This window comes from Vitis riparia, chromosome 13, assembly GCF_004353265.1.
Source record: "Vitis riparia cultivar Riparia Gloire de Montpellier isolate 1030 chromosome 13, EGFV_Vit.rip_1.0, whole genome shotgun sequence".
NCBI lineage: Eukaryota > Viridiplantae > Streptophyta > Magnoliopsida > Vitales > Vitaceae > Vitis > Vitis riparia.
The window spans coordinates 25,862,798-25,994,839 of NC_048443.1; the positions used below are offsets into that span (position 1 = coordinate 25,862,798).

At 36.1% G+C, this 132,042-nt stretch overlaps 15 protein-coding genes, 1 long non-coding RNA gene and 1 pseudogene across 23 annotated transcripts; 11 read left to right on the plus strand and 6 right to left on the minus strand.

Annotated features, from left to right (window-relative positions):
* Positions 1-7,886: 7,886 nt before the first annotated feature.
* Positions 7,887-8,800, minus strand: LOC117929268 (LOB domain-containing protein 33-like). Its single transcript, XM_034849541.1, has 2 exons — positions 8,522-8,800; positions 7,887-8,415 (listed from the first exon to the last, which is right to left on the minus strand). The coding sequence occupies exons 1-2, from the start codon at positions 8,798-8,800 to the stop codon at positions 8,035-8,037; spliced, it is 660 nt and encodes a 219-aa protein (XP_034705432.1). The 3' UTR covers positions 7,887-8,034.
* Positions 8,779-10,462, plus strand: LOC117929269. Of its 2 annotated transcripts, none has more exons than XR_004653725.1 (2): positions 8,779-10,176; positions 10,279-10,462. It is a non-coding gene; the product is annotated as an uncharacterized LOC117929269 (long non-coding RNA). The 2 variants fall into 2 exon arrangements; XR_004653724.1 differs by having other exon boundaries at positions 10,284-10,462.
* Positions 10,463-13,585: 3,123 nt separating this feature from the next.
* On the plus strand, positions 13,586-16,048 carry LOC117927488 (ribulose bisphosphate carboxylase/oxygenase activase, chloroplastic-like). 3 transcript variants are annotated; one of them, XM_034847004.1, is made up of 7 exons: positions 13,586-13,693; positions 14,024-14,343; positions 14,456-14,561; positions 14,659-14,744; positions 14,823-15,295; positions 15,409-15,725; positions 15,817-16,048. In XM_034847004.1, the coding sequence occupies exons 1-6, from the start codon at positions 13,649-13,651 to the stop codon at positions 15,693-15,695; spliced, it is 1,317 nt and encodes a 438-aa protein (XP_034702895.1). In that variant the 5' UTR covers positions 13,586-13,648; the 3' UTR covers positions 15,696-15,725; positions 15,817-16,048. The 3 variants fall into 3 exon arrangements, with proteins under 3 accessions (XP_034702895.1, XP_034702894.1, XP_034702896.1); XM_034847003.1 differs by having other exon boundaries at positions 13,587-13,693; positions 15,409-16,048; XM_034847005.1 differs by having other exon boundaries at positions 13,598-13,693; positions 13,853-14,343; positions 15,409-16,048.
* Positions 16,049-21,539: 5,491 nt separating this feature from the next.
* On the plus strand, positions 21,540-24,145 carry LOC117927955 (L-type lectin-domain containing receptor kinase S.4-like). Its single transcript, XM_034847689.1, has one exon. The coding sequence runs from the start codon at positions 21,915-21,917 to the stop codon at positions 23,952-23,954; it is 2,040 nt and encodes a 679-aa protein (XP_034703580.1). The 5' UTR covers positions 21,540-21,914; the 3' UTR covers positions 23,955-24,145.
* Positions 24,146-24,886: 741 nt separating this feature from the next.
* Positions 24,887-29,194, minus strand: LOC117927953. 3 transcript variants are annotated; one of them, XR_004653457.1, is made up of 5 exons: positions 26,952-29,194; positions 26,213-26,414; positions 25,907-26,103; positions 25,659-25,824; positions 24,887-25,256 (listed from the first exon to the last, which is right to left on the minus strand). XR_004653457.1 is itself a non-coding variant. In XM_034847688.1 (4 exons), exons 1-4 carry the CDS (start codon positions 28,768-28,770, stop codon positions 25,745-25,747), a joined length of 2,298 nt encoding a protein of 765 aa, XP_034703579.1. In that variant the 5' UTR covers positions 28,771-29,194; the 3' UTR covers positions 25,449-25,744. The 3 variants fall into 3 exon arrangements, 1 of the variants encoding a protein (XP_034703579.1); XR_004653456.1 differs by having other exon boundaries at positions 24,887-25,273; XM_034847688.1 differs by lacking the exon at positions 24,887-25,256 and having other exon boundaries at positions 25,449-25,824.
* A 2,143-nt stretch (positions 29,195-31,337) lies between these two features.
* LOC117927957 (thaumatin-like protein) lies at positions 31,338-32,566 on the plus strand. Its single transcript, XM_034847691.1, has 2 exons — positions 31,338-31,485; positions 31,668-32,566. The coding sequence occupies exons 1-2, from the start codon at positions 31,425-31,427 to the stop codon at positions 32,339-32,341; spliced, it is 735 nt and encodes a 244-aa protein (XP_034703582.1). The 5' UTR covers positions 31,338-31,424; the 3' UTR covers positions 32,342-32,566.
* Positions 32,567-34,380: 1,814 nt separating this feature from the next.
* LOC117927956 (protein SRG1-like) lies at positions 34,381-36,005 on the plus strand. The gene is made up of 4 exons (XM_034847690.1): positions 34,381-34,715; positions 34,788-35,035; positions 35,200-35,524; positions 35,632-36,005. Exons 1-4 carry the CDS (start codon positions 34,440-34,442, stop codon positions 35,884-35,886), a joined length of 1,104 nt encoding a protein of 367 aa, XP_034703581.1. The 5' UTR covers positions 34,381-34,439; the 3' UTR covers positions 35,887-36,005.
* Positions 36,006-37,751: 1,746 nt separating this feature from the next.
* On the minus strand, positions 37,752-50,660 carry LOC117927952 (pumilio homolog 2-like). Its single transcript, XM_034847687.1, has 9 exons — positions 49,561-50,660; positions 43,961-45,534; positions 43,731-43,872; positions 43,504-43,611; positions 42,500-42,712; positions 42,292-42,402; positions 40,410-40,604; positions 38,964-39,138; positions 37,752-38,235 (listed from the first exon to the last, which is right to left on the minus strand). Exons 1-9 carry the CDS (start codon positions 50,194-50,196, stop codon positions 38,198-38,200), a joined length of 3,192 nt encoding a protein of 1,063 aa, XP_034703578.1. The 5' UTR covers positions 50,197-50,660; the 3' UTR covers positions 37,752-38,197.
* Positions 50,661-55,270: 4,610 nt separating this feature from the next.
* On the plus strand, positions 55,271-56,056 carry LOC117928465 (annotated as a pseudogene).
* A 14,063-nt stretch (positions 56,057-70,119) lies between these two features.
* LOC117927791 (glycerol-3-phosphate acyltransferase 5-like) lies at positions 70,120-72,131 on the plus strand. Its single transcript, XM_034847476.1, has 2 exons — positions 70,120-70,767; positions 71,114-72,131. The coding sequence occupies exons 1-2, from the start codon at positions 70,219-70,221 to the stop codon at positions 72,026-72,028; spliced, it is 1,464 nt and encodes a 487-aa protein (XP_034703367.1). The 5' UTR covers positions 70,120-70,218; the 3' UTR covers positions 72,029-72,131.
* A 4,118-nt stretch (positions 72,132-76,249) lies between these two features.
* Positions 76,250-77,822, plus strand: LOC117929201 (probable E3 ubiquitin-protein ligase RHC2A). The gene has a single exon (XM_034849474.1). The coding sequence runs from the start codon at positions 76,377-76,379 to the stop codon at positions 77,460-77,462; it is 1,086 nt and encodes a 361-aa protein (XP_034705365.1). The 5' UTR covers positions 76,250-76,376; the 3' UTR covers positions 77,463-77,822.
* An 8,256-nt stretch (positions 77,823-86,078) lies between these two features.
* Positions 86,079-87,707, plus strand: LOC117927438 (aspartic proteinase PCS1). The gene has a single exon (XM_034846919.1). It carries the CDS (start codon positions 86,227-86,229, stop codon positions 87,532-87,534), a length of 1,308 nt encoding a protein of 435 aa, XP_034702810.1. The 5' UTR covers positions 86,079-86,226; the 3' UTR covers positions 87,535-87,707.
* Positions 87,708-91,445: 3,738 nt separating this feature from the next.
* On the plus strand, positions 91,446-102,959 carry LOC117928985 (E3 ubiquitin-protein ligase SDIR1). 2 transcript variants are annotated; one of them, XM_034849155.1, is made up of 9 exons: positions 91,446-91,620; positions 94,676-94,859; positions 94,993-95,047; positions 95,184-95,236; positions 95,351-95,579; positions 95,957-96,071; positions 99,412-99,457; positions 101,698-101,826; positions 102,552-102,959. In XM_034849155.1, the coding sequence occupies exons 2-9, from the start codon at positions 94,782-94,784 to the stop codon at positions 102,675-102,677; spliced, it is 831 nt and encodes a 276-aa protein (XP_034705046.1). In that variant the 5' UTR covers positions 91,446-91,620; positions 94,676-94,781; the 3' UTR covers positions 102,678-102,959. The 2 variants fall into 2 exon arrangements, with proteins under 2 accessions (XP_034705046.1, XP_034705047.1); XM_034849156.1 differs by having other exon boundaries at positions 91,447-91,620; positions 101,701-101,826.
* Positions 102,960-104,703: 1,744 nt separating this feature from the next.
* Positions 104,704-107,140, minus strand: LOC117927981 (laccase-17-like). Its single transcript, XM_034847724.1, has 6 exons — positions 106,967-107,140; positions 106,721-106,872; positions 106,356-106,600; positions 106,130-106,258; positions 105,053-106,027; positions 104,704-104,956 (listed from the first exon to the last, which is right to left on the minus strand). Exons 1-6 carry the CDS (start codon positions 107,087-107,089, stop codon positions 104,826-104,828), a joined length of 1,755 nt encoding a protein of 584 aa, XP_034703615.1. The 5' UTR covers positions 107,090-107,140; the 3' UTR covers positions 104,704-104,825.
* A 3,761-nt stretch (positions 107,141-110,901) lies between these two features.
* LOC117927863 (laccase-17-like) lies at positions 110,902-113,309 on the minus strand. Its single transcript, XM_034847560.1, has 5 exons — positions 113,125-113,309; positions 112,869-113,020; positions 112,504-112,748; positions 112,278-112,406; positions 110,902-112,176 (listed from the first exon to the last, which is right to left on the minus strand). Exons 1-5 carry the CDS (start codon positions 113,242-113,244, stop codon positions 111,071-111,073), a joined length of 1,752 nt encoding a protein of 583 aa, XP_034703451.1. The 5' UTR covers positions 113,245-113,309; the 3' UTR covers positions 110,902-111,070.
* A 2,076-nt stretch (positions 113,310-115,385) lies between these two features.
* Positions 115,386-117,891, plus strand: LOC117928622 (laccase-17-like). Its single transcript, XM_034848556.1, has 6 exons — positions 115,386-115,564; positions 115,657-115,808; positions 115,937-116,181; positions 116,287-116,415; positions 116,518-117,492; positions 117,580-117,891. The coding sequence occupies exons 1-6, from the start codon at positions 115,445-115,447 to the stop codon at positions 117,708-117,710; spliced, it is 1,752 nt and encodes a 583-aa protein (XP_034704447.1). The 5' UTR covers positions 115,386-115,444; the 3' UTR covers positions 117,711-117,891.
* A 245-nt stretch (positions 117,892-118,136) lies between these two features.
* LOC117928623 (peptidyl-prolyl cis-trans isomerase FKBP20-1) lies at positions 118,137-126,577 on the minus strand. Of its 2 annotated transcripts, none has more exons than XM_034848558.1 (6): positions 126,417-126,577; positions 125,274-125,389; positions 124,302-124,435; positions 124,130-124,209; positions 118,653-118,745; positions 118,137-118,549 (listed from the first exon to the last, which is right to left on the minus strand). In XM_034848558.1, the coding sequence occupies exons 2-6, from the start codon at positions 125,380-125,382 to the stop codon at positions 118,399-118,401; spliced, it is 567 nt and encodes a 188-aa protein (XP_034704449.1). In that variant the 5' UTR covers positions 125,383-125,389; positions 126,417-126,577; the 3' UTR covers positions 118,137-118,398. The 2 variants fall into 2 exon arrangements, with proteins under 2 accessions (XP_034704449.1, XP_034704448.1); XM_034848557.1 differs by having other exon boundaries at positions 125,274-125,408.
* Positions 126,578-132,042: the final 5,465 nt, after the last annotated feature.

Here is a 132,042-nt window from a genome sequence, read left to right on the forward strand (position 1 = left end):
GGGAGGTGGCCTTTGACTCATTGGGGGTAATCTTAGCAGATGAGAGAGTGAGGGATTGTTTGCCTATGTTAGAGTTGGGGGATGAGGAGGGTGCTGATGGGGCCTTTTTGGTAAGGGAGTTGGGAGGCGGGTTGGTGGAGGAAGAGGGAAGGGCTTTAGATTCATGGATGACGAGTTGCCTAGTGAATTTTTGCCACAACTTGGGTATGCCAATTGAGGGGGAGAGTTGAAGCTTCTTAAAAGGATGAAAGGAAGAAAAGAACAAAAGGGGAAGGTGACTAGCAGAAGGAGGAAACTTCAGAGGTCCTCAAGATTTGAACGGGAGTTGAAAAAACTTGAGCGCTTAGTGAACTATAGTGGCTTAGGAGGGGTGTGTGGGGGAACTACCTCGAGCTAAATGAAGCTATGAATTTTATCATGGGATGTAAAAGGGGCTAATGCAAGTGATAAGAGAAAGGTGATTAAGGCTTTTATTAAGTCTCAGAAAGTGGATTTGATTTGTTTGCAAGAAACTAAGATTCAAGAGATGTCTAGTAGGATAGTATAAAGTCTTGGCATGGGAAGATGCTTAGAATGGGGTATTATTAACCCAAGGGAGCGACGGGTGGTGTCTTGGGTTTTTGGAATAACAAAGTGTTATAGTTGATGGAAGTGGAAGTGGGCAAATTTTCGGTGTCGTGTCGGTTTAAGAACCGCGAGGGTGATTTTTGTTGGAGTTTTACAGAGGTTTATGGTCCTATGTTGAAGAAGGAAGGGAAGGATTGTGGGTTGAACTAGGGGCTATTAGAGGTTTATGGAGTAATCCTTGGTATGTGGTAGGTGATTTTAATGTGATCAGATTCCTACCTAGTGTTGTATGGGAGGCAGATTATCCTTTGCCATGAGGAGGTTCTTTGAGGTCATTAAAGATTTAGAGTTAAAAGACTTGCCTCTATATGGAGGCCCAATCACTTGGAGTGGTGTCTTAAACAATCAGTTTAAATCAAGACTTGATTGTTACATGGTCTTTGAGGATTGGGAATGTTACTTTACTGGGGTTGTACAATATGTTCTTCTTAGACTGGTCTCTAATCACTTTCTCATTCTACTTGATGGGGGAGGGCTAAGGAGAGGTCTCACACCTTGTAGATTAAAAAATATGTGATTGAAGGAGGAGGGCTTTAAGGATGTGCTATAGGCTTGGTGGGAGGGGTTCAATTTCAGTGGGTCTACTAGTTTTGTTTTGGCTCCAAAATTGAAAGCCATGAAATCCCTCCTAAGAGATTGGAACAAGGAAGTCTTTGGTGAGATCGAAATTAAGAAGGCTTTGGCCTTGAACCAAGTGGACTTTTGAAATAAAGAAGAGAGAACTAGTTTACTTGTTGTGGAAGAGATGGATGTTAGGAGAGAAGCAAGAGAGGATTACAAAAAATGGGTTCTCTTAGAAGAAATCTCTTGGAGATAGAAATTAGGGGAAGTGTGGCTGAAATAGGGGGATAAAAATACTAGATTTTTCCTTAAGATGACTAATGCTCATGGAAGGAGGAATCTGATGGCCAAAGCTAAAATTAATGGAACTTGTTAATAGAGGAGAATGAAATTAAAGGAGTGGTCAAAGCCTTCCAAAACCTTTTGATTACTACAGAAGATTGGAGACTTGGTGTAAGCGAGCTCTCTTTTGAGAGGTTAGAGGCTTAGGAGGTGGCAAGGCTGGAAAAGCATTTTTCAGAGTAAGAGGTTCTTGGTGCCCTTTTTGGTTTTAATGGGGACAAAGCGCCAGGCCTAATGGGTTTTCTATAACCTTTTGGCAGTTTTCGTGGGAGTTCGTGAAGGATGAGGTAAATGGGCTTTATTAGAGAGTTTCATGAACACGGTCATTTTGTCAAAAGCTTGAATGCAACCTTCTTAGTTTTGATCCTGAAGAGAGGGGGAGTGGAAGACTTCAGGGATTGTAAGCTAATCAGCTTGGTGGGAGGGTTATGCAAGTGGTTGGCCAATAGGTTAAAAATGGTGGTAGCCAAGATAATTTCCAAGGCCCAAAATGCTTTTGTGGAGGGTAAACAAATTTTGGATGCAGTACTTGTTGCCAATGAGGTCATTGATTCAATCTTGAAAAGCAATGATTGTGTGATTCTTTCCAAACTTGATATAGAGAAGGTGTATGATCATGGAGACTTGTCTTTCTTGCTTTCGATCATGGATGAGATGGGTTTTGAGGAGAAGTGGATAGGGTGGATCAAGTGGTGTATATCCACAACTAGCTTCTCTGTTTTAGTCAATGGAACCCCTTTAGGTTTTTTCCAAAGCTTTAAGGGTCTAAGATTCTCCTTTGCCTTATTTATTTGTGATTGCAATGGAGGCACATAGTTGCCTCCTAAAGAGAGCAATGAATGGGGGTTTTTTGTTGGCTTGTCAGGTGGGGGGTAGAGGTGGTGAAGGGATTCAGGTTTCCCAGTTATTGTTTGTAGATGATACACTTGTATTTTGTGAGGCTTCTCAAAATCAAATGACTTATTTGTGTTGATTGCTTATCTGGCGTAAGGCCATTTCAGGGTTGAGAATTAATTTGAATAAAAACGAGTTAATTCCAATGGGATGTGTAGATAATGTAGAGGATTTGGCTGCAGAGCTTGGTTGCAAGGTCGGAAGCCTCTCTTCCTCTTACTTAGGGATGCCATTGGGTGCTACTTTTAAGTCCGTGGCACCTTGGGATGGAGGTTTCGCAAGAGATTAGCTTTGTGGAAGAGACGATACATTTCTAAAGGAGGGATAATCACCTTGATTCGAAACACTTTGTCTAGTTTGCCCATTTATTTCATGTTTTTGCTTTCTATGCCAAGGATGGTTAGACAGAGGTTTGAGTAGATTCAAAGAGATTTTTTGTGGGGAAGTGGGGCTCTTGAGCAGAAACCTCATCTTGTAAGGCGGAGAACCATTTGCTTAGACAAAAGAGAAGGGAGATTAGGGGTCAAGTGTCTTTCTATTCTTAACAAGACTCTTCTATGCAAATAAAGTTGGCGCTTTGTGAATGAGAGAGAGGCATTGTGGAATCAAGTGATCAGGGGGATGGTGTTCTTGGGAAGTAAGGGAGAGATATGGTGTAGGGTTGTGGAAAGTGATTAGGAAGGATTGACACCTTAGCAACAATAGATTTCCTTTATGGTGTGTAACAAGCAGAAGGTGAAATTTTGGAATGATAAGTGGTGTGGGGCCATACCTTTGTGTAATTCCTTCCCTATTTTATTTGTTTTAGTTGTATTCAAGGAGGCTTGGGTGAAGGATGTTTGGAATTTCTCAAATGGAAGGGGGAGTTAGAGCCCTTTGTTTTTTAGATCTTTTAATGATTGGGAGGTGGATGACGTGGAGAGTTACTTGTTGTGTTGGCATAGAAAGAGAGTGCAGGGGGATGAGGAGGACGAAGTGCTTTGGATGGAGACAAAGAGTGGCAAGTTCTCTGTTAAGTCTCTCTACAAAGCCTTAGAGTCAGGTTTTCTAGATCCTTTCGTAATGAAAATCATTTGGAATTCATGTGTGCAACCCAAAGTGGGCTTCTTTGTTAGGGAGGCAACGTGGGGAAAAGCTTTAACCTTGGACCAAATTCAGAAAAGAGGATGGTCTTTAGTGAATAGATGTTATCTTTGTCAAATGCATGAAGAATCTATAGATCACATCCTTCTCCATTGTCTAAAGACAAGGGCTCTATGGGAGATGTTCTTTACTCTTTTTAGGGTGTCTTGCGTGCTTCCTTCTTCAGTTAAATCAACATTTTTGGGTTGGATTGAGTCCTTTGTGGGTAAAAAGCGAAAGGAAGTTTGGAGAGCAAGCCTCTTATGTATTTCCTAGACGGTTTGGAAGATAAGAAATAGAATTGCCTTTGAACACGATGTGCTTTCCATCCAAAGGTTAAAAAGTTCTTTTGTTTGCTTTCTTTGGTGAGAGACTAAGATGTTTATAAAGGATGGTCCATCAACACTAATTGGTTTCATTGATTGGTTGGTCTCTTGTTGAGGGCGGTGATGTTTTTTGTATCTCCATTTTGGCAGCCTTTTTTGTTTGAATTGTGTGGGGGTGGGTGTATTTATCTTGTATGCGTTGGGTCGCTATTTTGGCGCCTCTTTTTAATATATATACTCTTCTTTACCTATCCAAAAAAAAAAAAAAAATTCCCTAATACAGGACACTTGGATTTTGATCCTCAAAAAATATATTCCCATGCTCTGGTGGAAGGGAATTTGTTGGCCAAAAGGCTAGTGAAGTGGATGTGACACACCTGTTGTCAAGGGTGTTTTGATGCTATTCTTGCACCTCTAGAATGGTGATAGGTTGACCATGGCTAGTAGCTGCCCTGTTTTGAGCTTCTGTAGCCTATTTGCAAATGGTTGATGTCATAATGTGATTTGCAACTGTGTTCTGAAGTTGTCATAGTTTATTCTATGCATGTCTCTTAGGAATCTTATAACTTAAAGCTACAACTCGTGATCATTGGCTGAACCTACTGTATTTCTTTTATGAATTCCTATGCAAACTCCTGTATGGAAAATCATATTGAATCCCGGGATTGCATAACATCTTGTCAAAAGAGATCTATTTGTTTGAAGTCTAGTTTTTGCATTAGTGTTGCCTCTTAACAGCATGATGTTTAGGTAGTTTCAGAATCTTAATCTCAGACACAGCAGAGTGCACTGCTCACATCATAACATAGTTGGTTTTCACCAAATTCAGAGAATATGCTTTGTTTTGATTGTTTCACACACCCTCTTATGGTGTGCTCTTGGTCTTTGTCAAATAAGTTTGGTTGTGTATTTTAACTAGAGAATGAGTCTTTGATATCCATGTGTAAACTTACTCCTTTAAGGCGCATGTATAACTAGTGAAGTTCTAATTTTTTTGGATGTGAAATCCACTCAAATTTGGGAAGTTCTTATACCGATGGATGACTACAGTAATAGAAACACATAAGTGTTGTATATTGGTGTTGCATGGGAACACTGATTGAGTTCCTGGGCTGCCATTGATGTCATGCTAACATCTAACTAGGCTGCCCATAGGATTGAAGGATCTTGAGATTGGCTTGAAGAATGTGATTGAATGATACTTCTATCACATTAAAGTTAGTCTTACCTTTTGAATAAAAACTCGCCCAATGTGATATGAGCCTTGGAAAGGTCTGTTGACCTTTTTTCCCTCTGGCAAAATTTGTCCAGGGGTCCTCTTAACTTGCCGTCATGCATGTGTTCCTATTTTGTAGAAAGATAGGAACACATGCACAGGACCCATTAATAGGACTAGTCAAGACTTAATTTCTCTATACTTGGTTAAGTGTGATTAAGAAAATCAGGTTACCCATTGAAGTTTCTGCTGATTGAAAAATACTTTGATCATAGGTTCATATCCTTGTCGATCATTCACTATCACTGAATGCTCGTCTCCAATGGATATCAGGCTGATGTAGGAATCTTTTATTTTATGCAAGAATTCAGCCACCCCATTATTTGTTATTTGCAAAGATGCGTTCCAAAGTAGACCTTACTCTAGCAGAAAACCATATACAGATTAATCAGTTTGTCATACCTCACTTCTTGGATATACCTGAAAGAAAACATCACCTGTAACAAGGTAATAAGATTTTATACAACACTGCAACCATGGCACCCCAAACTGCCTTGGGGTGCGTGCCCCAAGCTGCCTCAGGATGTATGCCCCCACTTCCTGGATATACCTGAAAGAAATCCCACTCCTATGCAAAGTGCACCTTTCTTTCTTTCATCTTCATCTCTTTCACCGGCAAGTGAAAAGCAATGATTTGAGATTTCAGATGAAATGGGACAGAAATAAGTGGCCTGTCCTTATGTTCTTGTATGTATCTTTCAGGGACAGACCAAGAGTCATTCTTCTACAGCCCCTGGACTCTACATCAGCAATAATCTTTCTCAAAACTGTCTTCATGCATATCTCCATTTTCAACCTTTTTATCCATTTCAACCTACTGGATACCCTTTCTGACACTCAGGAATAGATATAAATGTTGATGAGCAGATTCCTTCCATTTGAATTGTAGTTCAATAGAATTTGTTTCTTCCTCTTCTCCAAAGAGAGCCTTTAAAAGCAACTGGTTTTTGCTTCTTGCTTGATTACCACGTTGCTATGAGAATTATCATTAAAAAAAAAAAAATACAAAACAAAACTTGTTTGTGTAGTAATTTTATTTTATTTTATTTTTTTTTTTGTGGGGGGAGGACCAAATGCGTATGGAAACTTGACAAGAGGGGTACAACCAGGATTTGTCTTGATTTTATCATGAACCGGAAGGCTAGCATTTAAGCATTCATCCAATAGAATTGAGGCAAAATTTTTGGTTAATCCTTCATGGAGTACAAGTTGCTATCTTACTGAAAACATCATCTTCAATGAACTTCCAACACCGTAGGCATTATTTAACCAACTTGTAGCCTTGTCTCCCAATGGCCTTGTGACACTAGAGGGGATCACTGGCTTGTTGATGAGACTGCTAGGGATTGTATAAAAAATTGGGATTAAATGGTTAAGGGTGTTGGTTAGAGCTACCCCTGTTTTGCAGCCCTCAAGGGCGTTGCTATGAGCTATCCCTGTTATGTAGTTCATTATCACCATGCGGACCCAGAAAGAAAAATGCAGGAAAGTAAAACTGTATCATATAAGTTTCAAGTATAATAATGGTTCAATTTCCTAGTGTGATAATAATAATGATGATGATGATGATGGTTCAACTTGCTAAATTATTCTCCTTTCCTGATACCTCATTCTCAGTTACTGCTTTTTAGTCTGATATGTACAGCTTTTATATCCATTCTCTTGAAAAGGTCAGGGAATCAGAACTTTCATTTGGGTGTAAAGGGCAAGAAATACTTTTGGCGATGTGATGTGAGATTTCCTAGGTGCTTGAAGAGAGCAGAGTATCAATCACATTTGGGGGTCAGTCATGGATACTAGCTTCCTGTGTAAGCGCACTGATTATTTTGCTGGGTCACTTCCTGCATCTAGTACAGACCTCTTGAATTTTGTTTCTGTTCTTATTTAAACGACCCCACGCCCCAGAAAAAGAGGGTTGATTGGCGAAAATAATGATTGAAATGAGTGTGATACACGAGTAGTCAAGTGGTCAATAAGTGTTGATTTAACTGGGCTAATGCTGACAGTGTGATTTTGCAACTGTATTGTGGAGAATTAAAATTTATCCATGCCTCTCAGAATCTTGTAATTTAATTTGAAGCTTCATGATTATGGGCTGTATATCATTTTCTTATATGAATTCTCATGATTGTATCCCTCATTACATCACGTGGAATAGGCTCATTTGTAAGAAGTTATATTTTGGCATTGGTTTGGACTGTTGAGTCATTGACAGCTTGATCTTCGGGGAATGTCAGAATCTTACCTCACAGAAACAGTAGAACTAGTCACACCATAATTGAGTGGGTTATCATCAAAATAGGAGAATATGCTTTAGGTTTGATATCTAAGGCAGTCTCCGTTATGGTTTGCTCTTGCTGTTTGCAAAGAAATCAGAGAAACACACCACTCTGTTTATTTCTACTGCTCTTTTGTTAGTTTCTCTTGAATTCTCAGTCTTCTATAGTATATCTGATTATTGTAGCTCTTTGTTAGAACCTCTATGGTATATTTTACTTAGTCACATGTTTCCCCGGATAGAACAGCGGGGAAAAGAAAAAGAAACAAAACTGCATTTACTGTAGATATGGTTACTCATGCAGGACACTTGGATACTGATATTCACGAACCCTGTTTTGCAAATCATGCATACCTCTAAACAAGATGAGACCAACATGACCTCCACACCAAACTAGATGCCGACTTTGCTAAAATGGTATAATTTTCCCCACACGACTGATATACGCTTTAAGGTCAGGTTTTCAGAAGACGAGGATGTTTATTTAGAAGCAGAAACTAGAATAAGGCTAGTACAAAACTTCTCCATCATGGAGCCGAAAGGAGATGTCATATTACACAAGTGCTTGCCTTCTAAGGAAGCTATTCTCAATCCCAGCTTGGAAAACATCAGTTTTTGGGATAGGTAGTGTTGTCCGACCATGGGTAATAGGCAGAGAACTCTTGGTCAATTCCTTCAAAGAGTCTCTCTAATGGGGTTGCGTCGGAGTCGCAGAAAAAGTTCTGGTTTTCCCATCCATACAAAGGAGGTGGCTGTTCATTCATTAGGCTGTCAAAGGCCTGATTTGCAGTTGCATTCCCTGCATGGGATAGTAGCAGAGCCTGTTGGTTGAGATAATCTTGCATATTCAGAGTGTCGGTTTGTGAAGAAAATTGCAGGCCAGTGTTAAGGTTATTAGTTGCTCCATAATGTTCACCAGTAACAGTATCAGGAGCAAAAGTAGCCATGTGGTTCCCTAGAATTTCTATCTCCTCTTGTAGGTTGGCAACCTGCAAGGTAAGGTAAAAGGAGTATGAGTTTCATCTTTTGGAACTCATATGCAAATGTAAATTTTAGTGCAATCTATTTAAGAGGTGGACATAAGAGGGAAGTGACCTGTTGTTGGAGTGCAAAGATATGAGCGACACAACCGTAGACAGGATCCCGCATCCGAGCGAGTGCTTCATAAGAGATTGTGATAGCAGCTTCGCCTCGGTTATGCAAGGGAAGGTGTAGCAATAGCTTAGAGACATTGCTGGCACCAAACACCTTGTGGACTGCCGCAAAATGGGATGCAGCCTGGTCATAACAGAAGTGAGGGGCAAAAACACAGTCACTCGTGCACCTTCTCCTCAAGAACTTGCACGCACCACATGAAGCACCAATCCCTGTCATTATCTTTAAGCTTTTACTGATCTGCCCGGACGGTCTGGTCTGATCTGGTCTGGCTTTGTTTATGAACGAGAGGTCGAGAGTTACTCTTTATAAACCATCACTGAAAAGGGTGTAATGTTCTTTTTGTTGTGGCTCTGGACATTCTCTCTTTAGTTAAAAGTGACTTCTTTTGGGTCTCCTTCGTGGCCTACATTTTCCTTCTCAAATTGGGTAACCTTTCCTAATTCATGCCTTAAAAGGGCTTTATTCATTGAGATTCTTGACAAATGAGACTAGTTGATGGAAGGCCTAATCATCGTTATCATAAGTTGCGAACCTAGAAATGAGAAATAATTGATTGAAGTAGTATTCTAAGTAAAGCATTTTTGTCTAGTAGGCAAGTACACCAGCTCCCTGTGTCTTTTATTTGGCAATTATGAAAAGTTCATCTTGCCTTGGTTGGAATGATGATTAGAAAAAGAGTAACTAAGGGTTATCCATATTGCATGAACTCATAGAGATAAACTGGATTTGGATTTTTAATGGGCTTGCCAATTGAGGTATATATATCGATATATCTATAGAGAGAGAGAACATGACCCATCCCATTCTGGGGATGGTCCTCTCTTCTTTATCCCTGGCCATATCTTTTAGTTAACTGGTTTTTCAAATGAAGAACCAGTGGCAATTTCATCAAAATGAAAGAGCAAACAAGAAATACAAGCATGTATTGTTTTATGTGCAGGTGTAAATGGTAGCTTAGGGATTGCATATAGAGAGCACGAGTCACAACGGCGATTTGTCTGGTTGTGTTCATCCTCCATGATTATGCATATTATAATTCAAAAATTGAACCAGGTTTGGCTGTTGGCCACTTCATAAATGGGTTGGTGGCCATGGGCATGGACCCCCTCTTGTCCTCCCAATACAACAAAAGGGGCTCCAACAGCTCCATCCATCCATCTCTAGACCAAGAGAGCGGCTCACCTGAGCTATCAGCAACAGTCGCAAGTGCATAAACTATTGCATTTATGTGCCTCACGGCTCTAGAAATAAAGGGGAGCTTGACAAATAAGTGAGAGAGATTGGGGGACAATGCCATTCTCACTAACATCAATTCCTGCTTTGTGTCTTTTCAGAACTGAAAGGTTTTTTGGTTTGATTGCAATAATAAGCCTTCAAAGGTTGGGAGAAATGTTATGGGGCGGTGGAGGGGAGCCTTTCAACTTTCGAGTTTAACGATGAAAGTGTCTTTCTCTATCATGGATCAATCATCTCTTCCTCCACATGCATTGCTAGGTTTCCTGTAGTTCGTGCACTTATCCCCCTCTGTGCATGAGCTTACTGCCGAATTCCCTACAGAGACGCTTATCCATGGCTCATAGGCCCATGACTAGGTTTATCTACAATTTTATGCAGTTACCCTGCTTCTCATCAAAGCCACTGTGTTGTCCATGTCTATCTCCTTACTGATTAGCAAGTGGGTCATTTATTCCCAGTGCAGGATTGATTATTCGTGGGCATTGGGAGGGGATCCAATGTTGACAGCACTTTGCAAGGACAATCAACACACCTTCATGGGCTTCTTCGTTTTCATCCCATAATTGTCATTGTTGAGACTGTATGCACAGAAACTCACTTTTTCTAATCATTTTATTTTATTAATGAAATATTGATTATGAATGTACTCATTTTAATACATAAGCAGTGTATTAAGGTGTCCAATGTTTGATGGTAGATGACATGCTGCATAGCATTAGGCATGTACGGGAGTTCGCGATTATCGATTTCTTTCAAACTAAGGTAAAAGAAAGTAGACAATCTTTTTTGGTTGCTTGCAATGCATTGATTGTTATATTATGTAGTGTTATTTCACTTAGTCATACAAGTAGTTGAGCTTATAACTTAATGCATTGACATTTGTTGTGTTGCACAAAGATTGTTGATTACATAACCCTAGTAAATGATTATTCTTAATTCATGGATTCAGGGGTTCCTAGTATTGTACACTTCGATTTGTTCATGTATGTGATCCTAAAATCTACAATTGAAATATGATTGGGTGTATAATATATTGTGTTTGCGTGTTCATTGATTCAAGTAAGAAATTTTATAAGAAATATACTCTTTGCATTCTATGATTCAGAGTTTGATGTTTTCATCCAAAGAAAATTATTTATGAAATATTTTTTTATTAAACTATATATATTATAATGGAGGACCTGCTTACAAGTTATCCAACAGGTTTATGGTTTATCCATGTCAATTAAACCATAAAGATTAATTAGAATTTCGATGTTTTGAGAACGAGTTAAATAGTATAATACTATTAGATCCTTTAAACTTTATTCATGGAAAATGTTTTGCAATGAAAAATCAGCTTAGACCAAAGTCATTTGGAAATGTAGAATCAAGAATGAGGGTTTTGCTATAGGGGCATTTTTGGTATTTCATGTGTAGGGACATTTTTGGTATTTCATGCATGCCAATATTTCCATGCATGAATGTAGAATTTATTTGGATTTTTTTTTCTTGTCATTTGTGGAGGATGTTGAATTTTGTAGGCATGAGAGAATTATTTTAAAGTTGTGCAAAGCTTAAGCCAATTAATGACTTATGAGGTTTTACAACTTATAATTTATGAATATTTAATAAATTATTCTCACTTATTAATAAATTAAATATTCAAATATTTTACTATGTAAATATTTTTAAAATTCTTCTAAAATACAGTTTTGAATGATAGTATAATTTCCAAAGTGTATAAATATTCAGAAAGACATTCAAGGCTATTTTGTATGAAAGTTTTAACAAAGATTATGAATATTTAAAGCGAGTAATCTTGTATATTTTTGTTAATATTTGGAATAAGATAATTTTACATCCAAATTTGCTTTTAAAAATCCAAAGGAACAAAAGAATTGCTTTTTATGTTTATAGAAAACATTCAAAAATTAAAAAAAAAAAAAAAAAAAAAAAAAAGTCAGAGCATGTTTGGGAGGATTTTTTACAATAGTTTTCAAATAAACACTTCTTTGATATTTTTTAGAATAAAAGCATTTTTGAGAACTTGAAATGTTTTCAATATATTTTTTATATTTTAAAATATTTTTTAAAAATAACTTTAATATGTAATATTTTATTTTCTTTATATTTGCACCATTTTTTTTTTCTAAATAGCCTCAAAAACATAATTAAAAACAATTATAATATAATTCAAAAAACATTTTGTTTTAAGAATGAGTTCTCAAAAAAAAAAAATTATTGAAAATTTTATCGAACTTGTTTTTAAGTCTAAAAACTAAAGGTCTAGTTGAGAATCATTTAGAACAACTTTCTATTCTTCAAAACAAAAAACACAAAAAAATATATTTAGCCACTAAAAACTATTTTTTGTTTTGTATTCTTAAGAATAGAAAATATGGTGTTTTTATATAACATTTTTTTAGTTATTTTAAATTATTTTTACTTGTTTTTTGAGGATTGTTTTAAGAAATAATTATACAAATATGTCAAATGATTAAAAATAAAACACTAGATATAAAAATTATTTTTAAAATATATTTAAAAATATTAAAAATAGGTTAAAAATATTTTAACTTTCCAAGCAAATTTTTGTTATACAAAAATCAGATAACAATTTTCAAGAACTGTTCTTAAAAACTATTTTTCATAATTATTTTTTAAAATAGTTACCAAACATGCCTAATTTTTTGTTTGTAAAACAGAAAACAATTTTTAAAAATAGTTACCAAATATGCTCCAAATTTTCCTAACATAATGTTTGGTTTCAAGAAAGTATCAAAGAAAGAAAAAATATATATATAAAAAAAATTATTTTCTCATATTTGATTGTACTATAAAATATATGAAAGAAAATCAAATATAATTAAAATCAATTATAAACTTAATTTTTATATAGAAAAATCAAAATAAATTAAATGAGTTAGAAATAACATTTAAAATAATTTATTAAAATTAAATCTATTTTTTTATTTTCCTTATTACATAAACAAGGACTAGCCCATCCGAGTTTAGGGTTGCATTTCAACTATACTAGACCGGTCCGTGTGAGACAAACTATTTTGGCAGCATTCCTATCACACAAGTAACAATGTTTCAAAATGAAGAATCAAAGTACAAATGGTATGTTCTTACACTAAACCATCACCTCCATTTTCATGATGAGTATCAAAAGTTTTCATACATCAAAATGGTCAAAAAAACATTTCCCGGGGGCCTTGTGTTTTCCCATATGCCTCTACCACTAGAACTGACAAAGACCCATGAAAATATGTCTTAAAACATCCCTTTCAGGATTAATGGTACCACGTGAATCTTAATGTCATCCATATATTTTTTTATGAGGAGACAAGTCCTAGCTTTCATCTGAATAATTCTGTGTGAAAAACAAGAGATTCGACAAGGGGGTCGCTCAAGATCGGATTACGCTGGGCCCCTGTCATGGATTCAGACAATAAAATCAAGATGAAGAATTCCTCAAATATCACAGGCAGTTCGTTATCCTTATCCAGAGTTTTTCTAATTTAGCATGTAGCCCTTTTTCTCAAGCACAAATGAATGGAATCATATCATTTTCCTAATCTTGTGTGGTAAGAAAATGATATAGTTTTTGGTGGTGAGGAGGTGGCTCTAAATACTAACCGCAAGGGCCAATGAGAATTCAGTCCCGAGGAGTCTCTGCCTGCCACGTGCCTATAAGCCCAATCCTGATTGTGTGGCCGTTGGGAATTCAAAAGCCAGTCCTCAGAATTGATCTGCTCCAACTGCTATAAGAGTCCTCACTCCTCTCTTCTCCCCTCAAAACATCTCTGCATTGCCTTTCAGTTGCTTCCCATCGCAGCACTTATGGCTACTGCCGTCTCAACCGTTGGGGCTGTCAATAGAGCACTGGTACTGTGCCTTTCCCGCCCTTTTTAGGCCTTGGTCATCTCTGTTGATTTTTGAAAATGATCACTGCATTTGTTATTGTTATCGAGTGTTTTTTGTGGTTTGATTGCTTGTTTGTTGTTAAGTCTCATTTTTCACTTCTGTGTCTGATCAAATTGGCAGAAAAATGATGTGTGCACACGAACACACACATGGATCTTTGTGACTCCATGGGGATCATCATTTGGGTTTGAAGTTTTTCAGATGATGATTCACGGGGTTTTCCATTTCTGATTAAGAAGAGCTTGACTTATGTCGTCTACTTTGAAGCATTATGAGACTTATTTGATGCAGCTGAGCTTGAATGGCGCCTCTGGTGCTGGAGCTTCAGTTCCAAGCTCAGCCTTCCTGGGCAGTAGCTTGAAGAAAGTGAACTCTAGATTCACCCACTCCAAGGTTTCATCAGGAAGTTTCAAGGTTGTTGCAGAAGTGGACGACGAGACGCAGACCGAAAAAGACAAGTGGAAAGGCCTTGCTTTCGATACTTCTGATGACCAGCAAGACATCGTCAGAGGTAAGGGTATGGTTGATTCGCTCTTCCAAGCTCCCATGGACGCAGGAACCCACTATGCTGTCATGAGCTCTTACGAGTATATCAGTACTGGACTTCGCCAGTAAGAACCAAAAGAGAAATTGAAATTCTGGATTGGGTAGTGTTTATGCTTGTAATCCTTTCACGTTATGAAGGAGTTTGCTCTGATCATGAGCTGGTGATGATGCTTTTAGGTACAACTTGGACAACAACATGGATGGTTTCTATATTGCTCCTGCATTCATGGACAAGCTTGTTGTTCACATCACCAAGAACTTCATGACCCTGCCTAACATCAAGGTATCTCATGCTGTTTTTCCTCAGTCAGATTCATATATATATATATATATTTTATGAATCAAAACAAACTTGAATAATTCCTGTGATTTTGTCGAAGGTTCCCCTCATCCTTGGTATTTGGGGAGGCAAAGGTCAGGGGAAGTCTTTCCAGTGTGAGCTTGTCTTTTCCAAGATGGGAATCAAGTGAGTTCATGATTTCAGAATTCAAAGGCCTCTTATAGGAGGATATGTATATGTTTTGATTTGATAATGAAATTTCAGCCCCATCATGATGAGCGCTGGAGAATTGGAGAGTGGGAACGCAGGCGAGCCTGCCAAGCTGATCAGGCAAAGGTACCGTGAAGCAGCTGATATAATTAGGAAGGGAAAAATGTGCTGCCTCTTCATCAACGATCTCGATGCAGGAGCAGGTCGGCTAGGTGGAACTACCCAATACACTGTCAACAACCAAATGGTTAATGCCACCCTCATGAACATTGCTGACAACCCAACAAACGTCCAGCTACCTGGTATGTACAACAAGGAGGAGAATCCTCGTGTCCCAGTCATAGTCACCGGTAACGACTTCTCAACATTATATGCTCCTCTCATCCGTGATGGTCGTATGGAGAAATTCTACTGGGCACCTACTCGGGAAGATAGGATTGGCGTTTGCACAGGAATTTTCCGGACTGACAACGTCCCTGTAGAGGACATTGTCAAGCTTGTTGATACCTTCCCTGGTCAATCTATTGGTAAGTTTATTACTAGCAACATTCATTGCTCAGTATTTTCCAAGTTTTTGGAAGTTTCCACATCTAAGATGCGGTACTTCTGATTTCATTCTCACTCTCTGGTGCATTTACAGATTTCTTTGGTGCACTAAGGGCAAGAGTTTATGATGATATGGTGCGGGACTGGATAGCAGGAATTGGGGTCGACACAGTGGGGAAGAGGCTTGTGAATTCAAAGGAAGGACCCCCAAGTTTTGAGCAGCCAAAGATGACCCTTGAGAAGCTCCTTGAGTATGGCAGCATGCTTGTCCAAGAACAGGAGAATGTGAAGAGAGTCCAATTGGCAGACAAGTACTTGAATGAGGCTGCTCTTGGAGATGCTAATGAGGATGCTATTAAGAGTGGATCTTTCTTTACTTAGATCCCTTGATCCTAGAGGCTTTCATGGGAGGTTTGCACTTTGCCAGTATTCCAAAGAACTTGTGACTGAATTAAGATTATGCAAAAATTATCCTAAGCTTCTCCAGCATTGATGGATGCAGGCCTAGCAGTCCAACATATAGATGTTCCTAGTCTGAAGGTTGACCCGTTTCATCTGCCAAGAACTTTGATCTGATTACTAGAACCGACGACTATAGTCTAGGTCTCTTCTAGATATTGAGTGAAAGGATGTGAGAAAATCAGTAACCCCTCCACATTAACTGTGTTTCCATGGATTAGTATCCTCCTGTAATTTTGTGTGATAATATATATACAGTGAGTTCGATTCCACAAGAGGTCTTTGTTCCATCTGTGATTCCCCATGAGGCAGGAAACCTCCTCTGTTCTATGATACTAGGATCCAAAAAATCATTGCTCTTAAAATATAAGATTTGGCATAAGGGGCTGGACCTCTATTAAAATTGGAGACTAAAATCTCAATTGTTAACTTCAGAATTTCTCAGTGGAATCCAAGGAAACAACATGACTCTCAGTTGGGCATGCTCGGTTTGTAAATGGCCCAGAAGAATTGAAGTGGGCTGAGACTACCATTGATAGAAATGTGTTTTGAGCATGAGGTTCCAGCCCACAAGAACCACTTGGTGGATCTCTTTAATTAGCTCAACAAGCTATCACCTGTGGGTCGCCAGCAAATTTTTTTGTTGATGTTTGAATATCATTAAGTTAATTTGGTCTAGATGAGTGATGAATTTAATGCCCTAAATTACCATAGTTTTAGTCTTGAAATTTATGCATATTGTGCACACCTTTAGTTAGAAGGTTCCTATAATTTAATAATTATCAATCTCTTATCTCTCAAGTCATACCCAAATTGAAACAAATGACCAAATCTGGTCCACATGGTTGAAAATCTTTGTCTAGGTAGCATGATTCTATATAACCATATTAAAACTTTGGGATAATTGTGTTTTGGACCTAGCTGGGCCCAAAATTAAGTTTTAGTCCGTATAAGTTTACTATTTAAGTCCAAAATGTAGAGGAAATGTGAAAATTGAGAAGAATGATATAAAATTTTTATCTTTCCAAAAATGACCTTTAATGACTATGAAACAAAAAATAGAAAAACATTAATTTAAATTTTATTCAGTTTGCAAACCTTAATAAAATTTAATATAATTTAGTGATTTAGAAAAAAATACACCATTTTCCAAAAAAAATAAAAATAAATTATTATTATTTAAAAATCAAATATCTTGGAAAATATATATTTTTAAAATTGTGTTTATAAAAAACACCTGAAAGTATGTCAAATTTATTTTTTTAAATAATATATTTTTATAATATATTTTTTTTTAAATCAGTTTTTTAACAACAATAAATTTTCAAAATAATTATTTTAAAAAAAATTAAGATAAAAAAGTTTTTCAAACATTATGGTAGAAAATAGTTTTGAAAAGTATATTGATCTTTTCATATCTTATATCATTCTCATTAATTATATAACTTTTATGGGTCAAATCTTAAATTTTGGATCTAGTTGGGTCCAAAAGACAATTACCCCAACTCGAGAAAAATTTTAGCAGTAGGTGCCGAAAAGAACTTGATTCTTCACAAATGCTATGTACACATTGTTCTTTAATAGCCTTGGTCCAAGCCATCTCCTTTCTTTATAATGAAGACCAAAGCCCCATTTCCACCGAGTTCACATTTTCTCGCATAAAAGTACTCAAAAGGGGCACCTAACCGGGGGACCTTCTCTTAAATATTCCTTCTCGTGCCCATTAAATTACACTTCTTTTTTGTTTTTGATGCTACATCTTGTGTTTCTTCTTATCTTTATGGAGAGGGTAGAAAGGTTGTCGCCTACAAGGATACAATTGTTATGTCAGTGGAAGGTTTAATATAAATAATATTAATTTAAAAACACAAAAATAAAACTCTCAACACAATGATATAAAAGATTTTAACATGTTTGACCAATCACACATATATTCATAAATGAGAAAAAATCTTTTTATTATACCATAGAGAATATTACAGATGACAAAATTAGATATAATGATTATTAGGTATCCAAAATATCCTCGTATTTCCTCACTTTTTATATTCATACCCTAAACCCTGAGTTCTCTCGTTACACCAAATATCATCCATTCTTCGTCATATATCTATCAATCCCATATAGTTTTTTACAAGTCAATCTTCATCTTATAAAACCTAATAACTTTCCTTATTCAACAAAAAAATCTAATATTACAATAATATATCAATTTAAAATGGTGGAGTATTTTCTCATCGTCACTTCAACGTCGGGTTGTGACAAAAAATGAAACTGCTTTTGAATTGGAACATGAGAAATGTTGTATTTACATAATTAATTTGAGGACTAAGTTTAGAGGAAAGGCATGTCAATTTACTTTCAATGGTGATATAAGAATCTACGACTCCTTGTGACATTAAAATAATGAAAAACAAATACTATGAACCCTATTCTTTGAAAAGAGTTATATTCCCATTGCACCATGAAGCTAGGACCGGAAGGAACTCTAAGGCATTGCTTTCAATGACTTGGAAGTCAGTAAGGGCTGCTTTACTTTTCATTTTTTCAATAAGATTCGACCTCAGCCCTTGAAACAATAATGGTATAGGATTGGCTTGACAAGATTGTTGGTGGTAATAGTAAATCACTCACTTTGAATGGATTAATTCTAAATAGGGTTGATAATTAGACGTGTTTTTTTTCTTTCTTTTGAAAAACTCTCATTTCTAATAGGTTGAATTTAGAGGGATTTAAGACTTTTTTTTAAAACCCAATAGAGTTTGAATGTTGTCTTACCCCATATATTAAGTAAGGGTCGGGATGGAGTGACTCGTCCAACCCGTTCATTGCATTTGAAAATATCCCTCCCAAATCTTGTAAAGATAAGATCATATGCCAAGAAAAGTTGTATCCAACTTGGCTTATTAGGCAAGGTACCATAGCTCATCTCTAATGTGTAGACCATTGACTGTCACCCTCATCCTAACCTTTGAAATTCAGTAATAAACATAGGAATAGGAGACACGGTAACAACATTACAAAAATAAACCAAAAACACCTTACCCATGAAAAAAGGAGGAAAGAATAGCAAAGAAACCTTACAACATCGTATGACTTCAAACTATATATATAGAAAACAGTTTGACAACACCATGAGCTGTGAAAGCAGCCAGTGGAGTAAATTATTTAACTTCTTCCATCACATCATGACTCTTCAAGAAAAGGGAAGATGAACTGCAAGTTGCCCAGAAAAAAGGACCCATCAGTTTTGCCTAACTCCATTACCACTTACAAGTCCAATTTGAGTTTGAATTGGCTGCTGTATTCCTAGCTTGTGTCCCAACAAAATTTTCTTAATGGATGATGGTTGCTTCAGCTGAAAATGACCATTTGTCAAAGTCAGTGGGACCATCTTGGCTACCTCATGGTTTATGGCACCATAAATCTTGACCCGGTGACAATGGGGAGAGGTTGACGGTGGGGTTTTCTGGAATTTTTCCCTACCCTAATTATCACTTTTCATCCTCATCCCATTAGGGACGGATTTTGAGACCTTAGCCCACGGCTTTTTTTGCACAATTTGTTGAATGATTATTTAAGAAAACGGATAAACTATATAAAATAGCCACTATGAATTTATAGTATCTTTTCTGAGTCAATAAATCTTAGAAGTAATAGTATGTAGACTACCACGAGTTGACCCTTATATCACAGATATTTTGAAGCCGGATTTCAAGATGAAGGCTATGTATTTGTTTTTAATTTATTTGTAAGTGATATTGGGATTGAGTAAAATGTGTTGAAAAAATTAATGCTCGTAAAGTTGGATCAGATTGGTAGAATAGCTCATCAAGAAGCTAAAATTCTTCATGAATAATTGAAGTGTTCTTTATTGAATTTCCCTATAATTTACAATTTTTTGGATTAAAAAATTGATGATCTTTCAAGACATGACAAAGGGCTTTTATAGCATGTTTGTACCTTTTTTTTTTCTTTTTCATTTTTTGTCATTTTTCAACCTTATCTTACACTATAATAAAGATAGTTGACGTCTTTTCTTCAAGGTTAGGTGGGAAAGGTAATTGGTTCTAGTGGTAAACTTTTGTGAAAGACCTTACCCACAGGTAAGATGATTAAATTTGCAATGTTTGTGAAGGATTAAGTATTTTAGTATAATTGGACTATTGATACTATCCCTTTACACGAAATGACCTTGAGGTTGGGTGGCTTAAGCATAATGCTTTGGGATAATATGTTTTCTATCATTTTCAGATTAAATTATTGATTCGTTATTTTTTCCATTTGATAACAAAAAATCAATTGATTGAACTCAATACCTTTTTTCAAAAATTAAAAAAAAAAAAAAAGTTATAAAATTTTAACTATTTACAAGGTCTCAATCCTAGGTTTTTCTTCCAAAATTTTAGTTAGTTATAAGGTGGAAAAGGAAGGTTCATCCACCCAACCCATTTTTGTACACATGGAAATCATCCTTCCCTCCTCCTTTTGTCCAACTCCTTTCTAGCGTGGGGGGACCCTTCTACAAAGACCCTTTGTAAGGATGACAATATGACAAGATATTTCTAGATACCCATTTAACCTCTAATGGAAATGATTTGAAATAAAAATAAATAAGTTCAAGACGAGTTTAGGAAGTTTTTAAAAACCTAGGATGTGTTTAAGGCGAGTTTAAGTATGACTTTGTCCCATCTCATCCCATCTCAATTGTACATAATTTTAAATAAAAAATTATTTTAGTTGATTTTTTTTTCATTTTTCAACTTTCTAAATACAAATAAATCATTACTTTTCATAAAAATAAATTATCTTTATTTATAATAAAATTTAAGATTTAAAAATAAAAAATATTGAAAAAAAATTAAACAAGGTAAGTATGAGAATTTCTTATACTCACTCATCCTCGTTTATTTATTTATTTATTTTGCGGTGATGGGAATACATATAAATGATATTAGGATGATGGTAACCTATCCTGAACTCGTCATATTGTCCTCCTTAGCTCTTTCCTTTTTTATCTACACATGTTTGATCACTTGCTCATGATGTATATTCCCTATTAACAAAAACCAAATTAGAAAATCATAAAATTACGACAATGATAAAATGCAAATACCAAAACCAAATAATAAAATTATAAAATTAATAAAGTACAAATAAAAATTGATAAAACATAAAGATTGTAAAAATTAAGTTTTAATTATAAAATTATTTTAATTTTATTAATATAAAAGTTATATATTTATGCACGTGACGCTTTTGATCCGGTGCCACACGGAAAACATCGAAAAAAGAAAAAAAGGAAAATTAGTTGTATTTCCTTTTATTTTGTCTGATATTTATTTTAAGAAACACCGACAACAGGGCTCGCAGAGCAAGACGCAGGTGCGAGCGGAGGCTCCACGTGAGGCCTGGCTGCACCACCATTTTCTGCCCACGTGGCCTGCCTTGATTTATTAAATCATAATTGTCATAGAAGCTTCCAGAGATGATCCAAGATTAAAACAGCGGTGCTTGTGGCTTCCCACAACATGGCTGTCACTGCGGCCGCTAGCCACAACTTTTTTGAAGCCACCTGCTGCCAACACCACTTTTAAACGTGTTCGATTTTGTAAGTTGTAACCTAACCCATAAAAAATCTTAATGCTTCCATCTCCAATTACCCATTACAAAAATTTTCTTCATCCATCAAAAATAAAAATAAAAACAAAAACAAAGAACCAGGAAAAATTGCAGAAACTTTTGTTTTGAAGAGTGGTTGGTAGAGGAGTTCACATCTGAAGAGTAAAAAAACCAAACGACAAAAATGTATACTGACAACCGGAGACCAAGACTCCAATCAGGTTGTTTTGTGGTGAAGAATTCCAATAAATAAACATATGTATGCTTAGCCACGGCTTGATGCTTTTTGAAGATCAATCAATTTAACTTTGCCCTTTCTTTCCCCCATGGTTTCAAAAATGGTGGGTGAGCCTCCAATCTCATTTCCTTTCTAGCGCCTGTCATTCCATCATTCCTTGGCTGCTGCGTTTTCCCTTGTCTAACCAAATCAGGAAACGTAAGATTCAGCCAAAAACAATTTCTCGCATATTTATTGTAAATTGATTTTGATATCCCAGAAGCTCAGCTCCAGTCCCTTTGATGGCAGAAGCTGTCAAGCTCTTCTGGGTCTTCGTCTTTTTCCTCTCAAACCCGGTTCTCTCCCAGCTGGATGAGTTCTTCTATGACAGCTTCCATGGTGCAGGGAATAACTTGAGTCTAAACGGTGTTGCAAAGATTGAGAAGAATGGAATGCTTCGCTTGACGGACGACGTCGCTAGATGGTTTGGTCGTGGCTTTTATCCGTCTCCGATCCGGTTCAAGAACTCCAGTGGTGGGAAAGCTTTCTCCTTCTCAACAGCCTTTGCTTTCGCAATTGTGCCCCAGTATCCGACACTGGGAGGCCATGGGCTTGCTTTTGCGATTACATCCACGAAAGAGCTCCCAGGGGCTCTTCCCAGACAGTATCTAGGCCTGCTCAATGCCACCGACAATGGGAATTCAACCAACCATGTGTTTGCTGTGGAGTTCGACACTGTTCAGGACTTTGAATTCAATGATATCAGTGATAATCATGTCGGCATCGATCTCAATAGTATGACATCCTACGCTTCTGCTAACGCTTCATATTTCAGCGATAATTCGACAAAGGAGAATCTTAATCTCAAGGGCGGGAAGACAATTCAGGCATGGATAGATTATGATGGACAAAGGGATCAGTTGAATGTATTCCTTTCGCCTCATTCAACGAAACCCACCTCCCCAATCTTGTCTTGTGGTGTGAATCTTTCATCAATCCTCAAGGAATTTATGTATGTGGGCTTCTCTGCTTCCACTGGTCTTCTTGCCAGCTCTCACTATGTCTTGGGATGGAGGTTCAAGATGAACGGTGTGGCAGAATCACTGGATCTCTCATCCCTCCCTAAGCTGCCTGGCCCTAAAAGGAACAATACACCTTTAATTATAGGTGTTTCTGTTGCTGCTACTTCTATGATAGTTTTCGCAGTTGCCCTGGCTTTCTATCTGATCAGAAAGATAAAAAATGCGGATGTGATTGAGGCGTGGGAGCTCGATATTGGCCCACACAGATTCTCCTACCAAGAGCTGAAGAAGGCGACCAGGGGTTTTAGGGACAAAGAGCTAATTGGGTTTGGTGGATTTGGCAAGGTTTATAAGGGAACTCTACGGAATTCCAACACTCAAGTTGCAGTTAAACGAATTTCGCACGAATCAAAACAGGGTTTGAGGGAATTTGTTTCTGAAATTGCTAGTATTGGCCGTCTTCGCCACAGGAACTTGGTTCAGCTCCTAGGATGGTGTCGAAGAAGAGGTGATTTGCTACTTGTCTATGATTATATGCCTAATGGAAGCTTGGATAAGTACCTTTTCGACACATCCAAATCAACTCTCAGTTGGGAACAGAGGTTCAAGATCATCAAAGGTGTAGCTTCAGGCCTTCTTTACTTGCATGAAGAATGGGAGCAAACTGTAATTCACAGAGACATCAAGGCAGGAAATATTTTGTTGGATTCTGAGTTAAATGGTAGGCTCGGCGATTTTGGCCTTGCTAAGTTATATGAGCACGGCTCAAACCCGAGCACCACAAGGGTTGTGGGCACACTGGGGTATCTGGCACCAGAGCTTACACGCACAGGGAAGCCAACAAGAAGTTCGGACGTGTTTGCATTCGGTGCATTGTTACTAGAGGTGGTTTGTGGTAGAAGACCTGTGGAGGCCAAAGCTCTGCCTGAAGAGCTGATATTGGTGGATTGGGTGTGGGAGAGGTGGAGGGAGGGTGCAATTCTTGATGTGGTGGATCCAAGATTGAAGGGTGAGTATGATGAAGTAGAGGTAGTGGTGGTGCTGAAACTGGGTTTGATGTGTTCCAACAATTCCCCTGCTGTGCGCCCCTCTATGAGGCAGGTTCTAAGGTACTTGGAAGGGGAGGTGGCCTTGCCGGAGGAGTTGAGTGCACCAGATGCATATGATAAAAAGGGTGGTGGTGCAGGTGATGGTTTTGGGTTTGAGGATTTTGTGCATTCTTATCCCGCATCATCGTGTTTTGAGAAGGTGAGCACGTGGTCATCGGCTGTGGATGATGTTGATGTTGAAAGTAGTTCAGTTTCCCCTCTTGTCACGTAGAGGTCATTGCTCTTTTTTTCCTTTTTTTTTCTTTGCCTGTGAGGTTTAAATCTTTTGCTTCTGTAATTAGGGTTTCAGATTTCATTTCGGGAAATAATAGTTTTCATTTCAATGTAAATTTTATTAAACATCCAATACTGTTGAGTCATCCTAACTTCACACAAGCCATCACTGGCCTCGTACCTCGTTTACATTCTGTGGTTGGGTCTCTGAAAAATGCAACATAAGGGTCAGTGCGGATATTCATAATGGAAAATGGTCACACCCATAGAACGTGTTGGGCATTTCTTCTTCTCTGTGAGACATCCCAGGGTCCAATGGAGCAGTTTCCATGCATGCTTGGTTCAAACTTAGCTAGAGATTTGTCTTATAGATGCATACAGAATTGGTGCCTGAATTCCTCTTTATAACCAATCATCCCATGATCTCTTGTTTAAGGTGAGAAAATAGCGTGAGCCATTGCCGATGAATGATTACATTAACTTACCTCACCAAACCCTGGTATCTGAACTTAAGATTTAAAACGCTCGAGCTTTTTGGCAAAGATGCGCAGAACCTTGCACTTCTCTGGGTAGTTGTTTTCCTCCCAAACCCAGAGCTCTTCCAGTTGAAGGAGCTGCTTTCCTAGTAAGGGTTCCGTTTAGTAGGTAGCAACATAAGTTTCCACTACTTAATAATCAAATTTCCTGTTTATTCCACATGTCTTTGCAGTTATATTTCATTCATGAGAAACTAGAGGAAAATACAAAACTAGGGAAAGATGAGAAAATAGATCCCCTGAGGGTTTTTGGTGCTCTGCAATTGAGGATCAATAATCTGATTGAGATTGAAGGCAATACAAGAAAAAGAAGACATGTCACACAGAATGTGGTGATGGCCTTTGATTAAACAAATACAAGGCCAGAAATATAGATTCAAACACTCTGTTGATGTGATAAAGTTGGACTACAACACTGTTGAGTAGTCATTTTTCTAGTGATTATAAATTGATGATGTAACTTAAAATTCACAAAGGTTTAATTGTAACTCATAGTTTTAGCTAAAAGGTATATTGTGTATGATATCATCTACAACATCTGGGTGAGAAATATAAAGAGAAATCACCTCTATTTTTCTACAAAACTGCATAACAGAACAGAGATATACAAGGCATTTTTAAGTACAATTTCAATAAAGCTGCTTATCGTCAGCCATGACTTGCAGGAGGATTGACATTTTTGAGATAGGCTGAGCCTTGATCCAAACCTTCAATATCTTTTCTTCCTTGATGAAGGTTGCTTTGATTGATTACTTTCTGGTTACCTGCCAATCCATTCAATCTGATATGCAGGAGTTTCATCACCATAAAATTCACACACATTCTACAACTATAATTTTAAAATTAAAAAGTCGGATCATGGCATAAAGGAACATTAGCTATCTTTAACTTTCCACATTCCAAAATTTCTATCTTTCCTTAAGCTTTGCTCAATTTGCTTGGTTGGAGGGAGGAAATTAAACAAATCTACAATTTGCAACTATAATTCCATCCCAAAAGGGAGCAAAGTCGTCTAATTCCAAACCATCCAAAGAATACAAATTTCTGTCGTTTTTATAAAATTCTTAAATTACTTCCCTATGTTTTCTCAGCTATTAAACAGAGCATGGATGATGTGTCATTTTCTAATGTTTCAACTGAACTTTAAATTTACACAATTATCTTACAGTCATTTTCTGCTTGATTACAGTGCAACATGTAACCAGTCTTCAATATGGAATCCGCATAAAAACAGTGTTTTGTGAATGCTGTTCTACTGGCTTACTACATTGTCCTCAACATTATCCTCCTCGACATCTTTTACTCTATTGAAAATCTCATCATCATCAAATCCTGCACATTAACCAAGACACTTAGTTTAATGAAAAAAACAAGCTAATTCAAAAGGGTTTCTGAGCCAAGCAACAGCTGTTACCTGCGCCTAAATCTTCAGCTTCATCATTTGAAGGTCCTAAAAGCATAGTGTTGCCTGAAGGTGGATCAAGTGCCATCCAGTCTGAAGTCCCATAATCCTGCAAGCATGCTTCCTTCCCCGAGACCCAGTCATCAACAACATTACTGCTGTCAAAAGAGATAGGGTCCCTTGGATCATGTTCTCTGTTCATCTGGACCCTGTAAAACTAATCAGTTGTGAGAGAGAATCCTTTTTTCTTTTTTCTTTTTTTTCTGTTTCAATGGTTGAAATGCCACATGTAAAATAGACTCCACTTTTTTTACTTACATTTGCATCAATCGCAAGTTGTACTGAACAAACACAAGGTCAATGAGACGTTGATGCTCTAGGCAGTTTCTTGAGTCATGCATCTGCTCAAAAGGGATCTGATTTCGCTTATTTACAATTGAACTGCAAGGCTGACTCAGAACACGGATGGCCAAACGTGCCAAATTTGGGCAACTGCCTCCATATGTTGACCACCATTCAGCTAAAGACAGTAAACATATTAATGAGTAAAGTTGACTCAATAAATGGGTAAAGAATACTTGTAACAGAATGGGATGAAGAAAAAGATGCTCCTCCTGCCTCTAGTATGCATGTTACACACATACAAAGATGGTACACATCCTGGGCCACGCCAAGTAGGTTTCACTGAACAAAAAATTCCCAAACCTACCAGATGAACATAGTGATAGGTTTAAGGACTTCTCTAAGTTTTAGATCATCAGTTTATAACTGAACAATAATGATGCATTCATGGATTAATATCAACAAAAAAAGGTTCTCACCCACAAGGGTATCTTAGATGGGACCCACTAAATAGTATTGGCAAAATATGGTCACTCTGTTTCACTCTCAGCATGTTTATCATATCCAGTGGCTAAAGCATGAAGATAACTCCTTTAAGCATCCTCTACATGGAGGTCTTACTTTCCTAAAATGCAAGGTCAACAAAAGAATGTAAAGAATCCAGTGCTCATACAGAAAATGAAAGTAACACATATACCTAGTAAAAGGACCTTACCAGGAAGCAGAGTATCTCTAGCTCTAATTGCCATCTTCCTCCCAAAATCTCCAATAGAATTCTTGTACGTATTTAGCTCTTTCATGATTTTATCCTGAATTATGGTATCAGGAACTAATCTTTCTATACAATCAAGCATTCCTGACACTATCTCATTATGTATATCTCCTTCAATACTATAAAAGAACTTGGGATTAAGGTAGAAACCTGCAGCATGGAGCGGAACATGCCATTGTTGTTCCCACCTGTTGTCTATAATATTCCAATAGACGATATAATCCTCCTTCTTAACAAGTTGTTTCTTAATTGTTTCTTTGGCTCGATATATTCCTGCATAAACATATCCCATTGCAGGTCTTTTTTCATTGCCAACAATTCTGAAAACTCGCAAGAGTGGATCTGTCAAATGGACAATTAGGATGCATGAGGACCAGAATGAATGGTTACTTATGAGATCCAACATTTCCAACCCCCCTGGTTTCTTTGAACATGGGCAGTCCATCCACTCCTGTGAAGTAATCATGTCCTGCAAATTTTGTTTAAGATCCACCATTCGTTTCAGTGTCATAAAGTTTGTAGCAAAACGAGTCATTCCTGGTGCTACAATATCATTGCCAAAAGTATACCTTCTCATCATATTCAGAACAACATTATGATTGTAGACAAACCTTGCAATAGATTTAGCCTGTTCAAGTGTTGCATTTATCCACTCAAGTTTCCCAAAATCCTCAAGCATCAAATCTAAGCAACGAGATGCACATGGAGCCCAATATAGAGTAGGGAAAGTATCAGATAACCTTTTCCCTGCAACAAGGTACTGTTCTTCACCATTAGTAATCACTTGCAACACATTCCTTACCCCCACTTCTTCCACCACTTCCTTAAGCAATTCATACAGAGCATCAGCAGAATTCATTATGTCTGACACATCCACAGATCTCAAGAACATAATTCCTTCAGGACAATGTGCCAAAATGTTTATCAAGATCCTGCCATTGTGTGTATTCCATTGGTCTACTAAAACAGAACAACCAGTCCTTGCCCATGTCCCCATGTATTGGTCAATATCATTCTTCACTTCTTCAACTGAGTTCTTCAGAATCCAACCCCTAAGATCTTGATTAGAGGGTGCAGCAACCCCTGGTCCTCCTGAAGCAATTGCATCGATCATTTGTTGGAAATAAACCGAGTTTACCGCCTCAAGAGGTACCCCAGCATCATATAAAAACCGTGCTATTGCCATATGGACCTGATTGTTTCCCCTTTTTGAATCTAATGCAATACTATTAATAGCAACAGCATCAGGAATTGCACTTTTATCTGCTCTTTTTACTCTCCCTCGCTTCCTTCTATCTGTTCCTCTATTGGTCTTTCCTTCTTCTCTAGTTACTAATAGACTTGAATCAGGTTCAAGTGTCTCAGGAACAGCTAATAATTGTAGTCCAGAATTCACATCACATTGATTGCCAAAGGTGTCCATCTCACTAGTAGGCAGTGGACTTATGCTTGTTATCTCTTCCGCAATCTTTTGCTTCTTCTTCTTCTTCACTACAACCCCATCTAAACTCTGTTGCATCAGAAGCCGAACATCAGGTGACACTCTAAGGCACGTAGATGCATTACCCTTTTGGCCCGCAAGGTGTTCCTTAATCCTATGAATCCCACCACCTTTAAACACTTTTCCACAATACAAACACTTGAGCTGCACCCTGTCCCCATTCTTGAACATTTGACAATGCTTCCATGCCGGGTCATGTTTTTGGGAGGTAATAGGTAGTGGTTCCAAACTGGAAGCTATAGGTTGGGGCGCCAACGCCATCTTAATAACCTTAAGGAATTACCAAGTGGGCAATGGCTATCTATACCCAAAAACGTTTCCCAGCAAGCATTTCATTCATTCATTCATGAAACTAACAATTCTACACAGCCTCTTCAGTATTAAAATGATGCACATTAGGGTAGAATTTTGCTTTATAGCCTAATCATCAATCATCATACTGCATATTGAAACAAAGAGAAGAGGCATACAACTTACTTGCATTTGTTTTTTCTCTCTTTGATTTCCTCCGGCCTTGGATGCTGAAGAGAGAAAAGGGGTGAGCCGAGGGAAGCTTACTGGTTTATAAAAACCGTGGGTTGACGACCGGATGGACCGGTTAGGGCAGGGGCTAGCCGGTTGTGGTTCAATTAGTCAGTTCGGGTTTTACCGGAAGACCCGGTCGTAGGAGGTAAAAATACCATCCGAACCGGTTTGAGAAAAGAGAAGCCGTTGATCTTGTTCGGTTTTTACTGGATGATCCGGAACATGCGTAGTCAAAATTCCCTGCTGGACCGGTTTTGCGAAAGGCAAACCGAAACGTTCGGTTTTCCATGGAGAGTCGGCCCGTCAAACCGGGCGGCCACCGCCGATGTCTCTGTTGAACCGGTGAATCATCTTTTCTTCAAAGCTCTGGTTTTTCTCTCTTTTAAATTTTCTGTATTTTAGAGACGGATCGATGAAATCCTAGGGACTTGTATCAGTTTCTGGGTGACATTGATATGGGAACTGCGATTTATGTAAGCATCTTTGACCGATCGTTGTTAAATTGGATTGAGTTTGAGGTTAGGGTTGGTTAACTTGACTGACCAACGGAGTTCTTTGTATTAGGGTATAGGACAGCAGAAGCAAAGTTGTTCCCACAAAAAGCCACCGTCCAAGAAATGCATGGAACTTTTTGTTTGGTTAATGGGAAAATGGGACGGAAACTTTTCGATTGTCGAAAAATATATTCTTTTCCACATAGGTATCCTATCTTAATGTGATTACCAGACATTAACACCAAATCCGTGTCCGAGATTACAGGACAGGAGTCAGAGAGAAACTCCATTATTCAAATCGATATCCCGATGTTCCTAGATGAAGTTGATTTTTAATTTTAGATTGGGGCTGCACCACAATCTTCAAACTCATATCTGACTCGTACCATTTCTACGTATTGCTACAAAAACATTATAAATGTACATCTAAGTTTCTGGGTTTTCGAGGTCAGAATTTTTATAATTGAACCCTAATCTCTAAGAGATATACCCAAGTCCATGGCACAGAATTTTCCAGCATTTGAAGAAGATGAGGATGCTATGGTGATTAGGAGATTGAGCTGAGCAGTGAGCAACAGATCCTATTACCATCGCTCACATGCCCTGAGAATCATAGATTAATGCTAGAGATAGCTTTTTGTTTGGTGAAGTTGAAGAGAATAATGTGGGGGGCTGTCAGATTTTGTTTCTTATTAAATTAATAAGAAGTTACAGTTATTAATAATTTCTTCACTGCAATGATTCACCCTATAAGAAGATGAATAATTGGGGTGCGAATGCATTCATCTTCAAACAGGTTTGTTGGAAAATTCTCTAGTTTTCTTTTGGTTTCTCAGGAATCAAACATAGCATGAACCCATATTTTAATCTCACTCGTATCATTCCAATTGCTGTCACCCATATCCACTCTTCTTTCCTCATTATCATCTTCCCCACCTTCCCCTTCTCGTAGGACTCTACATCCTAGTTTCATCATATTTAGCAGGAAATAGTAGAAAATGGGACATGCTGATAAGTGCGGCCCCAAAGCCAGACTGGACATGCAGGAAATTGGTCTCACTTGTAATCTTTTTCAAACTATCTTTATCATTCAAGACCAATAATTTACTTTGGAGTAGGCTTCTTGGACTCAACAAAAGAATCTTATGCTAAAGGAGATTGAGAAAGTGAGAGGCATGCATGATTGGCTCCCATTTATCTCTCCTCCTTTTTCTTCAATAATGACGGTAGAAATATTTCGTCTTCTTCCCATTTCCCCCTTTTTTGCACTTCTCCCTGGGAATAATGCTAGTAGGCTAGTCTTTAAACTGCCAAATATCCACACTTTGGCTCTATTTGATCAACATGATTGCACAAATTTCAGTTTGTTTTAGCCATTGTTAGATTGGCTAATTCAATGATGTGGAAGCTTTTAAATTGTTTTGGGATTTTGGTCTGGTTTAGGTTTAGGTACTTGAGTGGATGTTTATTTGTGACCTTTTCAAAGTGAATAATGCAAGTTCAATTCCATATTATGTATGATGAAAGAAGGGGGGAAAGGTGAATGAAACTGATCGATTCAAATTAAGTCTGAGGGTAATATGAACTAATCTGTGATGAGATTTAGTACTCAGTAAATTGGGTCATATGCCAAAAAAATTAAAAGCCCAGGACAAAATATGGGTCCGAGACTTTGTAAAATGTAAGATGAAAAAGAGAATGGTCAGTGAAGAATGAGCGCTTTGCTACTTTGCTGGCAAACCGTTTTTACACCAGCAGTTATTCAAACTTCAAAATTGAAACCACGGTAGTGGCATGAAAGCGGGAAGGCCCTCTCTCTCTCTCTCTCTCTCTCTCTCTCTCTCTCTCCTATACATTACCATAATTCAACATTTTCATCACTGAAATTCAACACAAATGCGGACTTCCTTGCATCTCTTCTCCTTCCTCTACTTTCTCATTTCTCTCTCCTGTACAGGTCTTCTCTCTCTCTCTCTCTCTCTCTCTCTCTCAACATTTGTCACCGTCACATGGATGTGCCCATTCCAATTTCCCTCGTCAAATTTGAAAGCTAAATGATTGTTCTCTTGATCTACTTCATCTTCGTGTCCTTTCAGGCATAACTAACTTGAATTACTGCCTCTTAATGTTTGATTGTAGATGGGACTCAACTCATAGTAGTGAACAACTGCAAGGAGAGCATATGGCCTGGAATCTTAGGCAGTGCAGGCCACCCATCCCCTAAAGATGGCGGTTTCCATCTCTGCAGCGGCGAGCAAGTGACCATTGAAGTCCCTGAGGGGTGGTCAGGCAGAATATGGGGAAGACAGGGCTGCTGCTTCGACCAAGCTGGTAAAGGCTCCTGCCAAACCGGAGACTGTGCAGGGCTTTTACACTGCCAGGGCACAGGCGGACAACCACCAGCAACCCTTGTTGAAATGACATTTGGAACCTCCAAATCAGCCTTACATTTCTATGATGTGAGTCTGGTTGATGGGTTCAACCTGCCTATTTCAATGACCCCAGTGGGCGGTGGTGTAGGATGTGGCGTGGCTGAGTGTGAGACCAACTTGAATATTTGCTGCCCATCTGCTTTGGAGGTTAAACGTGAAGGAAAGGTGGTGGGTTGCAAGAGTGCCTGTTTGGCTGCGAAATCAGATAGGTATTGTTGCACTGGAGAGTTTGCTAACCCGAAGAGTTGCAAGCCAACAGTTTTTGCTCATCTCTTCAAGGCCATTTGCCCCCGGGCTTATAGCTATGCCTACGATGATTCTAGTGCACTTAAGACATGCAGGGCCCCTCGGTATGCTATTACCTTCTGCCCTCCCAAATGATCAATGACATTACCGGTTAAATTTCTGGCTTCATTAGTAGTTTCTTGTCCTTGTCTTTTGTTTGGTTAAGTCTGGGGTTCTTTGAAGTGGAAAGTTAGGTGTCCATTCTGAATTTAATGAAGTTTGTCAGTGCTGATGAAAAGTTTGAGTCTTTCCATGTATTATTAGTCTGATTTGTGCGTACTTTAAGCAAATATATGAGAACTAGTGTTGCAAAACCGTGAAGAGGAAAGGCTGTCAGTGTGGTTAGTATTAAAGCAGGGTTATGGTCCTGGAGATTCATTGAATATGACATCTAATCAACAAGACAGTAGCTTGCAATCTACAAAGGACTAACCAAACCTTTTGGATGAATTCCGTGGGTTGACCAGTGACCACTTAAATTTTAATCCTTTCCGTATATGGATTAAAATTTGTGCATCCTGTCTTTGAAGCTTCATTGTACATGTACTTATCCCCTAAAATAACTAAAATAAATTCTTCATATTTTCCAAAGCAACTAGGTAAGCCAACAACAAACAACTGCTTCTAAAGGGCATCTTAGGAGAACTTTTAACTCAAATGGAACGAATCTGCCTAATCACTAATTCATATTTATATATGTACATAACCGAAGAAGAGTATTTGGCAGGTACGACTGGATACAAAGGTTGAAAATGGAGTTGTGCGGTTAGGAAAGATCCTTATCAATACAGAGTGTCCAGGAGTTGGTGAGGAATGACTCTCTGTCCCTGAAAGATATATACAAGAACACAGGAACAGACCTATAATTTTCATTCCTGTCCCATTTCAACTCGAATAGAAAGGGAATGTAGGCCAATTTATCATTGTTGATGCCATTGCACAAAGATGGTCTAAGAGGGTTACATGCAGAGATGAAGCAAATCATGGCACTGAACTAATACCCGAGGCCTGATCTGGAAGATGGGATCACTAGCCTCCAGGTTAGTCACTGGGGAGAATGGGTTCCTGTAAAGCCAATTCCAGGTGTAATAGCCAGTAACACTGACAATACTATTGAAGCATTTGATAATTCAGAATTTGATTGCATTTTTATAGTAGCATTAACTGTTAACTGTGAGATTAAGCTGATACTAATGGCAGCCCAAGAACTAACCCCAATGTTTTTCTGCAACACCAATAGGCAACACCATGTGTTAATTTGATTACTTTGCAAACACCAAACCATAACAGAAAATGTACTGAAGCAATCAACCCCACAGCATATTCTCTGATTTTGGCCAGTAATCATGCTGTGAACTAATGCGGAGGTTATGATTTCAATATTTTTATACTTAAACAAATTTCACAGGTTACTAAGTGATGGCACTGTCAGATAAAATGTATTTTCCATCATGTATACCCTAGAGAATCTGCTTATTTAGGCAACAAGAAGCAATCAAGCATCTGAAAATTCTCATTACATCAGAAGGAAATTTTCTCCCCACCCTTTCCACTCTGAACTTAAGTTCTAGTTCCCTGACCATTTACAGGGAAGGGAAGGGAAAATACAAGCTGCATATATAAGATTAAAGCAGTAACTGAGAATGAGGTCTCAAGATATAAGTACAATAAATACCTATTCTACTTACTGAATTTTAATGAGGCTTTCCTGTTTGGTAAGCAAGGATCTAATTCTAGTTCTCAGCAAACCTGTGTTGCAAACCTGTGAAGAGCAAAGTTCTAAGTTGGTTGATATTAAAGATGATGGCTTTGCAGATCTGTTGAAGATGATCAATCCTATCAATAAGACAACCATCCAAGATTGAATCATTAGAACCAATAAACAATCTTGTCTCAATTCTATTTGGGGACCACTTAATTTGTATCTTGCAAAAAATTCAAGGCAAATCCTAGCTATTGTCCATGTCTTGATGGGCATTTCCATGGCCCTAGCACTACTTAAGGAGAAGTCTCTTTATATTTATCATGTCAAGTTTGTAAGTCAAACAAGAAAGAAGAAACAATTGGCTATAAAGGGCATCTTCAGAGAAGAGGAAGAAACAAATCCCATTAAACTTCAACTTGATTGGAAGGAATCTACTCATAACTTGTATATAGTTTGCTGAACAAGGTGAAGAGTATTTTGTAGGTACAAATGGACACAAAGGCTGAAAATGGAGTCATGCAGGAACACCAAGAGTTGGGCTGGGGAAAATCCTTACCTGTACCTAGTGTCCAGGAGATAGTGAGGAATGACTCTCAGTCTGTTCCTGAAAGATACATACAAGAGCACAAGGACAAACCACTGGGTTCCGATTCCTGTCCCGTTTCTTCTCAAATCCCAATCATAGATTTGCACTTGCTGGCATGCGGAGATGAAGATGAACAAACAAAGTTGAATTTTGCTTGCAAGGAATGGGGTTTCTTTCAGGTATGTCCAACCAATTCAAATATAGATGGTTTCTGCAACACTAAGGTCTAATCTCAAGAGCACCTTTTGCAGGTAATAAACCATGGGGTGGCTGAGGAGGTTTTGCAGAAGATGAAGACTGCTGTAGCAGCCTTTTTTGAGCTCCCTTTGGAGGAGAAAAAGAAATATTCTATGGCAGAAAATGATCTTCAAGGATATGGCCAAGGATATGTAGTTTCAGATCAGCAAAAACTTGATTGGGGTGACCTGATTTTCCTATTGACGCTACCAAACAAGTATAAGAAGATGAAGTATTGGCCAGTCACAGTAACAGGTTTCAAGTATGTATTCCCATTTGTATGGTAAACAGGAAAACATGCCCTATGACAAGTTAGGAGGATCCCTTCCATAAAGAGAAACTAGCAGACCTTCCAAGGGTATACATATAATACTTGGAAAGTTTGTTTTATCAAAATTTGTTTATTTTCTTACCTTTTTTCGACAGGGAGGCCATTGAAGAGTATGCAACTGAGATGCACAAGGTGACAGAGGAGATCTTGGGTAATTTGTCATTGTTAATGGGCATGGACAAAGACGGTCTGAGACTGTTGCATGCAGAGATGAAGCAAGCAATGAGACTGAACTACTACCCAACTTGTTCCAGGCCTGATCTGGTCCTTGGGGTCAGCCCACATTCCGATGCGAGTTCAATCACCGTACTTCTGCAAGATGACGAGATCACCGGCCTCCAAATCAGACACAAGGGAGGATGGGTTCCAGTAAAACCAATTCCTAACGCACTAGTCGTAAACATTGGCGATGCTATTGAGGTATTTGATGATGAAAATCAAGCCCATGTCCAAGTGAACCTAGTTTGATTGCAGAGGAAAGTATCAAAGTTACACTCACAAGCCCTTTTCATTTCTCAAATTTGCAGGCTTGGAGTAACGGGATGTACAAAAGCATTGAACACAGAGCTGTCACAAATGAGAAGAGAGCAAGAATGTCTATTGCAACTTTTTTGATTCCGGAAGATGATGTGGAAATTGGTCCGGTGGATTCAGTTGTGGGCACCTATCATCAACCCGTAATGTACAAAAAGATCAAGTATGTTGACTACCTTCGATACACTTTGTCAAGGAAAATGGATGGAAAGGCTCACACAGAATTTCTCAAGTTAGAAAATGAGTAATAATCACCCCTGTATTTTCACATCTTGTACAATAAGACAAACCATGCACCCTTGCTATCTAAGAAAATGCAACTAGATGAGAATATGTTGCAGGCATTTATATTATCTATGGGATTCAAGTTTCGATATGATTTAAGTTATCATTGAATCACATTCTTCAAGCCAGTTTTTGAGGACTTCAATCCTAAGGGTCGAGATAAAAGCACCCATTTCAAGATTAACATGACACTAAGACCATGTTTGGTATGAGAAAATGGAGGGTAAGGATGGACATCTCATCCATTCCTATCTTTGGATGACTTAAATGACAAGAGGAATGAAACAAAAAATAATTCTAATAGGAATGAAATCTCACTCCTATGTGTGATTTAAATTGATCTTCAAAGGTATTTCAATTTCTTCAGTATAGGAAATGATATATAATTTATTAAAATTAATTTTATCGTTACATTTTCCTTAGGTTTTTATGACATTTTATGATTAATTTAATGTTCTTTTAAAATAAAAATAAATTATCTTAAACCATGTAAAGATATTATTATTAATTTATTATTTTTTCATACATATTCCTATTATTGTCAAACATTGATACGAAAATAATTAATCATTTCAACCTTACATCCCTAAAATCATTGGCAAACACTTGTATGGAAACAATTAATCATTACATCCCTAGCCACCAAATTCATTTCCTCATTCTCACATGCTAAACATGCCCTAATAGGAATTTTAAATACCAAACATACCGTAATAAGAATTTCATCTTCAACACAAAGCCCTCAAGTCAATCAAGTGGTAGACCCAAGGAATACGATAAGCTTCACTACAAAAGCTAGACACTTAATGCCTGTTTGGAAATTATTTTCAAGAATTATTTCATGTTCTTTAGAATCAAAAACAAGAAAACCGTTTGACAACCGAAAACCTATTTTCTATTTTCTATTCTACAAAACAAAAAAAAAAACATTATTTTCAATTGTTTTCTTAAGAGTATTTCAAAAAATAATCATACAAATATGTAAAATGATTAAAAATAAAATACAAAATATAAAAATTATATTTAAAACATATTTAAAAATATTAAAAACAGATTAAAATCGTTTCAATTCCCAAATAGACTTTTGTTTTATAAAACATTATAAAACAATTTTCAAAAACTGTTGTTTAAAACAATTAACAAATAGGGCCTTAGTCTAGACATTTTTGTAGAGGAAAGTAGGAAAATGGAAACAGCAAACCATCATCTGTGGTTTTCTAAGTAATGCCAGTATATACCTTAAACTGTGTTCTTGTATCTATTGGCCCTCCAATAAATTCCTCTCATGCATGCTACCAGGGCATCTGCCTTTGTTTTTGAGAGGTCAAGATTGAAACACTTGAGAAAAGAGAAATGGAGAGGGATTTCCTGTCTCATTGGACTGTCCTAATCAACTAGGGAATGTTTTGCAAACATATATAGCATGTTTTTGATTTGAAATGAACAATGACTGAAGCTACTTGGTCATCTCAATGCCAAATGCTCAGCAAACGCGCATATGAACACAAAGAAGCCAAACATGAAGGTGTCATGAATGATTTTGGACAAAGAAAAAGACACACATCCAACTTAAACAGGACAAGGTTTGGAACTGCAAAAAAGTGCAACCAAGTCAACAGAGCAATATGCAGGTTAAGATTCGAAAGGACAATTTTTTCATGGATGCGGATAACTCAAAATTAGCAACCTACCCATTTGTTATTCATCCTAAATATTGATTAATCAACCAACAAGGCAATATGAATTTGACTTTGAGGAAGTCATGACAAGCGAATTTATGTATGCAAAAGCATAAATATTATAAAAGCATAATTAACCAAGCAAGATATCAAAAACTTCTCAAACATGAAACTCAGCTGTTCTAAGAAAAAGTGCTTTAGAAAAAGGAAAATAGTCAAATCCCATACATTAAAAAATTCTGGCCTCTCCTAAACACCAAAGGCTCTTTCCACCTGGTGACATTTGTACAGTCACGATCACAAATTCTACCTCTTTTTCTTCCTCTTTACACCCTTAAAACTTGTACAGTAATCTTATCTCCTCTGCAGGGGCATCAGGTGTGTTCACCATCTGAGCCTCAGCTAGCCTGATTCTAGGTATATCCTCAAACTAAACAATGTACAGTTTTAAGTACAACCAACAATTTTTATTTTCAACAGGCTCCTACTCATCCAAATAAATACAGAGCCATAGCTAGATATGAAAAGAAAGAGTAAAGAGAGAGGGCGCTCATACTAGTCTCAGTTAGCTGTACAACAAACTTTCCTATGAAATCTAAGCGGGAAGTGAAGACTGAACACCAATCCTCCTTTCTGCAAGAGATGAACACATAGTTAGAAACTTATTTCTGCAGTGAAGAATCATTCAACATAAAATATAATTATACTTCTAACAGTTCTTCCCCACTTCAGGTCCAAAAAAATCTCAAGTCCAAGTGTCCAACCATATGGTGGGGATAAGTGTATATGTACGTTTGGGTTAATATGATTTATTGTTTACAATATCACAATACGGTACAAAGTGCAATGTGATCCCTTACAGAGAATTCTGGGAGAAGCGAAGATCTTTCGCTAAAGTTTAGATACACAATTTTTTGTTGCACCTTATTGTAAGAAAATGAATTGATATTAAATGTGTTTCAATCCTGAAATGATTGTTAATAAAATACAAGGAAAAAAAAGGATTGAATCTGTTCAATCCCTGCACTTCTGATAAAGGAATTTTGATCTTAACTATCAAGCTTCTTAAAAATAGGTTGCCAAGTGTTCTTGGAAATGTAAATGTTTTAACATACTTTTCATGGAAATTATCCCTACTATGCATTTGACTTGTTGAATGCTTTTTAGCAATCATCCAGACAGCATCTTACCAAGCTATGGCTTTGGGGCTCAGTAATGCTCAATTGACAGTTTGACAGCAAAATTTCATGATATAATATAAGAAAAATCATTTCACCAAAAATTTGCAAAATGAAGGATCTTCCAAACAAACAGTGATGACAAAAGAACTACAAGGAATAATAAAGCAAGAGAATTAGTACCTCCAGCTGCCACAAGTTTCTCTACACGCGCAACTATATGCTTCCCATAAGTATATTTCTTCAGAGCATTCAAATGAACTTTTATTCGATTAAGGATCAGTTCAAGTTGCTGGTCATCACATGTCTCCAGCACTTTCTGTACAACATAGTTTGCAAACTGATCTTTCATCATCGCCTGAATCCAACAAGAGACAAGAAAATCAGGAAAATATATATGACCATGACCTAGACATTAAACAATTACAAAGCTGATGTAAGACAGTAGAGAGAAAAAGAAAATACGGGCGAGAAATAGAAGTAAAAGAGAAAAATTCCAAAGAATTACAAATATTATTAATCAAAGTCTAAACATTATTAATCAAAGTCTAAAGTGTTTAGCATCACCTTACCTATAGATATATAGACAAACCTAACTCTAGGAGGAAACTAATTTTAATAATCCTATAATTAATAACAACCCTAAAATAAACAATAAATAACAAAACAAAATATTAACACTTCCTATGTTATTCAATTCTTATATTTCTGTCTAACATAATTGTGTAATTTAACATCTTTATCTCCATCAAAGGCATTAGCGAATGAATTCCTAAGGAGCAATGTAGTATGAGCTGAACAGAGGTCACCAAAACAACGACAATGATTTCCAATCACTGAAGTATAGTTCCACAGTATGTAAACCTAAAAACAGCTGAAGGTCACATGAAACAAGGAACTTAAATCTTCCCCTGAAAACACTCACTTTGCTAGAGAAAGGAACAAAAGAATAGAGCCTCAATTCAAGTTTAGAGAGTAGATAGATACCCACACACACAGAGACATACAAGAAGGGAAAGAGAGACTCTACATCAACCAAAACTGTTCTACTCCAAATTTCCAACAAAGAATCTAAAGTTGAGAATTAGGATCCTTTCTGAGTCTCTGACAATGGTGTGGTCAAGTATTGAGAACAAAGCCCAAGATACATTTGAAAGCATTGTCTGTTACAAGGTAAGGGATCCAATAGGTTCACTAGTCCTTTTTACATTGCCAGTTAAAATCAGTTTCTTAAGCATCATTGAGTAGACAACAGGATGGATTATTGATCAGAGAAGGAAGCCTGAGATATGTCAGGAGGCAAAATCTGTAATGGGCTAAGAAGATTAGATAGATTTATTGCTTCAAATCTTCACACAGATTTATTGCAGCTGTCAGTAATGGATTTTGAAACTGCAAGCATTGTGTGCACTATCTTATAAAAGAAAGGCCCTTCCAAGAATAAAACCATCTGTAAGATATGTACCAAACAATAAAGTGAAATAATTTAAGGAAAGCCCCATGATGGTGGCACCCAAAAGGATGATACATGTATTAGAAAATTACTATAGGCAAGAAAAATGTTGAGAGAAGCTTGAAGATGTTTTTCAATGTATCTAGCAATAAAGAGCACATGAACAACTGACAAACCTGAAGAGGCTCGTTTTCATCAGTGGAGCCAAGCATCTCATTCACCAGGATCTGACGTTCTGAAGGAGCTCCAAAAGTTAAACACTTTTCTACCACATTGGAGGCAAACTTCTGCTGGCTCATTTGAACTATCTGCCCAGCTAATTCATTAATTATAGAGGACCGTTCATGAGGCTTCCCATGCTCCAGAACATGCTATTAAAATAAATGCAAGCAATTAGAAAAGTAGATGCAAGAACTTCATAAAACATAAAATAAAAGACAAAATGAAAAATAACAGAAATTTCTTGATATTTTCCGCTTAAGGCACAGTGGATTCATCCCTAAAACAGTCTCAGAAATTGGGAAGGAAGCAAAAGGATAACTCAATACAGCCCAAAAGATTATTGGCATGCAAGAGCAGCTGCTACTAGAGTTCTGAGTAGACTTTAGAGTAGATGATTTTATATTAATAAGTCTCCTGAAAACATATATGCCAGTGTAGCTGGGAGGATACTGGAGTTTGCATTCACATGGCAGCAAATGAACTAAAGATCTGGAATATGGTTTAATCACAACAGCAAACAGGAAGTTTACCGTTTATGAGTAGCCTATCAAGAAGATCAAACTTTGAACTCTATATATAGGGATTCAATGATATGGTAACGCAGCAGTTAGACAAGCATGGCTATCAATTTTCTCCAAACCCAACCATACAGCTACTGATTTGAAGGCAGGAAAAACATAAAGGTATTTTCTCCTCATAAAAAGTTCGTAGTCTAATGCCCAATCAGCATCAAAGAGTGCACTTCTAACAGATATTTACTTGGTTTGATAGGATGGAAAGGAATGGCAAGAGGTAATATGAAATTATGTTTTTGATACCAACTTACCCATGGAAGAAAGGGAAAAGAAATATAAGGTTTGATATGATTTCCTCCCGATTTCTCATGCAATTCTGCTATTCCAACAGATACAACTTCAGATGGTGTAGAATGTGCCACTAACAAATCTAAACCTCTTCCTTTTGAAGTGGAATAGAAAGCAACCAGGATATTCAGAGTCAAATAAGCGATTGTTGAATGCCAAGTATAATAGTGAGGGAGGAAGATCCATGCCAAGGAGATATATTAATTGGACACTAGTGTGGCAATCAACTTTGATGGATCAGTCAAGCAACCAAAAAACAAACATGGGGATAGTTATCCATGATTATACTGCACAGCCCATTGAAGCCTGTTGGGAAACTAATTCAGTTGTACAAGCTCAAGTCTTAGGCCTTAGGAATGGAATGGCAGAAGCTAAGATGGTATGTTTTAAAGGATATTGAGGCAGAGGGGACCTAAGGTTGCTTTGGATTGCACAGGAAATAAAAGTAGTATTTCTTGAAAGCAAATAATCTGAACATGGACCATAAAAAATTGAACACAGAATCAAGAATGAATGCTAAATTTAGTCATATCTCAAGGGAGAGGAACAGGCCAGCAGAGAAGATAGCACACTTTAGCCACAGATTTACTGAGGATAATGTTTAGGAGATCGATTGTCCTAGGAACATAATGAATATGGTTGTAAAAGATTCTGTTGACAGTGTTCTGCCTAGTCGCTGAGGTGTATTATTCAGAGAGAGTCAAGAGACTCCAGAAAATTTATATTAAATAAAAAACAAACCAAAAAAAACACTAAAAACAAACAAGCAAGACCTGTTTTCAGGGGATTATCAATGGTTATGACTAGATGATTGTAAACAAAATTGACAATGGAATTTCACTCATCTCAAGAAAGCTCTTGTCTTGGTAAACAATGCCAATGAAACCAAGTCATTTCTCCAACCAACATCAGAACCCCATATGTAAAGAAACATGAGGAATTGAAGAAAAAGCTTGCAAGAAATACAACAAACCTGTACAACATAATTCCCATATTGATCCTGAGCTAACATGCGGACAGACTGCAAAATCTCATCCATCATTATACGTTGGGTTTTTGGATCATGACAGTGCTCCAGGACTCTCTGTCACATGAAATCCGTGTCACTTTAGGCTCATATTCATTACTGTCTTTTGTTCATAGTTACAACATTCAAAATGTACTAAAAATAGTTTCTTAACCTGTATCACACGGCAACCATATGGATGTGTGGACAGTGTCACAACTTGATCATAAAATGTTGAGATAATAAATTGAATAGAATCTTGAGGTATGCATTCAATACACTTCTGGATAACATGGTTCCCATTTTGATCACGTACACAACGCATGACATTACCATCTAGCTCCATGACCATTTTAGTCTGCTGATCCAGATCTACAACTTCTATAGCCTGAATGGTTAAAAGAAAATCAGCAGCTGGATACTTACAAACATAACAAACAGCATAGATATAAATGTTTGATTTACTAACTTTGACTTGTAAACTTGTTTAACTAGTTTTCTCTACAAGGAGACAGATGACTTCTTTCCTCAGCCCCATCCCCCATTCTCCCCACCAACACACACATAACAACAAAAGAAAGAAAAATTAAATCTTTATACACCTATGCGAAACAAAGAGGGAAGTAAATACATTTGGTCAGCAACACCAATTTTCAATGTGCTTAGGTTGCTAGATGCCATATTCATTGACTGGTTTTCAGGGAAAAAGGAAAGAAGCAAAGTTCAAGTGTAACAAAGTTGGACATAACACAAGGTAAGGTCCAATTTGAAGATCAGAAAATCCAAAACTATGGGGCTATTTAGGACATCAAGAAACTTGGCTGGCAAGAGATGAACCCACCCCATTTTCTCAAAATCATGTGATAGATACCAAGAATGAAAAACCTTTACAAAAGTACTTTGTCATCCACCATTCTCAAAACCAGCTTTCAGCTGGTTCCCACCATTTCAGCCAACCATATCTTAGCATAATGCTGGTTGGCCCACTTTCTACATCTTCCAATCTACCCCTAGAGATATGGAATAATGCTATTTAGCTTTTATCCTCCACACAGACAGACACGAAGACAGCAAGGAAAATGAAGAGCAATTGCAAATCTCAGAAGAAAACCCAGATATAAAAAAAAATTACAAGAGAGATAAGAGTTAAAAAGTCATTCATCAGAAAATTGAAGATACCTTCTGGATTACTCGACAGCCATACATTTGAAGGCTAAGGGTTAATACATGCCCAGTGAGTTGGTCAGCCAGTTCCCTTATTTGGGATGCAGTCCCATGCTCAAAAAACTGAAAAGACAAACATCAAATGTTAGCCATACATAAAAGTTATTCTGCAATTTACTTTAGCTTTAGCACAATCACATAACATGCTAAAACAAGCTCATGGAAGGCAAAAACCAAGCTACCTTCTGGATCACATAGTTACCAAAGACATCAGTCATTAGAGAAAGGGCTTCGGGCATAATTTCATGGAAAACCATGTCCTTTTCTTCTGTTGTTGCAGTCTCGAGTTTTTGTTGAATAAACCGACTTCCATACTGATCAGCACTGCTCAGACAAGGTGATAAATCAAAGGATTAAAGTTGTGTACACTTGGATAAAGTAACAGGACAAAAATTTAGCCTGTATTACGTACCTGAACTCAACAACATGACCGGAAATTTCTGAAAGTTCAAAACACTTAGTTTTATTGCTCTTAAATTCATCCAGCAATGAGGACACAAAATTATCATCCAAGTTACCACCAGCTTCTGAGTGCCAAGCTCCCATGACACCCCCAGCCAAGTTCCTCATCCCAGAGGGAAATCGCATATTCCGCTCATTGTGTCTGACAGGACTAACAGATCCAACAGGAGAGTTTGGAAGAAGGGGACCCGCTAATGGGCTCCCAGGATAAGACATGCCAAGACCAAATTGTGGGTTTCCATAATAACCATGATTCATACTACTAGATTTACCAAGGTAAGGAACACCATACTGTGATTTCTGAGATGTAAGCAATGCCCCTAGGTAAGCTTTCTGAAGTCCAAGCAAATCCATGTATGAACTGCCCATGTATTCCCTGTCCATTGTTGGGTCATTAAGAGCCACACCCTGTGTGGCAGCATACTCAGCTGATCTTAAGTACTGAAGATACAATGGATCCACAACGGGCACCTGAAGAGCATTTCCTGTAGTGTGGTTTCCCACTCTAAGATTCTGCAGTTCTGATGCTGCAGCCATTAAATTTGGTCCTAAATTCAAACCTCCACCCAGTGCTCTAGAGTCCATGCCAGTGACTCCCATTGCTGATGCAGCAGCAACATTTTCAAACAAAGGTGGCATGTTGCCACTGCCATGCTGGCTTCCCATCATGGATGGTGATGCAGGATTAAAAGTGTATCCACTTAAACCATAGTTTGAGAATGAGGAATTCACATTATCCACATTCTGATAGTGAGAAGGTAAACTTCCTCCACTACTGAGAGTTGGTGTGGATGGCCCTTTTAAGAATGAGTTAGCGGATGAAGCAGACGATTTCTGAAGTTCAACTTGTCCCTCAGCTAGAAGGGCAGACTTGTTCAGATCCATCCCCACCCCACTGCCTTTACCCATATTTGAATATGATCCTTTGGCTGATTGGGGAACAGAATGTAGATGAAAATTCCCAGATTCAGACTTATTTAAGTACGAATGGTGTTTTATATGGTTCTGATCGCCTTGCAAGTTGAAGAGGTTCTTGTGGTCATCAATCTCGTGCTGTATTTGTGACCGGGAATGATTCTCTCCATCCACCATACCATTGGTACTCAGATTCAAGCCAGACAAAGCAGCTACCAGATCTGCAGACTCGCCAATACCAGGTGGGACACTATTGAATGAGTTTGAACCATTACCACTCCTTTTGTCCATAGAGCTAGTCCTTCCTCCTCCCACAGTTGGAATTCGAGGACTAGGAGCCCTAGCTACAAGTTGAGGATCAGGTGTGGTGCTTCTTGACAAAGAGGCACCTAAAGCAGAAGCATAAGTATGGGACGCTGAAGAAGCAACATTTTGCACTGCAGATATGGCTTGAATTTTTGTGCCTGACCGTAAAGCATCCATAGATGCTAATTCATGATGCAAATGAGAAAACTGAGCTTCAGAAGTTTCAACATTATCATCAAATGCATTGCGGCTAGCAGGCCGAGAAGGGTGCCGAGAGACAGATGTAGCATGACCTATATCATCCTGCATTGAAAAACTAGGTTCTTACTTCAAGCTAAAAGAAAATGCCACTTCTATAAAAATAAAAAGACTTGGTTTTGGAATCTGACTCAGTTTCTTGACCTGCCTACAGGGCTATTACAGGGGTATGCATACAAGGCTTTTGCCAATCATATCAACCAAACTTAACAATAATGACAATGAGTACACCAAAAGAGACTGAAGTAACAAAGTCATACACGCAAATAAAATAAAACAAAATAGTAGTAGAAGCAAATAAAGTAACAAACTCATTCCTAAGTCCTAACAGTGTCACAAAAATAAATCTGCAAATTTGAAAAGAAAAGAAAAACACAATATGCATTCAAATTAGCAAACAAAAAATACACAAACATTTTATCAGAGTAGACAGTTCCTATTCTGTTACCACCAAATCCACTAAATGCATATCAAGTGAATTCACAGTTATAAACAATGTAATAATCATAGCATATTCTGAGCTTATAGAAGTTCTATTTCCAACAATTGGAACATGAAAACATGTTGAATCAATTTTTTTTATTTTTTTTGATAGGTAAATAAGAGACTGTATTACTAATGCCTAGAAGCGGTGAAAAAAGTACACACGAAGTATACAAACAACGCCCAAGAAGCTAGACAAAAAGAAAGACAAAAACCTTTCTCCTAACTAGACAAAAGTCACTCTATAAAATCAATCATAGACAAAGAATGATCCTCTAAATACACCCTACCCCAATTCACAAAAGTGTACAAAAAGGAAAGTTTTAAAACTTGGTCAAACCGTTCTATCATTGAACACTCTTTCATTTCTTTCCTTCCATAAGGTCCACATTAAACAAAGAGGGGCAGCCCTCCAAGCCTTTTTGTTTCTCTCACTCACAAAAGCACCATGCCAACCAATCAAATTCCTTTTGATTGAGGACTGCAAGATCCACTGCACATCAAATAGAGAGAAAAGCAAGCTCCATAGCATTGTAGCCTTCTTACAAAATAGGATCAAGTGGTCACTGGTTTCCTCTTCCACTTTACACAAGTAACACCTATTCGGCATATACCAGCCCCTTCTTTTGAATCATTCACTTACGCTCATTTCTGAGTAAGATTAATTGATTTGGGTGAGCATTAAGTCAGCTCCCTCAATGAAAGTTTCCATGATATATTAGCCATCTCATTCTATCATCCCTTGCAAGAAACTGGAATGTGAAAAAGGCAACCGAGTTAACTGAGGAAGGTCCAAAGCAAGCTCCAATAATGAACAAATAATCTTGGAGAATTAGAAAGAAGTTGACTAGGAAACAATGGTGGGCAGACTCAAAACTGAGGAGAGGTTTTACTTTTTCTCATGGTGGAGAAGTGAGAAGCACGTATGTTATCAAGTCCTGAAAAATGAAATGCTTGCATATAGGGACGCAGAAAGGAAAATTAAAAAACGAATATATAGAAAGTAAAGCCAGTTGAGTTTATCCATTTCCTACAACTAACAAGCACTTGAAAACAAGTTAATCCACATTTGCAAGATTGAATAACAAAATCAATTCCAATTGCTTTGACATTTCTACAAATATGTCAGAAACTTGTAAGAATTCAAGAACTTGCTAAGCAACATGTGTATTTCCTTTTTCCTTTTTTTTTTCCCTTGTTTTGATAAGCACACAGTATGTGTATATTTTTTTTATAACCACGGAACCTTTCATGGCCAAACCCTTAGGTCTGTCCATGGAGACCCAAACCTCGGGGTGTTGACTACACCTGCAACAACCAAAACTGGATAAATCAGGATATGATCAGTGGCAGGATAGGAACCTGAGACCATGTGCTTCTTATTAGGACCACAGCTCCCAGCATTCACCTTGACCAACAGGGCTACCCTGGTGGGTCCACAAAGTATGTGTATATATAAGAAAAGCTACAAGAAGGGCACACAAAAGTTTATAGGGCATATACAAAGGGTGCCACACAAAAAGATCCAAAAAGAAAGGCCTAGAACCATCTAGCCCCTACTTCAAACCTACCCAATCAACAAAATCCATCATAGACATAGATGTCTCTTCTATACAAGCCTAACACATTCCAAAAAATTGTACATAAAAAAGGATTTGAGAAATTGTTCCCAATTTTCCACATTTTCAAACGCTTTCCAATTTCTCTCCCGTCAATTTGTCCAAAAAATACACAAGCAATACCTATTTCCTTTTTCCATTTTCTTTTTTGTTGATAAGAACACAATATGCATGTATGTATATATATATATAAGAAAAGCTACAAAAAAAGCTACAACAAGGGCACACCAAAGTTTATAGGGGGTATAAAAAGGGCACCCTGCAAAAAGATCAAAAAAAGAAAGGCCTAGAACCATCTGGCACCTACTTCAAACCTAACCAATCAACAAAATCCATCATAGACATAGATGCCTCTTCCATACAAGCCTAACACATTCTAAAAAATTGTACATAAAAAAGGATTTGAGAAATTGTTCCCAATTTTCCACATTTTCAAATCCCCTCCAATTTCTCTCTTGTCAAATTGTCCAAAAAATACAAAGCAATACCTATTTCAATTGAAATTAATTTGATATTCTACCATGCCACAACGACATGAAGTGACTAACAAAGATTTAAAATAGGGAGAGGAAGCATACAAGCACCTTGACAAAACTGATATTCATTTGCATATGAGATATCAATATTAACTGCAACTACACTCATATTTCAAAAAATGATAGTAAAGTGTAGGCAGCAATTCCTCTCCAAATCCGGTGCCTTCTGCTCCCTGAACCAATCACATTCAAGAATTCATGGTTCAAATAATTGGTTGTCACCTCACTAAAAAGGCCACAAATTAAGTTAATTAATTGCTGCACTTTCTGAGGAAATAACAGGCATGTCGCTGTACACAGCATTGACATGGCATGATCATACCACATAATTGGCAATGGACAATCACAGAGGAGCCAAACTATTAATATTAAGCAAATGATGAATGATCAAAAATGTAAACACTGATGCACTTCAGAAAAAACCAAAATAGTATAGCATAATAACACAAAATAATTGGTGGGGGTGAATAGAGAGGATCCAAACCATCAATATTTTTTTTTTTTTGATAAATAAAATCAAATGCATTAAAAAATAAAAGCACCACAAGTACACTGTACGTATACAAAAAGCGCCTTAAAGCACAAAAATGATCCAAACCATCAATATTAACTGAACATTGAAATTCAAAGTCAGAAAGCATTAAGGAACTACAATGATGTGGCATGATTACATGACATAATCAATCACAGACAACTGAAAGGGGGTCAAACCATTCATATAAGGAAAAAATGAACACCCATAGGGGGAAAACATTAAAGGACGTGAGAAAGAACTACAATGATGTGGCCCACTGATAAGACATAATTAGCAGTTGACAATTGGAGAGGAACAAAACATTAATATCAAGTAAACAACAAACATTCAGCGTTAATAAACAATAAACAACTTCAGAAAGACTCCAATATAATTGGCACTATAAATCAGAGGGGAGGAACCAAAGCAAAATATCAAGTAAACTATGAACATCCATGGTAAACATCAAGGCACTTTAGAGAGAACCAAGTTCTATTACAAGATCAAATCCTAGTGGGAAGCCTAATTGGTTTGGAATTTCCAAAAATATCATTGAATCAGCCAGAAGCCTATATATAAAGTCAATTCACTAACATGAACACAAAAGTTAACAATAGAAACAAAGAAATATTAGATGAAAGAATGTGCCTTAAAAAGATCAAAACAGATAAAGAAGCTATATTTTGGAATAACAATATTTGGAACACTAATGAAGTACACAAGATTAAACTTTTGGAGAAAATGGAAGTTTCAGAGTATGAAAGGTGATGGGAACAAGCACTTTACAAAAGAAAGCATCATACTAACATGTACCGATATCACAAATAAATGAAATTAAGGACTTCGCAACAACAAATGATCTCAGTAACATCAAACACAAATGAACCTGACAAAAACTAGATTGATCAATGAGATTCACCTGGATGATTTCAGCGAGACTCTTCTGTCTGCTACCTAGCCCCAACCCCGGCAACCCAATCAGTCCATCGCCACCCCATTCCACCCCCTGGGCTTTCCTTGACTCTGCCCCATTCTCGTCTTTTTGCCCATTAAACCCCGGCTGCATCGAAAATAGCGATGACCCATTACCATCACCGCCTCTACCCACCTTTCTCCGATCCCCAATCCCTCCCACTGATGATGAACTCCCACTGCCGCCACCGCCGGCTCCTCCTCCGTGCAACCGCTGCGCAAAGCGCCAATCCTCCTTCGATAGCCGTGGTGGTGGGAGTCGAGGATTCAAATTCACATTCGAATAGTAATAATTAACATACGCTGGATCGGCGCGGAGCTCCTCCTCCGACGCAAACCCTGTATCGCTGCCATCGCCGCCGCCACCGAATAACCCTCCTACGGCGCTCAACGAACCTTCAACGGTGGGCGGCGCCGACCCACTTCGGTATATACTGAGTTCCTTCTCTCGATCACTCGCCGCCACCTCCTGCCGCCGCTGCTCCCGAATCAACAGCCCCAAATCCTCGCTGTATTCAGCGTTTCCCGGCATCGATCGCATTCCGATATCGGACATCATCTTGGAATAAGTATCAGTTATCATCACATAATAAAAATAGCACCACAGCTGTGTAAAGCTTCGAACTTTAAACCAAAAAATAACAATAGATCAATATTAGAGCTCAAAAGAGCGTTAAATGGGTATGAAGAAGCTGATTTCCTTGATCATAACTGTGAATCTAAAGCTCTACAAAACAGAGAAACCATTAGCTTTGGATGAAAAAGCCACAAAAAGGGTATGTTAAAGGCTGTGTTTTTTAGTCCAAATTCACTCATACATATAGAGATCGGATTGAAAATGAACAATCTTTGTGGGCCTCTGGTGAAGAGAGTGGATGATCTTTGATGGTTTTGGCCATTTTTCGAGAGAGGGGAACTGAGAGAGAGGGAAAGAGAAAGCAGTACAGTGATGAATCGGGGAGTGATAAGCACGAGTGCTGGTGAGAGGAGAGCCGTTGGATTTCGGTTGTGAAGGGTGGAGATTGATTTTTGGGGGATTTGTTCTTACAGGAGGGTCTTTAGGGTTTTATTGCTAGGATTAAATGCTGCAATGTTGCTTTGGATTTTCTTTTCCCTTTTTTGTCTATTTTATTTTATTTAGATACTGTTATCTGGACACCCCCTTTTTTTCTTTTTCCAATTCTGGGACGATACTTTCTTTTTCTTTGGTAAATAAAGCTTCTTAATTTGGAGATTAGATTTTGACATTTTGCATTCCAAATGAGATTTTTTTTGGTTGCCAATTTTGAAGGATAAAATAGAATTAGCAAAAATAATTTCATTTTCTTCTTCCATATAAAAATCAAATAATTTTAAAATATATAAATTTTAAATTAATTTTATTGATACATAATTTTTCCCCATTTTCTATAATAAACATAAGAAAAAATATTTTCCTTAGTAATATTTGTTTTTCCAAAAAATTTGAAGAAAATAATAAAAATAAAAATAAATTTAAATTTAATAAATTATTTTTATATACTACTTTAAACATATTTCAATTATTTTAACTTTTTTGTCAAGATGGAATAATTTAGAGGAATATAAATTTTTAATTATATTTAATTTTTATAATACAATTTCCAAATACTTATATCCAACCATGTCTACTCTTCATCGGTTAATCCGAATGAGCTATCACGGCTTTAAAATATATGTACAACTCTTTTAACTTGTAAACACGTTGTAGACCCCCATTTAGGTCTTTCTTTTCTGCAGATCTTTTAGCCACGTGTCACCACCCCAGCGAGCCACGTGTCGCGCCCTCAGTAGCCACAGGTGAATCAACCTTGCCTTTTGAAGTGCCAATGGAAGGATGACACGTGGAGGGGTCTTCTAGAAGTTTCCTGCCAGCTGCATGGGAGCGGATGAGAGAGAAATAGGGCAGGCTGCAGGCTGGTAGTGGGGTTTTTTGGGTGGCTGTCTCTGCAGGTGGTTAGAGGGGCAGATCAGGGATAAAGAAAAGGGGATTTTTGCTTTTTTGGGGTAGGCAGGCAGCAGGAAAGGGAGGGAGGGTGCGTTTCTGTTGGGAGAGGTATCCGGGGTTTTAGGGGGAGGTTTTGAGAAAGGCAGAGAGAGCTTTCAGGTGAGAGGTTTTAGGTTTGGACATTTTTAGGGCAGCTGCAGTAGAGGGAGGAGCGTAGGAGAGTTTTTCCGGGGAGGTATCCATTGCCCTTGGGGAAGAGTGTTAGAGTGAGGAAGCTGCTGAGAGGTGATTTCTAGGCTACTGGGGAGAGGATTCAGAAAGGAGGAGAGGATTTTTGTTTGGAGATATTCTCTGGTCTTATATTACTGAGAGAGGAACGTAGGAGATTTGAGGAAGAAGAGGAGATTCTGTTAGCTGGAGGGGGAGCGGCGTTTCTATTACAGAGCAAAGAGGAGAAGGAGCTGAGGAGTTTCTGGTTCATTTCTGCTAGAGAGGAATTTAACCAGGTGCAGGTATGGTCAATTTTTAGTTCATATTTTCCTATCATATTGTCTTTCATGTTTTTTTTTTTTTTTTTCTGTTGGTTTAACTTTCATCCATTGTTTAGAAATGCTTGCCCTGCTAATGACTCGTTCTTTTGAGCTCCGTTTGAGGTCATCTTATACATGGGTTCGCATGGTTTGATTTAATCCTCTCTCTCACTCCCCTGTTCGTAGCCCATGGATTCACATCTGAAATGAGGCTAAATATGTTTGCTACTTGGCATTTCCTGTTTGTTTCTTGGGATTTAATTTGTTTTAACCTGTGATCCTTCCTCTTTCATAGACGTTTTCTTCTTTAAATTTGTGAATCACCTTTTGGAGTTTGTGTGAGGTTAGAGAGGAAATGAAGGTCACTACACTGAAATCACACCTTGGAGTCATCAATATTTCACGAAGTGGGTTTCCTGAAAAAGAGAATCTCGCGCATACAGATGGGTTTATGGGGCTTTTGAACGTGGCCGGGTAAAAAACTGAGTAGCATCACCTGCTGGATTTCAGCGAGTCATCACCACCACTAAGTCATGTTGTCTTGAGGCGTGGAGAGTAATGGGTATATCGATCATAATGGCTCATGAAAGCAATCATCTGCATTCTGAATAACAGTCTACCATGTAGCCGAGCTCTGAAACCATGTCTCACATCAATGTGGATCAATAATCATCTCTTTGCCCCTCTTTCATTGTCTCCGAATGACACTGATCAAAGTTTGAGGGTGTCATGTTTGACTTAGAAAATGTGGTTTAGTTGCTGCAATTGAAAGCTTTGCCAAGACAAGCTGTAGGCCTGATGATGTTGAGCTCTTGAGAAGACTAAAGACACTTTCCTCAATCGAATGCATCTGGTAGGATAATTCATCCAAATCAGTGTCAAAGCTGTGGCCTGTGGCGCTGCTGTGCAGGCTGCAATCTTGAGCAGTAAGGGCAATGAAAAGGTCCAAGACCTACTGTTGTTAGATGTCACCTCTCTCTCCCTTGGTTCGGAGACTGCTGGTGGTGTCATGACTGTCTTGATTCCAAGGAATACAATATGTGCAACTTACTATGAGAGTGACAGAAGCATAGTTGCATTCATCAACAAGTTTGCAAACGATAAGGGATTTGATAAATCCAATAACTCCACTGTCTTTCCTGCAAATTCCTCCAAGGGATTTTCAAATGCTTTGAAATGGGTGCAGGAAATGAAAGAGATAGAAGAGGATACTATGGTGGCAATGAGTTCTTTGATGAGCTGGAAATCTTCAGTCAGAAGAGGGCTTTGGCAGCATTCCACCTAAATGGAAAGACGAGAGGTGTCAATGTTCAACCATTGTTTGTTTCTCCAGATGTCTTTGAAGTATGCATTGTCCTTCTCCATCTACATGGCATGATCATAGGTTTGGACTTACCCCGTAGGGCCACTTGTCTCATAGTTTCATGGCCCCTAAAAGACAGATATCAGGCACCTCAATTTATTGTGAGTCTAGGCCCCAACGACTCGATGAATCTACAGGCCTTGCTGATTATGACCTGCTTGAGAAGACAACTAATTTATTGAGACCAAAGTTTCTTATTGTTCATGGCAGTGTTTATCCTTGAGACTTTGATTATTCTCGAGTGAGGAAGATTGCAAACGGCGTTGGTGGTTTTCCCATGTTGGGGAATCAAGTTTTGGGTTTTTAATGAGTTGTAAGCTCAAGGCCCACAGTTGGCACTGTTGAACAATAGCGACTTCAGTTTGCAGGAGCTATATCACCACTTGAGTAGTCATCGGTGCGCCAGTCAAACCATGCCCAAGTCCTTTCTTTGTCGTTTCTTGACATGAAAGCTCCTCTATCCAGGCATTATATGAAGGCAGCTGCATCCCATTATTGATCACAATTCAAGCAAAGTCATTGCCGTCATAGTCTTCATTCTCTCTACATGCCATTGCCCCACTTTTCTCTCTAAACCTTCCCATGCATGCCACTACTCTGTAAATACCCATAAACCCACTGCTCAACATCGATACTCTCCTCATTATCTTCTCTCACCTATCCATTCTGCCATTAAGTGCATCCTTCTCATTACCCTTTATTACCTAACCTGTCTCCTCAACTTTCGTATGGATCAAACTCATCCCCATGCTCCTCGTTTTCATCTCATATACATCACCAAACCACTTCTCCCCCTCACCACGAACCTATTTCTATCACTGCCCTGTTACCCATTCCTTAGCTATTCCCTGGCCATTTCATCTACACTCACGTGGCCTTTGCATGCATGGGCTGTTTTTCACTCTTAGTGGGAAGTATATAACATGTTTTTGAAATGAGACAGAGACCATGACGGTATTGCGCTTCGAAATCAAGTTTTGAAGGTATCAATATGACTGAAAGACTCCTCAGTCTGGACTGGTGCAAAGGCTTAACCCCTCTTGAGGTCCTACACATAATCAATAAATCTCAATGGACTCTCAGATTAGCCATTACATCCCTTTCCATGAGATGTGCTTGATAATGATGATGTTGGAAATGTATTGATCGAACGTACAGAAGCTGCTCGCCTTGAAGTCCAGTATGTCCATATCCTCAGGCTGTAATCAAAGAAACTTTCCGGCTAAGGATGGCAATTCCTCTCCTGGTCCCTCACATGAATCTGAATGATGCAAAGTTCAGTGACTATGACGTTCCTGCTGAGAACAAAATTCTAGTGCATCGAGCAGGTCTCATACGCCTTTGGTGTGCCTGAGCCTTTATCCGTATTTAATCGACACGCGTGCCATTGAAAAGATTCCAGACAAGGAGATTTTCAAGATTGTGAAAGAGAGCTTTGACTTCAGGCCTGGAATGATTGCCATTAACTTAGATCTCAAGAGAGGCAGCAATGACAGGTTCTTGAAGACAGCTACGCGCCAAACTGGTACTCTTATATTCATCAAGCAGGAGCCTAATGCTCCCTCATGGACCCTTCAGACACGCACTGCCAGTCCGAGAATAAATTGCCAAGAGATGGGAAAGAAGCATGGCAAGGATCATCCATCTGAACTTCATTGAATGAGAACGTCCCAAGATGTCAATGCCGGGGTGGATCTCTTATAACTATTGACGCAACTATCAGGATTTGTTTCCACTGTCAGTAGATGGGCTCAATCTTATGAGCCCCGCCATGCCAAGCCACTTACCTTACGTGGTGATGCGTGTAGACTGGGGACCTGACCGAATTAGAGAATTGACCGCCATGGGTGCCTTCGTTGATGTCGGCATGGAGGCCATTCAGCGCCGTCACATGTTCGGGGACGAATGTGTTCTGGTGGATGAGAATGATCGTATTGTTGGTTACGATACCAACTACCATTGTCATTAGATGGACAAGAATGGATTTGAGAACCCGCTGCATGGCGTCTTCTATGTATTGCTGTTTAACTCGGAGTATGAATTGCACCTTCAGCAAGGGTTTGCTTTAAAGGTGATTGTTTCCTTTGGTGTGAATAAACACCTACTGCAACCATTCTCTTTATCAGGAATCAGAACTCGTTGATGAGAATGCACATTGGAGCGCGGCATGCTGCACAAAGAAAGTTGTTGGATGAATTCGGCTTTCCTATTGAAGATGCACCTGTTGGTCAGTTCACTTCATTGTGCCTCATGCTTTACAAGGCATCGTCAGATGGCAAGTGGGGAGAGCATGAACTGGATTATCTACTCTTCATTGTCCGAGATTTTAATGTGTATCCTGAACCTTGATGAAACTGCCGATGCCAAGTACGTGTCCCTGAATTACCTGAAAGAGTCGTTGAGGAAAGGGGATGCTGGCGAAGAAAGTCTGCAGCTGTCTCCTTAGTTCAGACTGGTGGTCAACAACTTCCTCTTCAAGTGGTGGGACCACGTTGAGAAGGGGACTCTCCTTGAAGCTGCAGATCACCAATTTTCAAAGCAGGGTACCATTTGCACCTCAAGTCCACGTGCATGGCCACTTTAGCATGGCCACCTTTCTGGGCCGCGTGTCCTTTATTTTCTTTATTTATTTATCTAATTGTTTCTTTATCTTCAATTTTAAAATAATTTCCAAATTTCCCGTTTTCAAATAGATTCTAATTTCTAAATTTTCAAACAATTTTAACTTTTTCAAATCTTCATCCTTAGTTTTCTTTATTATTTTCGTGGGCCTCAAAATATCAATTTCAATAAAAATCCGCCGCCATTTTTCTTCCTGGCGACCCCCATTTTTTATATCTTCCATGTTTTTTTTAAAAAAATGTTTTGAAATAGGCAAGAATTTAATTCCGTAATTCCAACTAATGGAATTTATGGAATTAATTCATGCTAAAATAAACGGGCTTTGGTGGGGGCCCGACATATGTGATTTTATAATTGATTGATTAATTGCCAAGCGTGATTGATGTTATTCCGCTCTATAGCATGCTCGAAAATATTCAATAATTGCGCACTAACCTCACTTTTTGATAGCGCATAACGGCTCGTTGCCCAGGTACGCATCTATTCTCACTTTGGTCATTCTGTATGTATCTACTGATTCCTATATGTGCATGATCAATTCGGGTATTCATTGATTTCTTTATTAGATGCCACGATTGCTTCATTTTATTAGTAGAGACCCGTTTTTAGGGACTTAGAGGGGTGCTACGGTCTTTACCGTACCTTCCCGATAAGTAACCTGACCCCCGAACCCAATCCGGTTTTTCGTAGATCACCTTTTCCAGAATAAGGAGTCACACTTAGGGTTTTTCTTTCTTATTTTGTTTACCCTTTTAAAAATAAAACAAAAATAAGTGGCGACTCCAAGTCAATTTTTTTAATCAATAAAAATCAATTTTTCAAAATAAAAATCGAGCTCGCCATCGAGTGGGAAACGCATTGAGCGGAAATGCGGGGTCCACACACGTATTAAAATTACGAGGGCTCATTTGGACACAACTTGTTATATAATTAATCATAAAAAAATTACCTTTTTTTTCTTATTGTCTCAGTACCTTCCAAGGGCCGACCATAACACTGACCATAACCTAAATATATTTTTATTTTCCCCAATGTTTCTTGAAATTAAACATAACATAAAGTTGTATCTAAAAATTATAGTCATATTGCGTACAAAATTAAATTATAACTAAAAATGGATAAGTTGACTTTTTTTATATCAAATATAAATTTTGCCCCATTCTTTTCTACCTCACTTTTGGGATAAATTTACTTTGAAATGACTCATTTAATAACTTAAAGTGACTTCATATATTAAAGTTATTTAATTAAAAAAAACCTTAAATTATATTTAATTTTATCATTTAAAACTTATTTATATAGCTTTAAGAAATAGACATTTGGGATTTAGAAAAAAAATATTTATTTTTATATATTAGTTTGTCTTAATTTTAAAATTATAATATTAAATTATTTTATCAAGTATATTTAATATGTTTAAATAAATAAATAGAAAACAAAGATGTAATGAAAAAATTAAATTCTTATTTGTTCATGTTTTAAAAAACTTATTTTTAAAAATTATTTTTAAGTTGAAAAACAAAATATAAGCCCATTTGACCTATATTTTGTGAAACTTGTTTTTAAAAATTATTTTTTATTTTTTAACTTGAAAATAGTTTTTAAAAACAAATTTAAGAAAACATAGTCAATTAGGTCATGTTTTCTTTTTGTTTTTAAAAGTCATAAAAATAACTCATATTTATTATTTAATTTTTTTTTCTATTTTACTTTACATTTTAAAGTTGTTTTCAAAGAATAATAATCAAATAATGTTATAAATTTTTAAAAACAGAAAAATAATAAATCGAATTTAAATTATACGGCCAAACAATTAGTTTTCTAGTATTTTATAAAAATAAGGATATTTAACAAGTTGTTTTTAAAAAGAGATTTAGAAAAACACATATAATTTAAAGAAATATTATATTTGAAAATTTTTTATATCTACATTAAATAATGAAAAAAATAAAGAAAATGATATCATATTCAATTTTATTTATGTTTTTTAACTTTTTATATTTTTTAATTTTTAAAAATTGATAAACAATTTTTGTTTGTGTTAGCCCAAGGGTTCTCCTAATTGGGTTTTAATAATAACAAATCATGGTTAAGTGACTAATTTGTTTAATGGTTAAGAATCTCAGGCATAAACTCGAAAATTCATCAAATAACCAAATGGATACAAAATCGAGACGCCTAGAAGACTTGTGATCATAGGAAACTAACGTAAGATGAATGCATGAGTGCACTTAGGATTTTCATACGTTTCATACAACTTAGAAAACTCGGTTTATTCTTTAAAACTTCGATTTCATTAAAACCTGAGTTTTTAACTAATGTACCTGAGGCAAAATATTTTATAATTGACTTAATAATTCACCTAAAGACCTTGTCTAAGTGTTAGAAAATAAAGGAATTAAAAAAAATAGGTTTTTGGGGCTAAAAAGGCTCAACCGATCAACGTTATGGCCAACCGGCTCAACTGTTTGAGGAACCGGTCAACCGGTTGTGCTCGTCCGGTCGAGGACCGATTGAGAGAGGCCAAAAAGTTTATCTCTCTCTCAATAACCTTCTCTTCCTGATCGAGGGAATTCTCTTACCAGTTGAGATCCGGTTGAGGCAACGGTAACTTGTCATGTAGTAAATGCTCCAACAACTAGTAAATCGATCGACTCCTAGCTTGACCGGACGAGGTTACCTTTTGCTATTTTTAACTCCAGAGCTTAGAAACCTATAAATTGAGAGTTCCACTTCATTTATTAATAAGAAAACACTTGCATTCAATAGTCTACCTACCTGTTCTTTATCAAAAAGCTCTCATTTCTTTTATAGTGCATTAAATCACCATTTGCATATCCTTTAGTGCACTATTGTGTGTCATCCTAGCTTTATCTTGTATTTGAGCTATCCTTAAGCTAAGTTGAGAGATCCTTTCTTATAAAAATCTGAATATCAAAGCCTTCAAGAGGTTTGAATCTTGAAGAGATTGTGTAAGAGTTCATTGAAGTCGGAATCCAAGTGTAAAAAGATTGGAAGCTTGGTTGAAGCTTCAAGTTAGTGGAACCCTCATTCGGTTAGGAGGTTGAGGAGAGTGGACGTAGGCAAGAAAGTGCCAAACTACTATAAACCCGAGTTTGAATTCTCTAAATTCTATCACTTTATTTTGCTTATATTGTATTTGAATTTATTGTGATTGAAAAGATTTTAAAAACCCAATTCAACCCCCCTCCCCCCCTCCCTCCTTCCTTTTGGGTGTTTTTCTTAACTAAGCATAGCCTTTGTTTTTTCAGTTTATTTTCTAAAAACAATTTTTTATTTTATTTTTAAAAACTATTTTTAAAAAACAACGATCAAATAATGTTATAAATTTTTAAAAATATATGTATTTTTTTTAAAATCACATGCTCTAAGTTTAAGCTAAATAAATTTTTTCCTTAATATTGATAAGATTTTATTTTAGCTTTACATTAAAAAAAAAAAAGATTTCTTTAAAGAATATGTAAAGTTTATTTATTTTATTATTTTTAAAATCACTGCCATACAGGGATGTTTAGTCATGGTGTGGTTGCCACGTCATCTTCCGAATTCTAGAGATGTCGAAGGCCCACGCGCTTCTTCAGAACACGGAGAATCCACTACCCAGAGATCCACACGTGGCAGTCAGGTGAAGGCCATGTACGGACGGTGAGTCCTTTTTCTCTTTCTGAGAGTGGGTCCCATTTCCAATCTATTCAAATGCGCGTGGGACAAATCACCTTTTCGGTGTAAACTCCACCAATAAGGAAATGTCCAAAATAGGCACAAGGCACACCCCTTTTGTCTCTATAAAAATAAGAAAACTAAAAATAAAAAATATATTAATTTAAAATAAATAAGGGAAAATTTATGCATCTCCTTTCTGTTAAGAATATTTGCACAATGGAGAAAAAATCAAATATCTTATCTACAATATGTTTTATTCTTTAAATATGTTTTAAAAGATCATGTAATAAAAACTTAAATGAAATATGTCCTAATTTTTGGAATATGTTGCATGGATAGGCTTTTTAGTAAGAATATTTGGAACATGATCAAGATCTTATAGAAAATGTGTTTTATTTGTAAAATATGTTTTAAAAGATGTATAAAATTTGCATCTTCTAGTTTAATTAAAACAAATTAATTATTTAAAATTAAATTTGTTGAGACTCTTCTTCATATTTCCTTTTATTGCATATTATTTTTTTATTTGGGTTGTCATTAGTCCTAAAAGTTTCATCATTAGGGCAGTGCTATTTCAAGTAGAAATCATTATTCCTTTTATTATTAATTTATTTTTAGGCTATATTTGGTTATCTAAAAGAAAAAAAAAATGTTTTGAAAAATGATTTTCTCATGTTTTGTATATTACAGTAAATTAATGATAGAAAGATCGAATAATTTAATATTAAAAAATGATATATTTGAAATTTTATTTTATTTTCTTTTAAAATAAAGGGTAAATAAAAGTTCATTATATCTATAAAGTTTTCGACATAATTAAAAAAAAGTCTGGAAAAAACTATTGTATCATTACTTTCATGTGAAGCTATTTTAAAAAGTCATAAGCATTATAATAAAAACTTCCATAACACTTTTAAAAGATTGGTATGTGGCTTAAAAAATAGCTTTTGGCTTTCAAAAAGTCAATTCAAACAAGACGTTAATGTACTTGTGCTATATGTCTAATGTATATGTGTCGTATACGTTTATAATTTTATATTGTAGGATAAACCAAATAAATTGTTTTATCTTGCCACAGTGATTTCTATATTAATATATAATAGCAATGAATTAACACCGCACGTTAAACACATTTTTATTGTCAATGATTTTTATAATGAATTATATAAACCTTGTAAATTTAAAAGAATGCGTCTTCTTGGTTTGGAGCAAATGACATGCTAAGGAGTGTAATACACTCATCTACAAGTCTTTGTTTGTGTAAAAAATAAAAAGATTAAAATTTTGTCATGTTATATGCATTGTACTTTTAGTGTATTTGTATCATAATATAAATGCATTTTCATTCTACGGATATCTTGGCTTATATATTAATGCATCATATCAATGTATTTGTATTGTATATTTAGTGAATTACTAATGAAAATGTTTTTTCTAGTGAAACATATAAGCCTAGTGAAACATTGGTTTACAGTAGTATATAACATTGTAATAATAAAAATACAGTTGGTCCGTATTGGGTTTACTTCCCAATAGTCATCAGTTCAAGTCCCCTTAGGGTCATTGGAGGGTTTACCCAATCATTAACTTCAGGGTCTCCCGGGATTAGTTAAGGTGCGCGTAAGCTGACCCGAATAACTAATCTTAAATTAGTTAATAAATGACAAAAAAAACATTTTTAGTTTAGCAATTTAATAAACAACCATGATAAGAAAACAATTTCACACAAAGCACACCAAATATATAAGGAAAAATCACCTATAAAGTCTCCTAGAAAGTTTGCGAAGGTAAAAAACCATGTGTCATACAATCGTAAATTATTTTATTAAATATGAAAGGAATATTGGATTGTGAAGTCAAAATTAGTCTCATTGTACTACATGGAGGATGTCGAGGGTTGAGTTCCCTACTAACATCACAATGGTCGAACTACTCAATTAGCTCACATGGATTGAATAGGGAAGTGCCCCTTGGAGATTTATTTATTCATTTATTTTTTAAATAATGTTTTTGCTCCTATAGCTATTGTATTTAACCCTCTTATAATTCAAAGTTACAAAAAAAAAAAGTGAAAAAAATAGGGTACTAGCACAATTGAGAGAAGAAAAAAAGTTTTCATTGTTATAAACTTTTTATATTCATTTGATTAGTGAATTATCAATTATCAAGTGTTGGTATGCCTCTTGAATGTAGGGATTGCATTGATAATCAAACCACATTATTTATTTTTTTTCTTATTTGTGCCTCTATGTGTGTGTTACTATGTTAACAAGGAATAAGTAAATAGTGTTCTCTTATCCAAATGCATCTACTCCCGTGGGAATGTCCTACAAGGGATGTTCGAATGTTTGAACATGTTATAGACATTTGAATATTCTTGGCATCTAAAAGTCCACCAATATTTTTGCAAATGTAACTTTCTTTTTCAACACTTTCTAAAAAATTCCAACTTCTTGATATTCAACAATCATTTCTTATACTCTAATACATTCATGGTAAATGTATCTTGAATTTAAATTGATTATAAAATGGTTTGAAATCAACTACAGTCATAGAACTCGACCCCTGACATTCTTTGTGTAGCACAATAAATTTGATTTAAGCTTCATAATTCAACATTCCTTTAATGTCTAATGGATTAATTTATAAGTGTGTGACATGTGATATTTTACATTAACATACTATACGAGAGACCCTATAGATGATTATTCCTTATATATTTGGCATTCTTTGCGTGAGATTGTTTTCTTTCCAATTAAGTATTAAATTGCTAACCTAAAAAAATTGAATTTTTTTTTTTAAAAAAAAAAGAAGAAGAAAATGGTATAAATTACTTGGATTCACCTCATTAGCTAGATTCATAACCAATAACCAATTAACAACTAGGAATATCAAATATGGATGCAACTGCCCTTGATTTTTCCCTTCCATACAATATAATTTTTCTTATTTGTATTGAATTTCTCTTTCCTTGTGATTGAGATAGGGTAGCAGCTGAATGCAATAATGTAGCAGGTTTGTGTGAATTCATTATGTTAGGTGGGAAATTAGTTAATGGGTTCAATATGTCTTGATTAAAAAGAGAGAGATTTGTACAAAGTAATAAAGTTAGGCATGTGATCCTCTGAAAAAAATTCCAACCCACATTAAAATTATATAATTCTGTGTTTACTCCCCTTCAAATGCCTGAGAATATGCCTAGTGATTTGACAAGAAAATCCAACAAAATAAATCAAAGCAACTTGCCTAGAGCTGCATTAAGTCTACTACCATGCATACCTAACCATCTCAGCATTAAAAGTTCAAATTTCATTCTATGTACCATCACAATGGCCATGTGATGATACATGTTACAGTAGAAATTTATATCGAACTCGTCTTTTTAGAAGATTAATTCACCATTTTCATGTTGGGTTTGTTTTTTCCAAAAGAGAAATTTACTTTTATATTGAAGTCGTCTTTTTAAAATCGTTTAGTCGGGCTATTAAACCCTGACTATGGCCTCCTCTCCTTCGCCTCCTAAAAGCTCAGTCATGACCTTTCGCCATCAGATTATGGTGCCTGATAGCAGAAAATGGAGTCGGAGTTGGAGTAGTAGCACCATTGGTTTGTTTAGAGAAGAACTTAAACGTTTGCCCTAATTATGGGAATGACAGTGGTTGCTGAACATTAATGGATCATATGAATGCAGCCTATGAATAGAACACTCGACATGAACCTAACTCAACACTCTTCCGTCCTTCGCCACATTAACTCCGTTCCATTGTGTAACCTCCAAATACGTGGTGCAGTCTTATATATATGTTTTCTAAAACTATATGTGGTGGTAATTAGAATATTGTATGAAGTAAGCATAATTTTGAGCAGGCAGCAATAAGAAGGATGACTATATCAAACTCTCTTCCACAAAACCAGAAGCCATCTTGATACCACTAAACATGTTAAGATGCATTCATTAAGTGATCAAGTGAACAAGTGTCTAACTGAGGTCTCAGTCTACCACATGTTAAGCCAATTTCTACTCTATCAGATGAACAAAAGCCATGTTTGAAGACAAAAACAATAGTTCCAATTGCTCATGTTGAATTTGGCATTATTTGCACAAGACACACTCTTACCTAGGGACGACAATTTCACGGGTTTGTTAGGTCATCCGCCCCGGTCCGCCCCGGTTAGGACAGGTATGAGAGCATAGTAATTGGGGATGGGACGGGTTTGAGCTTAATTTTTAAAACTTGAATCGGGTTCAGGGTGGGTTCGGGTTTCGTAATAATCCGTCCCACCCCATATATAAAATTACAAGTTTAACCTTTATATCTTATAAAATACCAAAAAACTCCACTTATAAATATTTGTTTCCTGTCTCTTCCTTACAATTACTCCCCTTCAACACAAAAATCTCTCCTTCTCATTGTTTTCAGATGCCTAACTCTTGAATTGATTTTCCTAACTAAAAAAATTTCTATCTCAGATTTTGAGCCGTTAGGAGAGAGAGGAGATAGGGCTCATAGCTCGTGGAGAAGACAACCCCTCTAGCTACATTTTTTGCCTTCTTGAAACACGAAAAAAACAAAGTCGAAGCTCACCCGAAGTACCAAAATCTAAGGTCTAAAGGCTTTGGTTTTGTTTGGATTTCTTGTTTTCAGGTAAAAAAAACCCCTAAATTTCTAGGTTTTATTTGCTCGAATTCCTCTTTCTTGTTCTTACCTAAAATCTCCATGTAATTTGTTATTGTCAAAGCCAAACCGATTTGATTTAGTGGCTTCACATGCATGAAAACAATGAATGATTTTATGATTTTTATCTTCCTTTTATCAACTCATTAATTGTAAAAAAAAAAAAAAATATTTGCTTTAACCCTAGTTTGAAATCCATAATCATTTTTCTGATAATTTTTATTTTCGTATTTATTTTCAAAATTTTCATTTCACATAGATTTGGTTTATGTGCTATTTAGAATTTAACAACTCCATAATCCGTAATCATTTTTTTTTTCATTTTTTCTCTATGTTATGTTTGATTTCCGAGAAAGTGCGGGAAAAGACATGCGGGTCGGGGATGGGATTTTAATGGTTATTTGAAAACGGGAATGGGATAAGGGGGGCCCGTCCCAAACCCACTCCGTTGTCATCCCTACTCTTACCTATGTCATTTGAGTCAATCATTTTTTACGTGCACATGTTATATCTAGAGTTACAATTTGGGTGTATTAATTTGATTTGATTCGGCGACGACTCAATCTTTAAATGAATTTGAACAATTTATACTTAGATTGGGTTTTCGTTAAAATTTTCAACTTTAACTCAATTTCGGTTAGACTTCAAGCTAAGGATTGAACGTCCAGGATGACTATCTCAAATTTGTAAACTCAATCACATACATGAGTAGAAACAAAGAAAACGATACAAAATTTTAACATGATTCTGCGTGTGACTTTTATGTTTATGGAGAGCATTGACACTTAAGAAATCCATTAATTAAAGAAGATAGAAAAATTACAATTGTGAAGACTCTCCCACTCCTTTCAATTGTGACCACACATAATTGGGGTGTTGCTCCCTGAAACTCCCATGAACTTAACGAAGAGCTTGACTCCTGGCATTTTCATTATAACGCAATAAGACAGGTTCAAGTTTCATAATCTAATATAATTAAAAATCAAGTTGAATTGAACTAGAGTTTATTGTTTCTTGATTTGAGTTGGTCTCGAATGTTTCATTAACCCCAACTAACCCACCTAATTTTCAACCCAACACATATCATCAATCATTCACAAAACATGTAGCATATTCTCTGCCTAATGACAATATTATCTTTTAATTCAAGGATTTCAGTGCTCAGATTGGTGTCTGTCACAACTGAATAAAGAAATGAACTTGAAGTTGGATAAATGTAAAGAAAGGAGAGGGTCATGTGTGGAACCCTCGAAACTTGATACTGTTATTAATTCATCAGCCCATGTGTGCACCTTGCACCATCATTCTTTATAAATTTCTGGTCAGTTCCAAACTTTATCTTAGGCAACCCTACTGTCAACATATTGATTAGTTGCCGAGTGGACAGTCGAAAAATGAATGAGATTTAATGGCTTCTGCTGCAACCTGTTTGGCTGGCTGGAAATTCAAGCAATCCCTTCATGGATATCATTGTTTTCTTTCTTATCATATCGAATTGTTGAGTAAAGTGTTTGTCTCAGTGGCTGGCATAAATTCCTTCTTTTCAAATGTAAAGATAATATCTAAGAATAGAAAAAATAAAATAAAATTAAGAAAAATAAAAGGTTAAATATAATTAAAATTTTATGTATTTTAAAAAGTATTTATTTTTTAAATAAATAAATAAAAATAATATTAGCTTTAACTCTATTTTTATTTTATTTTATTTTTCTCCTCTTAGCTTTTTTGTCTATTTAATATTTTCTTTTCCCCGGATATCTTTCAAATTTAACACAACATAGGTTCCTCACTGCTTGCAACGTACTTATTTTGATTGTTTTCCTTTTGTTTTTGTTGTTTTCATTGCTTTTAATGTTGTGGTACATAATGAAGCGAGCAACATTAAAATACAAAAAAGAAAAAAAAAAAAAAAAGGAGGAATACATAAGACCAAAGTAAGATTCAGTTTGACAAAGTGTTTTTAAATTTTTTGTTTCAAAAAAAAAAGTATTTGACAAAATTTAGGAAATACTTTTTAAAATTTGAAAACTCACTTATATTTTTTGGAAAAATATTTTATAAATAATTATTTTAAAATTAATTTAAAAAAAAAACACTTCTATTAAAAACACTTAAAATAAAAATACTAATAAATACATTTTAAGAATGTATTTTGTATTGATTTTATAAATCGTTACCAAACAAAATACTATAAATGTTTTGTTGAAATATGAAATAATTTCGTATATAAGTCAAAATAGAACTTATACAAAAAATAATGTTTTCTTGATTTTAAGATACTTTTTTAAGTTATAAATTCTCTTAATAAAATTATAAAAAAACATGGCTAAATCATTTCTTTTAAGAGATTGAAGTTATTATTCTTATTATATTTGACATATTATAAAATTTTTACTTAACCATATATAAGAACCAAGAATGGATAATCTTATGTTGCATACATTTTAAACCTAGAGATACCTTGGAAATTTGTATCAATATCTACAATTTTTTAGGACTTAATAACTGTCCAATATTTTCTTCTTTGAAAATCATTCAACCTTATTTCAAAAGCAATCAATTCAAATCTTTCTAGTTTAGAAATCTATAATTGGCTTGGGCCAGAAGAGCAAAATTGAAGGCCTCAACCTGCTTCATATTGGGCTTTCAATGTACATGCACTAAGCCCAATGGGCCTTGGGAAGCCGGCACATGTACCCCAAACAAGGCATAAGAATCTTCTTAGTATATATGAAGAATATACTTGAAGATGGGTTCTATTTTTCCACTTCAAACCAAACTTTACCTAACTGACAGAACAAAACTTCAAGCCATAAAATGCTCTCACCAAAGGGGTTGAGCAACTATGCACAAGGCAGAAAGATTTCAAACCTACTTTGAATTCCTGCTGCAAGCTTCCCTTCACAGCTTGGAGATTGAATATATAATGTGTAAGGCATTTTGGCAGCTAAGTAAATTTCTAACCTACCTTGAATTTGATGAGCAAGTTTTCCCCTCCCGGCAAATCATAGCTTATTTTTAGATCACATTCAAACTAAGTGACTTGCAAGCTATGTTGAAAGTTAAAGAATTAGCTTAATTGCAACTTTTTTAATCTAACCCATGGTCCTATTTGCAACGTGATGAATCCCATGCATGGGGTATTGATGGGTAGGGATGATGATAGGACGGGTATTTTCGAGTATTTGTTTGCTCCCAATAGGATGATTTTCATTTTTTTTAATGGTTATTTGATCAAAAAAATTATTGAAAACTCAAATTTGAAAATCTAATCTTTCATTTTTTTTTTCACAGTTTTTTAATTAAAATGAATTATTTTTAAAGTAAAAAATTTGAAGGATTTGGATTTATAAATTTAGGATGAATCAATTAATTCTTTTAAAAATCTGGGTTTGGGCATTACTTCAATCCAAGCTCATAGCTTACAATTATATATATAATTAAATAAAAAATTAATTAAATTTTTTCATTTTTTAACATATACAAAATAGATAAAGTTATATATATAATCTATAATATTTATTTATTTATAAATTATATTTATTTTTAATATAATTAGAAAATTAGAAGAAAAACGATGCGGGGCATGACAGATATGAAAATTTTCCCCAATGTTACCCCATTTAAGTTTTTTTTTCTTTTTAGGACAGAGGTTGATCTAAATAACATTGTCATCCTTATCAATGGGAAATGCTTTTGCTTGTAGATTTGGAATTCAAGGATTTGAATTTGTATTAATGATTTTGGAAAATGATGAGGTTTTCCAAATTACTTTTTAATATATTCATGAGCATGCAAAAACTTTAATGACATTAATATATAAATTTATATTTGTAACCCTAGGAGATTTTATAGCACCTAAATTAATTAATTTGCCAAGGTATTCATGATGGATGGCATCATTGATTGTGGTTAGTCTCTATCTTTGATTCGAGATTTCCATGTCGGTGACTTAATAAGTGACAATATATATCCACCTAAAATGAGTGGGCTAAACCTAAGTGATAACAACAAAAAAGTTAGGTAATTATAATATGGAAATAGGGTCATGGTCTCACTCATTCCTATCATTGAATAATTAAGCCAAGTTCTCGAAAAGTGCTAAGAAAAGAAAATTAAAAAAATTATTAAGAAAAATGGTTTTCTTTCACTATAAAAAGAAAAAAAATTAAATATAATTAAAATTAATTCAAAACTTATATATATTAAAATTATTTAATTTTAATATAATAGATAAAAATAAAGGACTATAGATTCATGAACATGCAATTTTATGGAAACGTATTCGGTTATAAGGCAAAGTTTTTTATTCATAACTTCAGTTAGAAATTTTAAAGGCATGATATTAATATTATAAAATTTTTACAAATATAAATTAAACTAGATTTTTTGTAAGACATAATATTTTTCCATCTTTTATATAAATTTTTTTATTTATATCATAAGCTTTTATAATAAAATTAATCAAATAAGTATAAAATTTTCTTTTGAATATACGAAAAAATGTGTTTTGATACAAATTAAAAAATAGAAAATGTGAATCAAAATTTATGAAATTTAAATTTAATACATTTATCTAAAAGTAATTAGGATTTTGCATAATTTTTAGTTATACTTTTGACTATTTAGGTACTATCTCTAAATTAGAGTACAATTTAATATATTTACCTAAAAATAATTAGGATTTTATTTATTTTTTATAAAAAAAAATACTATTGCTTTTGACTACTTATGTATTAACTTTGAGCTTGTGGAGTATAAAAATTCGAATACTTTTTAGAGGGTTTTTATTTTTATTTTTTCAAATATTTAAATATTTATGCTATGTTTGATTTTTATAAAGTATTAAGAAAAGAAAAAATGTTGAATAAAATTATTTTCTCATATTTAATTCTATTATAAAAAATAATAAAGAAAATCAAATATAATTAAAATTATTAAGAAACTTATATATTTTTAAATTATTTAATTTTTACGTAGAAGAGTTAAATAAGTAAAATTAAGTTTGAAGTAGGATATAAAAATAATTTATTAACGTTAAATTTATTATTTACTTTTTTTTTCACTTTTTTTCCTATATATTTTTCTTCTTTATATACTTTTCCTCGTTTTTTTCTTAAACTTTCTAAGAACTAAACGTAGCCTTAAACAAATGAAAAAACTTTTGACTCTGCTATGAAAGCCAATATTTCAAACATGACCTTTTGATCATCGTTCATACCACCCCTCAATCTCGGGCATATATAAACTAGTTTCAACTTCTAAATAAATGATTACTTTTTTATAAAGTATCAAAATCTATACATTCCAATCAATTTCATAAACGAAATTTGGATATGCCACCAATTTACTGCCATAGATAGAAGGTGACATCTTATAAAATGACATACATACATGGCTCATGGTACCCAAGTTAGTAACCTAGATTAAAGGGTCATGGTATTAGACGAACTTTTAGCTGGACACATGGATCTAATGCAATGACTCTACACCAATATAACAATTAGACAAAGTTGTTGGAGTTACGTAATCAATCTTTGTATGGTAACGTGGCGTATAATCCTTCTATTCATGTAGATATATCCACCCTAAGAAAAAGAGAGTGTGAAAATTTTATAAAAGGGGTAGTTGTAAACTGATAAACGGCCTCATTCCCACATTAGAGCCCAGTCAATCAAAAATCTAATCCCAGTAACCTTATAACCCTTGTCATCCTCAAGCTACACCCACACATTTTGAAATCAGCAACTGCAATAATACCCTAATGGAGTCTGTTGTTTCTGAGCTCGAAGGGACCCTTGTCAAGGACCCTGACCCCTTCTCCTACTTCATGTTAGTGGCATTTGAGGCTTCAGGGTTAGTTCGGTTTGCTTTGTTGCTCATCCTATGGCCGATTATTCGGTTGTTGGATATGTTTGGGATGGGGGATGCTGGACTCAGGCTGGCCATCTTTGTAGCCTTTGCTGGGGTTCATGAATCAGAGATCGAATCGGTGGCGAGAGCGGTTTTGCCTAAGTTTTACATGGATGATCTTGATATGGAGGCTTGGAAGGTCTTTAGCTCTTATGATAGAAGAGTTGTGGTGACCAAGACTCCTAGGGTTATGGTGGAGAGGTTCCTGAAGGAGCATCTGCGAGCTGATGAGGTTATCGGGAGCGAACTTGTCGTGAACCGGTTCGGGTTCGCCACTGGTTTCACTAGGAATGAAGCTGGCTCCATTGCTGATCGTGTTAGCATGCTGTTTGAGGATAACCAACCAGACATGGGGCTAGGAAGGATCCCATCTGGTTCATCATTTTTATCTTTATGCAGGGTAAACATTTTAATACTTTTTCCCTATAAGAAATCATGAAAAGGATTGAATTGATACTACAATTGTTCTAAAACTTTACAGAAAAAAGAGCTTTCTGATTTGAGTTCAGAATTGATTTGGGTATTTTTAGCAAAGAAGCAAGATTTTGGTATCAAATTAATTATCTTCAATGTGTTTAAATCATTTCTTTGGTTGGTATGCTTAGAAATTATGAGCAAGGTGAGGTGGAGTTGTTGCCCTAATCAGCCAAATTCTTTGAGTCCACTTTTTACACTATTCATTGCAGTAGTTGCACCACATGCATACGTTAATGCCAACCATTACGAAAACCATGGCTTGTGTGCAGGAACAATCTCATCCCCCATTCATGACTAATCAAGACCGTGACCGCCAGCTCCTCCGCCCCCTTCCTGTGATCTTCCATGACGGCCGCCTCGTAAAGCGCCCGCTACCCTCTACAGCACTCCTGATCATCTTCTGGATTCCTTTTGGCATCTTGCTTGCAGTAACTCGCATTGCCATGGGCTTGTTGTTACCGATGTGGCTCATTCCCTACATGTCTCGACTACTCGGCGGCAAGATCATTGTGAAAGGAAAACCACCGCCGCCAGCCTCTGGCTCCGACTCTGGTGTGCTCTTCGTCTGCACCCACCGAACCCTAATGGACCCCGTTGTCTTGTCCACTGTCCTCCAGCGTAGCATTCCGGCGGTAACATACTCCATTTCCAGGTTATCGGAGATCCTATCGCCTATTCCCACCGTCCGGTTAACTAGAATTAGACATGTGGACGCTGAGAAGATCAAAAGAGAGTTGGCAAAAGGGGATTTAGCAGTATGTCCTGAGGGAACAACCTGCCGAGAACCCTTTCTTTTGAGATTCAGCGCACTTTTCGCTGAATTAACCGACAGGATCGTGCCGGTTGCCATGAATTACAGGGTGGGGTTTTTTCATGCAACCACAGCAAGGGGTTGGAAGGGTTTGGACCCTATCTTCTTCTTCATGAACCCTCGACCCATCTACGAAGTGACCTTCTTGAACCAGTTACCAGTGGAAGCTACATGCTCAGCAGGAAAAAGTCCACATGATGTGGCGAATTATGTGCAGAGGATCTTAGCAGCTACGCTAGGGTTTGAATGCACCAACTTTACTAGGAAGGACAAGTATAGGGTTCTTGCAGGGAACGATGGAATAGTATCATACATTTCATTTCTTGATCAGATGAAGAAGGTGGTCACCAACTTTAAGCCTTTTATTCACTGAAAAAAAAGGTAAGATTGATGCTATTTGCCATGACGGATCATGTATTACACTCAGGTTTTTGTATATGGGTGGGACTTGTATTCATTTATTTTTCTTTCGACTTTTTTTTTTTTTTTTGAAATTGTTGAATAATTTGAGTGACAATAATTTTATTATAAGATATATATAATTGATAATATATATGTTAATTTGACCCATATATTAATTCATTGTATTTTTTTATATGCCTTTTTTCATGCCAATCCTAGGGAGGCCAGGCCCAAAGGGAATTTTTGACAAAAATACTATTTTAAAAAAATATATATATATATTAACATCAATTGAAAGGGATACCTTAAGTTGACTTTTGAAGTTGGATGGAATTGTTGAGTTTTGAAGTTGGATGAAATTGAATTGGGGTTGAGACTCTATTAGTTTCAACACCTTGGTTAGAAATTAGGTGAGAATGTGTTTAATAATTTTAGGAAATATTTTTAATATTTTTAATATTTGAAAAGATAAAGATTTTGAAATATTAGAAAAATTAGAAATGTTTCATACAATTACTAACAAACACACTCTGGACGAGTGTGGAGACTTTGTTATCTCGGGTTGAGCTTGGATTGGCAACAAGCCTGATTCCAATATGCTGAGTTGTAGTCTAATCTCATGGTCATTTGGACGTGGGATTAGGTCTTCAAATCAGCCCACGTCCAATTAGAGGGCTTGGGTCTGGTCAAACACCTATAACCCATCAGGCCCAACCACATGATCGTATATCCTGAAGCCTTATCCAATATGGCCTCGTGCCCCTGCACAAAAATTCTAACGCTCTTTTTGGTAATGTTTTCCAACATGATCCTCCAAAAATAGTTTTTGAGAATTTTCAATTGTTTTTAAAGAAATTTTTTTTGTTCAAAAATTCAAATATGAAAAACAATTTTTTTAAAAGAAAAAACATAATCTCTATGAAAAGTATTGTATGTTTATATACAATATAAAAGTTCTCAAAATATTTTTTATATTTTTAGTTATTACTTAGAATACTCCAAAAAAAAAAAAAAACTAAAATTATCTTAAATCTATTCTAAAAAATATTACATTCTTAGAATAATTTGAACAATTTTTCAAAAAATTGTTTCTCTCATTTTTATGTTAACTCAAATGTTATTTTAATCAAGTTTTGATAATTACAAAACAAAGTCAGTTTACCAATAACTTAAATCAAATTAAGTTTTCAAGTTTAAATAAATCTAAAAAAAGTTGAAACAATTACAAGAGAAAGTTACACCATAGAAGTCTTGGAGCCATTGAAGACTTAAAATGACCTACGACAACTTGTAAGATAATACTTGTTGTGCTTAGGTCCAAATTGTATATTCATGCATTTAAAAGTCTATTTTCATATTTTTTTTAAGTTTCAAACCGTTAATTAATCAAGGACATAGATGAATCTTGGTTTTATATTCAAAACCTAGAACTAAATTCTTTCTAAAAGTTTGTAAAATGTTGTAAGGTGTACACAAGTTATTAGAAGTTTCAAATCTCAAATCAAACTATTTTAATCACTTTTTAGAGGGTTTTGAGGGTTTCGGCAGTGGCAAACTAATTAAGAATCAGTTCAATCAGTTGAGGGTGTCCTAAACTTTTTTTTCTCTTCCAATAGTTATGGTGCAATTGGTTAAGGTATAGCCTTGACCAATCAAGGATCTATTGTACCTTTAGTTGAATTCAAAAACCCCAATGGTTACTTGAAGACCAATTAGGTTAGTGAATTGGTCAAATTTGTCCTTGGCTATTCCAAAGTTATTTGTGGCTTTTTGGGTTACCAAGCTTAAAAACCTATAAATTGAATAAGAACAACTACATTTAATTGGAAAAATATTCTTTTACTCGTTCAAACCTCTTCTTCCAAGTGTATTGATTTTTCACTTACAAATTCTTTTAGTGCACCTTCAAATTCAATCTAAATTTTATTGTATTATGAGCTAAACTAGTTCTAGGATTGGTAGCATTAAATCCATTTGTTATTAACTCATTGTGAGAGAATAAATTTCGAGTTGATTTTAAACTTGAAGAGATTATGAAGGTCTATTGAAACTTATAAATTCAAAGCATAAGAAATCTGAAGACTTTAATTTTAAATGTTTTAGTGATAGTAGAACTCTCATTTGACTAACAGTTTGAGAAGAGTGAACATAGATAATCGAATCATTATGAATGAATTTGTACCTTTTTCTTTCAATTTCTTTAATTTATCTTCTTACTTTTTATTTTTCTATTGTTTTTTTAAAAGCTTTTTAACACCCAATTCACCCTGGTGTTTAACTCAATCAAATTAATCATTTTTCACTAGGTTAGAAAACTATTTTCTATTGAAAAAAAAAAGGGTTTCGAAGAATTGATTTTAAAATGCCCTAAATTTCAAATAATGAGCAACAAGGGTAGATTATTCAAATAACCAAAAGAATGGGTAATATAAATAGGAAAAATAAAATAAAACAAAGCAAAAAAAATGTTATCAAATATTATTAAAAAGACACTTCAAAAAAAGGAAGAGTTTAGACTAGAAATAATTCATTTAAAAAAATTCAATGAAGTAGATTCCTTACCAAAATAATTTTCAAATTAATGTTTCTCATTATGCTAACTTCCACATTTCTCACTTATGTAACATCCACATGACATGAGATTTTTATTTTTTATTTTTTTATGTCACAAAAACATGGTTAGTAATTATATTTTTTATTTTTTTTAAATATAAAATTGTAATTAGTGATTATAGTTTTGTAACTTTCCAAGTCGGTGAAAATCGCTAATTTGAAAATTATTTTGTTAATAAATTTAATTTGTGGATTTTTTTAAAATAAATTATTTTCATTCAAAACTCAAAAAATAATCTCTTTTATTTTAATGCTCAAATGAATAACCATTTTGTATGGATTCCCCTAAAGCAAAATCGCCGATTAGAGTGCAAATAATAATAATAAAAATGCCCAAAAGACACCCATTAGTTCTCATGATGATATATTAAATATCAATATTACCTCAGAATCAAATAGCATCTAGATGAAGCTGCCCAGTCAGACTGAGATCATCCTAATCATATACAATTCCAGAGATCATGCATAGTCAACTCACTTTAATGGAGGAGATTTGTGACAGATAACCCTCCTCCATAGTCCATACACACTTAACGCCTGCCATGTGTTCGAAGACATGTCATCATGTGGAATGTTGAGTTGTCATCAATTATTTTGTGCTTCCTCCAAAATTATTATATTGTTTCCCCAAACAAACATTTTAGATTGGCCTGTCCCACGCCATCAACTTTCCTTGGTTTTGGGATCAATGGTTGGAAATTGTTTTATCCTTGTTTTTGTTCTTTATTTGCTTTTAGGGGAAACCCATCTCCAATTTCTTTCCCTCCAAACAAACAGATTTGATATTATAGAGATTGCTTTGTCCCCTCATTGCAATTTTCAGCCAAACAAAGCCTTGGTGGTTAGGGCGGTACCACATCCTCCTTTTTCTCTTCTTCCTAGTAAAACATTCATTACTAAATCATAAATTTAAAAAATCTGTGGGTCACAGATAAAATATATATTAAGAAAATGACTTTGAGAGGAAGTCGCCATGCCCCATTCCTCAAGAAGCTTGCATGCAAAGTAAGCTTACACTCATCATCTGTTGAGGACAGACTGAGTAGGATAAAGAGATGAGCTTTTTATGAGTACAAGGTACAGGGAGGAGGGAAAGAGAGAGAAAAGAGCAAGGAAATTGCCTAGAAAAGAAGAGGGGAGAGGAAGAGGAAGAAGATGATGGGAAACAACCAAAAGGGCGTGTTTGGGGTGAAGTTAAATTAAATAGGATGGGAAAGTTTCCAAGCGTGTGGATGTCTAATTGTTCTGAGCTTTTTCACGTGCGGTCAACTTTGGAATGGAGGAATCCTTATTCGCTTTTTGGCATCCAATGCGAACACATGGATGATATGAAAAATTTTAGATATAGAATATGGGTGGAAATGTAGGATAATATTTTCTAGAGGGATTTTAATAAAAAGAGAAAAGATTTTCAGTAATTTCTACGTATATACATAATCTGTACTGAATGCGTAGGGAGGGGGCCAATGGGAGTATGACACGTGTAAAACGAGCTAAGCGTAGTTGACACGCTAACAAACGACGCGCTTTGCGTTGCGACCTCTCACGCTACCTTTATAATGCTTTTCTCGCATTTTCTTCCCGTCCAAACATTATTTCTTTTATATCTGCCCGAAGCGTTCTCTTTTTTGTCTCTCTGATTTGCGTCAAATTTCTTCGTTCAATTCAATTGTACGGTGTTTCTAACCGGCTGATATCTCTATACGATGTCGTATTGGTGCTATAGTTGCAATCGGTTCGTTAGGGTTTGGAGTCACGATGCAATCGTCTGTCCCGATTGCGATGGGGGTTTTCTGGAGGAGATCGAGGAACAGCCTCGGCGCCCCCACAGGTTTCCTGCGGCTGCGATGTACATGATTGATAATCGGCCCAATTCGGCTCAGAATTCCCATTCGGCGGTCCGGCGCATCCGGAGGGGCCGTGGCGACCGGTCGCCGTTCAATCCGGTCATCGTTATGAGGGGAACAGCTGATGAGGGTGGCGGCGAGGGCGGAGATAGAGGTGCGTTTGATCTTTACTACGACGATGGTGGCGGTTCGGGGCTTAGGCCGTTGCCGGCCAGTGTGTCGGAGTTTTTGCTGGGGTCGGGTTTTGACCGGCTTCTCGAACAGCTTTCGCAGATGGAAATCAACGGAATTGGGCGGTACGAGCAACCTCCGGCATCGAAGGCGGCGATTGAGGCGATGCCCACAATTGAGATCGCGGATGCTCATGTAAACACAGAACATCACTGTGCTGTATGCAAAGAACCCTTCGAATTGGGCGCCGAAGCTCGCGAAATGCCTTGTAAGCACATATATCACTCCGATTGCATCCTACCATGGCTCTCCCTCCGCAACTCTTGTCCCGTTTGCCGCCACGAATTGCCCTCCGAAGAGCGAAACTCGCCGGAATCCAACGAGCAAACCCCCGAAGAAACCGTGGGTTTGACGATATGGAGGCTTCCGGGTGGTGGGTTTGCTGTAGGGAGGTTTTCGGGAGGCAGAAGAGGCGGCGAGCGAGAGCTTCCGGTAGTTTATACAGAAATGGACGGTGGGTTTAACAATGGCGGTGCTCCGAGAAGAATTTCGTGGACGTCGAGAACGAATAGGAATCAAGAGAGGGGCGGATTGGGACGGATGTTTCGGAATCTGTTGGCTTGCTTTGGGGGGCATGGATCGTCCTCTTCTAGTTCGAGCTCAGAATCTGGAAGTAGACGTAGGAGCAGTAGTTCCTTGTTAACTTTGGGTTCATCTTCACGGAATCGTAGAGCGTGGGCCCTTGAAGTTAACAGTGGAATGAGGAGATGGTGATGTTGGAAGGAACGCAAATCTTTTTCCTTCAGTATTCAGAGATTGAAGACATGGTTATTGGGTCATTGTGCTGTACATATAGAAAGCCATGAAATGAAGGGTAGGGTCTGAAGAAAAAGAAGAAAAAAAGCCCAACTATGAATTTGGAGTTGGATTCTGGATAGTACACACGACCCTCATGTACCAGAATACCTTCTCTAGTTTCATGGATTGAATTAAACTACCTGCACTCCTTTCTTTCATCATTTCCAATTAGCAGTTTTAGCTCCAGTCTGTTGTCTTCAAGTTCAGTCATTTTTTTTTCAGAAATTTATAAAATATCTATATTCAATAATGATTCTACAGAAGTTTGCTTCTCAATTCTGACATATTTAAGCTTATCTTGTTGGTGGGTGTGTGTTAGTTTCCAAAGCATTACTTTGTCATAGGCTTCAACTGCAACAGCCATAATAAAAAAATGAAGTGCAAATTGTCTTAGGTATCATGTTTTTGTTTCGAATGAGAGTTTGGGTCTTCTGTGTCTCCATCAATATTTATATCTTATACCATGAAAAAGATTAATTGTAGGGTGATTTACAGGTATTGCATCTAGTCCAAAGGGGAATTGCTTCTGTTGGATATGGTTGAGCAGCAACCTAGGAGGATGAGGCGTCTCTTGCCTTTTTAAAAGGGTAAGAAAAACTCATATTCTTTGTTTTCATTGTCAGCTACAAATGGTTGAAAGAATTGGAGTAGAAACTGGCTTGGGGAAAGTGCATCATATGGACTGCAAGAATTTTGAAATTCTCCATCAATAATCAAAATCAAGGGATGATCAGATCAACACCATTGTGCCGGTTATGAATTCATGGAACAATGTCTTTATGATGGTGTGTGAATTTGGTTTTCAGCTCAATTTAGATGCTATCCTGGATTAACTAGCAGCAGCCGAGTTGGGGATAGCAAAAATACCCAAAAAGAATTTAACCCAATTCTTCCTTGTGGCTAGGAGGGAAGGATTTTTATTTAGCTGGTCTTCCTTGGGGAAAGGACACAAACAATCGGGTCGTTTACGTTCAACTATGGCAATTCTTTTTAAGAGGTGAGACCAAGACTAGAGACTTTAGGATACTTCCTCTAAAATGAGGAATGAGGTGGGAAAAAGGTCTACAATGAGAAACGAGACAAGGAAAGGGAATAGTGATAGGATTCCCCTTCTGCGTCCCGTCTACTCTAAAATCAGGAATGAGACAGGGAAGGAACCCTTTTCCATTTGATTCTGTTCATATCCCTATGCCAAGTATCATAAAACAATAATGGTTAAATGGTATAATCAATCTGATTTTTAAGTTGATGATGTTTTTTCTAATAAACAAACAAACTCATCAAACAGCGTCTTGCTTCTTTAATGTTCACACTGCAGAGTTTTGATTTGAAAATATCTTGAAATGGGGTTGTTTGGATGGTGGGAAATTTCGTTTTCTTTTCTTCTGAGCAGTCAAGTTAAATAAAATAAAAAACAAATTCGATACAGCCGAACCTTTGGACCTCTTCCTTTGTACAATGATGGGATGGGCCTTTGACATCCTTCAAAATTCCACCCAAACCTTAGACGGCTTTCTTTACCACAATGAGAAATGGGTGCTTCCTTTTATGACTGGGTACTGGTACAAAACCATGGATTAATGTCTTAACAGCACTCCTCCATTAGTAAGTAATCAATCAAATACTCATTAGGAGATTTTTCTCTATTGAGCTAGTTTAGAAAAGAATTAAAACTTAAACATTTGGGTTGGGACCCTATGTGGAGAAGAGGAGACAAGGGGACCCTCATGCTGGCTTTGATGTGAATTTGGGGCAGTATGCTTGGATTTTGGATCATCTCCCTACTTAATAATTTGTTGTTTGGCATATTGAGATGCAACTGACAAACAAAAAGAGCCAAAACCCCATGTCCAAACATTGAAAAAAGTTGGGAGTTGTGCTGAGAATCAGAATCCATGTTTCCCGTGGGCTTTACTGTTTTCTTAGAATTCAAAACCCATTTTAAGTGCTGACAGAGTCAGCACTCACACATTCAAAACGAACTTGGTGTTTTAGGGTAGACAATTTTGTGCACTAATGATTTTTGAATTCAAAATATGTGTTGTTTGTGTTTTCAATTTATTATCTTTTGTCTTTTATTTCCACTAATGGGTAATCAACCAATCAATGCCCGGATTTTCTTTTTCTTTTTCTTTTTCTTTTTCATTGATTCCTAGTCCTTCAACTTAATGTTTGGAGGAAAAAGTCACTTAATAACCCATTTTCCAGGTTTTGACTGGATTCTATTACAGGGAAAAGGCATGTCTTGAGAAACATATGCTCCAAGTTGAATATTTTTAGCTGTCTCAACTCTGGATACAGCTCGACTCTGAATCTCATCATCCCACTTAAAATTTTTAATGATTAATCAATTGGTTATTTTTCAATACTTAGATCTAAGTTTTTGGGTTGATGTGTGAGAGTTATCATTTAGTAGATGGAACAAGGGACCAAGTCAAACCTTTCTCTATATTTGCCTACTAAGTACTAAGTTGTTTTACTTTAAATTCCTTCTATCCTCAATTAATTATTTTTGTGAGTCTTTTATAAATTTCTATAAGATTCAAATCATTCATACACACCACAAGCATTGTTGGTACACGGCAAATAATGTGAGTATCCGACTAGCTTCCGATTGAGTTATACGGTGGATGCACATGTAAAAAAGTGTTCGGATGAGTTTTTCGGGCACAACCCTTGAAAGCTTAAATTAGGTAAGGAAAACTTGAATAAGAGATCACTAAAAAAATGACAACGTACTTTCTTTCTAGTGATTAATGGGTATTTATCCCTCTGCCCAAAAGTAATGTCTTCTCTATTCTTTTATTACGTCATTGATTGCGTATTTAACACCAATGATTGTTGGATCGTAATGGTTTATAAGCTTAGAAGTCTACTGTTTATACTTAGTAATAATTGTGACATTTAATGCGTTTAATGTTTTCTGTATTTAATGTTTGGCATGCGGTGTTGAATAGTAATCAGACAGTTTTTATCATGGTTATAAAAATCGGATGGGATCGTCAGCCAGTCACAGTTCCGGTCCGATCCAACCAATTGGATCGGAAAAAGATCGAACCAAAATCAAATCATTTGAATCGATAGTTCGACCGATAAACTGGACGAACCAAGCGGTTCCCTTCGGACCCAACAGTTCATTTTCCTTTCCCCTTCCCCGTGTGGCGGGTACCCCCACTGTTGCCTGGAGCGTCGTCCGACCGGCAATGATACCTCCATTGCTGCTTGGAGCATCATCTAGCTGACAGAACCCCTGACGTTGGGAACCCCACCCCCAAAACGCTGCAAATCCCATCATCTTGTCGGCAGCACCCAACATCACTTCCCGGCCTACAAAGCCCCACCCCCCACCAGCGCACTAGAGAAGCTTCCCCTCTCCCCCGACAACTAGAAGTCTTGAACCTCCCAAAGAGCTTTCAATTTTAGTTTTTTAAAATTTAATTTTGATGTTTTATATTTAATTTATTTAATTAATTTTTTTTTTATTGATTATAATTGTAGTGATATGTTTAATATTTAATTTTTTTTTGTTTTATTTATTGCATATTGAAATTATTGAAAATATTGGGTTGATTGACAGGTAAAAAATTTTGTGAAAAAATTCAACAAATATAATAGATAATATCAAATTTTAGATAGATTTTATTTTTTTATTTTTTATTTTAATAATATATATTAATGACGTCACTGGTTCGACCGCTGGTCCGACCAGTGAATCGTGAACCAATAATTTTTCTGATTCAATAATCAGTAATTTTGAAAACATTGGTTTTTATCTATCTATATCATGATGGATGAACAGACAAGGATATTTGGTAGTTGAACGATGATATAGGGCAAGTGCAAAACAAAGTAATAAGAAAATATTTATCATTATCATTATTAATTGTTTTAATATATAATCACCTATGACTCGGCTCATTGACTCCGTAGTTGATATTTGTTTTGTTGATATCTTTGAAATTAAGTAGATTTGACAAAATATAAAATGTCATTGATACATAATTTAATTTTACTAGTTACCATAATAGTTACTTTTTTGAAACCTTGAATTGGGTAGACAGGACTTGGTACGAAGTTTTATGATTCATAGAAGTTTAAGGAAGTTTGAAATGTCTAAACGTGTTAAATCCATAATGTTATCAACCTTTATTTCTTTTGCTTTTTATTAAAGGCTTTGAAAAAGTTGACTAAACGTTTCCATGTATGTGACATTTCCTTTCATTTCACATTTACGCTAAAATGAAAGTACCATATTAATGGGAGTTTGACATGGATTGTCCATTTTCACAACCTTATCCTATTTATTTAAAATAATTCTTATTTTTATCTCATTAAAAAATTAAAAAGGATAAAGTGGCTATGTAAATTTCCCATACCTATCTTATTGTGTCATATTTAAATTTTTTTGAATTTTTTTAAAAATAAAAATTTTAAATTACAATTAAATAAATATATTTTATAAAATAATTAAAATATTATAATATTTTATAACTTATTTTATGGAAAAATAATTTTTTATTATATATATATATAATAGGAAAATAAAATTTAACTTAAATTAATTTTATATATAATCAAAGGGGGGAAAGGATAAGACAAAACAATACTTGAACTCGTCTTAAACCTGTTTTGAGTTTTAAAAAAAAAATCAAACTCACTTTTAATCCATTTATTTAAATTTCAAACCCGTCATCTTAGGAACGGGACGGGTATAAAAAAAAAACTATGTCATTGTCATTCTTAGTAACAAAGAAAGAAGAGTTCAGAAAAATGGGAAAATTTCAACGAAAAAGAAAGTTAATTATGTTATTTGATATAATATTTAATAAATACAAAATGCTTTTATATATATATATATATATATATATATATATATATATATATATATATATATATATAAAATAGCAAAATGTAATATTTTTTATTTATAAGTTTTTAAATATTTTTAATCATGAATATAATTAATAAATAAATAAAAATTACTCATTAAATTATAAATTATAGAATGATTTTTAAATAATATTAAATATGAAAAAAAAAACTTTTATATATTTTTTATAACAAACATATGATGCCATCTATTTTTTATTTTCAAAAAAATGAAACATTTAAATGTAATATTTTTTATTCTTTATATGAGTTAAATATCATATCATATAATATATTTCATTAAATATAATATTATAAGATAAGATTTTTATTGGATATCGTATTAAATGATATCGGAATATTAAAAGCATCACCTACAATTCTAAAGACCTTATTAATAGACTAATTTACCCTTACCACTTTCATTTTTTTGAACATAATGTCATATTTCAACTAATTAATAAGCTCTTGGTCACTTAATGGCTATTTGCTTAAAATAAACAGAGTATCACAATCAGTCCTTCCCCTATCAGAGAAGACTTCCTAAAACAAATCCGTGACAACTATAACCTTTCTTTAATCCTAATTACTCAAAAAAAAAAAAAAATCAAAGGGTTATAGGAAAAACCCGAATAATTTCAAACATCAAATCATAATATAAACAACTTGTGCATCCCTAGAGTTGATTTGATAACTTAATTTCATCGATTAAAAAATTACATTTATTCAATAAAATAAGTTTATATCACTACTTAAATTTAAAAATGTATATCTTATTTACTCGTATTTAGTGACGTTTATCATATTTCAGATCTATTATATGGGAGATGAAAATCAATATTTGCTTTATTCGATATCAAATGAAAGTTATGAGTAAATAAAACAGATTTCAGAAGTATCAATATGGTCACCTGAATCGTAAATGCATGAATATAATGTATTAAAAAATTTACAGTTTCTAATAAAATAGACAATAAAGTTACTTTACTGTCATCGTCCTGTGTCACACTGATACTTATTGTTACACTCGATATTAAATATTAAATATTAAATTTTACCATACAACTTATTAATGCATTAACCTAATAGACCATATGACACGTGCAACCAAACAGTATCTTAAAATCCAAGTGCCCTTTCCAACAATGTTAGCGTTCACTGAATAGACCCATGATGTAAAAAATGTCAAAGTCTTAGTGAGTATTAAATTCTATAGAAAAAGGAAAATTGACACTGACCATTTAACTAACATGCTATCAAACTGATTGGTACAAATGATTGAGAAAGAAAGAAAGAAAGCCGTGTAGTGAATCACTACGAGTCACCCTCTCCATCAGTCTTCTTGATGGTGAGTCCACACCCAATCCCTTTGTTTTTCTAGTCTATGATTTCTCCATCTCTCATTTCTTTATTCAACCCTCTCTTCTGTTGCACCAGAATCAAATAAAAAAAACACTTTTAAAAAACAAAAACAAAGGAATTGGGAATCAAAACTAAACTTCATGTTAAATTTATGAAGTATTTGAAACAAAAAAAAAGGTTATCTGAGTACCAAATGTTTGGCCACGGGCCAACAGCCACCCACCATTGATGAGTTTGAAATTTATTTGATTACTGAAAAACCATATATATTTATAGACTCTGCTGGTCCCTTTCTAAATGTGGGTGAATCATGTATGGTGGTGGCTCGGTAGAGGACATTTGGTTGGACCAAATGACTTGACCCCAACGAGCAACAGCGACCCCTCGATGAAGGTTGCAAAACGTGTTGCCAATTTGTTGAAAAGTTTAGCCAAAATTTGTATCCTATCGTGATCTTTCGTTTTCATGCATGAATAATTGAGATTAATGGTGGGGTGAAATGACCTTTTTTATACTCGTTAATCATATTATTATTTGGGTAGAATAATTTAAAAAATAAATAAAAATAGTATTGTTTAAAAAATAATTTTAAAACTATTACAATTTAAAATTATTTCAATCTAGAATTTTTTTTTTTTTTAAATAAGTTCAATACAAAAAGTCAACAATTCATTTTAATGTAAGGCCAAAATAAATGATAAAAAATATTATTAATTATTATTTTTTGGTAACATGAAAGATTTCATTGTGCTACATATTTAGTTTATAATTGATGTTATTTAATTTTTACAAAAATAAATTGAATAAAAAAAGTTGAGTTTAATATAAAAAAATTATTATTATTATTATTTCAAAATCTAATAAAAGTTTGTAGATGTCAATCAAAACATGGAAAGATTTTATTACACTATGCATTTATTTTATAATTTAACCATTTCTAAATTGAGTTTAGTAAGTCAATATTCACTTAACGACATGAGCACTCATATTGAAGATCTATACGGATTATTCTTGTTAAATGTGACTCAAAACAGTCGTATTAGCGTTAACACGATATCATCCAGACCCTTGAAAATATTTTTAATTACAAACCGATATGAATCTAATTAGTGAGAAGATGAAAGATAATTGATGTTGGAATTTTTTGAATTCAATTAGATGAGATAGGGAGGGGGTGAAATCTTATTATCGATTGTCGGAGGTGATTTTGAAGGAAGAAATTAGAAGAATGGGGTACACCACACCCTAGGAAAGAATTTGTGTTTCTTGGTGTGGTCACATATATGAAAGGTGGGAATAATAATTCCTTGACATCTGTTTGGTATATATTCATTGATTGATACCTAAGAATTGGAGTAAAGCAAGGGAAATGAAAATAAAATTTTGAATTTAATTTTTTTTTTTAAAGTGAAGAAAAAGAAAAGGAAAAAAAGAAAAGAAAAGAGAATCATTATGACTATATGAAAAGATAAAATAAGACAAATAACAAAAAGAAAACAAGTGATTACAACTTGGATAACTAGACTGATAGGAACAAAAGAGATGGCAGCTGCCACAGGGGGCAGAGGAGTCACAATTTTCCTTGTTTGCGGAAAGTTCAAATCCTTATTTAATTATGGAGTCACAATCACCTCTACAAATGTGATGCTTATCGCCATGGAATGGATTTTAGTGGTAGGTTAATGGGTAGATGGCAGATACACCTCGCTTTTCATAATACTTTCCATTCCTCTGTCCCCCAGTTCTACCTTCCACAGACCACTTTCAAAAGGGACATGTCTGCGTGCGCAACTATTCTTCACCAACATTGGCTAAACCCCAAAACACACTTTGGGGGTTTATGGTCTAGTGATTAATTGATTAAGTGCTCACTAGTGTGGTCGCACCGCCACGCCACTGGCCTTGTTTTTCTTGCCCCAGAGAGTGGAAAGATGATTTATTCAACACTAATAGAATAAGCGTAGAAAAGAGTAGTATTCTAAGTAAAGTTTTAATCATGTCTTTCAAATGCTTTCCAATCGATTTTTTCTGTCTTACGTTTAATAAACTTTTACGTCTTAGAATGTCTTTATCACGTCTATAAGATAGTGTAAGCATTTTGAAATAATATTGAATCATTAAAATTTGTTAAAATTAGAAAATGGAATTTATGTTGTTTGCTATGGTGGAGATAATTGAAATTTTTTTTTTTTTTTTTTTATGAGATTTTGAGTCATTGAAGTAATAAATAGACGGTGTGTATGGCCTATGAAGAAGATGTAGACACGTAAGCGTATAGAATCAAACCTATCTATAAAAGTGGAGCACCAGTCTCCACGACAAGGACAGAGACCCACACACATCGATGATCGAACAGCAGAGTCTTTGAGTTCCCGTCCCTCTGATATTTGAAACCCAAAAGCCTCGCCAGCCTCTGTTCTACATCACACCCAGTTCCGCATTCATTCGCATGGGACTCTTCATCTCCACCATGCTCTCTTTTCTTCTTCTTCTTTTCTCTCAGCTCTTCCTTTCCTTCACCCTCTGCTTAGCTTCAACGCCAGCTGTTATATTACCTCTTAAAACGCAGGTCCTTCCTTCTGGGTCAGTTCCTAGACCTTCTAGCAAGCTCTCTTTCCACCACAATGTGTCCTTAACGGTCTCACTCACAGTTGGCTCTCCTCCACAAACCGTCACCATGGTTCTTGACACTGGAAGCGAGCTCTCATGGCTTCACTGCAAAAAAGCCCCAAACTTGCACTCTGTTTTTGACCCACTTCGCTCTTCCTCATATTCACCTATTCCTTGTACTTCACCCACTTGCCGAACCCGGACCCGTGACTTCTCCATACCCGTTTCTTGCGACAAGAAAAAGCTCTGTCACGCCATAATCTCCTACGCCGACGCCTCCTCCATTGAAGGCAACCTTGCCTCCGATACTTTTCATATCGGAAATTCGGCCATACCCGCCACGATATTCGGGTGCATGGATTCTGGGTTTAGTAGTAACTCGGATGAAGATTCCAAGACTACCGGTTTGATTGGTATGAATAGGGGGTCTCTCTCTTTCGTTACCCAGATGGGCTTGCAGAAATTTTCCTACTGCATATCGGGCCAGGACTCATCCGGTATCTTACTCTTCGGAGAATCGAGTTTTTCGTGGCTCAAGGCCTTAAAGTACACTCCACTAGTTCAAATATCGACTCCGTTACCGTACTTCGACCGAGTTGCGTACACGGTTCAGCTTGAGGGTATTAAAGTAGCAAATTCGATGCTACAGTTGCCAAAATCGGTTTATGCACCGGACCATACCGGAGCGGGTCAAACTATGGTCGACTCCGGAACTCAGTTCACGTTCCTTCTCGGCCCGGTTTACACCGCTTTGAAGAACGAGTTCGTGAGGCAGACAAAAGCGTCGTTGAAAGTTCTGGAAGACCCCAACTTCGTATTCCAAGGAGCAATGGACTTGTGCTACCGAGTTCCCCTGACTCGTCGGACTTTGCCTCCTTTGCCAACCGTGACACTGATGTTTCGGGGGGCCGAAATGAGCGTATCGGCCGAAAGGTTAATGTATCGGGTACCGGGCGTGATAAGGGGAAGTGATTCAGTGTACTGCTTTACGTTTGGTAACTCTGAACTATTGGGTGTGGAGTCGTACATCATTGGGCATCATCATCAGCAGAACGTGTGGATGGAGTTCGATCTGGCAAAATCAAGGGTTGGATTTGCAGAGGTTAGGTGCGATCTAGCTGGTCAACGACTAGGAGTAGGTGTCTAGGTGTTTGAAGTTGTTGCTATGTGTACATGGCCTAATATGATGTTTTAGGTCATGGATCATGGGCCAGTGCCAAGAAGAATATGGCCCATGATTCGACAGTATTGCCCGATGAGCTGCCAAAGGTGTACATACCAAGATCATAATGAAGTTTGGAAAAATTGTGTTTTGGATTAGTTGCATTCAAAAATTAAGTTTTCATTTGTATAAATTCACTATTTAAATTCAAGATATGTGAAAATGATGTGAAGTTTTTATCTTTTCAAAAATGACATGACTATGAAAAAAATAAAAAGTAGAAAAGCATTAATTTAAATTTTATTTCTTTAGCAATTTCAATCAAATTTAGTGATTTAAAAAAAAATACATAATTTTTCAAATAAATAAAAATAAATTATTATTATTTAAAAATTAAACATTTATATAAAAAATAATTGAAAATATATTAAATTTATTTTTTTTAAACGATATATTTAAAAAAAATTAGTTTTTTTAAAATAATAAATTTTTAGAATAGTTATTAAAAAAAAATTAAGATCAAAACATTACGGTAGAAAATAGTTTTGAAAAGTATATTGGTCTTTTCACATTTTATATCCTTTGATCATGTGATTTTTTTATGGGTCAATTTTTTTTTTTTTTTTTTTTTTTGCCACCTGGTGCAAAAAGGAAGTTTTTGGTTTTTCATTTAAATTTTTGGTTTTTATTTCCACTTGTTTTGACTTGCATTTGGTCAACTACTGGGGTATCGTATCGTCTTAACGCATGTTATAGTTGATGCCAGATGGGAAAATCTTGATTTATTTTGCAAGGCAGTTGAGTGGTGGGATCCACCGTATTTGGCTTCTGGCGGCTCGATCTGGTGGGGCGTGTTCCATGGTGGTTCGACGGTGGTCCATTAGTGGGTCATCGAGCTTCATCTCATGGAATAAAAAAAAAAAGTTTGACCTCCGCTCGTAGTGCTGACCACCAGGCTGGCACTTTCCAGTGCCGCCGTACAGTGTCCCACCGGACTTACGTTTGAATTTCGATTCAATACAGACCGTGGGATCGCCCATTCCCACACCATGTACAACATATGATGAATAATTGAATCGAAGGTGGGACCCATGGAGTGGGTCGCCCCTGGCAAAGCACGTGTATAGGGTGCATTAATGAGAAAAGGATACTATTTCGTCTGTCTTGATTGGAATTTTCAATTGGAGAATCATACCATTTGAGAGAGCAGGTGAACCAAATCTTTGTTCTCACATTTCGCAGCCACACCCTCACGGGCCCCCCCTCGCCCACATTTATTAGCATTTTTGGGATCATCTCCTAGTTTCAGCCATAGCCAACTGTAATGCAAATTTTCTTGTATTTTATCCAACCAAATGCCAAAACCCACATCTCTGTCAGTTTACCAATGGCAAGTTGCATCCGTTTTTGTCCGAGCTCTTAAAATTTGGTAATTTGGGGAGCGCAGCTGCTGAGCTGGTGGTTGGCAGAACAAAGTAAAAAACCCAGTTCATGAAAAAACTAAACTCGCAAAGTTTCTGAAACTGGCCATCGTGTCATCATTTACGTTTCTCTATAAAGGTTTCCTGTCCATAGATCAGGAAACAGCTGGCCATAACCCGACGATTTGGTTTTTCGGGTTTTGATTAGGTGGAAGACAGAGGATGATTTTGCTTTTGCCCAATCTGATTCATGGGCCGGCCAATTCTGATACTTTTATTTATTTATTTATTTATTATTATTATTATTATTATTTTTATTTTTTTCTGATTTTGTTGACTTGTACATTGCTGGGAACAACACTTGAGAGCGAGGGAGGTAGAACCGTAGAAGAGACAGGTGAACGTGAAAGCACTGAATAAAGATTTTAGGTGGTGTCCTAGAAAATGAGTCCCCTGTGAGGTGCGAATAATTGAAATTTGGCACTATTTGGGCTATCCATTCAATTCCTTAGACTGGCATAGCTCAGCTCGAGGGGGGAAGTCAGAAATTGCCGTGGGGGCCAAGTGGGAATATTATAAAAAATATTCAATAAATAAATAGTTTATAGTACCGAAATTTTAAAATAAATATCAATATATTATGTATCAAATTATTCAACACAACCACTTATGTCATGTTTGACTCCCATTAAAATACTAAGGAATCAAAATAAAATTAAGAAAAATAAATTTCTTATATTTAATTATTCTATAAAAAATGTTTATATGCAGTTTAAAATAACGTATAAAAATAGTTTATTAATTTTGAATATATTTTATATATATATATATATTTTTTTTTTTTACATTTTTAAATTTTTTTTTCCAAAACCAAACATAACATTCAACTAAATTTTTTAAAGAACTAGTATAAATTGGTTGATGGGGATGAAGTTTTTTAATTGAGAATTATCAATAATTTTAATAATTAGGCATCATTATGAATTATGTTATTTAATTAAATATCAAAATCCAAAATATTTAACTATACCAAAATCAATATAAACCATCATTAAAAAAAATATTTAATAAAATATCAAATATAAATTCGCAAATCTTTTGATTTATTAAAACAAAGTTATAAAAAACAAAAAAAAATCATATAAACGATTGAAATTTTGAAAATGTTAAATTTAATTCAGTGAATGAACCAAAACTAAGAAATTGATAACTATGGTTATTAAATATATTTTATAAAATATTTATTTATTTGCTTGTTAATTTTATTTATTTAAAATCTATAAAATTACTTTTATTTAAATCCATCTATATATATATGGATTTTTGTGAACCTTATTTCATTAAAATCAGGGAAATTTTCTTTCTTTTTTTATTAAAAAATTATAATTAAATATAGTGATGTTTTCAAGGAAAATGCTATGGTGCCTACAAAATAAAGATTTTGAACCATTTAGCATATATAGTGAGATTTAGGATGTTGAGGATGTTATTAACGGATTAAAAATGAATTAACTTAAATACAATGGTACAAACAAATGAGATTGTGATATAAACAATAAAATCTAAAAACATATTCATCATATTATCTAGTAACGTCTTTTCCGTAAATACTGAAAAAGTATATTTCGATATTATAGTCACATTGTTTTTTTAATTAAATTTTGAAATATTCAATGTCTTATTTCAAGCACGAGTTATGTCAATGACTCGGGTAATGTTAATCAAACCACGCATACACATGAAAAAAAAAAAAAGACAAAAATTTTAACATGGTTCGACAGTCAATGTAATCCTACATTCATGAAGTACATCAGAATTCAACAATCCACTAATAAAAAAACACGATAAAAAGAGTTATAATAGTAAAACTTTTGAAAAATTATTCTCAATTTCGGTCACACTCATCAATTATTAAATAAAAAAAGAATATCCAAGAGACACTGCCCCCTTCAGCCTTGCAACCTACCCAACAAGCTCGTGGGAGTTGAGTGAATCAAACAGTTTGACCCCATCATCTCAAGCAAAGTGCAATAAAACTGATTTAGACTTCACAATCCAATAAGTAACATATATAATTTGAACAAAATTACAAAATTAAAAGACATAAGTGGTTTTTATACTAAATATTAAATCTTTTTTTATTTTAAGAAAAATTATTTTATCAAACTCATATTGAGGTTTTATATCATAATCACACTAATATTTTAATATAATTTTTAATTTTGGTTTTCTTTTTCAAAAGCAATTGTCAACTATAAAATATACAACCCTTGTTGAGAAAGACAGGAATGTAGTGCTACCTAGCATTATTTTAGTTTAGACTTTAGATTTCATATGATGAATTTAATGAATCAAAACAGGATAGACATCATCTCAACATATTGCCCATTGAATTAGTAGATAGATTTCATTTAAAATAATAAAATTTAGTGGCAAGGCAACTAGGCATTCTTAAAACGACGTCGTCGTGAGAGATACGAGTGAAACTACCACCAACACAACTCCGACAACCTTACGGAGATCGCGTTCGGCTTCAATCCGGGGGAGGAGAAAGAAGAAACTCGACGCTAACTCGTCCGTGTCAACTCGGAACGTCCACAGTGATCAATTCAACATTCAAGTGTTTGATCTATTGGTTCGATCTGATTCTGTAAGTCTCCATTCCTCCCTCTCGCTTCTGAATTTCTCTGCCTTTTGGTTGCTTTACGATTCCGTTTGGTTTCGGAGAAACCGTGGGAAAACAGAGCGAAAATCTTGACATTCATAACATATTGTTGTTGGTATGCCTTTTTGTAAGATCTCTAGGTTTGTTTTCTTTTCTATTCCAAGGATTTCTTTAGCAGCCAAACGAGCATTAGGGTTTGCTTATTCAAGGTCGAGAAATTGTGACATTTGTTCTTAGTTTTTTATTCCGGAAAATAAAGAAATGTATGTTCATTTTATGCAATTAAGGCAGGAATATGATTTTGGGATTTAGGGTTTTTTTGGCGAAATCTTTGTGTGGTTCTTGGAGGTAAACCAAAGTTGTTTGTTTGTTTGCATTTTTTCCCCTTATCAGAGAAAAATTGAACGCATCTATGTTTAAAAAAATCAGACATTGATGAGATTATCTAAAATAAGAACTTCTACTCTATGCTAATTTGTGATCATTATGAAAGGAAGATGACTCCACAAATAAGGTGCACTGATGCAGAAGTACAATGAGTCAATTTCAATCATCTAAAAGGAGAAACACTAGCACATGTCATAGTAGTGACATGCTGAAAGAAATAATTTGGCTGATCTTTTGCATTGTCGATCTGCCTACTGGAATAGACTAGATTTGTGCTATGTCTTTTTCTGATGCAATTGTGATGGAATGAGAGTGGGTGTCAGAAATTAGTGCAACTACATGCATGTGTTTTACTTGCATCAGTCCATGTGAGAGAGAGGGTTTGAACTCCTTCACTCAAATGCATCTTTTCTTCGTCTTCACTTGATTGCATTTTTTATCAAACCCCCTTCATTTTGATTTATTTTATTTTAAGAAAGCTCCACATTGTGAAATGTCGCATATGAATCCTTTTAAAACATTGAATTCTCCACAAAAGCAGTCTTTTTCTAAGTAAATCATATGATTCTCCTGATGCCCACCCGACTGCCACTCTCATCATCCCCACCAGAATAAAAGACAAAGAACATTGTCGAGCTCGCTTTCACCTTTTAATCCGGTTCTTCCTATTTGTGCATGGACACAGATACAGTTCCTCTTCTATTTGTCTTTGTTACACTGGTTTGGGGGGAGTGGGGTTGGAGAGAAAATAAGGACATTCATTAAGAAGGGAGCTTACAAGTGGGACTGGGAGGGTGGGTAGGTGCCTCAGATTTTCCGATGAGCTATGGTGGTGGTACTGGTATGGAATGTGAGAGACATAATGTGACATGGATCTGGGATGTGTTTGGCATAACTGTAGCAGGGGTATGGGGATGTGTACATTTGTTGACATTACATGACATGGATATGAGTTTAGATGTGTTTGACACTCCAAATTTGTTTCTCTGTAAATATGTGATAGCAGAGGCTTGGGCTGAGGCTATTTAATTTTCAAAGTTTTTAGTAAGACATATTGGGACTCCTACAAAACCGAGAGTGATTAATAATAAATTCCTAGGTTCTTATTCCTTTTTCTTAATCTTTGAGGAAAAACTGAGCCTTATTTATTTGGATTGTTTTATTTTTTTTATTAAAAAAAAAAACAGAAATCAAGTTTGAAAACATGGTTGGATGATATTTTTCTATTTTCATTTTCTAGCAAATGGAGCTTAGAAAATGGAAAAAGTGAAAATGTTGTTTTCAAAATTTTCTTAAGAAAAGTGAAAATTGTTTTCAAAAAAGTTGAAAAAGAAAAAGGGAATTGAAACACGTAAAAGACCTTATCAGACCAACGATATAAAAGGAATATAAATATTAAAAATATGAAATAAATATTAGTATGAATAAAACATTATCTCATAGATATTTGAAATAAAATATTCTTTGAAATTTATGGTATAAATATTATGTTTTATTTATTAGATTAAGAATTATTATAAGTGGATATATTTTTATACTAAAATAATTTCTTTGATTAATTATAAGTATATTAGAATATTTTACTAAACTATTTTAAAATAAAAAATATAGTAAAAAATAAAAAAGAATAACAAAAAAATACAATATAATAGTAATGTTACATATAATGTTTATGTGTGTGTATATATATATTACCTTTTAATAATATAACTCATATCATGGCAATTTTATTAGATAAAGTTTTAATTACATTTTTTTTCATCATTTTTTACTCTAGTGAAAACTGAAACCAAACAAGATTTTACATATTTCATTTTCTAAAAACAGTTTTCACTTTTCTTAATTAATTATATTTTCTAGAAAATAAAAAATAGGTTAGAAAATGAAAACTAGAAAATGTTTTTCAAACTAAAAGCAATCTAAATTAAATTGGGCATTTTTTGCTGAAACAAATTTTCCTTGACAAATGGTAAGTGATTTTAATTGACTATTCAGTTGCCATAGTTGTAAGCAATTTTTATTTGGAAAAATGAGAGGAAAAAGAAGTGAAGGTTGATAATAGGGGCTGATGGTTGGGTTCTTTTTGTGGGTATCTTGGTCTGCAATATTTGTTTGAGTTTCTCATTTGCATTTATGAAGCCTCTTATTAGGTTAAGTAGTTGCTTTGAAAGATTATTTTTTTTTTTTGGGTTTTTTTTAATCATCATTTCAGAATATTTTGTGCTCCTTTTGTGCTGGTCATGCAAGCTAGGGTCTCTTCTGGGTTAATTTTTCTTACTAGTTTAATTGGAAAAATAGATATTTATTAATTGGAAACACTGGGGCATAACCCTAGTACATAGGAGGTGTATAAGGGATGCAAAGGCCAAAAAGGAGAAGGAAAAAAATAAAATAAGAGACCACACGCTTCTGAGAAGCACAACCCAAACAATCTTCGAAGTCGAGAAAGGAAAGATTTGCAATTGCCACTGCCCCTTCTCCATCACTAGAACAAAGTTGTGAAAAGCAGTTAATTTTAGCTTATCAAATTGAGTGTCATTGTTATTTTTATATTTGATTTCAACATTAAGCAGTTGTAGCAGGCCTTGAATTTCATTAAGCTTTGCTTGCTTGTTGAATAATTGTTCCTTCCTTTTATTTTTAAATTTTGCAGATTATTGAAGGTTAATTTTAGGCCTGTTCTATTTCATTGGGACATCCAGCAAATCATTGAATTTTTTCTTTAAATTCTAGTCAACTACCCATAAACTTCTGCAACCATGAGTTTTGTTTTTCGAGGGAGTCGAACAGACATAGAAAGTGGATTTCCAGGATTTATTCCTGAGAGGCGTGCAGTGGTATGTTACTTGTACTTCACAAATTTGACTTGGTGTACTATGTATCCTAGGCTTTGGAAATTACATCACAGATGTATGGTTTGTAAGATAATCTAACAGTACTCTGTTCTAAATTGATTCTGTTGTCCATCAGCGTGTTCATGCAGCTCGCCCTGTTAATACCAACTCGCTTGCTTTTCTGGTCACAGGTCTTTTTAATATTTAATTTTTAAAGTTATATCTTTTTTATGTTCTCTCTCCTTTTATTTATTTTTAATTTTTACAAGTGGTTTGAGTTTCTAACAAAATGCATTCTAATCCACATTTACTTGTCTGATTCAACAGTTCTTTTGCTGTTCATGATACTAAACTCACACCAGATGTCACCTAACTTTCTGGTATTTTCTTTCATTGAGTTTGTGCTTGGGGAGTATCTACCCTGTGCTTAGCCATGCTTCAGCTTAAATTGTTGCACATGCCATTTAAAGGGCCTTCTTAACCAATGTTTGTAGATCTGGCTGGTTCTTGGCATCTTTCTGATGGCCACAACCCTCAGGATGTATGCAACTTGTCAGCAACTTCAAGCTCAGGCACAAGCTCATGCTGCAGCAGCCAGTGGTCTTCTTGGTCACACAGAATTGCGGTTGCATATGCCACCATCCATAGCACTTGCAACAAGAGGGCGTTTACAAGGCCTTAGGCTCCAACTTGCACTTCTTGACAGGGAATTTGATGACCTAGGTATGTTAAGTTATAGTACAGTACCTCTCTCTCTCTCACACACATGGATATATATATATGTATATGTATATATATATATATATATATATATATATATATATATATATATATATATATATATATATATATATATATATTAAAAGTTATAATAGATAGTACTTAAATTGCATATATGTCTTGCCAGTTCCAATGCTTGGGATTCAATAAATTGTGGTAATAAATTTGGAAACGTGAGCTTTTATTTAGTACTTTTTTCCCCTTTTAGGGGAAGAAAGGAAGGGGGGAGTTGTATTATTTGAAAATTGAAGTTATTCATAGAGATATACTATTTGCAGATTATGAAACTTTACTTATCAAAAAAAAAATATTATTTGCAGATTATGAAACTTTGAGAGCACTGGATTCTGAGAATGTACCTACAACTCCTTCAATGAGTGAGGAAGAGATAAATGCTCTTCCTGTGCACAAGTACAAGGTTGCTGGCACTCAAGGGTGAGTTACCGGGTTTTATCTGTTAGCATATGATGTCTATCTGCTTTAGGGCTGCTTCTGTTTATGTTGTTTTTAGACAGAATGACCTAACTTGGTTTGTGTTACCTTTTCTTTGAACAGATCCCCTTGGGTAATTTGCACATTTTTTAATGTTCACAAAGTTATTATTATGTATTTGATAAGTGATAGGCAGGTAACATTTTTTGAAAGATGCTGTGAAAGGGTATCAATCCAATCACACATGAAGTATATAGTTTACACCTATGTAGGAAGAATTCTTGACAAATTACAGCATCATTCCTTAATGCCATTTGTCAAAATGATCACTCTTTTGGGTTTGTGTTTTAGTGGTCTTCAACTTTGAATGTCATTAAATATTATTTTCTACAATCATTTGGATAATACCTTTGGTCTTTACTCTTTCTAAAATTTCCGTATTAATTTCTTTAGTGTCATTATTCACTATTATTTAAATTCATTTTGATATTAGGGCCTTTTCCCCATTTGCTTCTGATCAAAGACCAGTATTTTGCTTGATTTTGTCAAATCTCCTTTCTAAGATCTGTTTCATATTGATCCAACTTTCTGTCATGATAATAATAGCATTCATGGCAAAGTATTTGTGTTAATGCAAACAATCATTTTGGTGGTTCATTGGGGAGGGCTCGTTTGAAAGCAATTAGAAAAGGTTGGGATGTGTTCAAGTTTTGAGAAGCAATTTTATGGAGAATGGCCAAAAGACCAGCTTTTGGCTTGATGTATGGTGTGGTGGACTTTGCTTGATTTGTTGTTACTATGGCAGCTGACATACATGCCATTTTCTGTAATTTATTTGTTTTTTTTGGAGAGTGAGGTTGGGTATTTGATGCAGTATAGAAAGTAAAATGCAAGGAGAGTATAATTGAAAAGACCCTAGGAATCACTCCGAGAAACCTTTTGGTTTCCTTTTTTCGATAGATAAATTCCGATGATATATTAAAAGAACCTTTAGGCTTGAGACCCAAGTGCTCTTTGTATCACACAAAGAAAATTGTGGTTGTTGGAAATTCATTCATTCATTGGTTCCTCTCAAAAGACTAATCAACTACTATATAAGACTTTTCTAGGGATTTTTGACTCCTTGGAACTAGACACATAATAATAATGTAACTTGAAAATAACAAACTTGGACTGATTACTGACCACAGTAAATACTATTGGAAAATGACAATAATAACGACTGAAAATGGTAACTTATAATCATTGACTAGGCCCGTAACTTAATTTCTGGAAAGTACTTTCTAGGCTGAACCCATGTTGACTCATATAAGATCCCAACTAAGCCCATTATCATCCAGAGAGTGCTAAATTAAAGTTTGGGCCTTGGAGCCCACTCCTTTGCGCCTCTGATAAACTTTTTAAGGTGGCTGCCACTTGTTTCCATCAGTATTGGAAGCTAAGATTCCTTAGAAGTTCCATGATTGGGAATTGACAGAGATGTGGAATTTTTTAACTGTATTTATCACATGTCAGAAAATTTCCTCCCTTGATTGACTCCTGAACTGTCTTAAACCTTGGTTCGCTTACTTGCCTGAGTGAGTGGGCTTGGTTCGCTTAACCTCAGAAATGGCTGCCTACTTAAATTGCTTCCTGCTTAATGGCTTGGATGAAGAGTGTTTTCTGTATTGCTACCATTCATCCAACTGGAATGTGGGTAATGGAGTTTGGAGAGTGATTTGAGGTTTGGAAGCTGCTCTCGGCGAATAACAAAGTAATTTAGGCCTATTCCCTGCCGCTCTTTGCTTGTCGTTCTTTCTTCTGCAGCTGTTTGGCTAGATGCTATTATTAACAGTCCCAATTGGGAAACAAAGCTCTATAGTGACAGGCTTCCTTGATTGGACTAATGGCTTGTCCATCTATAGGGACTACTCTGACACATCCGGTGCTACACTGAACCCCTATTATCCCGTCCTCAAGACTGAGCTAAGGCACATCCCTTATCAGAGTAGAAAGGGAGAATGTTTTAGTTTGGAGGTTCTCAAATAAGGTTATTTCTTGGTTACTTCCCTTTACATGGTGCTCTCTTCCAACTCTGACTACTGTTCTCCTACTGTTCATAGTTAGTTTCTTCGTATAGGTATTGGGAAAAAAATAATCTCCACTGACCAACTGATAGTCATGGGTTTTACCATGGCAAGCTGGTGTTGCTTATACAGAAAGGAAGAAGAGTTTGGGAGTCACATTTTAAACAATTGTGCAGTGGCATAAAACCTTTGGGTCCTATTCTCTCTCCTCATTCTCTATATGTTTTTTTATTTTTTGTTTGCTTGTCTTGTGTGTGTTGGGTTTAGTCATATTTCTTCAGGGGCTCCCTTTTGGCTTGGCATGGTACTTTTGCAGGCCTAGAGTACTACTCCACTGCCTGTTTTGTTGGTGCATCTGAAAGGAAAGAAATTGGGAGATCTTTAAAGGGACAGAGCTTCTACATTTGAAGTTGAAGTATACATTACTTAAATCATGATACTTTAGGTTGAGGTGTTCTCCTGAGAAAGGGGTTTGTCGTTGTTTTAGTTTATTGGTCAGGTGGCATTTGTTGAAGTCTTCTGGCTGGCTTTGTCCCGTCTTCTCCTTTTCTTCTTTAGCCATGCTTGGGCATTCATCCTATACTTCCTGAACCCCATATACTAAGGTTCACCTCTTTTTTGGCACTTTCATATATTTTCTATTTACCCATAAAAGAAAATTTTTTTATTCCATTCTTATCCATTAATTAATTCCACCTTGATGAAATGGTCATAGTGGTTAAAGCGTGCTATAATTCGGAAGGTCCTAACTCCCCTTCAGTTAGATAATGTTTATGACCCAGAGAGAGATTCTTCACTAACATAAATCACACATGCCACTTCTTTTCAGTCAGATCATAGTCATGGCCAGAGAGAGATAGAGGGAGAGAGGAAGGGAGTGCAGGGGGAGGGAGAGAGAGCTTAGCCATCCAATGCTTGGTTCAAGTATAACATCTGTCAATTTTTTTCCTGGATCTGTTTTTATATTGGTCAAACACAGATTGTTTTACATTGGGGTCAGAGTAAAGCCTTTGTGACAAAGAAGAAAGGCACTGCAACTATGGAAACCCTAGGCAGGTTTTCCATAAATTTTTAGATTTCTTATTGGGATACAATTTTTTTTTTCCACAGTAATTTAAAGTTTAATTTGATCATATTTGTCCTATGATTAGGTCTGGGAATGAATGTTATAAGCTTCTGCTGAATGCTGAAATTCTTGATTGGCCATGTATATACTGTTGAAATCCTTGATAATCTATGGATCTTTATGGTTTGACTAAAATATGTTCTGTTAACAGTGGTGGCTCATCAATGCAACAGGGCTCATCTTCGGCCTCAGCTGAGGTATGAATCACCCTTTCAGCCCTTTAAACAAAAGTGAATATCCAAATTATGTTCTAGTAAAGCTACTTATTGTCTCTCTTCCCTTCCCATCTCTCTCTCTCTCTCTCTCTCTCTCTCTATCATTCTTTCACACACGCAGATGCCCAAGCTTTTCTTGGTTTCTTGTATTCATGATTTGATTGGTTTATTCAATTATATTATTCTATTTTATTTTTTGATAGGTATTGCTTAGAGGTATAATTATTTTTATTTGCTTATTCTTGTTCAATTGGCCATGGTATTTGATCTGCTCTGAATGTGATTAATTTCTTAGCATGACATGGAGTTCTATGAGAAGTTGAGGGTCTGGTGTGGTCACCCATTTTGGTAGAGGCCCCTCCATATTTGTTCCATGTGTTGCCTTCATCCCGACACTGAGCATCAGATGGCTTCACCATGCCAATGGCAACTGGAAACCATTTAATTTCTTTAAAGAGTTCAAAAAAGAAAAAAAGAAAAACTGCAATATGAAGACTTTGTAGTGGAGAGATCCAGGGCTAAAATTGCTGTTTGAAGTAGGATTCAGTAGCTGGAGCAGTTTCGATTGCAGCACTGTGCAAAACTGTTACACCTCTGTACAAACATTACATAGCCAGAATTCAAATCATTCTATGCATAGTCTGCCATTTTTATATTAGATTCTCCTATAAAACCTTTGTTAGATATGTCATCTGAGGTTTGGGTTTTTGGTATGCAGATATGCCATCCTATGTGTATATGAAAATAATTGCCTTTTCTTATTGTCAAGGCAGTGAATTGTTCTGGCCTCTAGGAGGCATTGGTAAACATCTCTGGGTGCCAAGCATAAACTCGAAGATTTGAATCTTAAGAGCAGTCACTTCATGCAAAAATGCTAAGGAGCCATATGCAGCACATGCCTCTCAGTAACCCCCAATTTGAAATTCAGTTGGTTATTGAGATGATTGTTAGACTATTATTGGAGTATTGAGTATAGAAAAAGAGTAAACTTGGTGGACTCTTCTAATTTTAAGAGAATTTGACAACTACATGGGAAGAATTATGCATATCATACTCCTGCTTATGCTGTCTAATCAATAATTAGACAGAGGGTGATTTTCTGATTCTCAATATTAGAACCAGGACAGGTTCTCCTGCACTGTACAGAGTTGTAGAGTTGTGTTAACTAATTTGTGTTGTTATATTGAGGCAAAGCTTCTGCCATTAGGAGCTTTGCAACTCGTAAGAATGGAGCATGGACACAGCAGAAGCTTGGAAGGAAAATGATTAGACAAATAGCCTTGACTAACTTGAATTAATCTCTATTTAGTTCCTTCCTTTGTGGTTCACGTCTTTAAGAGTGATTTTATTCTTATACAATGGGAGATTCAGAATTTGAGGGTGTGACTTTCTTCTACACAAACCACGAACCAGTTGGCAAGATGGTCAGACCCAGGATGGTTCAAAGGGAACTTTCTTGCAGGATGGAATCATGTTCAACAAAAATGACTTACTAAGACAAAAACAAAGATGATGATGTCAGCCTAGGACAAAAATGGGCCTTCCTGTCCTTGCTAAACCTCGAGTCAGATGGTAGTTAAGGAACATCACTTAGCAAGGTGGATTGGTGTTCACTAAATATCTAAGGAGAATAACAGGGTAGTCCTCGATGTTAAAGGTTTAGCCAGCTTTTCTATAGGCTTTATATTTATCTGTAATTGCTTTCTAAAGCCAGGGTTCCTTAAAATTGTGCTTTGTTGTATTGGTATGGTTATGATTCTTGGAATCCAGAAACAGCAGAGGATTGAAATCAGCAGCTTCGAAGTGTTTAACTAGTAATTCATCTTATGAAATTGCTTCATGAGTGGGTAAAAGTCTCATGGGATTAATGATGTCATTATTTGCCAAGAAAATAATAGTATAGATATAACTCAGCCTTGATGGCCAGGTCATGGTTAATGGTATCGGCTTGGATAAAAGGAAAGTAAAGTTAGGAGTAACATTGGCAAAGTCATGCAATATTTTGAGTCTAACAGGTGTTCAGTATTGGTATGTCACTCAAAATTGTTCATGCAACATAAGGGCATGCGGATCATTTTTCTCTCAGTTCACTGACCTTGTATTCTTAATATTACAGATATGATCTGCAATTTTTTCACCTTTGAATCTATTATTTTCTTTTGCTTTTGAATTTACATTTTCACTGTTAAAAAAGTGTCATCAATTTCACCACTCTCTTAAAGCAGAAGAAACAAGACATTAACAACGCGGTTGCGAGCACAAAGGCCCCAGATGACGAATTGACTTGCAGTGTTTGCTTGGAGCAAGTTAATGTGGGAGAATTAATCCGTAGCTTACCATGTTTGCATCAGGTTATTTTCTTCTTGCTTTGATTCTTAGTTCTTAACCACTCTCAACTTAAGTTTTCTCTTTTAGTTCCACAAAATCTGACTGCTTTTCCATATAGAGCCTGATAAAATTGTTCACTTATTTATTTTTCTTTCCTCCTAATAAAACTGCAATTTAAAAGATGGTATGTTAAGCCATTGCGAAAGTATTTTTCTGGACTGTGAACTGTGTACAATTATCATTCCTCACATTTTATATAGTTCTTCAAAATTGATTGCATCATCCCACATTTATAATCACAAATAACCTCATCCAACCGATTAAGGCCTGTCCTATGAGCCTATAATATCCCAAATCTGATCTGAGAGTTTCAATTACTTGAGGAATAGCTCAAGTAAAACATGAACCTCTAATCATGCATACAAGTGTGCATATTTGTCTCCAATTTGCACCAAACCATACAGCATTGGTACCTACTTTTTCCATCAAACCTATTAGTATTGGTACCCTATTCTCTCTCTCTCTCTTTTTTTTTTATTTTTTTTTATTTTTAAATTTTTACTTTTTTTTTATAATTAAATCATTGGCATTTGGAACAAAACCACCTAAACAAAATATAATCCGAAGATGGTATTTAAATTGAGGGAATCAAATTTAATTTGACAAGTTGGTTATCTTGTTCAGCCTTTCATTTGTGTCAGCATAATACTTTGGTGTAATGCCATTTTATGTGATCTTTATTTTGCAGTTCCATGCAAACTGCATTGACCCATGGCTAAGGCAACAGGGAACATGTCCTGTGTGTAAATTTAGAGCAGCACCCGGTTGGCAAGAAAATGGACAAGGTGGAATGGATGCTTCTTACATGGTTTGATTGCTTTAACAATCCCATACATCAATGTACCTAATTAATATACCTATATATACAAAATACATCCATGGATCAAAATGAATGGTCTATATGACAAATTACAAGCTGTCTGGACTGGTGCACTCCTCTTTTAACTTGTATTTCAGAGAAATGACAGAATACTGGATTCATCAATCACCCAACATAATTGTATCCTTGAAATTGCATCTACTGATGTATTTTATTATGGATGTGAAAACCTTTTTCTTTTGGGTATGCATTCCTGTAAGGAAATAGATTCTCCTAGATGTGTTGATATGCAGAATCAAAATGTGTTTTCCCCTTTGATATGCAGAATCATATCATGATGATTTCCCCACGAATCACTTTGTGAATACAGACATGGAAAAACAGAAGGAATGATTTTCAGGATATTCTCATCACCTGTTTGTTATAACATAGATATTGTGAATTACTTTCACTTTTGCTAATCTAGTTGATTTTGTTTTTGAAACAGTCCCGTTTGGACACTTTCTTCCTCTGGTCATGTACCACCTAGAAAAACTGTCTCTGCCCTTGGCCTTTGAAGGCCTGTTTGGGAAGAAAGCACTTCTCAAAAAATTACTTTTAATAGTAGTGTCACCCACTCCGATTACACAATCCTCGTTCTACTCGGACTCTTACTCAGGTTGTGGCACCATGCCTCATCCAAGTTCTCTTGGCAATATGCCATTACATTGCGCTTATAGCTCACCACTCTACTATAACGTCTCTAGGCAACCTGTTGCATGCTTTCTATGCAACCCCACTTTTGCATTCCTCTTGTTGTTGCTACAACTCTTGCTAGGTGGGGACAAGGAGAAAAATGTTGTATTATATTTAAGGTGATTAATGGTAATTATTATTATTGTTAAAAAATAAAATAATTTTAAATACTAATTATGAACATGTATCAAATTAAACAACCATAGTACTAAGAGTATTTAAAAAAAGTTTTAGATTTTATATACAAAAATTATTAAGAACATTTGTAGCAAAAACCCTTGAAATTATTTTAAAGAATTCAATCATTTTCATTATAAATTTTGATAGTTTTTGAATGGTAAAGGTGTGCATTTTAAGGTCTCACAGTCTTACAAGTTGATTTAATTTATTTATATCTTAGTCTCAATTTTTGTATTTACATTCAAATGCCTAATCTTTTTCTGTGTACTTTTAAAAGTGGACATTAAGATTTTCATAAATATTAAATAAATACCTTATTTTTTTTTCTTTTTCAAATAACTAAATATAAGATAGTTGAAAGTGAAGTCTTTTACTTAAATATAAGATAGTTTCATATATTAAATTATCACTAAAACAATAATAGCTTATAGGTATTATTTTTTATGATTTAGTAAAGCTCAATAAAACGAAATCGCAAAAAATAAGTATAAAAAAAGATTGAATACAAAAAAAGTACCAATATTAAATGAGATTTGATTTATTTTTTAATTTTAGTTCAATCTTAATATTTTATTAGTAATTAATAAAAATTATTTTTTGGTAATAATATTTAGCCATTATTTTTTATTTTTTAAAAATTTAAAATTAAATCTATATTCGGGGGCAAATTTTCCACTTTGGTTTTTTATTTTCCTAAAAATTTTTAACATAAAAGGGATTTTTTTTGGAAAATTGAGGGTGGGGACATGCCCACACACACCCCTCTCCTCCCACCCGCCCTCACCCACCCACCGCCGCCCCCGAACCTTACTTGGCTCCGCTAGTGGGCTAACACATGGCTTATACATGTACTCATGATTTGGGCTTGACTTCTTTGATTTCTAATAGGCTATTTTCATTTACATTTTTTTTTTATATTTTTGAATGTTTTTAACTTTTAACTTCTTTTTTTTTTTTTTTTGTGGGTTATATATTAGTGGTTGGTTAATTTTTGTGACGCTGAATGCATTTTTGGGCTAAAAGAAAAGCAAATGAAACAAATGAATAACAATTGCTTTATTACCAAAAATTTCTCCAATATTATTATATGTAGAAAAAACACATTTAGGAAACAAACAATCAATCTGAAACATCGTTAATAAGTTAAAAGAAAAAAGAAATGGGGGAAAAATGGTGGCATCATTTGAGGCCAAGATGAGGTCAAAAGGGTTTAGGAAGAAAGAGAGGTCAACACTGGGGAAGATCAGAGGGTGGAGGAGGCAGCTTCTGGTTAGGCAGTTTCCCATCCATTACCATCCAAGCCATTTTCAAGCCCCAGCTCATGTGAACTTCGAAGTGGCAGTGCATGAACCATACACCTATTCACACAGTCACCAACAATTAAATTGGTTTAGTCAATATGAATTCTGTTCTGTGAATAGTAGAAGAGTGTGTAGGAGTAAAGTTGTACTAACCTGGGTTGTCAGCAAGGAAGCGAATAGCCACCCATCCTCCAGAAGGCACGCCCACCGTGTTCCTCTCAACTGGGTCTACGAGATTGAATTTGGGAGGATCCTTCTTTGAATCGAAGTTCCCAAAGCCTTGACCAACCACAAAGAAGTTGAACCCATGAAGGTGCAAGGGGTGGCTTTCAATCCCAAGAATACTAGTATCTTCCAGCACTAACTCCACACTGGTGTTAAATGGAAGCACCACCACCTTATTTCCATTGCTCACCATGGTGTTGTTGGGTGGTGTCCCCGTATAATTGAAAGGAAAGATTGGAGTGGCTGGAAAATCAGTGGTGTAGACGCCATTGGATTGCTGAAAAAAGTGTGCTTGGAGGATGGCTGTGGTGGGTAGAACAAAGGAGACGTTGTTAACCGAAGCTGAAAACTTGGTGCTATTATTGGGTCCTTGACAAGTCTGGTTCTGGGGGCAAGGGTTTGTCCCCAGCCCAACCGTGAAGAAAAATCGCTTATCAACCTTTTGAGGTACATTAGCAGGGAACTGACTATTTGCTAAACTGCGGAGTTTGCGAGTGAAGTTGGCTGCAAAGGAAGTGTCGTTTAGAGGAGGGAGTGTTGGTTTGAAGAGGGGAAGATTTTTAAATGAGGAGGCAGAGGGAGAGGATTTGGGTGGTGTTTCATAGTGGAGGAGACCGGTGACAGTGGAATTGTCAAAGGTTCCACGGCCAGTGGCATAAGGGCGAGCAGCCATAAGGAAGGTGGCATTAGGGAAGTGGGGTTTGGCTTTGAGGAGGAGGTTGGTGGTTTGGCCTGGTGTGATCAGAATTGTATCAGTTTTAAAGGGTTTGACATAAATAGCATCCACATCAACCACTGTAAGGGTGTGATTGGCAATGCTGAAGAAGAGCTCATCATTGAGTGCAGCATTGATCAATCTCAGGAGGTATGTCCTTCCAGGTTTCACCTTTAGCTTGAAAGTATCTTGGAATGTGCAATACAAAATCAATGTTAAATACATGCGTATGCATAGAATGCCTTTTAGTAAGATATATACATGGATGATGGTGGTTAAGAGTGAAGTACCTTGAGCTGAGCAGTTGTACAAGGGGCCAGGGAGGCCGTTGATGGTGTAGGCATCAGAGACATTGGGGCCTCCTCCATTCTGCAGGGCCTGGGTGATGACTGCCTCAGGATCCGCATTCCACCATTCTCCTATAAAATGTCGTACAGTGGATAGTGAATTTACTTGGATCAGAAAATAAAAATGATTGGAAGTCTTGCTAGTAGACAGTGATAAATGGATGAGTACCAAATATGATGGGAACTTCCTTGTAGGGTTTGACAAATGGGTAACGCACATTTTTCTTTGGTAGGATGATGATGGGTCCATATAGAGTGGCTCTTAGCCATGAAATGTGAGCATGCCAAAACAGGGTTCCCCTTTGGCCAGTGATGGTGAAATTGTATACATAGGTCTGGCCTGTTTGAATAGGGCACTGAGTCACATATGCAGGCCCATCAGCCCACCCGCTTCGAAGCTGTCGAACTCCATGCCTGTTTTCACAATCAGCCATCACAATTAGCTACATATATATACATTGAAAGCGAATCTTAATTATTAAGACACTTAATTGAAGTAGAGAAAATGAAGAAATTGCTAATAGGCCTTATTACCAATGGATGGTGACATTGTTCTGCACATGGTTAATCACCTTAACCACCACTTGATCTCCTTCTCTAGCAATGATGGGAGGTCCTGGAAACTGCCCATTCACACTCACAATGCTCTTCGTGTGGCACAATCTTGTCACATTCTGCAGCTTGATCTATGAAATATTCCAACAAAAAGTTAGACAAAACTATAAGCAATATTAATCCATCAACTCAAATATATATAGATAGCCATATGAAAAAATATACATGGAACTTGTAATGTCTAGTAACGCCAGCACTACTGGCAAGCTCAGGAAAGAGCCACAGAGTGTTCAAAACTATGAACATGACTCTGAAAATTGCTGTTGATGAAAGAAGAGAGGCACCCATTTCTCTTGAAAATCTTCTCTATTTGGTTGGGTTGAGCAACAATGTACCAGACAACCCTCAAGTGGCTCCTTGATGAGACTCGTGGAAGGTTGTGGCATGGCCTATATAGAAATGGTAGGGCCTGTTTGGTTGATTAGGTGATGAAATTATGTAGAGAAAACAACAAAATTAAAGGAAAAGGGAGAGAACCAAACACCTACAATGACATTCTCGATCCGACCAGATGTTGGTCAAGTTTTGTTTTAGAGTATTTTCAAAGAGAGTATATTTCTGAATTTTATTGACCACCTTCCGATTCCCGTTTACCCTTTCTTATATGGTAATGGTATACTCCATTTTTTCTGAATTTCAAACGTGCCCTTCTATTGATAAATAGTGGCAATGAATAAAACTTCGGTTCATAGAAATTAGGTGGGTCACCAACAATAGTTTACTGCGTAAAGACTTCTAGCAGTGTGCGGGGCTGATGAAGCCAGGCTTTCATGTCATGGTATCAAATGCCGAAATTATGGTGAAAGAATTTCATTCCACTGGACCTTCAGTTGTTTTCACCATAAGACATGTCCGTATCACCTTAGCTTATCAGGACGCAATATTGATGTGACGATCTTGTGGACATTCTCAATCTCTTGGTCTTGAGTGTAACACATCTGATAGGATCATAGGAACCTACTCTTTGTTGCTGTCTTGGGGGATGATCACTCTCATTGAATAACTAAAACAAAATTTGTATCAAAGAAGATTAGAATAGTGGATTGCAAGATTAGGTATATGAATTGACAGAGATGTTGAAATTCCAGTTTGATGGGTCTGATTCCAAGTACGGAAGTAACTCATTCACACCTCTAACACACTGATGTCCCATTTAAGAAACTGGACAACAAGCAGTTTGGAAAACACATCATTTTCCAAGAAATTAAAATGTCACACAAGTCATACATATAGTTTTATTTGAAGGGTCTTGCAAGTATTCTCCTGTCAATCATAATGTGGGGAAGCCTTTGTAATTAAATATGCGTAAGATTTGTGTTTGAACAATACATACAGTAGGAAGAAAGAATGCACAAGGTGATGATCATGAGTGCCTCAAAAGGGATATGCAGTTGGTACAACTACAAAATCTGTCTATGTATCTACATACTTGCATGCATGGATTTATTTTTAAATCCATCTTCGTGGAAAACCATATGTATAAACTTAATCTCTCAGTTGTTTGGTTCCGGAAGGAAAAGAGGGGGAAGATAAAAAAAAAAGAGTTTGGTTTGGAATGGTGGGGTTAAGATAGAATTAATCCGTGGCTTCTCCAAAAATCAAATTCGAATGTTTCCTTGGCATGCAAGTTCTAGTGGTTAAGTAGCTTCAAGTGTGTTTGTTAATGGTTAATTAAACAAACATAGAAGCTTGGGATTTGTCTTCTCAGTGTTGTTGAAGCAAATTGAAGTGAGGTCAAACATCCTTTTTCTCCTGTTCAAATTACTCAGAAGAGAGGTAGTGTTCATCAGCAAAGCAAATATTTCCACTTTTCTCATAAATAGTCTTTTAACTCTATGTCAATATTTAGTTAATGTAGTAGATCATAAATATTTCTTTCATGTATGGGTCATCTCAATTCAAAAAAAAATCTTAGGAAGTATTATTCACTACACTTAGAAATGTTGGTCATAATTTTGACCATCATAAAATATATTGATTATCATCTTAAATAATGTTAATTTTCGCCTTAAATGATCTCTATCTTAAAAATTAATTTTCATTATCACTCATATTAGTCCTCATAGGTATTAGTAAAACAGCTATTATGTTTGGTTTTGAGAAAATATTAAGAAAAAAAAGGAAAGAAAATGTTAAGAAAAATTATTAATAAAAAATTAATAGATATTATTATGTTTGATTTACATAGAAAACATGAAAATCTATATAAAATTAAAATTAATAAAAATTCTATATATTTAAATTGTTTGATGTTTATATAGAAAAAAAAATAAATAAAATGAATTTAAAAAAACATATAAAAATAATTTATTAACTTTAAATTTATTATTTTTCTTTTTTCTTTTTCCTTCTTTATTTTCTTTCCTTAGTGTTTTCCTTATTTTATTTTTTTTTTAGAATCAAACATAGTGTAAAGGTGTTACCTTATATAAAAATATCAATTTATGCTAAAAAAAAATTATTGTGACTATTTTTAAAAGTATCAAATTCACCATCTTATTGCATCAGTTATCATTCTTAAAAATATTAGTGAGGTGAATTCTGAGCATTCAATTCTTGACATCTAAGTCTTCCACTTTACGCCCATCATGGAGGAATGATGTTGTAGGTAATTTGATAATTTTTCCACTAATTAATATCCTTAGCTGTAACATTTACCTCCAACGTTCTTATGTATATATGGGTTAGGAAGTTTATAGCACCGCATGCATTGATTTACTTTGAGACATAAGAGGCATAAAGGATTAGGTCAAGATATTCTCGATTTGAGCCCGCTTGAACCTTTAGGTAATGAATGCCCTTGAGGGTCCCTTGTTTTAAGAGGTGAATGGGATGATAAGGATTTTAGGAAAATTTGAACTTGAGCTTGCATGAACCCTTGTGGGATGGTTGTCTGTAAGGATTTGTTGCCTTAGAAGGTGCATAAAGTAATAAGGATAGAGTTAGAGATTTATCGACTTGAGCATCTGAGCTTGCATATACCCTTGACAATCCCTTTTCCTCTTAAGGTTAGAGATTTCTTTGACTTGAACAAGCTCGAACCCTTACATGAGGATGGCCCTCAAGGGTCTTACTGCTTAAGGAGGTAAAAGAAGTGAGAAGGGTACGGTTAAAGATTTCTTGTCTTGATTAGACTTTTAGGTTATGATTGCCCTTTAATATCCTTTGCCTTAAGAGGTGAATGCAATAAAAGAGGAAGGGTCAAGGATTTCTTGACCTAAGTCTACCTAGATCCTTGGGGCGATGATTGCCCTGAAAGGTTGTTTGCCTTTGAAGGCAAATGAGATGATAGGTGTAGGATTAGAGAAATTTAAACTTGAACCTGCTTGGAAATACTTGGATAGTTTTTCTCTAGGAATGAACCATTCTTTATGAACAATTACATCTTATAGTCTTCTTAGATGAGTTCAAAGAATAAAAAATTCCATAATATCAAGGTGCCTAAGGATTAAAGAATTCAAAAATATTAAAGTGCCTTGCACATTTTGATAACAAAGAGGGCTCGAAATATTAGATCTTGTGCCCAAAACCATAATGATAGTGATACTAGCTAATAGTAGGGTTGAGAATACCCACCCTTGCATAATGTTGCAATGATAAGCTTATCAAGATAATATCTTCTTAAATAATTATAGACTCTATTGTTATAAAATATCTTACCAAAGGAGAGCATGTGATAAATATCTTCTCATAGAATTCGGGAAAAATAGCCTAAATATTAAGTCTTTGTCCTCTCACCTTTAGAGGTATGACCATTACCCGCAAAATACCAGCCTTTTGTGTTATAAATCGAAGTGTCCTAACATTAATCAAAGTCATTTTCTTTTACAATCAAACAAAGGGCTATGACCGGCTTTTGCAGATATTTTCCTTTAAAAGGGTCCAAGCAAAAATTCTCCGCTCTGTCCACTATCAATTGAATTTGACGAAAGTATTATATATTATACTAATTCTGGTGTGGGCTTTGACTAAATCAGCGCAAGCACCTTGTGAAATTTTTGTTGGCAGTGTGCAGTACATTAGCTTAACTGGTTGCAATTACTTTGGTAAGTGGTAGATTTGGGAAGGCAGGCGGTGAGTGATCTCCTTGGTCATCTGAATTATTAATAGTAACCAACATTTTATTACCAAAAACTTCTCAATTTTATAAGTTGGAGAAAAGAACACTCGGGATAAAACAATAAAAACAGAATCAATAAATTACAGAAGGGAAAAATGGAGGCATCAGTTGAGGCCAGGTTGGGATCAAAAGAATTTTGGAAGAGGAGCTCAACACTGGGGAAGGTCAGAGGGTGGCGGAGGCAGCTTCTGATTAGGTAGTTTGCCATCCTTTACTATCCAAGCCATCTTCAAACCCCAGCTTGTGTGGACTTCCAGATGGCAATGCATGAACCATACACCTGGGTTGTCAGCGACGAAGCGAATAGCTACCCAACCGCCGGACGGCACACCGACTGTGTTCCTTTCAACAGGGTCTACAAGATTGAATTTGGGAGGGTCCTTCTTAGAGTCAAAGTTCCCAAAACCCTGACCAACCACAAAGAAATTGAAGCCATGAAGGTGTAAAGGGTGGCTTTCAATTCCAAGAATACTAGTATCTTGTAGCACCAACTCCACAGTCGTGTTAAATGGAAGCACTACCACCTTAGTTCCGTTGCTCGCCATGGTGTTGTTGGGTGGTGTCCCTGTATAATTGAAAGGAAAGATTGGAGTGGCTGGAAAATCTGTGGTGTAGACGCCATTGGATTGCTGAAAAAAGTGTGCTTGGAGGATGGCTGTGGTGGGTACAACAAAGGAGACATTGTTAACCGAGGCTGAAAATTTGGTACTGTTGTTGGGACCTTGACAGGTCTGGTTCTGAGGGCAAGGGCTTGTCCCTAGCCCAACTGTGAAGAAAAATCTTTTGTCAACCTTTTTCGGTACATTGGCAGGGAACTGACTGTTTGCCAAGCTTCGGAGTTTTCTGGTGAAGTTGGCCGCGAAAGAAGTGTCATTTAGAGGAGGGAGTGTTGGTTTGAAGACAGGAAGGTTTTTAAAGGAGGAGGCAGAGGGAGAGGATTTTTGTGGTGGTTCATAGTGGAGGAGACCGGCAACAGTGGAATTGTCAAAGGTTCCACGGCCGGTGGCATAAGGGCGAGCAGCCATGAGGAAGGTGGCATTAGGGAAGTGGGGTTTGGCCTTGAGGAGGAGGTTGGTGGTTTGGCCAGGAGTGATCAAAATTGTATCGGTTTTAAAGGGTTTGACGTAGATGGCATCCACATCAACCACTGTAAGGGTGTGGTTGGCAATGCTGAAGAAGAGCTCATCATTGAGTGCAGCATTGATCAATCTCAGGAGGTAGGTCTTCCCGGGTTTTACCTTTAGCTTGAAAGTATCTGGACAATTTCCATACAGAAAGAAGTGAAATACGTACATGTATATATTTGAGTAAGCTATATTAGTAAGCAACAGTGATCAGGGTGGTAGAGTAAAGTACCTTGAGCTGAGCAGTTGTACAAGGGGCCAGGGAGGCCGTTGATGGTATAGGCATCAGAGACATTGGGGCCACCTCCATTCTGCAGGGCCTGGGTAATGACTGCCTCTGGATCCGCATTCCACCATTCTCCTATAGAATATCATACAATGGATAATGAATTTTCTTAGATCATAAAATAAAAATGATTGGAAGTCTTGCTAGTAGACAGTGATAAATGGATGAGTACCAAATATGATGGGAACTTCCTTGTAGGGTTTGACAAACGGGTAAGGGACATTTTTCTTTGGAAGGATGATGATGGGTCCATAGACAGTGGATCTTAGCCATGAAATGTGAGCATGCCAAAACAGGGTTCCCCTTTGGCCAGTGATGGTGAAATTGTATACATAGGTCTGGCCTGTTTGAATAGGGCACTGAGTTACATATGCAGGCCCATCTGCCCACCCACTCCGAAGCTGTCGAACTCCATGCCTGTTTGTAAAATCGCCCATCACAATTAGCATATATGGATTTAATAACCATACATTACCATATTAACAAAATACTTATTGAGGTAGAGAAGATTATGAGAAAACTAATAGGCCTTCATACCAATGGATAGTGACATTGTTCGGGACATGGTTAACCACATTAACCACCACTCGATCTCCTTCCCTAGCAATGATGCGAGGTCCTGGAAACTGCCCATTCACACTCACAATGTTCTTCGTGTGGCACAACCTTGTTACATTCTGCAACTTGATCTATAAAATATTCCAATAGAAAGTGAGGACAACACATATTTAAACCAATATCAACCCATCATCTCAATTATATATAATCCAAAAAATAAAATAAAATAAAATACATTGAACTTGTAATGCCTAGTGATGCCAGCACTGGCAAGCTCGGGAAACAACCACAGAGAGTTCAAAACTAGGAACAGAACTCTGAACATTGCTGCTGATGAAAGAAGAGAAGAACCCATTTCTCTAAAAGCTCTTGTCTATTAATTTTGGTAAATTGAACAACAATGTACGGGAGAACACTCAAGTGGCTCCTTGATGGCACTTATGGCAAGAAGTGGCTTTGCTTATATAGTGATGGTTTGGCGTGTTTGGTTGATTAGGTAATGAAATTATCTACAGGAAATAACAAAAAAAGAAACAGATAGAACCAAACATCTACAATGACAGTGTTGATCCGACCAGACGTTGGTCAAGTTTTGTTTTAGAGTGATTTCAAAGATATGATATTTCTGAATTTTATTTTACCTGCTTCCTATTCCCGCTTACCCTTCCTTATAAGGTATACACCATTTGCCTCGGCTTAAAACATGCCCTTCCATTGATGTACAGTAGTTTGGTTCATCTGCGGTTGGTGTCCATGATATAAAGTAGAGAGATGATTATTTTCTTTGATTGCTTTCTCTTATATTGGGTTCCAAACAGTATGAAAAAACTTCTAGGCTTGCAAGTGCTTCTCTAAAATCTCATTTACAGTACCATTGCATGACTTTTTTGAACTATTCTTTCCCCTTCATTTTCCAATACTGTATATTCTTTTTCATTTTGATAAGAAGAAAACAACTCCTTCACAATCTGAGCCAACTGATGTACCAATCTTGGAGACACACTTGATAGGAACCTTGAATGGCCATTTGCTGCTGTTTTGAGGTCACCTCATTGGATAACAAAACTAAAGTTTACATCAATGAAGATTAGAGAAATATATTGCAAAGTTAGGCTATGAATTGAAAGAGAGATCACTTTCCCAATTGATGGTGTCCATGATAGGCATTGTGATATAAAACCTGTAAGTTTAAACTAGCTTTTAGAAAAGTTAGTTGTTTAACATTATATTAAAGTCTTGTTTGGACATGGTTCATTTAATAGTGGACTTGTGTGTAAACTAGCAGTTTCTTTGATGACACATGACATATATACTAACCTCAAGCAGTTTCACAAACTTAGCATTTTTCAGAGACAATATATGAACGGAGATGATATAGTTTTAGTGCATTAAATATTCTCTTGTACAGATCTAAGTGCAACTTTATGTGGAGAAAGCCTCCACAATATTTGTTAGCTGGGTGTTTTGAGCATGATCATGACTGTACAAAGAATGGAAAAGTCATGAGAACCCAAAGAGGGATGCAGTTGGTACAACTACATATCTCTTCAGTATACTGCACACTAATAATTAGCCAGTACAGACACCCATAGATTTAATTCTAAATCCATCCTCATGCACCCATATGAATACATTGCTGTTAAGTTGTTTGGTTGCCGAGTTAGCTTTGAGTGGTGGTTAAAAGAGTCTATAGCTTCTCCGAAAACCCAATGGAGGATTCCCTAGCTTCGTCTACAAGTTTGAGTGGTTAACCACTTTAAGTGCGTTTGTCAATGGCAAAACAAACAATAGAACTTCAAATTTGTTTTTAATCTCATTGGAGGAAAGTTGGGTCAAACGTCCTTTTTCTCCTTCTGTACTAACTGAATCTCCCAAAGTGGGTTGGGTAGTCTTTCTGATCAATTTTCCGAGAAAGTTAATCAGTTTGGAACGAATTTAATAAGGACTGAGTGATAAGATGGTAAGCGTATGATTTGCTTGGTCACCAAGAATAACGGTTGGGAAAGCTACTAGAGACAAGGATTTTCCCTTGATGGCCAAACATGGAAAGATCGATTTACATATCTATCCTCATTCAATTTTACGAAAGCTTCAAATCTACAAACCTCTTTGACTTTTGCGATTATTGGTTGGTGCTTCATGTACATGCAATATTCACATTTCCAATTACAAGTTTGTACGTAAGAGTGGATAATTTCAGAAGGACATGTTTGGAAAAAAAATATATATATGCTACTGAATGAAGGGTTGATGGGAATTGGACGAAGGTCAAGTAAACTTCATAAATAAAATTTCTTTGGCAACACTCTAAAACTAAACTTGACCAACATCTGGTCGGATCAAGATAGTCCTTGTAGTTGTTTGGTTTTTCCTTTTCCTTTTTTTTTTTCTTTAACTCTGGATAGTTTCATGGCCTAATCAAGTAGAAACGCCATACCATCTCTATATAATTGGATGCCACAAGCATCCAAGAGTCTCACAAAGGAGTCACCAGCATTGAGCTCTACTGTGTACATTGTTTCTCACCCAACCAAAAAGGGAGAGTTCCAAGAGCAATGGGTGCTTCACTTCTTCAATCAACTGCAATGCTTAGATTTTTGTTCCTAGTTTTGAACACCCTGTTGGTCGTCCCGGAGCTTGCCAGCGCCGGCATCACTAGGCACTACAAGTTCAATGTATGTACTTTTCTTATTTGGGTTATAGTTGAGTGATTGATATTATTAAATTGGTTTTAATTTTGTTTAAGCTTCTTTCGGATATTTTGTAGATCAAGTTGCATAGCGTGACAAGGTTGTGCCACACGAAGAGCATCGTGAGTGTGAATGGGCAGTTTCCAGGACCTCGCATCATTGCTCGGGAAGGCGACCGAGTGGTGGTTACGGTGGTTAACAATGTCCAGAATAATGTTACCATCCACTGGTAAGAAAACCTACTAGATTTCCTCTCATGATCTTCTCTTCCCTAAGAAAATGTTTTTGATGGATGCATCAGGAACAAGAAAACATGTTTAGATGCTAATTGTGATGGCTGACCGTGTAAATTTACAGGCATGGCATTCGGCAGCTTCAGAGTGGATGGGCAGATGGACCTGCATATGTGACTCAGTGCCCTATTCAAACAGGCCAGTCCTACGTTTATAATTTCACCATCACTGGACAAAGAGGAACCCTGTTTTGGCATGCTCACATTTCATGGCTAAGATCCACTGTCTATGGACCCATCATCATCCTTCCAAAGAAAAATGTTCCTTACCCATTTGCAAAACCCTACAAGGAAGTTCCCATCATATTTGGTACGCACCCATATATATCATATATGCGGTCTACTAGCACGTCTTTTAATCATTTTCATTTCATAATCTTGGTAAATTCATTACCCAATGGGTGATATTTTGTAGGAGAATGGTTCAATGCAGATCCGGAGGCAGTTATTACAGAGGCCCTGCAGAATGGAGGTGGCCCCAATGTTTCAGATGCCTACACCATCAATGGCCTTCCCGGGCCTTTGTACAACTGCTCAGCTAAAGGTACTTTACTCCACCACCCTGATCACTGTTTCTTACTAATATAGCTTACTCAAATATATACATGTACGTATTTCACATTCTTTCTGTATGGAAATTGTCCAGATACTTTCAAGCTAAAGGTAAAACCCGGGAAGACCTACCTCCTGAGATTGATCAATGCCGCACTCAATGATGAGCTCTTCTTCAGCATTGCCAACCACACCCTTACAGTGGTTGATGTGGATGCCATTTACGTCAAACCCTTTAAAACTGATACAATTCTGATCACTCCAGGCCAAACCACCAACCTCCTCCTCAAAGCCAAACCCCACTTCCCTAATGCCACCTTCCTCATGGCTGCTCGCCCTTATGCCACCGGCCGTGGAACCTTTGACAATTCCACTGTTGCCGGTCTCCTCCACTATGAACCACCATCCAAATCCTCTCCCTCTGCCTCCTCATTTAAAAACCTTCCTGTCTTCAAACCAACACTCCCTCCTCTAAATGACACTTCTTTTGCCGCCAACTTCACCAGAAAGCTCCGAAGCTTAGCAAACAGTGAGTTCCCTGCCAATGTACCGAAAAAGGTTGACAAGAGATTTTTCTTCACAGTTGGTCTAGGGACAAACCCTTGCCCACAGAACCAGACCTGTCAAGGACCCAGTAATAGCACCAAGTTTTCAGCTTCGGTTAACAATGTCTCCTTTGTTGTACCCACCACAGCCATCCTCCAAGCACACTTTTTTCAGCAATCCAAAGGCGTCTACACCACAGATTTTCCAACCACTCCAACCTTTCCTTTCAATTATACAGGGACACCACCCAACAACACCATGGTGAGCAATGGAACAAAGGTGGTGGTGCTTCCATTTAACACCAGTGTGGAGTTAGTGCTGCAAGATACTAGTATTCTTGGAATTGAAAGCCACCCCCTGCACCTTCATGGATTCAACTTCTTTCTGGTTGGTCAAGGTTTTGGGAACTTTGATTCAAAGAAGGACCCTCCCAAATTCAATCTCGTAGACCCAGTTGAGAGGAACACCGTGGGTGTGCCTTCTGGAGGATGGGTAGCTATTCGCTTCTTTGCTGACAACCCAGGTGAGTACAGCTTTCCTCCTACACACTCTTCACAGAACAGAATTCATAGTAACATGTCAATTTAATTGTTGGTGAATGTGTGAATAGGTGTATGGTTCATGCACTGCCACTTGGAAGTTCACACAAGCTGGGGCTTGAAGATGGCTTGGATCGTAACGGACGGAAAACTGCCTAACCAGAAGTTGCCTCCTCCACCCTCTGATCTTCCCCAGTGTTGAACTCTCTTTCCTCCAAAACGCTTTTGACCTCATCTTGGCCTCAAACGATGCCTCAATTTTTCCCTTTTGTGATTTATTAATTACTCTTTCAGATTGTTTTCTCCCCATTAATGTTCTTTTCTCCAAATAATAAAATGGAGATGTTTTTTGGTAATAAAATTCCGAATATGATTTTTTTTTTTTTTCTGGCCCAAAATATATTTAGCAGCTGAAATCTTCATCTGTATGTACAGGTAAATAGCCTATGACAAATCCATTAGGGCTTGGCCTGGATCAAGCCCATCCCAATATTTCCCGTCATGGCTATGTTCACAGCCCCAGTAGGTAAGGGAACAACTATTCAAGAAACTCCAACCACCATAGACAACTAGATTAATATTTGTTCACACCAAATATTTTAACAGTATGCCAACGATGAAATTGAGATCAAATAGAGAAAATGCCTAAAAAAAGCAACTAAATCGAAGTTGTTAACTAAGTGCAAGGTAGCAAAATCAAAGTCGGAAATTTTAGAACTTCTCAGAGCAAATGTAGTAACAGAGACCATGGATAAAAGTTTTCAACTGTAAATGTAGTTGAGAGATCCCTCTTTCATGCAACTTGTGCCTATATTAAAATGAAAAAGGGTTGATGTTCTTCATAAGTCGTTGTAAATTATTTCCACAGGAAAGGAAACTGTGAGATGATCCTATTTTCCTTTGCCCTTTCCCTTTCCCTGACCTTTCTTGGCATCTAACTTGGCTTGAACACGGGCAGCTGCAGCAGCTTTGGCTTCTTCTCTCCTCTTTTTTTCTTCTTCTTTGGTTGCAGCAGCCATCTCTCTCTGCTTCTTAAGCTCTCTGATTAAAAAATGGTTTTGACATGGATCATCATGCTGCTCTTTTTAGAATGGGTAAATCACAAAAGCATTAGAAGAAACGATTGATATAAATAATGACTTACTCAAGCCTAGCCCTCTCATCAGAAACACTACTGATGCTTGAACCCTTCCTTGGCCTGCAGGCTACCAACTCCACCTCAAAAACAAGGGTTGCACTGCATTAAATGAATACAGCAGACTTGGCTTTCAGTTTTTAGAAATAAGGGAGCCACAAGTCATATCTGTAACTATTAAAATAAATAAGATAGAACAGCAAAACTATGGAGAAGTTTTAACATTTTGTCAAATAATGTAAAACATCAGGTTCAAGGTGAAACTGAAACAAAACAAAATTATATTCAATAACAACTTGAAAGAAGTGTACAATATGACTTCATTTCTACATCCTGATAAGAAAAATTTACAAGTTAATTGAAACTCAATAAATCAGTTTCACTGGCAACAACCCATTGATTCATTTTGATTAAGATCTTATATTTTCGCTTCAAGAGAAGAGAAAATTATTATTGTGAAAATTGAGTTGATGAGGAAACTAAGAATTCCCATCTCAAACTTAGGATTTGACATCGCCAGTAAGCATGGTTCAGAACCATGGAATCCTTATCTATGTGATGTACGTCCAACATTTGATATTCCTTTTTCTTGGGAAGTTCTATATGTATGGTAAGTTCTATGTCTTATCATCCAGCCAATTTGAACTACTTCAACATTTGGAAACACAATATTTTTTTTTTTGATAAATGAGCGCAAATATATTAAGGGACGGAAAGCCACAAAGCATATAGGAAGTATACATAGCAGCCTAAGCAAAAACACACTCACCACCCCTTAAGGAACGACAAACCATTCCAAAAAACCTAAAAGCGAAGAGGACTCCTCTCCCATGTACACCCTAGCCCAACTCCACAAGTTACAAACAAAAGAATTTTTCAACTTCTGTATAGCTAGAGAGCCCCCCCGAAGGCTAATCTATTTCTTTCCTTTCAAATTGTCCAAAAAATACATAACGGAATGGAATTCCAAATCTTTTTCCTCTTTTTCCCCACAAAACGGCCCCTCTAACTAAGTAACATCTCTTTGACTGTCTCTGGGAACACCCAATTAGCCCCAAACAAAGCAAGGACAATCTCCCAGAGAACCCTGACTACTATACAGTGTAAAAGAATATGATTTACATTTTCCTCTTCACAACCACACAAAAAGCAACGATTTAGAAGATGCCAACCCTGTCTTTGAAGCCTATCCAAAGTTAGGACATTCTCCCAAGTAGCCTCCCAAGCTAAAAAAGCAACTTTGGTTGGGACATTGTCCACTCAAATACTCTTTTTCGGGAAGGTGATGGCACTAGGGACTATCAGCAGCTTGTAAGCATCTCTAATCCGAAAACTGTGACCCCCTCATTTCCTTATCACTGAGTCCTCTTTAGGAGAAATCCTCAAGTCCCTTAGCATATGAAACAACTCTCCTATAGCGTCCAGCTCCCAATCGTTAGAGTTTCTAGAGAATCTTATATTCCAACCTCCTTGGCCAAGGCTAGAATCCCACATCTCATTTACCGAGGCATTCCTTTGGGCTGCCAAGGCAAACAACTAGGGAAAAGTTTGGGACAGCGCCTCATTACCTCACCACTAATCAGTCCAGAAATTAACCTTGGTCCCCTTTCCCACCTTGAACTCTATATTATCCCAACACCAATTCGACTCCTTCAAGATTTCCTTCCAAACCCCCACTCCAAACGTTCCGCGAGCCTCATTAGTTCTCCAACCAAAACCCTCATAGCCATATTTCACCCCGATCACCTTCTTCCAAAGGAGTTCTTTTTCAAAGGCAAATCTCCAAATCCATTTGCCCAACAAGGCCTTATTCAGGAGATCAATCTTCCGAATGCCTAGACCCCCTTTCTCCTTTTGGGTGCACACCACCTCCCAATTGATTAAGTGGATTTTTCTTTCCAGGCTTCCCCCTTCCCAAAGAAAATCCCTTTGTAATTTTTCGAGCCTTTTTGCAACTAGCTTGGGCATTCGAAAGAGAGACAATTGGTAAATAGGTATACTAGCCAAAGTGCTCTTAATGAGGGTAATTCTCCCACCCTTTGACAAATATTGTCTTTTCCAAAGGGCTAGTCTTCTTCTCATTCTTTCTTCCACCCCATCCCACATAGCCGTGGCCTTGTGATTGGCTCAAGGGGCAGCCCCAAATAAACAGTAGGAAGGGCCCCCACTCTACACCCTAACTCCACAGCCAATTCGTCGATGTCTTCAACCTCCCCAACCGGAATTACTTCACTTTTAGCTAGGTTTATTTTAAGACTAGAGGCTGCCTTAAACCACGCCAAAATCCAGCTTAGAGAGGTAAGGTGATCTTGCCTTGCTTCACAGAAAATAATAGTGTCATCAGCAAATAGTAAATGGGACACATTCATCTCCATTCCCCCTCCCCCTCTCAAAGACTACAGCCGGAAATTAATCCCCCATCAACAGCCCTTCTTAAAAGCACACTTAGCACTTCCATACCCAACACAAAAAGGTAGGGAGAGAGTGGATCTCCTTGGCGCAACCCCCTGGAATTGGAGAAATAACCTGCTGGCACCCCATTAACCAAAATAGAAAAATTTGCAGTTGAAATACACCTCCATCCAACGAGCTCCAAAACCCATCTTGTGCAAGACCTTCATGAGGAACTTCCAATTAATGCTATCATTGGATTTTCCAATATCCAGTTTACAAATCAACCCTTTCTCTTTACATTTATGCCAAAAGTCAATCACCTCATTGGCTATGAGCGAGGCATCCAAAATCTGTCTTCCCTTCACAAAAGCATTTTGGTCCGCAGAGACTACCATGTCTAAAACCTTCTTCAGCCTATTGGCCAGCACTTTGGCCAAGAGCTTATACAATCCCCCTAGCAGACTAATGGGCCTGAAGTCCCCAAGGTCATCAGCCCCCCCTTTCTTGGGAATGAGGACTAGGAAGGTAGAATTGAGACTCTTAGCAAAGGACTTCTCATAAAAAAAACTCCTTGAACAGATCCATAATCTCCTCCTTCACAAAGTCCCAACAAGATTGCCAAAAGGCCACTGTGAACCCATCCGGGCCTGGAGCCTTATCTCCATTCATTCCCATCAGAGCAGCATGGATCTCTTCCTCAGTGAAGGGCTGCTCCAAGCCTTCAGCTTCAATATGGTTTAACCTTTGAAGATTCAGCCCCTCAATATCAGCTTTCCAAGCTGACTCCTCTGACAACAGCTGCTGAAAAGCATTCACAACCCCCTCTCTCACCTCCTGCTCCTCCTCCAGCCATCTCCCATTGATCTTAATATTTTCCATGGAGTTATTTCTTCTATGGGCATTAGCCATTCGGTGAAAGAACCCTGTGTTCTTATCCCTTTCCTTAAGCCACAACTCCCTTGACACCTGTCTCTAGTGCGTTTCTTCCAAAAGCACCCACTTTTTAAAGACTTCCTTAGCTTCTCTTTTCAACTCCGTCTCTCCTTTAGCTCCTTTCACTCTCCACCCCATCCCAAAATTCTACTTGTTGAAGTGCTAAGTTTTTATTAACTTCCAACCTTCCAAACACGCCCCTGTTCCAGCCTTTGATTTTTTCCTTCAAGACCTTCATCTTTGTAGCCAATCTAAAGCTGGCCCTCCCTCTCCCCCCCGCCTCCTGCCACCAACCCCGAAGAAGCTCCTTAAACCCATCAACTTTGAGCCACATATTTTCAAACCTAAACGGGGAAGGGCCCCGTCTGATCTCGCCACCTTTCAGCAAGATGGGAAAGTGATCAGAGGTGGGTCTGGGTAACTTACTCTGGACAACCCCACTAAAACAGTCAAGCCATTCTTGGGTCACTAGAAAGCGGTCCAGTCTCGCCGAAGATTGATTGTTCCTGCCCCCACTCCAAGAAGACACCCCCCCTTCATAGGAAGATCCAGGAGCTCTAACTCGTCAACCACCTGAGCAAATCTTCTCATGGCGCCAATCAGCCTTCCCTAATTACTCCTTTCCCTTTGGGATAGGGTAACATTGAAATCGCCCCCTAAGCACCATGGGTCATCCCAGATGCCCCTTATAGCCCCTAGCTCTTCCCAAAGAATCTCCTTATCTTCTTTAGAGAACGGCCCATACACTCCTGTGAAGATCCAAGCATTCCCATCTTCTACATTCCTAAGCCTGCAAAAGATTGAGAACTGCCCCATCTCCATCTCAAGAACCTCTAGGGTTCTTTTATCCCAACATATCAGAATCCCTCCCGCAACTCCCTGAGCACCCATGGCACCCCAATCAAGAAACCTCCCAGAACCCAAACTCCTCACCAAACCCTCTGTCATTGACTGAATTTTCGTTTCCTAGACACAAAACAAGTCAACCTTCTGGCTTCTGATCATGGCCTTAATCACTTTCCTTTTAAAGCTGTCATTGGCTCCATGCAAATTCCAACTCAATAACCTTATCTTCATTGGACTTCCATAATCTGGCACCCTCTTCCTTACATAGCACACTTCTTCTTCTTCCCCTCCTCATAATTGATGGAACATTCAAGCCTTTTCAACTCCCTTTCGAATCTCGATTTCTCCAGCAGAACTTTGCTATGAACTCTTTCCCTCCTCTTTCTAATTTTGACCAGGAACTCCAAGATATCTTTCTCTAATCCCTCTATCGAGAATCCTAAAAACCTACTGAACCTAGCCAAATCACTTTCCTCCCAGCTTACTTCCTCCCATCCTCTTTCTTCTTGTGGCATAGACCGGGCAAGGCACAAAGCCTCTCTGCTCTCTTCAATGCTGTCAGTGTTGACCTCTATCATTTCCAAACACTTCCCTTCTTCCTGCTCTGTAGACCCAGAACTATTGCACAATCTATGAGTAACCCCCTGGGTTATGTCTAAGGTAGCCCCAGAAAGGTCGTAATACTCCCCCAAAGGAGTCCGACCATAAATAGAAGAGGGGGAAGAAGGAGGAGCAGAAACCACCATTCCAAAAGAGAAAGGGGCATTTTTATACCTTGCAACTTCCTCCAACAAAGCACAGTCGGTCTTAGAAATCCCCTCCGACTGAGTCTCCTCCTCAGAAAGCCTCCGCAGACCATCCTTCACCCAGAAAGGGGAAATACCAGTGTCTGGGCCCATCATTGGGCTTTGGCCACTTACCAAAGTAGGACGGGCCTCCTCCACCGGGGCCCTAACCATAACTAAAGGAGATGGTCCTTGGTTGTCAAGCCCAGCCCTCGCAGGATTTGGAAACACAATATTTGTTCAAGATAACCTATCAAGTCAAATTTGTACTATATCTACAAGCTTAGTTGAAAAGAAAAACAATTGCTAAACATGTAGAGAACAACTTTAAAAGGAAATGGGTTCTAATAAGGTCAAGTGCTTCCACATTCCCAAGGCAAGGTACTATATGCTCATGTTAGTATTGTTTGCCAAATATATAACTATCTCAATGCTTGGGCATCTTATGTTTTACTTCTACTTAAACAGAATTATTAACTTTGGCTTGTGTTCTAACAATGACAGGAGACAGGATAGTAAAGAGATTACTCTGCAGGGATATCTGGTGGAGAACCAGCAGCTCCGTATGCGTACTCTGGCTTGCAAGTGATTTTTGCAACCTCCCCAACCTGGAAGAAACAACATAAAAGAACATGTAACAGGAACTTTCAACTTTAACCAGAAAAGATATGGCAAGATAAAGCCGTAAGAATAGATTAACCTTCATTGTTTTCAAAGCAATGTCCCATGCCTTAATTACGGTGCCTTTCCCAAGCTCAAATGAGAACACTGTATTATCCTCATGTGTAGTGTCAAAAACTCCACCGGTTTCTGCAAGAGTGCCTTCATAATGCACTGCACAACACAAACAAGTATACCATAATGATCTTGAATACATAAAGATCACAGAGAGCACCACTCACCATTTTATATAAGGTTCCCCATCCAAAACAAGGCATTGGATAGTTAAATGACTGCTTCATAGTAGATTTTCTTTTTTAAGAGAAAATTGGGGGGGAAATAGAAAGAAAGAAGACAATATTGTTTCAACAATAGAACAGACTCCCATTTTTTAAAAAGTAATAAAAGATAATAGAAAAAGAGGGTGTCCCAATCCCCATCCATGACAATCATAAAAGAAAAGTTAAAACAGTACAAACATGTGTTGTTAACCTGTACAAAATTTAAATGCAAATTTCCATGTTGTTCAAATTTCATAAAATAAAAGGCTAAACAAGAACTGCACTAAAAAGAAACAAGAAAAAAAGTTTTGGAAAAAGAAAAAACCTCTAGCCATCCAGTTAGGCAAATATCTCTTTGATTGCTTGCCCAAAAAAGATAGGGTTAAAGAAGTAGGAAAGAAAGAAATAAATACATTGCACAAACAAATGCATTACATATAATTTTAATGTAATCTGGTCTTAAGGAGAGAATACCCACAAAGCTAAACAAGAATAAGAGTTTTCTTTTTTTCTTTTCAAGAAAACAAGAAAATAAATTCGAATAATAAAAAAAAAGGAATATACTTCAAGCAGTCCAATTGTGAAAACATCTCTCACTCGTCGCTCAACAAAGAGAGCTTATCTGCCAAACCAACCATGCAACATTATGGAATGTTGATTCCTTCCCATAATCTTGTAAAATCCTTCATAAGTACACTGAGAATGTACCGTTGTTAGTGATAAGAGCATACCATCAACAAGAGGGAGATTCTCTGTTGGAGTAAGTGCATCAGGTTTGGCTTGCTTTATAATTGTCTTCAGTACTCCTCCGTCCCCGGTCAAATCAATTGCATCACCCATGGTTTCTCTAAAGTTTCAATCACCAGCTTAGACAAAAGAAACATGAAATAAGAGAAACTGCTACAAGTAAAATGATACGAATTGAATCACTTCAGCCCAACAGATCAAAGAAGGAAAATGATTTCCTTATATATATAGAAAACAAAAAATAATTAGAATTAGTTAGTGTTAAAAGTAGTTAGCTTACTGTTAGAGTAGTTAGCTTACTGTTATCAGGTTGTTATTAAGTTACTGAAAACAGAACAAGAAACCACTGAATTGTTAGTACTAGATCTTGACTACTAAAGCTGTCTTTAAGAGACCATATGTAATCATTCTTTCATAGTTGCAATAACAAACCATTCTTCACAAGCTTCTTTCAACCTTTGACAGTTAGAAATTTATGCATTTTAGAATTATTTAATCTTTGTATACAAGAAGAAAAATAAGTTAAATAAATTTAAAGAAACATATAAAAATAATTTATTAACTTTAAATTTATTTTTCACTTTCCTTTCATTTTCCTCCCTATTTTCCCCCAATTTTTCCATGAACCAAACATAGGTTATGGAAATTATGCTTAAACTAAGGCATTATTGAACAAATAATGCGAAGTCCTTTCTCCTTACTAATCAGGCTGTGCATCAACAAATAAGTAACTACACTCTAACACTGAGACTTTTCTCATACATAGGAATCAAACAAGTTCTATTAAAACCTTTTTGGGAAAAATAAAAGAAATTCATTCAAATTGATTATTGGTTCTCACAAACAAACAAAAAAATCACCAAATTTTTGCATGATTCAAACTCTAGAGAATTCAATCTTGCTTCCGAGGCTAATGTTTTTCTTCTCAAACGAATAACAACTCACTAATCTCAGGTCCGGCGATATACATAAAATAATAACAATAATTATAAACAAAAAAATAACTGAAAAAAAAAAATTAGAGAAGATCAAAAGCAAAATTGCAGAGACAAATTAGGAACTAAAATTGTTACAACAATACAGAAGTCTAACGTCTAGGGTTTCAGAAAGAAAATGATTCTACTCACCAAATTCAACAGGAGAGCAAAACTGGAAAGTGAAAGATGAAGAGAGATAGGGTTATTGTGAAAGAATCGGAAAATTCGGGCTGTCGGATTAAAAGCGATATATCGGGGGAAATTGTCGTTGATTTCGTCGCCCATAGCCGTCTGATGATTTTCACTGGAGAGCGGCGAAGCATTTTTATTTGGAATCCAGACACGCACGTGAAAAGCGCGTGGAAAATGGAATGCTGAATATTGTGCAATATCTTAAGCCCTTTCGGTTAATGATTGGGCCGGGCCGATCAACTAACCTATTAATAAAAAGAATAGGTAGCCCAGATCCGTTACCTTCAGCCCAAACATAGCCCTATTAATAGTTCAGGTCAGATGCGATCCAAGTTCGCATAATTGTAGCCCATTTAGCCAAAAGCCCAGAACAAAGCCCAAGACATGCGATCATGGAGAATATTGGTTCACAATTAGAAGAAAAATAAACGAGGGACAAGATCTACAGCATGCGGTTGAAGGCATGGCCCTAAAACATGCAATGTAGGGAACACAACCCCCTACACCCAACCCCACCAGTTCATAAGCACTCCACTCCTATGCCCCATCACTTCAATTAAATTAAATCATTGTTATATTCCTCAAAAATTTAAACAAAAAGAAAATAAAAATTATTATGTCATTAAATGAATAAAGTATGTCCCTAAATTAGCTTTATTTGCTAGGTTAATAAAAGGGCAGCCGGTAGCCGGTAGCGGGTAAGGGAAAGCAAAAGGGACCCACAATGGAACCTCACATGTGATGGTAGGACCCATGAAGCAGGGCATGTGAGACCACCCACCGGAAAACGACTGGGGGCAGTCTTGATTTAAAATTGAGAATGCGACTCCCCATAGAAACGTCGTCGCATCGGGTGGTGGAGGCGCTCACGCTAAAGGGAACGGAGCCAGCACCTTGATGTTGGCGTGCAATGTGGACCATGGTCCGTGACGTGACCGTTGACCAAATTCGGACCCATTGGGTCCACTTTTACCAAGTTTTGTAGGAAATTAGGACCAGCCCTGGTCCCATTGTTTTGTTGTGATTAGGTTTATGATTTGTATTTGGACCGTTGCTACGATCTGTGGCCTGTTGGTTACCCCAAATATGGGCCTAGGGGTACCAATCATTGGAGACACATGAAACAGAAGTCTCATTCTCCATTTCGCCGTTCCTAATTAGAAATGTAAGATTGAAATAATTATTTATTTTTATGTTAATTATACATAATTTAAAATAATTTTTATTAAATAATAAAATTAAGAAAAATAATATTTACTCAATAAATAAAAATTAAGTATAAAAATTCATATAGTAGTACATAATATATTTTAGAGAGGATTGTTTTTTAAATTTTAAGATAATAATGAAAAAATAAAATAAATTTATGTATCTTTTTTTAAAATAATGTTAAAGTATATGATATAATTATAATTTAATAATTAGAAGATAATAAATATTATAAATAATATAAAAACATTAAATCAGGTTTGAGTTAGGCTTCGATTATTTGAACTTTGACTCCAACCCAACTCAAATTGAGTTCGATTCGAGAAAACTTAAATCAAACTCAACCGAATATTTAAAATGTTTGTCTAAATTCACCCAAACATCAGGTTCGTGTTAGATTGGACCAATCCGTTCAAGTTGCACCTCTAATTCAGAAGCACCCAATATGAATTTATTGTTATTTAAAAGATAATGCAATTCATTGAAATTAAGACTTATAATTATTTAACTTTTATCATATATCAAGCTTTGATCATCTTATCTAAACATCAATTGATATCTAATAAGGATAAATCAAATCTTTTATGATATTTAACAACATAGTACGTAACCTTATTCAAAATGTCATCATTGAATGATTCATCTTTGAAATTTAAAAGTAACATTATTGTATTCCCATCGCTTTATTTGAAATAAAGCAAGTCATGATTTGAAAGGAGTTCTGATAGATTCAAAGTAGTTACAATACAAATTTATATGTTGGGACTTCCCAATATTAGGCCTTGAACAACCGTTGTTGACTTATGGATCCAACTCCTATGCTTGCATTAGAGGGTGATATGGGTCGGGTTGTGAATTGTTTGAGGTTCAATGAGAACTAAAACATTAATTTGAAGTAAGAGTATGGACTTTCAAATAAATATTTTTAATTGTAATTAGGTTGTGAAAACCATTTCACATTAATGTTTTACAATTTCTTACCATCTATATAAATATCATATTATCGAGGAAAATAAAATTTTAGAAATAAACTTTCATGTTTATATACTTGAGTTTTAAAGATAACAAATCGAAAATAAATTCGTAACAACATACTTTCAATCATGTAGATATTACTTACAATAGGTTCAATGAGTCTTTATGTTAAAAAAGAGTAATTAGAAGTTTAGACAGATAAAATCTTACACCAAGATTGGTGATCAACCCTAATATCATTTGTAATAATTTATTGACTCAAATGTAGATATTGCTTATTTTTAACCTAAAACTCATCTACATAATTAAAATAAGGTTATATATATAAATATAAGACTGTAAGACCATTTAGATAAAAAAAAAATTATTTTATAGGGTCCAAAAGAGTTACATTAGGTCATGGACCGACTTCGATATAAGGATTCACCCTTAATCATGTAGATATTATTGTCGGTATTACAATCAAACCCTAAAGAGAAAAAAAGACGGAATTTAATTATGATACCATCATTTATAACAAGGATATTGATAAATATAAGACCACACAAACATCACCGTCCAAGTACCGAGTCCCGGGGATTATTATTATGATGTCCACAATGAATCACATCCACATGTTACATAATAGAAACTTTTTAAATTATGTGAACACATTTATTGTGAGTGTAAGAAAATCCAACAAATTTGTGTTCATACTTTAATGACAGCTACCTTTGCCAAAATTGAATCCAAAAAAGACAAAAAAAAAAGCACTTTCTAGATGTGCTTATTTTTCTCCCCTTTTACCACATGTAATAAGCTCCCATCGGGTGGTAAAAAGATTACATATTTTAAACAAAATAAAGCCTAAACAAAATGGACTAAAATTTTATTTAGAAAATTGGGCTTCATGGGTATATTTTGTAAAGACAAGGGGGTTGGTGCTACCTGGTAAAGATTTGATGAGTGACATTTGGTCATAGGTTCAAAGAAGGTGAGCAGCTTTTGTGATGGCATGTAAACTCTAAAGTCCAAGAGAGAAAGATTTGGAAATCATTTCACTAAGATTTTTGGTCATAAGGGAAAAAGAGAAAAGTGGATAAGGACTTGTGGGGTGGGGGTGTGGTGGGGGATGTCTCCACTTTTCTTCAAGAACCCTATTGAGAATTTGAGACTAGGTGGCCTCTTTACTAAAATTTGGAGAAAGCTTTTCTTTTCCCTGTGTCTCTTTTGGCTTTCTTTGGCAGCTAACACAAAATTCTAATCATTAATATTCAAACCTCGATCTCATCGGGAGTCTTGTTTGTTTGATTGCATGGAAAGTGCTTAAAAAGAAGAAAATATCACATATGAAGAAGGAAAGCAAATATTCTTTCTTTGACCTCCAACCACATCAACCTCCTAAAGAAAGTGAACCTTATCTCTTTTTTAACTGCAATTATCATGTGGAGGAAGAAATTCCATGCTAATCAATCATCATGGGGCGCCGAAATTGAAATCAATTCAAATTTCTTTATCTTTGAAATTTGATTTCCATAGCTATGAAATTTGACCTCATTTGAATATAATTATTTAAAATTATGAGTTAATTTCACCCCTCCTTGAAGTTTATCGTTCCGTTAATTTTCTTAAGTTTTATCGGACCTCATAGCTCTATATATATATATATATATATATATATATATATATATTCTCTCCCTTTGATTATGTTTGATTCTAAAAAAATTTAAAAAAATAATAATATACAAATTCAAAGTTAATAAATTAGATTCATGTGCTTATTTAATTGTTAGTATTCTTAATCGTCAATATTCTTAAGTTTTATCGGACCTACATATGTATTCTCTCCCTTTGGTTATGTTTGATTATAAAAAATTTTAAAGAAAAATAATATACAAATTCAAAGTTAATAAGTTAGATTTATATGCTTATTTAAATTTGTTTTTCTTAGATTAAATAATTTTAAAATATATAATTTTTTAATTAATTTTAATTATACACACACACACACATATATATATATATATATATATATATATATATATATATATATATATATATATATATATATATATATATCCATATTTTTAATAATAAAATCAAATATAATTCTTTATTTTTGTATTTTACTTACAAGAATCAGATATAACCATTATAACTTTTTTGGAGAGATTTTAGGTACATCCATTTAATAACTTTTCTAAAAATAAATTTTATCGATAAAATATATTTAGAGAGATGTTACAACTGAAATTTAAACCTTAATAATGTAAGTAAAATTATTCCTAAAATTATTTATTGAAATATTCCTTAAAGAAAGGGTATATGATGAAAATATTTTTTATATTTTCATCCATTTTTTAATTTATCTTTTAATTCTTTTTTTAAAAAGGGTCAATTATTAGCTATATTTAAATGTCAAATAACTCCTTTCATTAAATTGTTTTTCAAAGAAAAACTTACATAATTTAATTAAGATAATATTTATATTTTACCTAAAAAAATTAATATTTAATTTTTTATATTCAACTAAAAATAACATATTGATATTAATCAATATAATTAAATTGAATTTATCATTAATAGATGAATCTCGATCTAAAATCATGTAATGACTTTTACGAAATTTTATTTTTATCAAATTTTGATAAAAGATTCTAACAAAAAAGTTATTTCAAATTGAGGTGAGTTGGCACAATCTCCGAATTAAATCAACCCCACCATCCAAAATCCACCGATCTAGAACTCAAGACGCGGCGACAAGTAATAGAATTTGTAACTTCATAATAATTATTACTATAGTAGTAGTAATAGTAATAATAATAATAATAAGGTTATTTAAAAAAGAAAAAAGAAAAAAGGAAAAAGGATGGAGCATTGAGAATGCGACCCCATGTGTAGTGCTTGTGGTGCATTGTCAGCCACATCGTGCCAACTTGCCATTCCCAAGGTTACAACACCCATTATTTTATGGTCTTTGCCCTTAAATAAAATGTACGTTTTGATATTATATAGTTTCCTAATATAGTATAAAGCTTTATGATTTCCAATGATTTCCATATTTTAACGAATGGGGTCAGATCCCATGCTACAACCCCACAGTATAAACTACAGAGGAACCAGCTGTAAAATTCCAGGGTGGAACTACCCCTGGAAGGCTCTGGTAATTACGGTCCACAAGTGGGGAAGGGTCAGAGTGGTCCAGAGCTGGTCAAAGCAGGACACAATGGTCATTTCGGGTACACAACATTGGGAGCCTCGCCCAATTACTTCTCCAGCTATCAGCCCTATTAGTAGAAGTGACAGCGTACAAGTGGGAGCCTTTTTTTCTTCTAATTATTTATTTATAAACAAAATAAATTTCAATAATTAAATAAAAATTAATGGGAGAGAGGGAATCACTGCTGCCTCTTTAGGCATC

Bases quoted from the DNA above. Each gene is read 5' to 3' on its own strand.
- LOC117927863 (XM_034847560.1), bottom strand. From the start codon at position 113,244: ATGGGTTCTTCTCTTCTTTCATCAGCAGCAATGTTCAGAGTTCTGTTC. The intron at 113,021-113,124 runs GTATTTTATTTT...AATATTTTATAG, and splicing joins CTAGGCATTACAAGTTCAAT to ATCAAGTTGCAGAATGTAAC. The intron at 112,177-112,277 runs GTACTTTACTCT...GAAATTGTCCAG, and splicing joins GTACAACTGCTCAGCTCAAG to ATACTTTCAAGCTAAAGGTA.
- LOC117927955 (XM_034847689.1), top strand. From the start codon at position 21,915: ATGGCAGAAGCTGTCAAGCTCTTCTGGGTCTTCGTCTTTTTCCTCTCA.
- LOC117927438 (XM_034846919.1), top strand. From the start codon at position 86,227: ATGGGACTCTTCATCTCCACCATGCTCTCTTTTCTTCTTCTTCTTTTC.
- LOC117929268 (XM_034849541.1), bottom strand. From the start codon at position 8,800: ATGACAGGGATTGGTGCTTCATGTGGTGCGTGCAAGTTCTTGAGGAGA. The intron at 8,416-8,521 runs GTCACTTCCCTC...CTTACCTTGCAG, and splicing joins TCTTTGCACTCCAACAACAG to GTTGCCAACCTACAAGAGGA.
- LOC117927488 (XM_034847004.1), top strand. From the start codon at position 13,649: ATGGCTACTGCCGTCTCAACCGTTGGGGCTGTCAATAGAGCACTG. The intron at 14,745-14,822 runs GTGAGTTCATGA...ATGAAATTTCAG, and splicing joins TTTTCCAAGATGGGAATCAA to CCCCATCATGATGAGCGCTG. The intron at 15,296-15,408 runs GTAAGTTTATTA...GTGCATTTACAG, and splicing joins CTTCCCTGGTCAATCTATTG to ATTTCTTTGGTGCACTAAGG.
- LOC117927953 (XM_034847688.1), bottom strand. From the start codon at position 28,770: ATGGCGTTGGCGCCCCAACCTATAGCTTCCAGTTTGGAACCACTACCT. The intron at 26,104-26,212 runs GTAAGTAAAAAA...TTAGTTTTACAG, and splicing joins AACTTGCGATTGATGCAAAT to GGTCCAGATGAACAGAGAAC. The intron at 25,825-25,906 runs GTAACAGCTGTT...GTTAATGTGCAG, and splicing joins AGCTGAAGATTTAGGCGCAG to GATTTGATGATGATGAGATT.
- LOC117928622 (XM_034848556.1), top strand. From the start codon at position 115,445: ATGGGTGCTTCACTTCTTCAATCAACTGCAATGCTTAGATTTTTGTTC. The intron at 115,565-115,656 runs GTATGTACTTTT...GATATTTTGTAG, and splicing joins CTAGGCACTACAAGTTCAAT to ATCAAGTTGCATAGCGTGAC. The intron at 115,809-115,936 runs GTAAGAAAACCT...GTAAATTTACAG, and splicing joins AATAATGTTACCATCCACTG to GCATGGCATTCGGCAGCTTC.
- LOC117929201 (XM_034849474.1), top strand. From the start codon at position 76,377: ATGTCGTATTGGTGCTATAGTTGCAATCGGTTCGTTAGGGTTTGGAGT.
- LOC117927981 (XM_034847724.1), bottom strand. From the start codon at position 107,089: ATGGGTGCCTCTCTTCTTTCATCAACAGCAATTTTCAGAGTCATGTTC. The intron at 106,873-106,966 runs GTATATTTTTTC...AATATTTCATAG, and splicing joins CTAGACATTACAAGTTCCAT to ATCAAGCTGCAGAATGTGAC. The intron at 106,028-106,129 runs GTACTTCACTCT...GCACATTCCAAG, and splicing joins GTACAACTGCTCAGCTCAAG to ATACTTTCAAGCTAAAGGTG.
- LOC117927956 (XM_034847690.1), top strand. From the start codon at position 34,440: ATGGACACAAAGGCTGAAAATGGAGTCATGCAGGAACACCAAGAGTTG. The intron at 34,716-34,787 runs GTATGTCCAACC...CACCTTTTGCAG, and splicing joins AGGAATGGGGTTTCTTTCAG to GTAATAAACCATGGGGTGGC. The intron at 35,036-35,199 runs GTATGTATTCCC...TTTTTTCGACAG, and splicing joins GTCACAGTAACAGGTTTCAA to GGAGGCCATTGAAGAGTATG.
- LOC117928985 (XM_034849155.1), top strand. From the start codon at position 94,782: ATGAGTTTTGTTTTTCGAGGGAGTCGAACAGACATAGAAAGTGGATTT. The intron at 95,580-95,956 runs GTATGTTAAGTT...TATTATTTGCAG, and splicing joins CAGGGAATTTGATGACCTAG to ATTATGAAACTTTGAGAGCA. The intron at 96,072-99,411 runs GTGAGTTACCGG...TTCTGTTAACAG, and splicing joins AAGGTTGCTGGCACTCAAGG to TGGTGGCTCATCAATGCAAC.
- LOC117927791 (XM_034847476.1), top strand. From the start codon at position 70,219: ATGGAGTCTGTTGTTTCTGAGCTCGAAGGGACCCTTGTCAAGGACCCT. The intron at 70,768-71,113 runs GTAAACATTTTA...GCTTGTGTGCAG, and splicing joins CATTTTTATCTTTATGCAGG to GAACAATCTCATCCCCCATT.
- LOC117927957 (XM_034847691.1), top strand. From the start codon at position 31,425: ATGCGGACTTCCTTGCATCTCTTCTCCTTCCTCTACTTTCTCATTTCT. The intron at 31,486-31,667 runs GTCTTCTCTCTC...GTTTGATTGTAG, and splicing joins CATTTCTCTCTCCTGTACAG to ATGGGACTCAACTCATAGTA.
- LOC117928623 (XM_034848558.1), bottom strand. From the start codon at position 125,382: ATGGGTGATGCAATTGATTTGACCGGGGACGGAGGAGTACTGAAGACA. The intron at 124,436-125,273 runs GTATGCTCTTAT...TGTGTTGTGCAG, and splicing joins GAATCTCCCTCTTGTTGATG to TGCATTATGAAGGCACTCTT. The intron at 124,210-124,301 runs GTTAATCTATTC...TGTTTCTTCCAG, and splicing joins TTGCTTTGAAAACAATGAAG to GTTGGGGAGGTTGCAAAAAT.
- LOC117927952 (XM_034847687.1), bottom strand. From the start codon at position 50,196: ATGATAACTGATACTTATTCCAAGATGATGTCCGATATCGGAATGCGA. The intron at 45,535-49,560 runs GTGAATCTCATT...TTTTCAATGCAG, and splicing joins GTCTCGCTGAAATCATCCAG to GATGATATAGGTCATGCTAC. The intron at 42,713-43,503 runs GTATCTTCAATT...TTAACCATTCAG, and splicing joins GCTGTCGAGTAATCCAGAAG to GCTATAGAAGTTGTAGATCT.